The 100,959-nt window shown below is 38.1% G+C and overlaps 7 protein-coding genes across 10 annotated transcripts; 3 read left to right on the forward strand and 4 right to left on the reverse strand.

The window, feature by feature from the left end:
* Window positions 1-2,652: 2,652 nt before the first annotated feature.
* Window positions 2,653-14,154, reverse strand: LOC122835192 (ceramide kinase-like). Its single transcript, XM_044124030.1, has 13 exons — window positions 13,756-14,154; window positions 12,488-12,628; window positions 11,637-11,759; window positions 11,422-11,547; window positions 11,271-11,337; window positions 10,191-10,336; window positions 8,776-8,850; window positions 8,530-8,682; window positions 8,344-8,449; window positions 5,836-5,915; window positions 4,820-5,025; window positions 4,496-4,716; window positions 2,653-4,400 (listed from the first exon to the last, which is right to left on the reverse strand). The coding sequence occupies exons 1-13, from the start codon at window positions 13,889-13,891 to the stop codon at window positions 4,313-4,315; spliced, it is 1,668 nt and encodes a 555-aa protein (XP_043979965.1). The 5' UTR covers window positions 13,892-14,154; the 3' UTR covers window positions 2,653-4,312.
* Window positions 14,155-15,554: 1,400 nt separating this feature from the next.
* Window positions 15,555-20,866, reverse strand: ciao2a (cytosolic iron-sulfur assembly component 2A). Its single transcript, XM_044124031.1, has 5 exons — window positions 20,685-20,866; window positions 18,620-18,784; window positions 18,152-18,201; window positions 17,839-17,884; window positions 15,555-16,152 (listed from the first exon to the last, which is right to left on the reverse strand). The coding sequence occupies exons 1-5, from the start codon at window positions 20,800-20,802 to the stop codon at window positions 16,052-16,054; spliced, it is 480 nt and encodes a 159-aa protein (XP_043979966.1). The 5' UTR covers window positions 20,803-20,866; the 3' UTR covers window positions 15,555-16,051.
* A 362-nt stretch (window positions 20,867-21,228) lies between these two features.
* On the forward strand, window positions 21,229-48,568 carry spg11 (SPG11 vesicle trafficking associated, spatacsin). Its single transcript, XM_044124032.1, has 40 exons — window positions 21,229-21,574; window positions 22,223-22,410; window positions 23,108-23,335; window positions 23,829-24,042; window positions 25,076-25,213; window positions 25,633-26,012; window positions 26,324-26,469; window positions 26,555-26,684; window positions 27,538-27,693; window positions 27,792-27,958; window positions 28,076-28,252; window positions 28,982-29,053; window positions 29,661-29,788; window positions 30,332-30,504; window positions 30,592-30,787; window positions 31,510-31,713; window positions 31,796-31,902; window positions 32,191-32,336; window positions 33,230-33,385; window positions 33,566-33,632; window positions 34,075-34,237; window positions 34,356-34,561; window positions 34,650-34,758; window positions 35,954-36,113; window positions 37,963-38,241; window positions 38,517-38,717; window positions 39,000-39,107; window positions 39,705-39,870; window positions 40,770-40,984; window positions 42,247-42,976; window positions 43,054-43,199; window positions 44,808-45,012; window positions 45,096-45,233; window positions 45,374-45,507; window positions 46,345-46,464; window positions 46,619-46,787; window positions 46,870-46,946; window positions 47,033-47,188; window positions 47,458-47,609; window positions 47,714-48,568. The coding sequence occupies exons 1-40, from the start codon at window positions 21,375-21,377 to the stop codon at window positions 47,898-47,900; spliced, it is 7,194 nt and encodes a 2,397-aa protein (XP_043979967.1). The 5' UTR covers window positions 21,229-21,374; the 3' UTR covers window positions 47,901-48,568.
* A 1,376-nt stretch (window positions 48,569-49,944) lies between these two features.
* Window positions 49,945-57,424, reverse strand: znf277 (zinc finger protein 277). The gene is made up of 12 exons (XM_044124033.1): window positions 57,353-57,424; window positions 56,137-56,353; window positions 55,970-56,058; window positions 55,518-55,600; window positions 54,956-55,047; window positions 54,642-54,752; window positions 53,014-53,146; window positions 52,118-52,185; window positions 51,275-51,371; window positions 51,093-51,135; window positions 50,497-50,671; window positions 49,945-50,325 (listed from the first exon to the last, which is right to left on the reverse strand). The coding sequence occupies exons 1-12, from the start codon at window positions 57,381-57,383 to the stop codon at window positions 50,133-50,135; spliced, it is 1,332 nt and encodes a 443-aa protein (XP_043979968.1). The 5' UTR covers window positions 57,384-57,424; the 3' UTR covers window positions 49,945-50,132.
* Window positions 57,425-58,479: 1,055 nt separating this feature from the next.
* Window positions 58,480-65,007, forward strand: immp2l (inner mitochondrial membrane peptidase subunit 2). Of its 3 annotated transcripts, none has more exons than XM_044124035.1 (6): window positions 58,480-58,538; window positions 59,313-59,454; window positions 61,593-61,696; window positions 63,109-63,174; window positions 63,798-63,900; window positions 64,773-65,007. In XM_044124035.1, exons 2-6 carry the CDS (start codon window positions 59,320-59,322, stop codon window positions 64,896-64,898), a joined length of 534 nt encoding a protein of 177 aa, XP_043979970.1. In that variant the 5' UTR covers window positions 58,480-58,538; window positions 59,313-59,319; the 3' UTR covers window positions 64,899-65,007. The 3 variants fall into 3 exon arrangements, with proteins under 3 accessions (XP_043979970.1, XP_043979972.1, XP_043979969.1); XM_044124037.1 differs by lacking the exon at window positions 58,480-58,538 and adding an exon at window positions 58,550-58,779; XM_044124034.1 differs by lacking the exon at window positions 58,480-58,538 and adding an exon at window positions 58,550-58,770.
* Window positions 65,008-66,403: 1,396 nt separating this feature from the next.
* Window positions 66,404-85,101, forward strand: pdcd2l (programmed cell death 2-like). Of its 2 annotated transcripts, XM_044124039.1 has the most exons (3): window positions 66,404-66,467; window positions 83,287-83,786; window positions 83,964-85,101. In XM_044124039.1, the coding sequence occupies exons 2-3, from the start codon at window positions 83,336-83,338 to the stop codon at window positions 84,575-84,577; spliced, it is 1,065 nt and encodes a 354-aa protein (XP_043979974.1). In that variant the 5' UTR covers window positions 66,404-66,467; window positions 83,287-83,335; the 3' UTR covers window positions 84,578-85,101. The 2 variants fall into 2 exon arrangements, with proteins under 2 accessions (XP_043979974.1, XP_043979975.1); XM_044124040.1 differs by lacking the exon at window positions 66,404-66,467 and having other exon boundaries at window positions 83,141-83,786.
* A 675-nt stretch (window positions 85,102-85,776) lies between these two features.
* LOC122835198 (nuclear factor of activated T-cells, cytoplasmic 3-like) lies at window positions 85,777-99,708 on the reverse strand. Its single transcript, XM_044124038.1, has 10 exons — window positions 99,348-99,708; window positions 94,363-95,008; window positions 92,751-93,149; window positions 92,207-92,369; window positions 91,314-91,513; window positions 90,383-90,555; window positions 89,205-89,345; window positions 89,057-89,112; window positions 88,155-88,821; window positions 85,777-86,606 (listed from the first exon to the last, which is right to left on the reverse strand). Exons 1-10 carry the CDS (start codon window positions 99,418-99,420, stop codon window positions 86,470-86,472), a joined length of 2,655 nt encoding a protein of 884 aa, XP_043979973.1. The 5' UTR covers window positions 99,421-99,708; the 3' UTR covers window positions 85,777-86,469.
* Window positions 99,709-100,959: the final 1,251 nt, after the last annotated feature.

Here is a 100,959-nt window from a genome sequence, read left to right on the forward strand (position 1 = left end):
GCAGGTTTTGTCGAGCACAGCACGTTATACTGATGAAATGTGTCACTAATGCTGGTATTGTAAAATAAAAATGTTGATTTTAGAGTCGTCAGAATTACATGTAGAAGAATTACAGAACACCACAGGATGAGCTGAACAGAGTTTATTTCTGATGACAGCGACTACAGCAGAGGAGAATACAGTTGCTCCATCCAACTCATTTTCTCATTCAGAAAACTACAAAATTGCAGGAAGAACAGAGGCTTTAGGCTATGTTTAGAAACTCTAATCTCTTCAGTAATAAAGTAAATAATAATCAATTTGAACTTGGCAAGAGTCAGAAATAAAAGATGGCTTTTCTTCACACCTCTGTTGGGAAAAATACACAGCAGACCATAATAAATATGACAGATGAATTCAATATCTGAAGTGAAATCTATATGACCTTTGTGTTCATCAAAAATATTGAAGGTTACTGATTTAATGTACAAATAGTTAAACTGAAATGTGTTCATACCCCTGGCAGATTTGGGTCAAGTCATCTTTCAGTTCGGTTTGACCAATATATATTTTTCTCTTGAGTTTATCCAGCAACACCAATGTTTTAAAGTACCGCAGACAGAGACCCGGTAAGTCTGAGAGAATCAGTGGAGGAAGGGGAAGATTAGGGTGTTGGAAAGGAAACCTTCCAACGCCAAAGCTTCAGAGATTTGTGTAAATCATCAACACACCATGGAAAATATTCAAAAAGCTGTGTAGCAATTAGAAGGATTTGACTGCTGTAATATTTTTTCCCCATTAATTATAGAACAGGATGTAAATCATTTCCAATATGCCACATTAGAACGAAATACTTAACTTAAAAAAGGTTCATCCTCCAACATTGTTTATGATCATTTGAGAAATGTCCAAGATCTTGGTTAAATAAAAACAACTTTAAATTTAAAAGGTCCAGGAATATGCAGTGAATTTTGAAATTATTTGCAGTTACAACTCAGGTGAAATTGAAAAATAGAACATATTTTGACCATTTTTTCCCCCCCCAAATTGGAATTATTTCCAGCAGCAAGAGAGAAAAACAGATTGATTCTAAATAAAACTGAGATCTGATTGGTTAGTGATCTTAATCAAAAAGACCTGCTACTGTCTGCTGTTATATTTGCTGAGAGTCACACTCCACATATGCACAAAGGAAATAGAAATGCTGGCCGACAGACAGACAGACAGTCCAGCGCTGCTCCTCAGCTTCCTGTCACAGTACTTCACAACTGCCTTTGGTTTCAGAAAGACACGATGTCACGAGAAAACAATGTTCCAGCATTGTCCTACCATATCTACCACTGCAGCATACACAGCACAAACACAGTGCTGGTTTGACTTTCACACATTGTTTGGTTTTGGGAATGTCTACAAAATCTGTCAATTGAGCCCCACAGCTTTCACAGGCCGTGTATGTAGACCATGTGAGGCACTGCTACAGAATAAACTTAAATAGTCCATTAAGTAATGTTATCTAATCTCTACAGACACTGCAGACACTTTACTCGCCTCTGAATGCTGGATACTTGAAACCAACACAGGCATGACATTTTCTTATTGAAAAAAGACAAACTTAAAGATAATGAATAGTTATCTTTGTGAGGTTTCATGAAGTAACATGACTGATGGGCCCAGCAACAGCAGTGACTACAGATGTGCTAAGCTACAACATGCTTCCAGCTTAATTTATCTCAAAGTAAGGCGGCGTGTCGCGTCATCTGAAAGCTCAGAATATCAAACTCTGGACAGACAGACGAGTCTGTCGCATAAACTCTACTTACAATTCATCTTATTATTCTAATAAAACAAAACAGAACCAAGGAAATCATGCTACAAAGGCTACAAATTAACATTTCATGCAAAACCAATGTTAAAAAGTCTTCATTTAAAAAATTCTTTCTACAATATTTTAGCATCCCAGCATTCAGTCTCAGTCAGTTAGAAATCAAAACCAAATATCTGTTTGTAAAAGGGCTGCTAATGCTAATGGTGGTTGATGAGTTGAGAAAGTCTGCGATGGACTGGCAACCCGTCCAGGGTGTTCCCCACCTCTCGCCCGGTCAACGGGTCAGAGACGGTCACCAGGCCTTCACCTATGACCCCAACAGGGATAAGCGTGTTGGAAAATGGATAGATGCATGGAGTCCAGAAAGTCACATCTTTGCTCCAAATTAAATTCCTTTAGCCAATGTTTACTCTGAACTGTGTGTACACCTGTGGTTTACGACCACAGCAAAAATTAAAGGACTGAAAACAAAAGGATTCCTAACAATTACTGTTATGAACGATTTCAAAGCCACCATTAAGCTTGACACCATTTGGAAAATAAAAATATTTGAAGCAGTGCTACAGAAACAGACCGGAAAACCTGCATTTTGCATATTCGGTTTAGAATATGTTGTCTACTTCTAGTCATGTGACTTAGGAAGAACGACTGGCTGGTGCCTGAGACCCTTCAAACATCTAAAGGGTCATTTTAAATATGTTTAAAGACTTAACAACAAAGTACTATAATGTGCTTCATGATACACTGCTTTAATTAAAATCCTATTTTGCTTTTAAAACGTGGATCGTAAATTGCTGATTATTTTACTGAGATCAGTGTTCTCTGGAATTAGTTGTTTCTTGACTTTTTATCAGAAACTGCAAAATCTGATGTTTATCAAGTAAGCATATGCAGGCTCCACAAGCATTTCCAGGTTGCAACGTCAGTGAGCGATGTAAGAGAGCGTATATAAAACAAAATGGTTTTCTAAGACATGTCTGCTGCTTCTTTAAGCTGCAAGAGAGTGAGAGCAGATAACAGGAAAACTGCACTGGGTAGAGAAAGTTACTCTGTATTATCATTTGGAGGTTGTAAGCTCTGTCTGTACGCAACAGGCTGGATCTGGAAATGCTGGTAGTTTTTTTTTTTTTTTTTCTTTTCAGAATGAGGGTGATTAGAAAGTTTAGAAAATACATTGTTTTAGTAATGCTAGCTATGTTAATGGATAACATATGATATGATTAAAAAAATAAAAACAAGAATAAAACAGCAACAAGCGCACCACAGTAAGACATATTGAGAACTGACTGGATGTAAAAGCACAGGATCCTACAGTGAGAAACAGTGTTCCTTTCTGAATGAGCCTCAAGAAGGAAAAACAAGGAAACAAGTCATCTGGTCAGTTATGACGTCTTCTGAATCCTGTTATTTGTCAAATGGTCAAAAGGTGAAAAGTGTGTATGTAAAAACAAATGTGAGATTCTACAGGGGTTTTCACCAGAGGGCTCTAGGATATTACCAAGAACAGCCCTTTTCTAACTCCACCATAGAGACGTGTGCTTACATAAGGAATGGAATCCCACTCTGACATCAGTATGGACAAGTGATCCGTTAGAGACCACAGGTATACGAACACTACATCAATATTCTGGTGGGAAATCCTTTTATTCTTTCTGTTTTTTTCCTTTCTTTTCTTCCAGGTAGACGACGTATATACCAGCACATCATCGCTCCCTTTCAGGCTCTAGAAAAAAAACCCCTGCATATCCGTGTGCAGAGGGTGACTCTGAGGCTCAGCTAAAATGAGTATGATTGTATGCTTGTCTGTGAGGTCCAGACACAGAGACAGAGAGAGATGTCAGGCTCTTCAGTGCATCGACCGGAAGATCAGCCTGACAGGACGGTTCTCTACTCTCTGCTTTTTACAGCGTTTCCGATGCAGGAACAACTGTTTTCATGACAGCAAATCGCCTGCCAGTTGGTGGAACTACACATGACAAGGCAGGCGAGTTATTTATTGTACAGTACATTCTCCAAGTTGATTGGTGTGTCTTGCCTTGTGCACAAAACAGCACTGGTCTGCAGTTCTGATAAGATGAAGGCAGATGTCGGCCTTTTTGGTGTTGAACTTTAACCTCGTAATTGATTAAACTGACTGTGTCCACCAACATGACACAAATAGTCGATCATAGAGATTATTTTAAAGTTTTCTCTGATGAGAGCTTACTCTGTAACTTGCAGGTGACAACAGAGAACCAACAGAGGAGCTTGCTAGGTGGTTCGTTCATTTTCACAATTCCTTTGGACGTTAGCGCTCAGAGCTTTCGTTTTATGTGCCCCTATGTTCAGACATTGACCCGAGAAAAATTTTTTACATCTGATGTTTTTTTGCATAATGCTTTGTTTGTCCCCCCCAGCCCCCATCTAGCCTATTAAGTTCAGCTAATATCAGTAGAGAAACACTAAAGCCTCTCAGCAGCTGGAAACGGCTCCAGTTTCCGAAGACATCTTGATGGGAATGAGAAAGGTTTATATTACACAGGGGTTGCTGAGGTCCGCAAACACTTGAGGCTCTTCAATCCCTCGTGCAAACAACTTGATTAACCGGCAGTGCACTCTGACGAAACAAGAAAAAGAAAGCAAACACAGAAGGGAGCTTTAATATTTACGTATGCAGAGTTTTAAGACGTTCGGTTGGGAGAGCAGCTGTACCTGACGTCGATGGCCGTGTGGGTCAGGATCTCACCGTCGCAGTTCCAGCTGCTGTTAGTGCGTGTGCATCCACAAGCCGGGTGGTCTCTGCAAATGTGGCTGAAAATCTGCCTCTTGCCATTCTCAAGCAGGTCCAGTTCCAGGTCTGAGTCGCTCTGGCAGTAGCGCGGGGTGAAGCGGAAACGCACCACCCGGTGGACCTCCACAAAGGCCAGGTCGAACTGAAAGAGGACGAGAGGAGACGGACAGCTCGGTGTAGGTAATTCAGAAAGAAAGAGTGTGGGGGGGTGGAGGGGGAATACTGTATTCATTGTTGACATGCACCTGGTCATTTTTGTTGATGTGTCGCAGGAGGTGTCTGAGGAAATTGAAGCGCGAACATTTTCTGACAAGGATGAGGTCAGTGGTACCGTCGGCCAAGTGAGCAGCAGGGGAGAGTCCTTTGGGGCTGCGAGGACAAGCACAGCTCATACTGGCAGCGTTTATAGCTAAGAACTTTCCTCGGATCGTCCTCCACTCTCCGTCATCCGCTGAAACACAAACCCCCACAGAGACATGAGACCTAATGTCCACTGGAACAACGCTCCCAGTGTTCATGGGATATTCTGTATGTTTGACGAAAATGAATCCAGTTAATGCAACTAGGTAAGGTAAGATAAGGTAATTTTATTTATATGGAACATTTTCAGCAACAAGACAATTCAAAGTGCTTTACATGAATTACAAAGGAAATACAAACAAAATAACAAATCAAAGGAAAGAGCAAAAGAAGATAAACCAGATACTTCTATTCAGGATGGGTAGATAAGTATAAGTAAGTATTCTCTGGTCTAATTCCTTTTCAAGGTTGGAAGAAAAAAAGTCCAAAAAATAGTTGCTAAGGTAGTTTTTCTGGATTCTAAGTTTGTTCTAATCCCTGTGCTGGGTAGCTAAATAAGTGTAAGTAAGTAAGTAAGTAAGTAAGTAAGTAAGTAAGTAAGTATCCTCTGGGTTGCTAGATATGTTTAAGTTAGTATTCACTGGAGTTTCTAAGTATACTCTAAATTTGTAAAAGTAATGAGTACTCCACAGTTTCTCAGTAATAATAAACACTAAGTGTTCTAGTTCTGGAAGAATTTCTTTTGGATTCTAAGTTCATTCTAATTCCTTTTCTGGGTTGTAATAATGAACTACAAAATTATAATAAAGCAATCAGAAAAATGTAATTGTTGCACACTCATGGTTTTATATTGGAGTTGGTAAGTAGATGATGACACTCAAAATGTGAGTTATCCTTTCAAACCTGACTGGACTGATTCAGGGTTGATTGTTGACTCCTAGTGGCCGTCTGCAGGACTTACCACATTCGGAGTCTTGATTCGTCTTATACTTCTCAGCTCTCTCTGACTGTATCTGTCCATTGTGCTGACAAACTGTACAACTGGAGAGTTAAAGACACAAAAACTGGATTAATTCACTGCATTACACATTCAAATCCCCGGAGATTATGGAATGCAACCTCTTCACTGTCGATGCAGATCAGTTTCACTGCTGCTTGGTAATCATGTTTTAGCTTCAACCCAACAGTCAGAAATCTACAAGGTCCAACAGGCCACAGAAACTTTTCAAGCTTAAAGATGTTCTTATTCTTATTCAAACTGAACCTCCAGAACCATGACCTGATCAGGCAAACCTGTTAAGTCTAATCTGAATTAAAGGTTGTGTACAGTTCACCTCTGACAGGAACTAGTTTACGTATGTGGCCCAAAGTAAGATGCTATTTTTTTCCAAGTTAATTATTTCAAATTCAATTGTCTTTTTTAAACACAATATGTCCACATCTGCTAAAAAAACCAAAGGTTTTGTTAATGGTCGTTCTTAATGATAAAACTATCTATGAGTTCAAGTGGCTTATTCGGGTACTTATTTATTAATTAGAAAGTGACAAGTATATATATTTACAGTGCTCATAAAAATGTTTGCGCTTTAGTTACTGAACTGGAAAAAGTGGGAGTGTCTCAGTCTGGACATTTCTGAAACACAAAGTACAATGTACTCGCACGCTTTAGATTGGTTTCTATTTCACAGTGGGTATTGTAGTGACCTCTGACATTTGCAAAGGTCACACCGTCTTTAAACATGGCGGATAAGAATTGTATTCATACAACAAATTCCAGCTGCTGCTTTTATGCCAGCAGCTTCCGAAGAGGACAGTGAAACACCAGACAGTAATGATTCTGATGGTGATGGTTGTGATTGCTTTGATGAACTGGACTTTGAGACCCAAGAGTAGAAACTTTGAGTTCTGCTGTACTTCTGATTTCAGTGTCTTTTATAGTAGCTTCCTACAGAGTGAACTGTAATCGAGTATAGGTATTTATTGTCGAGAAAAATTGATTGCCGTCACACTCGTATCTTTGTTGTAGGTATTGCAACAGTGATCTGTTTAACAATTTGGGGGGGGGAAAAAAAACATTGATGTGATTTTTTTTTTTTTTGCAAAATGTTTTCTACCATGTGGTTATGGACAGTTAGTCTGCTCAGAAAAATACAGACCAAATAGAAACAGATTTAAATCCAAAATAATCAAGCTTCCATCTGTCACCCAATGTTTCTGCTCCAAGATCGACACAAGCGCTGGATACGATGGTCACAACCTTGTCAGACATGGGCAACAACAGCACAATCATTTTTTCAAGTTTTTCTCCGTGTAATTCTTGCATGGTACAGCCCTGTGGTTAGCTTCCCGGCTCTGATGTGGTTACCCCAAGAGATGACAGCAGAAGAGATCATGCTCTCAACAACAGACTTAAAGAATATTCTGTATCACCTTGATGCAATCCTCGAAGAATCTATGCTTCCTCAAGTCGTAAAATCTACTCTGTCCTGTCTTTTCATATAGACGCTTCACTGTTGAATCTTCAGTACGGTCTGTTGTCCAGGTGAACACCGAGGTATTTTTATTCTTTCACCACCTCCACTTCTTCTCCCATGATGGATAAAGGGTTTAATCTAATCCTGTTTCTTCTGAAATCTACAATCATCTCCTCCCTTTTGTTCACGTTTAAGATGAGATGATTGTTCCCACAGCATGACACAAAGCCAGCAGCTCTCTGTCCTCAGCCTCTTGTCCATCTCTGATACACCCGATAACTGCAGAGTCATCCGAGTATTTCTGTAGATGGCAGGAGTTTGAGTTGTGCTGGAAGTCTGAAGTGAACATTGTGAAAAAGAATGGTGAGAGTACAGTTCCCTGTGGTGCTCCTGTACTGCTAACCACCACACACACACACAGTCCTTCATTCTCACAAACTGCAGTCTGTTTGGTCAGGTCGTCGTTGATCCGGGCTCAAGCAACATCACCCAAAATGTGTTTTTATTCAAATAAACACACCAACCTGTGAGGGAAATTGCTCAGCTAAGAAAAAGGAAAATACTTATTCACAAATCCTTACTTGTGTGTATAAAAAAATCTTTCAGATTAATCATCATCAAAAGCTTACTAAAAACCACTTAATTTTAATTAGCTTGTCAACAATCCAAATTTTTACCACTGTTTGTTTCTCTCCATTGTGGCCCTCTGTGGTGATTTTAACTGTATCCTAGATTCTTACCACGACAGAGCAGCAGGTTGTGACTCTTCTTGTCTCAAAAGCAGACGCTTACATAACAATTCATGTCTGAACACAGATGCCCAACAATGAGTAATGTCATTCCAGTAGTCATTATAGTCACCATGGTGGGTTCTAGAGGTTACATCCTTATTTCAAACTCACTTGTCCACAGAATTAACAGTTGTACACACAAAAGTATTTTCCATTCATACCGTAAACACAATCATAAGTATTTCTGTTTTATAATTCTCTCACCCATATCGACATCTGCCTGCATCTCGTGGAGTTCCAATGATGTCTCTGGCAGGCAGGTAGGACACCGTTCCCTCATAGCAATGGTGAGTCAGGAACATTTTCAAACCTGCACCATCCAGAGGTGCAAGTCAAAACGAGAGAAAGAACAAACACAGAACACCGTTTTGTGTTCAAACACGCTCCTACCTGATATGTCGTATCTGGCCGGGCCCATCCATCTTTTCCTTTCACTGTCAGTTAGCATGTCGCCATAGAAACCATATCCCAGCAGAGAGACGGAGTATCGCAGGAACATGTTGTGGTGGTGAACTGAACACACATCCATTGGCTGAGAGTCTCCTGAACACACACATCAAGATTCAATTCAATTAAAGCTGTGATACTACATACATATAGACTACACAAACATACAGTGCCTCACATGAGACTCACCCACAATGATGTGCAGTGCAGAGGTGACTGGGTCATTGGTTCCAACTGTGGCAAAGCAGATACAGTCTGTTGAACCTGAAACAGACAAAACAGTGATGAGACAGCAGCTACAAAACAACAGAGTCACGTGCACTGTTCAGACAGTTAGTTATCTCCCTAATGACTGAGTATAAATGGCACAAAAGCTGAAGATTTGAAAGTGAGAGTAGAGCATGTGAACTAACTGATGGGCTCTACACATTAGGACAAAAGAATGAACCCTATGCAAGAAGAGTGACTACACCTGTTGTATGTCCATTATTGAGCAAGAGTTCCCATGTACCAATAGCAGGTGAATGAAGTACACATATTTCTACTTTAAAGGAAGTGCTGCAATTTAGATTGATCTGTAAAGACATTTGTTAGGAGAAAGAGCACGTTAATCCCATAAGTTTGAGAACATTGTCTTGTCCTGCAAGGAGTGAATGGAAGTTGAATGTGAAGTCAAATTGTCTCTAATGGTGCGTTCACACCAAACACGTTTTGAGCATTGGGCGCACCTGGTTTATATTTAAAGTCTATGTGGAGGCGTGTCGCGGGCCCATTGCGCTGCGTTTCGAGTGCCTACCGCGGCGTGATTTGAACTGTTTGGTGCGTTTCGAGCGTTTGACGCATCAAGCGCATCCAACGCTCCACATAGACTGACCAAACTCCTGTTCAAAAAGTGGTGTGAACGCGCCAAAAGTGCACACGCGTCGAACTTGAAGCGTCGGATTTGCGTAACGCGTTTGGTGTGAACGCACCATAAAAGAAGCCCATCAGGCCAGTTCTACAGTCCATCCACTGGCTCCCTGTAGCTCATAGAATAGACTTTTAAATACTTCTGTTAGTTTATAAATCACTGAACGGCTTAGCACCACAATACATTAAAGATCTGCTGTTATAGCAACCTTCCAGACCTCTCAGATCTTCTGGTTCTGGCTCTTCTCTGCATCCCCAGAACCAGAACCAAACATGGAGAAGCAGCATTCAGCTTCTATGCACCACAAATCTGGAACAAACTTCCTGAAAACGGCAAAAGAGCCGAAACACTGAGTTCCTTTAAATCTAGACCAAAACCCCCTCTGCTTAGAGTTACTTTTGTACCATAACACATGAAACACTAACCAACGTTTTGATGTTTAATGACGGCAATTGGAAAAATGTAATGTTGCAATTGTTGATTTTTTATCTTTTTATGATGTAAAGCACTTTTGACTGCTTTGTTGCTGAAACAAACTTATAACTATCAATCAAACAAACTTGACTGATAGTTATAAGGAGAAATCAGTCGATCACCAAGACGTCTCACTAAATGTGTGTTTCTCATCCCAGTTGTATCAGACGTTATAGATATTTCCCATGAAGCTCAGTTACAGAGTAAAGGAGAACTTTACCTGCAGGGATGATTCCAATGCGAAGTGAGCAGGGAGAGAGGTCTTCATCAGGACAGTTTAGATCTACACCATTATCGATTTGTGTCCTCCACACCAGACCATGGATGATCTCACTGAACATGCCATCTCCTCCCACAGACACCACACTGAGATTTGGAAAAGGGGGATAGTGGCAAGTGGAAAAAATTGAAACTGTTGTGTAAGGCTTGTTTGACTATTAATAACTATAAATGACAGCTAAGGGCAATTAATGCTTAAACTAGAAATTTAGATCAATATGACCAAGTCTGGGGACTGCCTGATCTTGAGGAAAATAACAGCCAAACAGTTGAGTTGCAGATACTGACTATAAATACTTGCCTGATAAGACTTAGGTTTTAAAATGCCAGATAAAGGCATAAGTCCAGAACTGGTGGTCTTTAAACAGCAAGAAACCACACATGTATGAAATAAATACAAAGAACTTCTCTCTTATAATCAAGAGTTTAATAACAAAAATAATTCAACCTTACAGTTAAGTACTTTAATCAACAAACTCACCAAGTTTGCAATACTCGACTAAACTGCTGATAAAATAAAAAGTACTAAAAGTAAAAATTTGATGATCGAAATAAATTGATGCACTGATTTCACGGTTTGGTGCATGACCCAACCTTGAATGTAGAGGAGTTTCATTTTTATCCTTACGTTAAAAGCAGGGTTGAAACACAATGAGGCTCATTTGACTCTGGCTGCAGCTGGAAGAGTGTTGTGAGTTATATCACTCTCACATAGGGACGATGTAAGGAGTCTTTAGCAATGCCCCTCACTGAATATCAAAATATGTGTTTTAAGTGTATTATTTCTATACATGTGTAGAACAGGCTGTTCATATCAACTTCTCCCACAAGCCACCATAAATATGTTGTGTAATAATAAGTCTGATTTGGCTATTGATAACTATAAATAATAAGAAAGGGTAACTATTAATTAGTCTAGCAATTTAGATCAAGTTGAGGTACACCTGATCAACAGACAAATAATAATGGTGCCTTGTTGAATCAATAGCAGCCCCCTGCAGTTTCAGAACTGCCAACTCACCCGTCAACCTTGCTGAGCTCCGCCTCCGTCTTCAGATGATCCCTTGCATGATTGGCATAGTCAGTGACTATAGCAACATACAGAGAAACATACTCAAACAGACGTTCATCATGAACTGATGTCAGTCTTAGCTACAGGGTGCAGGACCTACCAATGACATGTGTAGAGATCCCAGCTTGAGCAAACAGTGGCGCCACCTTCTGCTCATAGATGCGTTTGCCCTGACGCTTCCCACCATATGGGTTGATGTAGACCAGCAAATTTCTGGGTCTGGTGGCTGTAACAACCAACAATTCTCCGTCACAACTGTTTTCCAGTCTCTGTGTGTGTGTGTGTGTGTGTGTGTGTGTAGGTGCCGAGTCGTACAGATGCTGGCTAGCTGCTCTCTGATCCTCCTGACCCAGGTCTGGCAGAGTACCCCATCTGGACACGTGAAGGTAACTTCAGCACAGCGCCAGTGGTGCTGACGACATCTCTCCACGTACAACACTGAAATAGAGCAGAAGTCCCAAGTCAATTTTAGTTGTTGATTTTTGCTGTCCACTGGCATTTTTTTGTTTTTGTTTGTTTGTTTACAATGTTTATTATATAATAATTATATAACACCATAGAATTATCTTCTAGATACAGACATGTGGGAGAGGGAGGCAAAGGAAGCAGCAGCATCTCCCGTTCTTGTTTAGGACAAGCTTGTGGAAGCAGAAAAGTCCACAACTGAGGTAGGAGATAAAACAGCCGAGGTCTGATGAGGTTTGACAAGACAGGTGTGAGTCAAAGGAGCTGTCTGTTTGGCTGGGTTCAGGTGAGGAGGATGATGTGATGATGATAAATCTAATGTGTCCAGCTCATTTGCTCTGTCCAGACTTTCATCTTTCTATATGCCAAGCGGTGGTAAAAACGTCAAAACCACAAGCCTCATAAAAAAATGTATTCAAGTCGTGTCTCAAAACAAAATACATCGGCTGTTGTACTTCTGGGGGCTCACAGAAAAAAATAACAAAATAACAGATGATCCCTCCATTTAAAGGGGAGGAGGTGCTACAACACCGTAAAATAAAACAGAAGGGACAAAAAAAAAAAAAAAAAAAAAAAAGTTTTCTGAACTCCAAACTAGTTGCTTTACTGTAATGCTGGCTCACACAATGACTTACCCTCAATAACTTTCCTGCAAAGATCTGCCTCATGATGGGCCAGTTTACCAGTGAAGGTCAGATTACCTGTGAAGGCCTGCCTGCAATCCGATCCATCTCCACCTTTGATCTTCTTCCAGCTGCAGTCATCTTTTCGACCGCTGCTGTTCATCCGTTGTTCCTCTCTGACTGAGATGATCTCCGACACCGGCACAACGCGATTCACGCCTGCAACAACACACAAACGTACGAGGTTTCAAAATCAATAAACGATAAAGGGAAGTTGAGCTAAATATCTTCATCCAGTAAAAAAATCTGTTACATCTTGTTACATGTGCTGTTAAATGTGAGGATGTTTAAAGGAGGCAAAGACACCTTTACAATTAGCTGCTGTCCATACTGAGCAGGAGTTGTAAAATAATGGCCCAGAACCTTGTAAGCTGCAAACTAGGAAGTCACATCCACAAACTGTCGCTAGGCAACCCCGCCATTACGTCTGTGTTTACATCTACCAATCAAAAGAGGTCTTCCTATGAAGATCCAGCCATTTGGGTATGAAATTCTCTCTCTTGCTCCATTGGCCAAAAGTAAATAACAGCCTCATGTAATTAGAGGGATTATTTGTTTGTAAAAGCAGCAGATGCGCGTGCAACTTGACTGGAGAAGGAGCCGGGCTGGCCTTTAAACTTTCACTGGTTGCCATGGTTACCTTCATTTATCTTACTGTTTTAACATTAGCTAGCATGTTGTCAGCATACTGCAATGTATAACAACGTGACAAAATGATTTATGCTACCAAACTGACATAAGATGCGTAATAATGACCCATAAGCATTAACTGCAGGTGAGTCGATAAATGACGGGAGGGAATTTCCCAAAAAATAAAAAACAAGCAATGGGGTTAGCAAGTTTTCTGGGAAAAATTCCTGCCTGGGTTTGACGTTTGATGAACGTTGTGTGCAAACGTTTAGTGATAGTTGGCTGGACGTTTACTACACTTCGGACGTTTAATCAAAGTTCATGACAACGTTCAGGGGACGTTGCTTGGACGTTTCCAAATCTATTATATTTGGGGGCAAAACAGCAGCAGCAAACATATTCACAACACTTGGAAACGCAGGAGGTTTCGTATATGCTGGTGTTGGTGTGTATCATTCCAGTTGGCTGCCTCTGAGTCCATCAGCACTTTGTGACAGACTGGATAACAGACTGCTGTGTTATGCAAGCGGATATGCGGTGTGTGTCTATCTATAGTTCCAAATAACTATATGTGCGTCCCAACATATCCCCTCTGTTTTACAAGCAGAGCTACAGAGATTAGCATAAAGACAAGAAAACATGCTACAAGGTCTTACTGGGTCTGAATGGGCGGTACACCGGACTGGAGGCCTGTCTTTTCCATGTCAGCAGTGACCGGCTCAGGCTTACGTCGAACGCCACGCTCCTGACGCAGAGTTCGGAGAGCAGAAGCAGCCTGCCAGGCCTCTCCATGGGAGTCTAGCTCGTTCCTTCAGCCGGCTGAAGAAGCAGCAGCAGTTCCTTCCCGATCACGTTCTTCCGATCATTTTGTCTCTTTCGTCTTTTAGACACGGTTGAAATCTCGAAAATATGCTGCTTTTTCAGGAGCAGCTACCTGGTTCCGAGAGACGCATTCCTGCTTGAGATGTTGTTCTTTTTCTTTTCTTTTCTTTTTTTCTACTGATAGATAGCGGTTTTCCACCGGATGTGGGAGGAGCTTGAGGTTGCGTTCAAGTGCTCCAAAGATTGTAACCCATAAGACTGTTGTTCGCTACTCTAAAAACGTAAAAATTATAAGAGGCTAGCTGAAATATTTCCTTGGGTCCTGGACAATGGATATTAGATGGTCCACCAATACAACGGTTGTGGTCGGACTAGTAGGGAATTCCTTAATATTTATCATTTAAAGACTGATATTGGTGCCATATCAATGAGTGGAAGTAAACAGGTTTTATCTTTTAAAGTGACCTTTTTCAGAAATGAAGCTACATCTTTTTGCCTATTTAGCTTTTTTTTATATACACTTGTTTTGCACTTTATAAAATCAGATCAATATAAAAATGCATTCTAAGCATCCTGACGTGTTCAGACATCTCAGGATGTTAATGCCTGGCTAAATCTGTAGTACTTTCATGTCCAAAGTTAGACCACTGATTCCATATCAGAAAGTATTTAGTCAGCTGTCTAAATTGGCATTGATCAATAAAGGAACTTATAGTAAATTGCCTACTTCTTCAGCAAGCGGTCCCAAAAGCACTTTACACTACATTCAGTCATTCACCTCATCACCAAACATTCACCATCAGTAGGGTGAGTGAAGTGTCTTGCCAGAGAACTCAACAACTGTGACAGTCAGAGGAGTTCAAATCAGAAACCCACCGGCTATGAACTCCTAACATCGTTGTCCAAACTCTTTTGGAAAATAATGTAATTTGTGTAAGTATCTGGGGCTGTGAGTTTGGTTTTGGTTTTTGTAATCTTTTGCTAACCTTAGTTTTTTTCTTTGTTCTGTCTTGTTTCCATTTTCACTTCAGTTCTTTATTAATGATTGTAATTTATTTCTTGTTTCTAGTTATTCTTTGTTATTTTATGTTTCTTTAGTCTAGTTATTATTTTTAAAGGTTTTGTTGGCTCTAGTTGTCTTTATTTGAAAGTAGTTCCAATTATTATTATTATTATTTTATAGCTCACCTTTTGCTTTGAAACTATTGTGATTCTATGCAACTGTCAAAACTAAACCAGGGACATGTACAATTTCAGGATTTTATTCTGACAAAAACAAATCAGAGTTCATCTTTAATTGTTTGAGACTCGAACACTTCAGAAACTTATACTCTATAGTGCATTGAGTTATATCCAGACATTAGAATTATTAGAATATGGTTAATGTTGATGGACCAGCTTGCCCCCAAGGGAATGACGGCATACTCAGATGTAGTCTCTAGAAAACTAAATCTAAATTCTACATCTAACTAAAACTAAATTCTCCTCTCACAAGACTTTAAACGTTTGTTTCTGCTTAAAGTTTAAATTTTATTTAAAGCACTTATGTTGAATAAAGCATAAATTTTATTAATATCAATTTAGTACATTTAAATGGCAATTTACACTTGCTAAAAAAAAATCCTGAACAAGAAAGGATTTTCTAGTTTATTCTGTTTGAATTTATCAAAAGAGATACAATAACTTATCTACTACAGAACAGTAAATTAGAGGAATGATGGATGGAAATCAGACGGATGGAGGGTCAGATGGAAGTATGTCAGGAAGCATGTTCTCTTGTCTACTGCTCACGCAGCTTTTTTGTGTCTCTTAGCAGTATGAATAGGGAAATAACTGCTGCAATATTACCACAAAGCTGTCCACATGATAAAGTCAGCAATCAGCACTCATTTTACACCAACTTCCTATCTTGCCGTATTGTCATCACAGTTCAATCTAAACTTGTGAGACGAGTCCCTCCTCCCGAAACATAATAGAACAATCTGCCAAATCCTCACAGTTATTCTCCAGCTGATTTCAAACAGACACAATGGAATCATGTAAATAACCTTCTCAGGCTTTGGGACATTGGAAACACAAAGACAGCAGATTAAAAACAATTGCATTAAGCAGGTGGGGTGGTGTCCTCCGTCAATCATCTGGTTCAGCTACACACTGCTCCACAATTTCTCTGAGGTTGGGGTTTTCCATGGCAGCTGCTATCCGCTCCTTATCATTGATCTGTTTGTTAACTGCAGACATGAACAGAAGGTTCTCACTCAGTTAATGAGCAACAGCAAGATTAAAAGAGAAGCACCCATCAATTTATCAAAAAAAGATACGAAGGTCAAAGGTTACTACTGTTTTTGCTTTTTAATTCTTACTAAAATGCTGGAGATTATCTTAATACCAGAAAAAGATAAGAATAAACACAAAGAGCAGTTTTTGATTTCATGATTTGATTTCCGCATGGAGTTGAATGTTTTCCCTGTAAATATGTGGGTTCACTCAGAGTAGTTGGTCTCCCTCCCACAGTCCACATACTTAACTGTTAGTCATTTTTGACAGGACTGTGCATAAAAAATAATGTCCAATTATATTTTGACTTACAGCAACATTGTTGTGATGAATGTTGAATATTTTTTCAGATCAAGGAATGTGTAAAACAATAAAATAAAATAAAAATAGGACCGCTCAATGTTGAGGGATCAAATAAATGAATGAATCAATCAGATTATTCAAGAATTATTATCGTTAATTATTACTACTAAAAAATTATTCTGGAATCAGCTAAGATAAGGTACTTCCTGTTGCAAGGAACAGACTGGCAGGAAACATGACCCAACTAATGCTCCTGTTAACAGGTAAATGGAAGAGAAGATTCCTGTGGAAGACTCTCTGAAAGTGGAATTCATTAATGAATACTGAATCTGCATTTCCCAAGAAAATAAGGCTTTAACATTTATTTGATGCCATTCACTTGAACTAAAGATGGCCACCAAATTTAGAGTAGCGTCACTTGAGTGACAATATCGGGCTTATTTAATTCAGTTGCGCAAATACGCAACACGTCCTCTCAAGGCACTTTACAAATAATCTATTTCAATACAGTTATATACAAAACATTACGATCAAACCTATTTATCAAAACGTGCAGTCAAGTTCAGTTTATTATTCATATGGGTGTAAAAGGCTTTTCTATCAAATGAAACCCATTAGACCGACTTGCAGTCAATCGCTTGCAGTGATGCATCAGACAGAGCATGCATGTAGCACAAGCAAAGAGGAAACTCCCCTTTAACAGGATAAACCTCTGGCAGAATATGACTCAGCGGCCATTTGCCATGACCAACTGGGGGTTTTAGTACACGCACACACACACACAAAATAAAGAAACAGAAGAATTGATCTAGAAGTACTTTCTATATTAAAGAAAAGTAAAAGGTTAGCAGTAAAAGAATGTTCAGTTGTTGGTAGTGGTGTCTCAGCCGATGGTCCCCTCAGACAACAGAATGCCAGCCCAGTTAGAGCTTCTATGGAAAGAATGAACGACTGAGAGAAAGTTTGAAATAAGAGCAAATCACACAAATTGGAGAGAAAGAGAGAATGTGGCTAACTGGTCAGAGAAGTGGTCAATTTGTCCAAGCATTTTAATCCAAGTGAAAACCTAAGATGGAAGTTAAAAATAAAAATGGAATTAAATCAAATGACAAGTAAGTCTAAATATCAGCTGCTGTACAAGAATGATGTGATGTGAATGTTTAAGAATATTGTGTTTTGCATTGAGTACAAAAAGAAAAAAACATATTATTTATAGTGTATGACCTATAAATAATAGAATAATAGTATAATGTAAATCACATATAAATATTTAAAACCTCAAATATTTATATGTGAGAAAATATAGTGTTGTGCAAGTTCATTAAATAAAAACTTACTGTCTTCTTCAGTAGAATGGGTTCCTTCTGAAATGTAAATTTCCAACTACAGAGAAAAAGAAGAAAAAAACAAACAAACAACGATTGATCAAATAACTTACGTTCGTTACCATCAAGACCAAAGATGACCAATACTAGTTTGGAGTTAAGGTGGTTAAGGATTGCAAATAACATAAGAAAATATTTTAGAGACATAAAAAAAAAAATCACAAACAACAAAGAGTTTTAATAAATTTAAAGCATACTAGTATAACTAATAGAAGACAAGAGAAACATGAAACCTGCCCATTGGGTCAGGGCTGTTCAGACTCACCTTATGTTTAAATGGCAGACACCGCTGCAACTTCACTTGTATGCACAGGCCTGCAGACAACACATCTTTATCAGACACAGATACTAACAGATCTACTGCTACTAAACAGGAAACAACAATATGCTACAGACCAGTGTTCTGAAACGTTTCCATCTGAGGACCAATTAGCCCATTTAAAGTGGATATACATTGCTTTTAAATCTTTCCTTGCATGCAAATCCTTCATTATGGCCAATATAAAGTGGAACTGCAATCCTTTGGTCTGAATTCCAGTGACGAGGAATTCAGACCAATAACAAGTAATAATTACAATAAAAGTAATAATTACACATATTTGGTACTTAGTATATTAATACTTCTCAACTTACTGACCGAGTCTTTCCAAACCCAAAATATGATCAGTTCTCCAGCCACCATTGTGTTCAGGTGGGTTTAGAGGAGACTTTTGTCATCAGCAGACTTCCTCACCAATCAGAGTAGCCAGGGAGCAGTGAGGAACGGTTGGGGAGAATTTGATTATGATGAGGAACTCGTCCTCGCTGAGCTCCTGAATCTCCACACATTTCTCTGTCACCACCTCCAGCTCCTCCAGGGTGTTCGGCTTCTCGGGGTCCCGGATGGATCGAATCACATCTGCGGGAGGGAAGGAGATGCTTGAAATCTCTTAACGTCTACAATGACTGAACGATGAAATACAATCCTGTGGAAATGATTTATACTTTGCAAATTTCTGTTGTTTCGTATGCTTTTTTCCCCAGCCATTTTGTCACAGTTGATCCTCTGGGTACCTTGATTATCCAAAACGGGACATCCTGCTTTTTTTTATTTGTTTTATTAGTTTTTGAGTATCTCAGTCATCTTAAGGGTTGATTCTATGAAACTTGGCCAAAACTCTTTTTAATTTTCTTTGTTCCTTTGATTGTAAGTTATGTAGCGCAAAATGTATGCACTTTGTGTGCACTTAACATTCTGGTTCAATTGACTCCCATGATAACCACATATTTTTAATGGACAGTTAACCTGGAATTTTAAAATAACTTTCTTATGAAGATCAAACTTATCTAAGCGTCTGCCTTCAAAATACAAGAAAAACTGGTACCAAGTACCATTTGTTTCTGTTTTCTTTATTATGGGAGATTTTGATGTGTGGCATAGCAGGTTTATGCGGGTTAATTTGTCTGGTCTTCCACACATGAAGAGGTTCCTGCCATACTTTTCTAGAAAGTGACGAGGAATATCAGAAAATGTTAGGAGAGTACAGCAATTTCTCTTGAAGTGTAGTGAGTAATAGTAAAAAGTTGTCAGAAAGATAAATACTCGGGTACCTAAAAAATCTACTTAAGTAGAGCAAACGAAGCTGAAGTTGGTTTCCAATTCCAGCTTCCAATTAGGGGAAATGGCTAAAGGGCGATTCCACCTAATTTTTCACTACCTTCCGCATCTTTAATCTACTGTAGTTAAAAAACTACAACACCTAGACTCTTCAAACCTGGACTAGATTATTCTGCTCTAATAGCAGAATATTTAGAACCATGTTTGGGATATTTGAACCCTTTTTCTGATTTGTGAAACTTCAATAAAGGTTGATTTCGCCACTTTTTCGCATGTAGCTGACACTAGAACTGCTACAGTTCCTAAATTACAACTCCTAGACACTTCAAACTTGGACAAGATTATTCTCAACTAATAGCAGAATATCTAAAACCATGTTTGGGGTTTGTGAAACATTTATGTGATTTGATTTCAGATTTCAATTCACACTCGTTCCATGAAGTTATTTTCAAATTCAATTCTAATTTAAAATCACTTTATTAATCCCAAAGGGAAACTAAATGCTGGTGTAACTCATTAATTCTTCAAAGAGGTATTGTAGATTGTAATGGCTGTTGGAAGGAAAGGCATTCTGTAGCGATCTGTGTTGCACTAAGTCTGAAGAAGCCTCTGACTGAAAGCACTCTGGGGGTCTTGATATTTTCTTGTCTGCTTACTCAGGTGGGGGCCAACAGGACTCTCTCCAAGACCTTCATGTTGTGAAATGTCAGGGCTACAGTTTCCCAAATCAGATAAAAGTTTCACAAATCCGAAACATAGGTCTAAATATTCTGCTGTTAGAGCAGAATAATCCAGTCCAAGTTTGAAGTGCCAAGGTGTTATAGTTTAGGAGCTGGAGCGGTTCTAATGTGGCACAGATCAATAAAAATGACGAAATAGCCATTAAGGAAGCTTCACAATTCAAATAAGAGGTTTCACATATCACAAAGTTGGTCTTATTCTGATTTACTGTAGAATAATCTAGTCCAGGTTTGAAGAGTCCATGTGTTGTATTTTTTAAAAGGTTAAATAGGCTCAAAGTACCAAAAAAAATTAGGTGGAATTGCATTTTAGTCATAAATTTCACAATCGGAAGCCAATTTCAGCTTCGTAGTCGCAAAGGAGCAGGAAATAAATTGAAGAGCTTTTTCCATGTATCATCTTTCCAGCTCAACTAGCACTCAGTCTGACGTTAGAACCGCCAAATAAACCTCTAACTTACCGTACACGTCCAAAGCTTTTTCCTCCATCGGCTTGGTGTTCATGCCATTTCTGTTGAGTCCGGACCGTTGGAAAATCTTTTCGATTGCTGATGATAGAAGGCTGGACACTATTTCCATTCTTTGACATGCGCCATAATAAACGATAACATCTCAAGAGAGAGACTAACTTCTTCTTCTTCTTTTGTCCAATGGCTGTAGGCAAACAACGTAATGGAGCATTACTGCCACCAACTGGAAGCTGGAAACAGCGGGAAACACATCTATCTGTCTATCTATCTATCTATCTATCTATCTATCTTTCTATCTATCTATCTATCTATCTATCTATCTATCTATCTATCTATCTATCTATCTATCTATCTATCTATCTATCTATCTATCTATCTATCTATCTATCATGTATATCAATTCCACATATGGATATGTAGTTCATATAAATATGAACCACATGAGCCACACTTCATACCAGTAGGTGGCGGTGATGCTGCTTAAAGTTTGTTGCCAACCGCCAATAAAATCAAGAAGAAGAAGAAGCTATTTCTGTCAGCTGACACTACAAGTAACGTGACTCGTAGAACTGGGAAGCTGTTGACAAGAGAAGGAAATGGTTAAATCGTTCCCATCTTGTTATTCAGATATCTTTATCAAGACATTTTAAACCGGTCAAACTGTTCTGAAACTGAGAGGAGATGTTTGACGAGCAGAACGCCATAGAGGTGCTGGTTATCCCGGAGAACCAGCACTGTGGTCAGCTTGCAGACATCCAGAAAGCCGAGCTGTGCCCTGCGGGCTCCCTCCTCTGCTGTCTTGGCGTCTCGGGCCAGCTGTTGGTGTGGGACCCTGGGGATAGAGAGGCCCCTCCGGCTGCATCGGATGGCTGCTTTGTAGAGTGAGTTCTGACTGGTCTTCACTTCCCGTGTTTGTAAAGCAAGATTTGTACTAAACAACTTTTTATGCTCGAACCGAATCGAGACAGACAAGAGTTTTTAACAGTGACATCCTACAATAAAATCTTTCCCTAAAATCTTTTTTTTTTTTTTTTTTTTTTTAGCAATAAAAAATTAAGACTCTTGTGCCATGTTCGTTTATTATCTCACAGCAGCATCCACACATTTTTTTTCTTCCTGCGCAGGATGGTGCGTAATTCTGGTAGTTTTAAAGACACAAATAGTACTACTATAAAATGATAAATTCAGTAAACACTGCTAAATAAATTCAGAAGTCTTTTGAAACCTTTCTGGTTTCAACAAACTGTTGAAACCAGAAACAAACTGTTTGTTTTTTCAGTAAAGTTACACATGGTAGTAGTGTAAAAGTTACAAAAGTAATGCTTCTGACTAAATGTAAATACTTACTATATGTGACCTGGACAGGGTCTTATTTGTAGTTTTGTTAAATGCAAAGTCAGCTAATGAAGTCTATTTTTAATGGATGTGGTATGCATTAAAATCATATCCAAATTAATTGCTTTATGTAATTGCAGATAGTAGTACTTATTCTGCAGATTAAACAAAAAAAATATTTTCCCTCTTCATAGTTTCTGCTGGGAGGAGGTGAACACAAGCGTTTGGGGAGTCAGCAGCTTTAATTTGTTGGCTGTTGGACCACAGGGTGACTTAACGCTGTTCAAGGCTGAAGCAGAACAATCCACCCCAGTTTCTTTACTGACTGTGCAAAAGTGTAATGTCGATAATCTGCTGGAAATTGTCAAAGAGAGCGACAAAAGTGAGTAATCAGTTGTCCTTACATTTATCACCTGCTGAATTTTGTTTTGAAAGTCTTAATGTTACAAATTACACTGGTTGACAGCCAAAAATTGTCTGGGGTTTTTCAACTCTTTTAGGGTCATTTCGATGAGCTGAATCCAAAAATCACATTGGCTTTGCTCAATCAGGTCAACTTTCTGAACTGTGGAGCAACATGAGCATCAAAATGCATGACTTGTTCTCACATCTGGATTGGTTTCCTGAGAAACTGATCAATGAATGATGAGCAGGAGGAGAGATTCCATCAGGACAGGAAAGAGACGGAGAATTTTACACAATGAAGGCGTAATGTTCAATTCACATGTACTTATCATTAGTAGTGTTTTCTACGAATGTTTTAATTAAGTATTACAAACTTGGACTTCTGTACATTGAATAATAAACACTCGTAGAATTTTTTTTTCTCCTATAAAAAAAGAAATATTAGCAGAAATGTGGACATTTTTGTGATAATGTCACAAAAATTTCACCAATTTAGTCAGAAGATCAGATTTCTCAAAAGCAAATTAGAATATAAACCTGATTGAGAAAAATGGATGTCATGTTTGGATACAGTGGTGCAAAAAAAATTAATAAATCCTAATTCAATTGAAAAAATATAAACGACTTTCCCAAAAACAGTTTTTTGTAACTCAGTGTTATGCTCTTGTTGCCAGGTGTGTGTGAGCTGGTGTCCATTCAGGTGTTGTCCTTTATGGCCAACCAGTGCTGTGTACTGGTAAACAATGACTGGATTCTGCAGTTGCACTGGGAACAGGCCTCACAAGAACCAAAGACGATCTCCTGCTGCAGATTCCAGCTAACGACCAGTGACAGACATACTGCTGTTCACCACTGTGTCTGTGCAGAAACCCTGTTTGTCCTCAGCTCCAGTGGACTCATACGTATCCTGCAAAAAGCCGCTTATACTGATGGTAAAAATGCTGCTTTTCAATGTAAATCAAAGCTGCAGAAGTTATGTCTCCTCATAATAAAGCAACAGCCCCAAACAAGCACGACCTAATCGGTGGAGAATTAAAGAAAACGGTAATCATGTAAAACACTAGTCCTAATCCTGGGAGCAGCATTCAGAATAGAATAGGTTATGACTACTTTTAAAAGTTTGGATAAGGCTGGAAAAAGAATATGAGTGAAGAACATTCATACTGCAGCTTTAAACCAGGTTTATAAAAGAATCCCTGGATATAATAAACTCGCTCTCTCCGTTTGTTATTGTTCCTCATACAGACAAGAAATTTGGCTGTAAATGTGATGTGATTGGTAATCTTTAAAAAAATGGATTACCATTTTAAAGTTTGTTTTGGTTGTTTTTTTTAGTGTGTGAAACAATGCATTTCTGTCCAAAGAGTGTTTTCCCTAATCTGTCCATCCAATCAGATGTGTATGCCATTACTAATGGCTCTCTGCTGGCCAGCATCGACATCCCTTCCTACCTGAGCTCTGGTTGCCCGGATGGCGGCCTGACTTCCTCTCCTCTCTCCTCCTCCTCCTCCTCCTTCTGCCTTTTCCAGGTGTCAGCAGATCTCTGCACAGCTGTAGCTGTAACTCAGTCTCATGCAGCAGTCGCTGTTAACCTTAACCACTACTTCAGGTACAGGAGCCAGTTCTCTGTTAAGGTTTTCTAAGTGCTTTGTTTACAGCGGTGATGTATGGCATTTCTCCTTGAGGTCTACTGTAGACTTTCCTTCATGTGTGTTACTCCCTCACTCTGAATTTGAAATAGACATTTGGGTGACAGTGATATTTGCTCTTTGTCTAAAAGATTGAACACATGCTGATGCTTACATATAGAACTGATGTGACAAAACATTGCCTAGTTACTTTCTCTCAGTATATTATGATCACTATCGATCATAGATTTAGTGTAAGGCTAAGTCTATGTGTAGCAAAAATAAGGATATGATTCTCAAAGATTTGGCCTCTTGTTTTAACACTTAGCATAGTGGTTGGTAGACCATGAGGCTTTAGTTTTTAAATGTAGCTCTAGTCTTTTTGACTCAGCCCCGGCTCCAGAGTAGTTTAGCTAAGGGAGCATAGTAAATTTAATAAGAATCATAAACAAACTTCTATGAAACATTTCAAATAAAAATCACCATGTTTATGAATATAAAATAAACAATAATATTGTAAACAGTGACGTGGAGAAAATGTTTCCAGCCGTTGCCTCAAAGACCATTTCTTTAAATGCAAAGTCTTTCTACTCAAGTAAGTACTATGGCACATAAGGGCCATTGAGGGTGGGGAAAAAAAAGAAGTACATTTCCTCCAGAAAAAAAAAACCTAGAAGAAAACGAGAACATTTCTAGAAAAAAAACACTCAAAAACTTTGAGATGGATCTGAGAATTCTTTTTTTTAGAAATTTCCATGTTTTCTTGAAAATGACAGTTTTTTAGTAATTTATGCTTTCATTTTAAAATCTACAATACACTATTGCAAATAAGAGCAGGATTAGTTAATAATATTATTCAAGTAAAAGTAAAAAATGCAGTAAAACTACTCTTATAAGTACGGCGTTTGCGCCGGGGCAGTTTGGACTACAGTTGGAAAATATTTTAGCTGTTTGGTTACTAAAAAAACGACCTGCTGGTTTGTTGCACTTTAATAAAGTAAAACTGTCTTCCAGGGAACACCCAGAACATCTCCACTGTGTTGGCCTCCAGTCCTCTTCCTCACTTCTACCCAAGGACCCAGGAGACCCGGACGCCCTGTCCAGCTCCAGATCCAGTCTTGCTGCTGTTGGTTCTCCGTTCAGTGAAAACCGGTACAACCACTGAGGACAGACTGTCCTTTTACGATGCAGCATACCTTTACTGTCCACTTGAAAACAATACAGTTGTAATGGATTCAGTGCTGTTCCTCCACACACACATAAATGTCACACTGAGGAACGTTTTTCCAAACGAACTTGAACCACTCGTGAGTGAAGTTCCAAAATTTGCTTTAAATGACAAATGAATACAAAAGAAAAACAACTATTGTACGCAGTATTTTGAAGTAAGTGCGCGGAATAAAGTTCTCAAAAAATTCAGTTTATATTTCGGGATGTTGTACCTCTAACCAGATGGTCATAGCTCATACTTTGAGTTAAGGATGTTGATCATGTCTGACAAATTGTCCTGTGCCTTTCAGATTAATGATTAATGACTTTGAGGGTATTCAGACTTTCTCTTCTTCTTCTAGTGCCTGGGACTCTTGTCTAGCATCCATGTATGCCAGAGCGCAGCAGGCTGCTTATCCCTCCTCCCCCTCTAAGTCAGCAGGGGCTCCATGGTTCCACTCACTCCCCCACCTGCAGTCCCACCCAGCTGCCATGTCCTCCCACAGCAGGGTGCCTCCCAGTGGGGCGACCGTGGCCTTCTCTGTCCTTGACTCTTCCATTCCGTCTCTTCTTGCCGTTTCTGAGTTCTCTGCTCTTTTGACCTTTGTTGCTCCTGGCAACACACACACAACAGTGGCGTTATGGGATATGGAGTCTGGGAGAACGAGCTACCACCAGGCAGAAGGAGCGGCTGTGCCAGTGCAGCACAGTGGAGAGAGACAGCACAGACTGCTGCTGAAGAGTAAGCTAAGTAGTGGCACAGTATTTATTTATTTTTTATATCTTACACTGGTGCATCTTATGTGCACATTTAATTTCTTAGCCATTGAAATGCCATTTTAAAGGGGACAAAAACAAATGTAAAATTTGTGTACAGTTTGTATTTATCTCCAATGTTTCTTGGGCAGTTTGCAAACATTTCTACTAAAATATTCCATCCACAGGAAGCAGACAATGTTCATTTGAGGACTACACAGATTGATTATTCTGTCAGAACTAATAAACACATCATCACTCCTCCTCCCTCACAGTGATGTGTGTGTTTTTCTTCAGGGTCAGGGGTGTTCCAGGTCTTGTTTTCCATGTCCCAGCAGGATTTATTGAGCAGGCTGATGTTGTTTGGCAGTGCAGCAACAGTGGACACTGTCTGTCACCTTAACAGCTGGGGGCACTGCTCCATTCCCTTCCATGCGCTGCAGGTAGGAATCTAAGTCTACTACAAAAAATATATTTATCAATTGATTTCCTCTGTGTTGCTTCTTTTGCTTTTTGTTTTGCATGCAGGCTGGACTGAAAAACCGACAGCTTGACACAGTGGATTTGTACCTGAAAAGTAAAGAAAATGTCCTGATCCCATCAGCAACAGCTGGTTTTTCTGAGCAGTTAGCAGACTCCAAACTGAGTCTCAAAGACAGTAAGTACACAGGATTCAAGAAGACTTTAACCACGACGGTGTGTAAACTAACGTATCACTTTTTGCTTCTACTCCACTGAACCCCTATAGGTCTGCTGCCAAAGAATGTAAAAAAAAAATGTAAAAAAAAGTTTACTTAAGCCTTAGAGTTGGGATGTAAAGCTTCCAAGTGTCTGATCTGATATATTTGTTAAAACATATAAAATATGCTGGTGAAACAACTTAAAACTGAAGTCTAATTAAGTCAGAAGTTCGTTTGTAGCTTTTACCATATTTACGACAAGTCAGACTTTAATTTAAATTATGGACTCGGTTGAATATTTTATAAATGAAAATGGCTTTGCCAAAAAAGATGGCACTGTTTTTGCCTGTACCCTTTTCAGCAGTTACTGCTAGCAAACAATGTTTGAACTTCGAAAGAAGACATCAATATTTGCTAACAGGGATTTCAGTTTTAGTGTCTGGTTTCCAAACTGTGGTTTTCACATGTTCCAATAGATGCTCAGTAAATTAAATGTATAAGCTCATGAAGGGTTTTTAAATTTTTCTCTGCCATTTTCAGACCTTTCAGCTGCATCCTTTTGGAGAAAACACTTTTGTTTTGGAAGCCTTATTTTATACCATTGTCATTATGACTCTCCATAATGATAATGGAGAAACATTGTTCCAAAAAATTATTCTCCCAATATAATTCATTAATTTTCAGATTTTCAACTGCTCAATTCTCAGATTGGGCAATTGTTGCCCTAAACTAGTATTTGTGAAATGTTAATGTGACACTATGTTCTTAAAAGTCTGTAGAGTTCCTTGATTTAAGGATTCCTTTTGAGTTTGTTGGTTGATCTCCACGCAGGTATCCAGGACTTGTTGCCTGCACTGGATTTGTTGTGTTCGGCTGTCCGAGAGCTAAACAGTGAAGCGCAGAGCCGACAGTTCTCTGAGCAGCTGCTCAACCTCACCATGAGCTTCATTAACACACAGATCCGTTCTGTGCTCCTCTGGTCGCACTGTAAGGCAAACCGCAGCTCACAGTTACTTCACTTTACTGAAATGCTTTTTCACTATTTGGGATTCAGAGAGCTGGAGGTGTTTTTGTTGTGTTTGTAGATGAGCAGTCAGATGTGCAGAGCCATGTTGAAGTTCTGGGCAAGTATGTCACAGAGTTGAGGGGTTATATGAAGAGATTCCCCTGGGCTTCAGGCAACTCCACATCTGATACTAGTGCTCCTCTCCATGGAGCAAAGAGTGATGACTGGGAGCAACTTTCAGCTGAGGTGATGTTTCAACTTGCATTTTATTTGTTGTAGCATGACCCATTAGAAAAACACAGTGTACCTTTTGTACTGTGTTGTCATCAAGTATGTAATTATCAGACTGAATTTGTTTTGCAGGAAGTTATCCATCAGTCGATCCTGACCAATCAGATCCCCCGAGCTCAGGCCGTAATGTGGAGACAGAGCCGGCCTGAAAAGCAGCTGTCGGCTCTGAGGAAGGTGGGCCTGCGCCAAGTTTTGTCCTGTTTGCAGTGCAAGGACCTAAAGTCTGCCAAAAAACTCCTGACCAATATGGTAAGAACACTAATCCAACTGGAAACTAGCACACAGCTTGTAGGAATATTTTCATAAAACAATATTCTATTCTGGGAATTGGTAACTAAATTTGGTTTTCCTGACTGACATCAAACAGACAATGTGGAAAAAGGTTAGGGCTACGTAAAGAAAATGTAAGGTCTGTTTTTTTTTCTTCAAATCTAATTATTTTTCTAAAATGTTCAGTGATGGGGAAACACTTAATCTGCTAGTTTGACCTTAATGAGTAAGACAAAATCTGTTATTCTCAGGACTCCTTGAGTTTCTAACATGTAGGATCGTGAACCCATTAAGCGACTGAGAGAGTCGATGAAAGCACAGAACGTTTACAGAATAAATGATATTTATTAAGAGTTTAAACAGCAATGAGAAAATTTTACAGACAAATCAAAGAGGAATAAATGGTAGAACTTGATGTAAAATGATGTTAGAACATATAATAGGTTGAACAGCTCTGAGTAAGCAAATTAATTGCAGAATGAACATCAGTTGTTTTGTTGGGCAGAGACTGAAATTACAAGATTATTGTGCTTTTTTTTTTTTTACTCGGATCATTTCTATTATTTCCACATGCAAAAAAAAAAAAATCCTAGAAATTAAAAACACTTACTCTTTTACCATACCTTTTGGTAATAAGCTGATTGATTGTTCAGCTTAATCCCTGCCAATAATTTTCCAAGGCAAACTGCAACATTTTGTTGTCTGCAGGGTCTCAGTGTGAAGAAAGAGCTTCACAGCATCTGCCTTTATACCAACAACAAAGAACTCCGGGAATTGTTGGTGAGTCACAGTTCTTACAACAAACACCAAACCAGACGTGACCTTTCTGTGAGAGTTGACCAGTATGTTTTGTTTTTGGTACCTTTGTACTTGAATGTGATTTTGTTGTAGGTCTTTATATATTTTGACACATATTGTGAATAAAGTGATGTCATAATCGTTACGATTTTTATGTTTTCATAGAATTTGGCACCTTGCCAGCCCAAACCTGCACTTGTACAGGAGCATCGAAAAAAGTTAGAATATTCAGGAAGCTTATTTATTTTATAATTCCATCACAAATCTGAAACTCATGCATAGCTCCATTACACGCAGTAATCTTTATTACAGTTGTGTTTATTTCTGTTAATTTGCACTGTTAATAAAAACCAAACATGATTTTTCAGCGGGCAGGGCTAATATCATGGAACAAACACCTGCTGACATATGCTTTGCCTCTAGTTACAATCTTTTAAATCAGAGATTTTATAAAGCAGCTTGTTTTCAAAGGCCTTGCAGAAAGTTAGACCTTCATATTATTTGGCAAGCCCTGGTTTTAAGTCATTTATCTATTCTATTGATTGGCCATGCTGGTTTGGTCTTTGTAACTCTGCGCTCCATCCATCAGGTAGAGGATCTGTCAAAGCAGAGTTCTCTGACTGAAGAAGAGCTGCAGGGCGTCTCGTTCATCTGTGAGGTAGAGAAGCTTGGCCTGCTGCCTGCAGTCTTCTGCCCAGCTAACCCCCTTTCACAACGGTACAGATCCTGCATTTCTTTGCTCATTATTTGTGGTATTAATGTGCCTCTCAGGGCCACCAGAACAAATGGAAACTAAATGAGAGAAAATGAAATGTACTAAAACAGCAAACACAAGAATGGAAAAAAAAAAAAAGTGGTTTAAAATGATCCATGTCAGAAAATTAGAGATTTATATTTTAAACTAGATGCATTTTGTGGAAATGTATCTAATGATAAAAATAAATCATTTTCATTATTCTGTTTTTTTTTTTTTTTTTTTTACCTATGTATATTTATCTACTTGTTTTATGGTAACTCTGTGGTTTTATGGTGAAAGTTTTCATTTCTTTATTTTTATACATATTGAACAGTTGTTGTTTTTTTTTTTTATACACCCAGTTAATTTCCCACCCATTTACTTTTAAATTTGACCAGCCTAAAATTTCCACAATATTTTCTTTGGAAATTACAGAATAATTTCTGATGGCTTAAATTTACATTGTCAGTGTTGATATAGAAGAAGTCTGTGTTTTGACCTTTATAAAACAAAATATGTTCCAGGTTACCTCAGATGGTTCACAAGGAGCCAGATGGCAAAGAGGTGTTGGAGGAGTTGGTGGGCCAGAGTTCTGATGAGGAGGGAGAACTCTGGAGGAACCTCCGACTGGACTGGGTGAAGACCTGGGATCAGAGCTGCCAGACGGCTGTTCGCTTGTCCAGGCTGCAGCACATAGGTCAGGCTCCCAGTCCAAACAAAACTAGAATGGCTCTGTGGTCCTGCAGCATACAGACACACAACAAACATCTGTCTCTATTATCAGAGCTGAGCTGCTGTGACCCTGCGGTGCTGTGGCATTACCTGACTGCTTTTCACCACCATCAGAAGGTGGTTGACTGGATTCACAATCAAAGGACCTTTGGTTCCCCCTCTTGGCCAGACATGACTCCTGAGATGGTCAACAATAACACCGCATGCAGCATCTCCTTCAAGGAGAACATCTTGGACCTTCTAGCTAGGTATAGAAGCTTATGACAACCATTTACTTTGTCATTAGATTCTTGTGTTTTAAGTTAAAGTTGTTGAAAAGGGAAGAAATAAATTTACACACACACACACACACACACACACACACAATGCCTGTATTTTGCCTGTTTTGATCATATGTTAGGATGTGGGATAGGAGCCTGGAGGACCAGGAAGTTGAGTGGAAGTTGTTAACAATATTTTAATTTTCTGAAGAAAAGTATACACACAAATCAGGACAGTTTCTTTCAATTTGTTGCATTTTCATATAGATATCCTATACTCACCTACTGGAAAGCAGTAATGTCATAGAGCCACCTCTAGCTCACCTCTTTATGTCCACACCTCGTTCTGTTTATTGCTTATTTTAGTGACGGCTACAAAATAAAAAACAGGTGACCCACTCACCAACTCTGACAGATCATCTGTAGAGCAGATTTTTATACTAGCCATTATACCACAATGATGATAACTGCAAAATAAACAAGTCTAAAAGCATAAAACTGAAACAAACTGAATGTTCTGTTCTTTGCGTTGGAAATTTTTGGGTGTTGAATCCTGAAACGCATACCAAGATAAAAGTGTTTTTGAGTTGTTATTGAGTTGTTTTTCTGTGTTATTTTCCCCTTTGTCAAAATTTGAGTTTCAGGTTGTAGATCACTTCATCCCCAAACATTCTGCCTCATTTAACTGTGAATGCCTCCTGCCACCACAGGAAAGGTGTGTTTATCCCAGATGAGATGTCGGACTTGGAGCAGCTGCTATGGCGACTAGCTCAGGGTGCTGGGTTGATGACGTCATCCCCCCCCGTATCTCAGTATTGCTCCCCTGTCGGCCTTAACCTACACAGTGTCTTCATTGCATTGTGCCTGGAGCATAATCTTCAGTACCTGCTTTATACCTACCTGGAGCACTACAGGTACAGAACTCCTGTTTAGTTTTGATTCAATACATGTTTCTCTGATTATGCAGAGCATCAGCTTTGGGTCCCCTTTCCACAGACTGACGCCCAGAAACTGCCCCCTCCTTACCGATCAGAACCTGCTGGGGAGTCATCCCTGGTTTGAGATGATGGTGAAGACCCAGGAGATAACCAGAGACCTGTCAGGTACCCACAGTGGATGTGCTGCACTGATGGGATCAAACTTCTCTTCATAGGTCATGATTATTAAAAAAGAAATAACACTAATATCAACATAAGCAAACAAATGTTTGGAGATCTGTTTTCCACATATCGAAAACTACATTCATGTCACTATTGCCGTTAAGAATGCAACAAACCTCTTTCATGTATCTTCAGACACCATGTGACTCAAAGATTAAATATCAGGAAAAACAATTTCTAAAGAAGTTTCATGACCGTACATTTTCAGTCTTTCTCTCTCTGTGTTTGCAGAACCAGATCCCGTGTTCCAGGCGAGTCTGACCAGCGCCCAGGTGCTGCTACCTGGTAGCCAGGCCTCTCTGAGCAGCTTACTGTTCGAGGGACACAGTCTGCTGGCGCTGGCTTCCATCATGTTTGCTCATGGTGGAATTGATAAGGTAAAAATGCCTCAGCTAATCAAAACGTCTTTCCTTAACTTACCATTTCTGAAAGCTATAACCTAAACTGTTGTAGAAAAAAAAAACTACTTTTTTTCTGTTAAAACTATTATTGTTTTTACAGAAACTATAACAATGATAATTGCTGTTAAATAGTAATGCAATATACACACCATGTTATATATGGTGTATATGTTAACATACACACAACTACAGGAAAATGAAGAGTTGTAATAACATGTTTATTTCATAAGGACCTTTCAGATCACTCACATTAGGGACAGTGGTGCCGGTTGCAGTTTCCTGGCTGATCCCCGATATTTAAAAAACTTGGCCTGCCGACTCTGTTTTTTTTAGTTTGCCTATACAGATTTTTTTTAGTTTGAAATGTTGCTATATATGGCAAGAAAGTTGCTAACAGTGGAGTGATTAATGTTAAGTGCAAACATGCAGACATGATTTGGTGCATGGAGTGAAACCTCTGTCACAGCAAACCAAAAGGGCCCAGCGGTTGGTTTTTAGACCTTTGCTCAGGTTGATAAGATCGGTTTCACATGTAGGTATCGGTGCACCGCTAATTTCAACATCTTCCATCAACATAGATGCAATAATTTTGTGGCTCACTCTGAAAACTAAAACAGAAATACAAACATGCTCATGTAAAAGAACATGGGCTCTTAATCCAAATGAAATATTCTTCACTCTGTGTTCCAACATATGAATGTTCTGAAGTCTTTTGTCCTTAAAGACAGACATTGAGTGTAATCTAAAATCCTGCTGACAGTAAGCTGTTGTTTTCTGACCATTGGTGCCGTTTTTATTTTATTTTTTATAGTAGTCACATTATTTGCTAAATATTTTACCACTGAACAGAACTGTGCTGTTATGCACAGGTGGTGGCTCAGGGACAGAGATCAACAGGTTTGGAGGGGACTGTTGACCCCCAGCTCCTGAAGATGGCACTGGCCCCTCATTACAAGCTGAGAGCCGCCCTCTTCCCATCTGGGAATGGCTCATCCTCTGACATCTCTATTTATCACCTTCTCCAGGTACGCACACAAGCCTTTCTGAAATAAAAAAAAAAATGCTGAAGTAATCTATAGGAGATTCAACATTTACCAAAGAAATAGAGTTTGTGGAACAGTTAAAATACCATGTGATGTCACATTGTTAAAGCTGATTATCTCTTAATGTGTAACAAAATTATCCTCAATGATGTTCTATCCCAGTCGCTTCACCCTCTTGACCCATCCAGGCTATTTAGTTGGCAGACTACAAACCCTCTGAACTGCACTGGTAAGAAGATTGTTTGTTTTTTTTAGGTCTGTTATAGGCACATGTAAAAAAAAATGAAAATATTCAATATTTTTGTTAATGTAAACCACTGAAACTGTTTTAGGCCTCTATTTTATATTTTAATTAGATTTTTTTGTAATTTTGATGATTACGACCTACAGATAATAAAAACCCACAATCCAATATCTCAGTGAATCGAAAGAAAATGGCAATAAACAGTCTACACAGCAAATGGCAAAATGAGCTTCCAAAAACGAGGCTTCACTGTATTAGAAAACAATCAGATAATCAGGCGAGATCAACTCGTTTTGCCGTTTGCTGCACCTGTCAGCCACCGTAGTCTTCAGTTACGGTTTCTCAGAGGTTTTTCTAAGATTATTAAATGGAGCCAAACTATCCATTTAATACAGAGTAAAACTGATCATTTACTTATGTTTTGCAGAAACATCTGAACTGCCTCATTTTTCTAGCTCTCATCTGGTTGGCAAGTTCGCTATAGTAGAAAACCTGGACTTCCTTTACTACATCCATCATGGTCGGCCATCTTTTGCATATGGACACTTTCTTATCCAGCAGCTGGGGGTCTGCAGTGATGTGCAGTTGCTGTAAGTACATCTGACATCAGCTTTTATTATCAGTTTATTGAGATAGCAGGTAAGATGGCACCCATGTTTCTGACAAGCTGCATATTTCTTTAGTTGTGTTTTCATGCGTGTGTTTCAGGCTCCAGACGGTCTGGCTGCAGGTGTACAGATTGGCTCTGAAGTGTTTCAATAAGCCGTCTGTGACATCGTCTGCTGTATGTTTCTGTGAGCTGCTGGGAATCTGCAGCCTAAAGCTGAGAGTCGACATCAGAGCCATGAACACCATCCTTCAGCACTGGAACCAACTGGACAGGCACACACCAACGCAGAATCTGCGGACATTAAGTAAACAACACTAAGACATATGCCAGTCCAACACAGCATCTCTACGGTCCAATGGGACACAGTAAACTCCTTCACGGTTCTGTTTCAGTGTCTAAAGCAGTAAAGCTGGTGAATGGAGAGCCGGGAGCTGCAGCAGAGCTGCTTTGTTACCTGGAGGCTGCAGTGGCAGACAGTCTGGAGCAGAGGGGGATCGGCAGGTTAGCCTACCTGCTAACACATTTGAAAATTCACAATCTACTGCCCTTTATCATCCAGTAACACTTTATGTGTGTTCATTTTTGTCTATGTGGATAATGCATTGAATTGGATAATTAATTTCTGAAGTACCTGCTGTCACTGCTGTACAAAGCAACCTGTTCTCTTAAAAAAAACCTGACTTTTTGGGAAGTTGAATAATTTTTTATGTTTCATATAATGTAGTTATTTGGAAGAGTAGTTTTAACTGACTTAAGATAATATTAATTTATTAATTCTAAAATGTCAGTTTATATATATGCCGTGTTCCAAATTATTATGCAAATTGGATTAAAGAGTCATAAAGATAACTTTTTTTTGTTGTGCTATTAAATTTACAGATGGTATTGTTTGTCAGGGCTCTTTGAATCACTGTAATTAATTTCAGAAAGCTGGTTGATTAGTTTGTCTGGTGAACTCAATTACAGGAAATCTACTTAAGAAGGATGTTCCACATTATTAAGCAGGCCACAGGTTTCAAGCGACATGGAAAAGAGAAAGGATCTCTGCTGATGACTTAACGCTGCACATTCAATGAATGACCGTTTACAGTTCTTTATAATCCATAAAATGTTTAGAAAATCTGTTGTGCATAATAATTTGGAACAGTGCATTTTGAGTTTTTTACTTTTGAAAAAAATAAAAATACTGTTCTCATGGAGAGCCTTGTTCAGTAAAATTTGATTTATAATGTAATAGTTCATGACTTGAAAATTATACTGACCATCATTTACATTGACCATTTAGGAAAATCTGAGAAAATATCACTTGCATAATAATTTGGAACACAGTGTATATAGTATAAAAGAATAAATGACTTCAGAGAGTAAAGGTTATTTTTTCCAGGTTCATACAAAACATGATATCCTTTATCCAGTGTGAGTGTAAAGTGGAATCAGGGTCTTTCCATCTTTATAAAACAGCTCTTCTGGCCATTAATGATGACAGTGAGAGAATTCTTTATTTGACGCTTTGGATGGAGGAGAAAAGGTTTGGCTTGATCTCACAGTGCAAAACATCAGATATAGTACAGAAGGCTGACAACCCTGATGTGATGTCATAAAAAACCAAACTACTTACAGTTGAATGACTGACAGAGGTAATTCTGAGGTCTTGTGTTGAGAAGTTCTTCCTTATTATTGTGTGTTGTTTTCTCAGGTCATCGTTCGAGGCGGCTCAGGAGTGGGCCTTACCTGTTCAGTTCTGTCAGCTCCACAGTCTGGAGCTCAGTCTCATTTATCCCAGCCACTGTGCCGAGGACAGACAATTTGTACACTTTTTAATGTTTGTCCAGCTGCACAGTTTCCCACCCCAGCAGGTGAGCACACACAGAACACACTCTATCTTTTTAAGAAATGTTAGTTTATTTGAATAATATAATCTGTGCCTCTTTTTTTATATGATTAAACCTTTATGTAACTAGGTTAGTTCCATTGACATCAGAGATATCTTTTACAAAAGAGACTTGGCAACAGCAGCAATATAATTACCAAGATAAAAAAAAAAAAAAGCAACACACATTAAAAGTTGCTCTAAAACACTTGGAGACAATGACACAGTCAAAAAAATTGTCTGGTGTTTTACGGCCATTGTGATCATCTGAATCCAAAAATCACATCAGGTCAACATTCTGAACTGTGGAGCAACATAAGGATCAAAATGCATGACATGTTCTCTCATCTGAGAATCTGGGATCAATGAGTGATGAGCAGGAGGAGAGATAGGATCAGGACAGAAAGGAGATGGAGAATTTTACACAATGAAGACGTAATGTTCAGTTTACATCTACTTACCGTTAGTAGTTATTCAATTTACAGAAATCCAAGTCTGTAACATTCCATTAATACACTGTGTTAGAAAACAAGTTTTTTTTCCTCCTAAAAAAAGAAATATTAACTGAAATGAACTGATGATGTGACAAAAATGTCATTGATTTGGTCAAAAGATCAGATTTCTCTGAAGCAAATTATTTAAAAAAACCTGATTGAGAAAAATGGATGTCATTTTTGGACTCAGTGGTGCAAAATAATCCTAATTCAGTTGAAGAAACATAAAAAACATCCAAAAAATATTTTTTGTAACCCAGTGTAATAATCTCCATGTTTTTAAAGTTATTCAATGTCACAAGGGTTTGAAGTTGAAGTTTTAATTGTAAGTAATCTAGCCATGAGGTGGAGAAAAATCTAGAAGCTTTTTTCCTACGTCACTTCACCCAATAGAGACAACAAGATAGAAACATCCACAGGTAAAAGATTGTCCCTTCTGTGTTTCCTTGTGAACACAGGATAGATGAGGAGTAATACCCTAGCTTCTTTGCAGCTAATGCAAATGAGTAAAAATTTAGCTTGATCTTGTTCTGTTTTTCCTGCTTAAGTTGTTACCAGTTTATCAGACTGTAAACTACTGGCTTTGTATTGATGTATTTTTGGCAGGGCAGCCAAAATAGTAACACGATAGCACCTGTTTTCTCGTGGCAGTACAGAAGAATTCAGTAAGAGCCTTAACAATGTATAAAGTGCTCTGAACTTCTAATAGTTTTCTTCAAATAAAAAAGCATCTTGCAGCATCCATTCTGCTCAGGCTGCATACTGTAACTCATCCCTGTCTCATATGGAATGCAGTCGATATCCTCAGTGTGCTTTAGAGAGTAATACAATTCTGAAGAACATTGCAACTGCTTATTCTACTAATTATAATTAGTAGAATAATTACTAACTTATGCTTATTGTACTAATAAATTTTAGTAGAATAAGCATAAGTGTTTTTTTTATTTTGGAGTTAAATTTATAGCTATGATTTATCAAACATTGATAAAAAAAATGTTATTTCATTTTATACCTATATAACAAGAGTAAACTTCATTTCACTGATGAAATTATCAACTTTTTTTTTTCCTCACCTGGTCAAATAGTTTGACATGTTGTGTACTTTCTCTTAAAAAAAAAAAAAAAAATCAAGACCTTTATTTTAAAAAATTGTCAAAATCCTCACTCATAATTACACACACGTGTGTGGGCTTGTGTGTATGGAAAAAAAAAAATTCTTGAGATTTTCTACATCCCCAGTGATGCTAAACTTTGCTCCTTGTGCCATTGATTTCTTTTTTTTAGTTGAAAATTAATTCTACTGTCAAATCATCTATGAGTCTTTCAATCTTGTTTCCCCAGGTGAGGTCCCTGGTAGGTCTCTTTGACCCCGTCTTGCAGGCTCACCTAAGCCTTGCGTTTCAAGACTTGCAGGTTCACAATCGGAGAAGGAGCCGAGACCCCGAGGAACAGTTGGGCTTTCTGAGAACCGACGTGGCCTCTGGGGGTTCTGAACACGGCGGGGAGTTGTTCCAGTTGCTGCTGCAGAGCCAGGAGAAGCAAGTGTCATGGCGGTTTCTCCTACATGAGGCAATAGTTCGACATTGCCCGACGCTGGCAGTACTTGCTACCTGTCTGCAGGTAAATTATCTAATTACATTGTACAATCCCCGTTTCGTTTTAGTATTCAGATTATTATCTGGCTAGAACAAACAACTACATGTCAAGTTATATTTAAGTTGCCGTAACGGCTGTCTTGTACTAACAGTAAATACACTGAGTCACTATAAACTGTGCCTATCTGTGTCTCCATCAGTTTGGCACATTTTGTGTTATGAAGAAGATGATATCTGGTCTTACAAAGAATCTTAATTTTGATCTAGTTGTTGGTTCTTTTCTTCCCATGTAACTGACAGGGAACAGATCTGCTGTCATGTCTGTGTGTGTGGATGCTGACCTCTGTCGTTGACACTACAACAGAAGAGGCCACGTCACACCTCGCCGAAGCCCCCCAGGACCACGAATGGACCCTCCATGACCTGTCAATCATCTGGAAGACGCTGCTGCGGCAGGGTCACATCCGGGTCCTCCTGCGAGGATTTGAGCTTTTTCAGCAGGTAACAGCGACCTACACACTGTAAAAACCAAATCTTACCAAGTATTCTTAGTCTCGCTTTTAGTGCAAATTTCTTATTACTCTTGAAATAAGTGAAAACTACCTTACAGTATCTGTTCAGCAAGATATAGAAGTTTGCAATTGAAGCTAGAGAGAAAAATACTTGGTAAGATTGTGTGTTTTTGCAGCGTACATCCCAGATTGATAGTGATCTTCATTCTAGCACAGAAAAGCACTCCCAAACAAAACAGTACTATCAATAACAAACACTTTTCTTTCTCAGGACTGCCCCCTGGTGTTGGTTCTGAGAATGTTCGAGTTGTGTTGCGATTACAGAAAATTCGCTGAGGCCAAGGCAAAGTTGTTGGACTTTCAGAGGACACTTATTACTGTAAGTCGGACTGTTGATTACATTTTAATGCTATGTAAGAAAAAAAACAGTTTTAAAAATCTTTTTCTTTCTGCCCAGAACAATATGTTGATATTAGATGTGGCTTTATAATAGCGAATGTCTTTAAGAGTGACCACTGCAGGCAGTGACTTGGCCTGTGGGTCATATCACAACCAAATAAACATAAAGTTCAGGGTGGGAAAAACTTTCTGTTCTTCCTGTGTTTTTATTTCTCTGCCAAGGTAATAAAATGACGCATTTATTTCATGGGGGTTTTCGAAATGCCTTTGTCTTCATGTGCATTTCAAGTAGATTGGGATTTGTGATAAAAACTGAGGGCTAAATACCACAAATTGTTATCCGTGAGTGTTAAAGATTATAGTTGAATCTCAGTATACGATGAGCTTAATTGCATCTGCAGTTCTTGCATCTGTCATATTTTTGGGATTTTTTATTTTAATGGCTCAGCATCCCTTTATGACATGTAGAACTGTACTGTGGTAGCCAAGAGAGAGCGAGGGAGTGGGAGGAGGGACAAGAAATATGACTGAGCTGAAAAGAAGAGAGACCGACACTGCTCTGTTTCCTTTGGTGTAGCTCAGAAACGGTGGTCCTGCCGCTGCAGGCAGCCTTCCACTGCAGTGGGTGGAGAGCCAGGCCTCAGTGCTGCTCCTCACCATGCTGCTGCGCTGCTCCTCCCAGTACGACCTTCATCAGCTGCTGCAGCTCCTGGCTGATGTTGACAAGCTTCTCAAATCCAACGGTGAGATGTTCAGGGCTGTTGCCTCTCAAAGTGATCGCAGCATCCATCTCTTACTGACAGGATCAGCTCAGAAAATGCTGTTTTAATTTGTTTTTATCACATAGGGCCAGGGCTTGAATGAAAAAGAAGTTTGCACTGGATTTATTGTGTTTTTGCTTCACTTCCTTCACATCATCAAACTGTATCTTTGTTCAACATTGTTCCAGAGAGCATGTTTTCATGCTAGGAGAATCTTACTTTTATTGAGAATCATCATAACTAACAAAAATAAAGGCTCATAAACATCAGTCTACAGGGTGGGCCATAAGTTTCCAGACATAGAAAAAACAAACATTTTATTTTTGGATAACTGTTTTTATTTATTATATATAGACGCTGCACGTCTTGGACCACTTTGTGGTTCCAGTTTTCTGAAACTTGCATACAAGTTTTGCCAGAGTGTCGTGTGTGAGGCTCGTTCCACGTTTTCTATTAATCCATGCGACTGCTTCCCGCTCCAGCCGTCAGTGTAATTTCAATTCTTTGCTCTTTTGTCAAACCCATCTTCTTGGGTATCTGAAATATAGAAGAAATGTACATTTTCTCATTCTCCTATGTATGGAAACTTATGGCCCATCCTGCATATTTTATTACTGTGATTTGTCTCGCATGGTGAATTGAGTTACTGAAATTTCTAGATTTAGAATCATCCTTAGGTTGCACAGGACAGTCTGCTCAAATAACCTTCGGAAGCTAAGGATACCAAACCCAGGCTTGAATAAGAAACTTTAAACATATTCTGAAAATACAGACAAACAAAACTTTGAAAAAGATAATATCTTCTGAGCATACCCCTTGTGTGTTGGTGTGTGTGTGTGTGCGTGTGTGTGTGTGTGTGTGACTCCTGTTTGTGTCTCCAGGTCCAGACTTCAGGAAGTTGAGCCAGCTGAGTCAGTTGCTGCAAGGAACAGGTGTGACTCTGTCCCAGAACCTGCTGCACTGCATTCCCCCCTCCGTCCAGCAGGAGGAGTTTCAGCTGATAGTGGATGCTTTGCAAACTGGAGGACACTACAGCCAGGCCAGGCAGGTGGCAGTGCTGGCTGGTCTGCCTGTCCACCGCCTCCTCATGAGCCAGGTCTGAACCATCAGGTCACACAAGGTTTAGCCTGATGTTTTAATTTCTAGACTTATGTTTGAAATGAAGGAAGAATGGACCAAAATTGGACCCAGAGGGAAAAGTCAAACAGTTACTACTGCCTGACTTTTAACACTAAAGATATTACACTGTGAGCTATCTCTACCAGTCTCTTAATACAAATTGCACATTTCTTTTGGTAACTCTACATCTAGTTAGTGCAAATTTATTATTGTCTACATAATACATAAAATTTTTTGGCTTTCAAATATCAAGTTACTTCTCCTCTGCACAAGGACAGCTTCCTATTCTATTCAATGGAAAACTTACTATCTAATTTCCCCCAGTCTCTTCTTCTAGGACCCTTTCTGTCTGATAGCTTATCCATGAGAATGTTTTCATGCTCACATGCAGCTTTATGTCTTACACTACAGCACATGTCTTAAAGAAGATGTACTTATTAAATACTCAAATAAATCCTATGAACATCACCCATTCTCACTTCTGGTGGGTTAAAAAATGTTCCAGATTTTACAATTGCTTCCCTTAAGACAGCTTTTCCTAACTGCGGTGGCCCACAGGCTCAAACATGCAGTAAAAGGCAACACGATCTACCAACACATGTAAAAAACAAAAAGCAAATGCAACAGCGAAGCGATGCAAACGAAAAAAATAAAAAATGCTGCAGTAACAAAAAATGGAAACAAAAACTTTCTGTCAACAAAATTAATGCCAACAAAAAAAGGCATCAATGATAAATAAAACACTGCAATCGCAGGAAAAAGGAGCAAGAAGGACATACCAAAACTACAAACTCTCTCCACAAAACAGAATTCTCCAGACCACTAGGGGGAGTCGAACAGAGAACAAATCATATCACACTGTGTAGAGACTCGTTTGTGTCCAAAGTGTCATAGAATTAATTTTATACTTTCATAAATAAGCCATATACTCTGACTTTGTTTTCTATATGAAGCTAAAGTTTGCTTCTCTCTGTCGATTCCGATTCGGTAAATGGATAAAGGGCTAGTCCACCCAGTTTTACACAACATCGAGTGTCTTCTCTGGATTAAAAACTACAATTCTGAGACCCTCTAACTGTAACTAGAATATTCTGCCAGCTATTCATACCCTGTAGCTTTTTGTGTAGGATTACTGTATTTAGAGTTTTGACAATATAACTTGAGAGTAGATGAACTTGTTAGTGACAAAAAAAAAAAAAAAGCGAAATGCATTGTGTTTTATGTCTGCCTTCCCTGCAGCTGCTTCAGGAAGTAAACTTCCACAAGAGCAAGTGGCGGTGGAGACGTTTGGAGACCCGAGTGGCCTTCTGGAAGAAGTGCCACAGGCGACTGGAAGCTGACGGCACTGACCCAGAGTCAGCCACGCAGTTCTTTTTATCTCAGTCTGAGGCTGCCGCCGGCCCTGATGGTGACCAGGCTCAGACAAATGTTCTGGACATCCAGGAGTGCTGCGTGCTGCTCCAGCTCTCAGCTCACTGGCTTTCCTTGCAAACTCCTGTTCCTGTAGATGAGCTACAGAGGCTGGAGAAAAAGCTGTGGTTGTGTCAGGTCCAGAAGCACATTCTCACAACTACAGTAGAGGAAAAGAGCATGTTTAACCTGCTGCCACCGGCAGTCACGTCTGAAACCAACGAATATGAGATGTTCATGAAGGAGTTTTCGTTCTCTAACATCGCAGACCTGAACATGGAGAAGTACCTGAGTCTGGAGGGATTCCCAGAAAAACCTGAGGAGTTGGATACAAAATCAGATCTAAGTTCTGAAGAGAGAAGAGTTTTGGCAATGCTTATTGACCAGCTACTAGATAAGGGTAGTATACATGAAGCCAGTCGTGTTTGCCGCTATTTCAGCATGCACAGTCCAGATGTATGGTTGGTTCTGTGCTGCCATGCTCTGGCATGTGGAGTCTTGGTACCAGAACCACAAGAGAAGACCCCAGGACCTGCAGAAACAAAGACTCTAACCCAGTGTATGTTCTTTAACATCTTCTCTAAAATCCTTTCCTTCATTGGTCCTTTATGGAATTTCCTTCTCTTGCCCATCCAGCCCCCTCTCTCAGCAGTCTTTCCTCATTTGTGATGGTGCCCCTCCACGAAGATGCAGTCACTGTCCAGATCCAGAAACGGGTGGATCGGTGTCGCCATGGAAGCAGCTACTGCAAACAAGTTCTCAGTCTCTACCAGCTCTCCAAGGTCTGCACCCTTTCATCAGTACAAACCTGCACATTTCTATGTTGCTGTGGTATTTTTCTTAATTTTCTTTTCATTTCTGTGTCTGTCAAAGTGCCTCGACGCATCTGTGGCACAGTGTAGCTTACCACGATCAGCGTGTGAATGGGTGAATAACTAAATGTTGTTTGGCATCCTCAGGATTAAATAAAGTGCTGTACAAGTACAGACTATTTACCATAACCTTTCAGCAGCTGGTCAGCACTTATTTTCTCCTCGACTTGGTTGTTTATTGGTCCGTCTTGCTGCTATACATGCATATTCCTTGAATTTACTTACAAGCTCCAAACTCTGACAAAAACAAGTAACTGACTAACCAAGGCTCCTGGAAATCTTGGGATTTTCATAGAAACAATTCTAACAAAGAGAAGTGTGAGAACATGGTCACAGGGAGCCCTGCAAGGTTGTTTTGAGGTTACTGATTGGAATGCTCTGTGCCAGTCACATTGAGAGGATGCTAGTGTCATGACTGTGTCCAACTGTATAAAGCTATGTGTGGATAACAACCACCCCTTCCAGAACAGCTTGCCTAACTAACTCTGGATCACCAACTTCATACTTTCAAGTCACAACTCAAAATACATCTGTTCACATTGGCCTTATCATTGTAATCTTTCATTTTTTTATTTTTTTCTTCTACATTTGTTCTCATTTTTAGTGTATACTTGTATTGATTTTTTTTTTATTGTAAAGTGCCCTTGGGTGTCTTAGCAAATAAAATTAATCATCCATCATTCATCATCATTTTAAACGAGAAAAAAGGGAGACGGGGAATTATTGAGGAACATCTGGAAGCAGCGCAGAGTAAAAACTAGTGACACCAAGAGAAAGTACTGGAGGAAATGTATAGAATTATGCTTGACATGTTGTGATAACCTGTTCAGGCATGTTGCGTGTTAAGATTGAATCGATGAAATTATGCTTAAATGTCGTGGCGGTTGAGACAATTCATATTAGACACGATGACCATCATGTCGAAAGCAGTTGAACATGTAGGAAAAAGTAGAGAATTGTACATAATTGCCTGGATGCACAAAAGCATTTGCAACGTGTTGGAAGACATAAGAAACGGCTTTTTTGTTGTGGATAAGTAACACCTGATTTGAAGAGTGGACAAGTAGTTTTGAAAATGTCTATTCTGTTCTGAGAAAAGCACCAAAGGCGACTAAGAAAAACAATAAGAACATTGTCTTAAAGGAGCGTTTTCTATGTGATCTGATAGATGAAACCCAACTAAAACTCATGTGTGTTCCAGCTTCCTTTGTGTTCTGTGTAGAATCTGGAACATGTCTCCTAGAGATTGTAGTCTTTTCGAGATTTAACACAGATTCATAGAGTAAGACATTGATTAAGCATATTTGCAAGGTTAACTTTTTGGTTTTGCAAAAGTGGAATTTCCAAAATGGATTTGCGCTGAGTGGGTTTAATTTAAGAAAAGACTTCTGAACCTTACATCTTTTGTGCTTCGTTACTGCATGTCACGACTTTAATTGCAAAACACAGAGCAGCGTTTTTGGTTTTGTTCAATACCGTTTATTTTTTTATTTTTTTTTTTTCTGGTTGCTTCCTTAGGAACTGCAGTGCCCCTTCAGTCAGATCAGCAGAGAGGAGCCTCATTCTGTGTTAGAGAAGCTGCTGCTGTTGGTGCAACCAGATCGGTTCAGGATGGCCAAGACCTTCATCAAAACTCAGGGTCTCAGTGCTGACAGTGTGGCTGAGCTGGTCTCCAACGCTGTGGTTCAAGGCCTGCTGGCAGCAACCCAGGAGCTGCAGCCTGGTGAGAGCAGAGCTTCCTCTTACATCAAATATTATTTGCCCCTTTGCCTCTTTCTCAGTTTATTCTGTGTCTGCTTCAACCAGGGGAAAGGCTGATTTTCAGACCATCAGAGGGGCAGGAGTCGCTGGTGCAACTGATCAGACTGTGTGAAGATCCAAACATAGTGGGCCTCAAACTGCTGGAAAACCTTAACACTGTTCCACTGAGGGACCTGAACTCCAGTATGGAAAAATCCTACAAACATAACTGAACTCAACTACTAAATATGGTTTAGTTTCATTGAAATGGCCTTATTTGTATGTATCACTAGACATGATTCACGTAAACTAGTTTTTCGCCTGTCCTTGCTTGTCCTGTTTAGTTGTGGAGCTGCTGATTGTGGCTCACAGCTGTTTCAGTCTCACTTGCAACATGGAGGGAATTGTTCGAGTTCTCCAAGCTGCTCGTCATCTCAGCCACACCTACCTGGCTCCAGGAGAGCACTACGGCCTGCTGGTGAGCCCTCAGTGTTCCACTGCAAACAGAATTATCCATTCAGTTATGCCTCAGATCTCCTTCTCGCTATGGGCATTTTGCAAAAAATTGAAAGTATGTTTTCCAGAGTTGAGACCTGTTGAGTGTGTGACTTGGAGCTTATATCTGTAGCTGGTGACTTGTCCTTTTGTTTACTTGTTTCTTCTTATTTCGATTGTTCTGGGGCCGGAAGCTTCAGGTGAAGTTGAGTCAGATTGCTCACTCTGAGCACAATGGCGCTCAGAGCGAGATACTAACTTTATAACCAAAATAAAATGCAGAGGGCTATAAATTTGTCTGCTGTGCTGGTGATCTGCCAGAAATCTTTGTGCCATCAACATATATTTTTTTAATGACAGAGCAACCTGCCCAGATATGCGGCTTTGGTTGACTGCATTTGGGGGCATTTATTTCAGCTCAAAAATTAGAACTATGAAAGGTTAAAGAAGGTAGTTGCCATGAGCACACACGGGAGAGAAATTCACTTCTGTGGATGAGTTAAATATGTTGTAACTCGTCCAAATGTCTTTAGAGTTGTTCATGGCGATGTTCAGGATATTCTGCCTTCCTACAGCCAGGCAGAATATTACAGCAGTTCTAAAGAAACCTCTGACTGAAGACCCTCTGTTGTACAACAGTCTCATAACACAGATATTCAGGGTTGTTTGTAATTCTCTCAATTTGAACACAATAGCTTGACCCAACTGCTGAATCCCACTGAGCTGCTCACCGTTTCTGTGTGAAGCAACTGAAATGGACAGTAACTTCATCAGGTCGTTGTTTTTTTTGTGTGTGTGTAACATATTTGTGTGTGTCCAGGTGCGTCTGCTGACGGGTATCGGCAGGTACAATGAGATGACGTACATCTTCGATTTGCTCCATCAGAACCATTGTTTTGAGATGCTGCTCAGAAAGAAGGTGGACAGAGACATAGGACAGGTCTGACACACACGAAGATTTAAATGCATACAATGAAATATTTAAACTTTTTTGAATTGGCAACTTAAATTTTTTTAAGTCCAGTTTGTAATTCTATGAGCAGCCAGAGCAACATATCAGCCCCGTCATTCATTTATTCCCTTCTTTTTCGCAGAGCTCTAGTTTGAAGACTTCTCTGCTGGATTACATCAAACGCTGCCTCCCTGCAGACAGTGAGAAGCACAACATGGTGGCGCTGTGTTTCAGCATGAGAAGGGAAATTGGAGAAAACCATGAAATAGCCGCCAGGACACAGCTGAAGATGATTGAGTCTCAGGACTGGGGTGAGCAGAGCAAAGTCAAACGCTACAGATTACCTGCTGTGATTTCTGAATAAGTTTCACTCTCGTTGAATTTATTATACAGTTGTGACTCCTGATCTTAAGAACTCATTGGTCAAGGTATTGGGTCTGCTAAAGGATGCTGCAGAAAGTTTCTCCAAGGTACTTCCACTTTCTTTTCTACAGCTAAGAATAACTTTGTGGTGCATGATAAATTGCCATTGTTTGCGGTTGTGTGTCTCTACCAGGACTCCTGTGTGCATCAGGCTGGTCGTTGTGTCCGTGCCGCCAAACTGATCACTCTTCAGCTCCACTTCTTGAACCAGGGATCCACTCTACGCATCATCAACCTAAAGCCTGCAGAGATGCACGGTGCCATCATGGCTCTGCCACAGTGTTACCAGGTGTGCAGCATCCCCCCTGCTCTCTAAATCTGCTTTCTGCCATGCCTCCTTAAGTTCCAAAGAAAAAAAACTGGTGGCTCTGAAAGCGTGGTCTAACTGATATGTAAAAGAGCTTAATTCTATATGTGAGAAAGTTTGATGGTGTTTGTGTGAAACATTGCTATTATAGTAGCGTTTGTAAGAGGGTTTGGTTGTGTTTGTTTAGGCATCTAAGCACAATTGTAGGTTTTGGCTCAGGGCGGGCTCTCATACAGCTTCATGTGTCTCAGGTGTTTGTTGTCGCAGAAGCCTACAGCTACAGTCCGGACTGGGCTGAGATCTTGTATCAGAAAGTGGTTCTGAAGGGACACTTTGATTACCTGGAGGAGCTGAAATGCCACCGTCCTCTCACCTCCGCCCTCTTTGAAGACATTTTCAGAAAGTAAGCCATAGTGGGTTTCCTTCCCCAGCCTTTGCCAAAACACATTATGGGTTTTGACATTATGTCTTCTGTTACTCTGAGGGACGTTCTGTGTGTCGTTCCAGGCTGGACGGTGTCCCCAGCAGCGTCTGTTCCAATGTGAAGCGTCTGCTCAGTCACTGTGATGATGTGTACACCCGCTACAGACTGGCCTACCAGCAGAATCTCTACGATGTCACCAAAACACTGCTGCAAGATAACAAGACCTCCTGCTACATGAATGACAGACTTGCCAGTAAAGCATTTATCTGACTGAGCAGTGTCATGTGACTGTCAGGACAGTCCAATGTACAGCCGGTGGTCTGTAAATACCCAATAAAATGATTTTGGTGTACAGCAATTATTCATGTGTACAAAATATAGTTTTATGAAAAACATGAAAAAGACTAAACTTTTCTAAGCTAAATGATGTAAGATTAACATTTAAGAATGGATCATTTCTGAGGATTTCAGTTTCTGTCTTTATTTATGTTACTGTGATTAGCAGCAAATTGTGTTGGTCTGTGAAAATGATCACAAAATGACTGTACATACTTTTTACAATTACTCATTGAGTTGTTGCACCTAATAAACGAAATACAGTAAAATACAGTAAAATTTCAGCATATTCTCATAGACCATCACCATGTCACAGCAGCACAGACAAAGGAATTATTGACATTGCTAAGGCAGTCCTAGCTTTGCTTGTTTCTGACTGTAATAGGTATGTTTGAATTCTGCAAATGGCAGTAGGACCACCTGGAAGAAAAAAAATCAAGCTTCTCTGGTTCATCATAGATTCTCTGTCTCATTATATTGTCAGGAAGGTGTAGTGAAACCTTTAATATGGAAAAAATATATTTTTATAAACGTATACAAATGCAAACCTTTGTACCACCATCATTAGTGTCTCAGAACATTCTAATAAACCATGCCCATCATTTGTGCCTTCATCAGACCTCACAGCTGTAGGGGGCGCTGTCTTACAGTAGGAACCTCCACAGGATCCCCAGTGATCCAATCTCCTTTTGTTCCTGTTCAGACCCTCAATAGCAAGACATTTCATCCTCTTCTTGACCTTCTTTAAGACTTTCCTCTAGATTGGTTGATTCAGAGTTTTGTGGAAACCAAAATGACTGATACAGGAATCAATTGAAAATATGAATAAAATCCATCCATCCATTTTCTTCCGCTTATCGAGACTCAGGTCGCAGGGGTAGCAGCCTAAGAAGGGAGGCCCAGATTTCCCTCTCCCCAGCCACTTGGACCAGCTCCTGTGGGGAATCCCAAGGCGTTCCCAGAAACATAGTCCCTCCAATGTGTCCTGGGTCCTCCTTGGGGTCTCCTCCTGGTGGGACGTGCCCAGAACACCTCATCAGGGAGGCATCCTAACCAGATGGCTAAGCCATCTGGTTAGGATCTTAACTGGCTCCTCTCGATGTGAAGGAGCAGCGGCTCTACTCTGAGTCCCTCCCGGATGACTGAGCTTCTCACCCTATCTCTAAGGGAGAGCCCAGGCACCTTCCAGAGTAAACCCATTTTGGCCACTTGTATCCGTGACCATGTTCTTTCGGTCATGACCATAGTTGAGGGTGGAGACATAGGTAAATCAAGAGCTTTGCTTATGGCTCAGCTCTCTTTTCAATACGACCAACTGGTACAGCGCCCACTTCACTGCAGATGCTGCACCAATCCGCCTGTCAATCTCTTGTTCCATTTTTCCCTCATTTGTGAACAAGATCTCTAGATACTCCTGGGTATCTAGAGATCTCTGGGTCAGGAAGGACATCCTTCCTGACCCAGAGAAGTCCCTTTACCTTCTCCAGCTCAAAACTATGGCCTCAGATTTGGAGGCACTGATCCTCATCCCGGTTGCTTTGTACTCGGCTGGTAAGCACAAGCTGTCATCACTTTCCCAAGTACTCCCTTCGGGCCAGGTGATTTTTTGGGGGTGTACTGTTGTGAGCTCCCGGCTTGGTACTTGGTGCTCTTGAAGAGTAAGAGCTGGAGGACTGTGAGACTGGCTGTGTTTGGTGGAATTGTGTCCCCATCCCACCTCATCTTTTCCAAATAAAAAAAAGAGATTCAGTTCTTCCACCAGGAGGGGGTCAATGGAAGCAACCTTGGTTTTAGCTCCCTTACACTGTAAGATGCTGTATGCTCTGCCAGACCTGCTGTGACTTATTTTGAGCCAGTTGGTCCTTATATGAATTCCGCTTCAATTATTTGAAATGTGGACATTTGTCTTGGAGCAATGAACAACTGTAACCCTGATCCATTTATGATACATTTATGCAGTCAATATTTTCTACTCCACTGAAAGAATGTGGTGCTTGTGCACACATTTTAATGGGTAATAAAACAGTATTGAACAAACCATACAGAATGTTACTGATGAAAAATCAGTATTGATAGAAGATAATTATGTTGTCATATATCCATGTATCATAAGGAGCTCGAGCATAAGTTTAATCCAAAATAGACAATAAAGGAGAAAAAAAAAGTCTATGCATCGTCTTTTCTCAAACAGCCTCGGTTCTTCAGGAGTTGGTTGAGAACGCTGTTCTGTTTCAGAACCTTCAAGTCAGATATGTCCTCTGCAATTACAGGTATGTCCTCATTGTGACAAGGCTCATTGTCTTCATCATCATCCAGTGTACACAGGAGGGCATCATTCTCATATGTTGGGAAATAATATCTGGAGATCAGAGATTCAGAAGAGAGTTTAGTTGAGTTTGAACCAAACTTTAATGATACCTTAAAGATGGGATTACTCAGATTCAATACAAAACCATCAGGAAGCATCATGTTCTGCCGATGGGTTTCCAATGCAAAGTATAGACATCTGACAGCTCTTGGTAGGACTTACTGTGGTTGGTCCCAGGTGGACGTCTCCGGCAGTTTCATCACGTGCCCTTCAGAGATGATGTGGTCCGTCATGTCTGCTCTGGAATCAAACTTCTTCTGGCAGCCATAGCAACGGCTCTGGTGGATTTGCCGCCGGATGAAGTTGACCAGCTTCACCTGCTGGTAGAAGTTGAGGTCTGAGAGAGGAGACATCAGGACAGGATGAAGAAAATGACACGGGTCATATTTAGCAACCAACTAAACTGTCTGTTTTTTTTTTTAAGAATCTCCCATTTAAAACTAAACTGGAGATTCATATTGTTATCATACAAACAATAAACAATTATTGGTTTTTGGAAAACACAAAAACATATTAAGGAACTGAAATTAAACAGCCTTCATCCATTTCATACCATCAAGTGAAAGTCTGGACTATATGTCCATGTCCACTATAAACGTAACTTGAACATGAAAAAAAAGCTAATTTGGGGCAGAGTCCAAATATATTTGCTCCCAACTGTATATTGAATCTGATAGTTTGTAAATCCAGACAATAATTAGTGTGATGGCAACAAAGCTGCTGCTTAGTGATAATGTTCTGTTACATATTTTACTTACTGAGCTCCATCTTTAAGTTATGAAGATCAAAACCATGGGAGTCCTACAAAAATAACCCGACACCAGAATCAGAGACGCGATCACAATTGTGTTCAACAAACTGCTAACGATAGTGTCAAACATGGATACACTGCTTCTTTTCTTTTGTAAAATCTCTGTATTTTATTATAAGCCTATTTTACCTTCATGTGTGTATAAATCTGATCCATTGTCTCTGATTGATGGTCACAAAAGAGACAAACGGCAGAGACAGGATGGGCTTGCCAGTCGGACCAGTCACTGTGGACGTAAAGGTTAGTCAGAGGGAGCAAGCAGATTCACACACTTCACAAAAAAGGAAAAGATCTCGTATGACGTGGATGCACACACACGTGAACAAAGTTGTCTACTCTTAGAAGTTTTTGTGTGTGCGAGAGCCAAGCAGGCAGTGTGGCTTTGATATTTCAACTGAATGTTGGTGCAGAGCCAGATTTGTTAATGAGAAACGAATCTGGCCGAGGAGGAATGGGACCGAAACAGTGAGAGGTGGTCTAGTGGAAAAGCAACTTTTATAAACTTGGAAAATAAATATGCACACAATTGTAGTTCTAGCAGGAATGGTGCCCTGGGCTCACCCCTCCTTCTGCAATGCAAGAAATTATCTGATTGATTTTGCAGCAAAAGGCAGTTAATATAGTCTCAGTTACTCCACTCCACTTGCATACACGTAGCAGCAAACTTGTTCAGGGGACAACTGACAGATGAGATATGTTTTATTTTGCAGTTTTTGGATGTACCACTCCTTATTGACGACACCCAGGGCAACTACCCATACCGCTTATATCAAAACCCTCCTTTGTATGTACATTACTGATACATTACATTACAACACTGAGGGATACCAACAATTCTGTCCATATGTGTCAATCAATTCCATGTTTAAAACTGATTTAACCTTCGATATCCAGCTGTTTGGATGCGGTTAGAAAAACTTGGGCGTCCGACCTGAAATTCTCCTTTATGTAGATTTTGATGAAGATACTTACTCATCTTCAACATCTGCCAGCTCGCGGTCGTCCTCACTCTGAACCTCCTCCCAGGTTTTTCCCAGTTCCTTACAAGAGAACCCAGTAATGAGCAGAACTACCCCCAATGCACCGACTTCTTCATTTGTACCTCAAGTTAAGAGCAAACGGAAAGACACAGGAAGAGGACGAAAGAAAAAATAAAAATAAAAGTCTGACCTGCTCTTCTCAAGCTTTTATCTTTGAACAAATTTTTAGTGCTAGCAATGAGAATTTGGCCTCTGAAGTGTTTTGAATTTTGACTGTCCTTTGTTGTATTTTGTTCGAAGTTGTTCTATATGTGAATAAAAACACCATCAAAGTTTTGAATTTTCAGTTTTTCTACATTTATATTTGGGTCAGGTGAGGAGAACTTAAACGGCTTCAGGTTCTCTTAGTGACTTGTAATAAGGTGACTGTTGTGGAACACTGGGCAGGAATACATTCCTAATATGAAGAAGGGACCAATCAAAGCTCGGCAGCCAAGGTGAATGAGTTGACAGCTCAGTAAAATGATGTGTCATTTATTTTCAGTGTTCCTACAAAATTCATTTCATACAGAGGAGGATTACCATCACTGAGCAAAAACAGAATCCTGACTTGTTTTTCCTCAGAGTTGTGACTTTAAACAGTGGTGCAATGCTGCTGAGACGACAGAGGCAAACAGGTTTTGACTTTCAAAGCATGAACCAAAATTAATGGGTGGACATCAAGTGTTGTTGGAACCTATATGCATCATCTAAACTAAATAAATTATGAAACCCTGAAATTATGGAAGTGGATCAGAGCCATTGGGGAAAAAAAGAAAAAGAAATTGCCTTTAACTTTTAATCCTGAAATGACAAAATTGTAACAGAAGTCTTTTTTTTTCAATTTACCAGATAGTTGATCACATAAAAGCGGTCGTATTCATGGTTGTTGGCATTGATGCGACGGTGAGCTTTCTTCCTCATGTGGTCCTTCAGTGTAGATTTGTCCCGGAAGATTTTTTCACAGTACAAACACTGCAGGCTTATGGAGGAGAGAAAATACATCTTCTTTAGGCAACAGAGAAAATAAACTGCAGATTTGGAAACTATTTTAAAACCAGTCACTACAGTACGCTGAAACCATACGAATGGTAACAAAGATCAGAGGCAATAACTTCTCTCAGATGCAACACCACTAATCCTAACCCTAATCCAACAGAAAGATAAAACTAAAAACATCACTGTTTACAATCAACCCCTGTATGGTTGTATCTGCAAAATAATCCATCTAACATGATGAATGATTTTAATCATTGTATAATATTTAAGGAGCACAGTTTGGACTTCACACTGAGCAACCAAGTCCGTCTGACTGGCTTCAACTTAAAGAACTGAGTCAAGCAGTCAGGAAACGCAATTTGGCTCCTGCAGAACTTTAGTCATTTATAGATCTGTTTAAATCTGACCATTTCCAAACTTTAATCTTAAATGAAGTTGTGAGAGTGCCATATGTCATCTTTTGACGACTTCAAGAGTTTCATATTTAAGCCATAACAATGGACTTTTGATGAAGTCTGACCTGAAATTGATGATCCTCCTAGTTTAACTGTATTCCAGGAGCTAGTTGGAAACACATGAGGATTTGCTAACAGTTGAATGTGCAAAGCCGTCACCATGTATTGTCCTCTTACTGATTTGCAATGTCATGTTTTTGTTTTTCTGGCACATGTTTTTTTCAGATCATGTCACACATCTGTGTGAAACACAGTAAATGCAGAAGAAGCTATCGATCACTAATGGAGATGCTGTGCTTCACATTAGACTCAAACCGTCTCCAATGTGGCTGAATTTAAACTACTCTGAAACGAGAAGTGAGTTGATACTTGTCACAAACACTTGATGGAAGCTGCTGCCAAGGAGACTTGGCACAAGCAGATTTTAGGTTTAAAGGACATAGAAAATGAATCAATTAAATCACTAATTGAAAACTGCAGTTTTGGATTTACTCAGAATGCCTGATATTAAAATTTGCTTTATGACTAGAAACATTTAAATGTGATTAAAAAAAGCAAAATCAGACGACTTCTACAACAAAGTAAGACTTTCCACTATTATTAACAACACTGAGGTGTGAACTGAGTTTGTTAGACATGTACTGGAGGTGATTAGACATAGAGAAAAGGTGCAAGTCCACAATGCAAATTCACACAGTACAGTGAGACACGACTGTGTTGTGTGTGTGTGTGTGTGTGTGTGTTACAGTGTGTGTAACTGTTCTCATGAGTGATGTTCTGACAGAAATGTGAAAAAACTAAACTATTTCTTTACATCAACCTCTATCATGTTTTATACCTACATATTGAATTCTAGTTGTGCTCAGTGAGGAGTCCTAGTGACTCCCCAACTCCCCACCAACATCCGATTAAAGATAAAACACCATATTTCCATAGTTATTCTCTACATCGTTACTATTTGACACTGCTCATCTGTGGATGATTGAAAAATGCATTTAACAGTTTTTTTCAGTCATTTCTTACTTGTCCAGTTTATATTGTAGTGTGTCCAAGAACTCGTTGCAGTACACAATGTTGTCTGGTAGCCCGATGCTGAATGAGTGTTCTCTGGCCATGTGGTTCAGAAGACACGCCCTGAACACAGAATATGGAAAGGATCAATAATATAGTATGATAATAACTAAATATCTGTTTACTCAAGGTGAGCAGAGCTGTTCAAACTTGTCCAAATGAATCATTTCCTTGAATGAAATCAAATGACATCCGATTTGCCACTATCGCCCAATCACACGTGCCCTTACACACTCTCTTAGTGTTGACACCTTGTGTGTTCTCACCTGTTTCCAGTGCACTCCTCGCTGCAGAATAAACATAGACGATGGAAGTCGCAGTCGTCACGTTCCTTCTGCTGTTGCTCTAGGACGTCCTCCTAAAGTAAACTGTGTTATTTTTAAGCAAGCAAATCTGTGGGAGAAATTTTATGAACTGACGGAACTCTGATGTGCTCTGGCTCATCAACTATTAACAGCAGGAAGTATGTACATATATGGTACATCATTTTTACAGCTTGTAGTTGTGCCGTACTTTGTTTCAGCAGTCACTGTTTTAAGCAGCTTAAGGAATTTTGACCCAAGAATGTAATGCAGGAAATTGCATTACAAAGACTAAATTTGTGGGATCAATAATATAATCTGCACTAGCTGCAATCCTGCAATACATTTCTATCTCTGACCTCGCCTGATATATATTCTGCAACATACAAAAACAACAATTCATTGTAGTTTTTTTTTTCTTTTGAAAAAATGAACCATCAAAATTGATGACACCATATTTCCAAAGATGTAACTGAAAAACTGTCCAAGTTGTCTTTTCAGAAAGTGTTGTGTTGCTGATCCTCACCAGTCGTTTTTGCTGGAGCCTCTCTCTAAGGATTCGGTCCTCTGGGAGGACGTCACACAGCAGGAAGTATTCCTCCTGTTTCTCTACAAGGTAAATTACTTGTCAAAAGCACTTAAGTCATGTTCACAAACTTCCCTTTTTTTACACTGATTAAAGCCTAAATGTAAACATGAGTTCTGTCATTCTCTGTCAATCAATCACGTTTATTTGTTCGGGACCTTTCATCAACAAGGCAGTTCAAAGTGCATTACACTGCAAAAACATTAAAATATCACAAACACATCAGACAGTCAACAGTTGTGAAAAGTTTTCTGGAAGTTTGTGCCAAAGTTGAACAAACTTCCAGAATTTTATTGAATGCTGCTTCTCCATGTTTGACACTAAATATGAATTACATTGTCACAATGTCTCTCCTGAGGAGGTCATGAGTTGTTGTGTTCCAATGGACTCACCAACTGGGCCAGTGGAATTAGTCTTTATGACACTGCAGAAATCTGTGACTGGTTGTTCAAGGAACCGGCCCTTCCAATAAACCAGGTACCTGACAAAGTAAACTCAGACAGCTCAGAGTGGTCAGACATACATTTCTGTTCCTCCACACAAAGACAAAGAGCCCTACCTCGGGAGGTTGGCTATGAGCTTGATATCAGCAATGACAAGCTTGTGTTCCAGCAGCAGGTGTCTGAGCAGAGTGTCTTTCTGCAGCGGCGGGACAGACTCGGAACAAAACAGACAGACCAACAGCTCATCACTGGGATACTGCACCACACTGGGAGTGCTGGGACTTCCAGCTCCAAGCTCTGGAAAACTCAAAGGCTCCAATATGCTGTCCCTGCCTGAAGAACAGTTAAATCAAATCAAATCTGATCTAATTTTATTTGTACAGCACATTTCAGCAGCACGGCATTTCAATGTGCTTTACATCATAACAAACACAAAGTCATGCAACATAGAACCAGCGATCAAAACATTACAGTAAGACAAGTGCCATTCAAAACAAAGATTAGCACCAATCTAAGGGAGGGTTTACTAAAGTGCATAAAGAAGAACAGATGTTTAGAATGACAAACAAACTGAACTCTTTAAAAATCATCATAAAAATCTCCGTTTGGTATTACAGCAAACACAGCGGAGATCTAAGGAATGAATCTGACAGATGAAAATAAAATCTATGAACATGATAGGTGGGAGGAAGAAAATGTGTTATTCTAATCTAGATCGTCTCTAATTATCTATTAGTAAATAGATAAATTAATATATTAGTTGATCAAACCTTTAAGGCTAGACCTATTCAGATCATAGTTCCGCAAAAAAAAAAAAAAAAAAAGAAGAATGCGAAAACAAAAACTTCGTACAAGTTGATTCACCCTGTATGAACAATAATGGGAAGCTTTGTTCCAGGTAAAACATGTATGCTGGTGTTGGTTCGTTGTGTTATTGTATTTTATTATGTCCAAGAGAGAGTTTGTGTGCGGGTATGAGTTTGATCTGTGGGCTTGTTGAGCCCACAGATCATTGACATTGAGTTAAATGTGAATTCGTGCCATATAGTCTAAACTGTACATCCTTTTTGATAAACAATAAAGCTGTGGGCTCCGAAAGATTCAAATCCCCTTTTTTCGCAGATAAGCTGCTTTCTTTGGCTGTCTTTTTAAATGTACAGAGACAAGAAATAGCATGTCAAAAAGGTTTAAATCAAAAGCTAATGTTGTACGCAGAGACGAGGAACGTAGGTGAATGTAGTTCCTGGTGCTTTCGTTCAACACCGCACACTGTGCGTATTTAAAACACATCAACTCTTTCAGTGTACAGACAGGTGTCAAACTTTAACATACCATAGTCTGCTGATCGTTCGCAGGCGGCCATAACGGGTTTTACGTAGTGATACTTCTTCTTTTGTGTTTTTTTTAGGCGCTTGGCAAACCAATTTAAAGGGCATTTAGCACCACCTACAGGACTAGAGTGTGGACATAAATGAAAATCAGAGGAAATTTTAAAATGCTCGTCATACAGCAGTTTCAAGATTAGCTTGAGCACATTAACTTTCGTAGATTTTTGTTTTAATCTCTTTTTATTAATTAATTAATTAATTTGTTTGTTTGTTTGTTTGTTTGTTTGTTTTTAGATGATCAAAAGGCTTTTGATAAAGTTAATCACACCTTTAATTTTGACACATTGTCCTTTTTTAACTTTTGCACATTTTTCATTAAAGCCTTTAAGACACTTTATAGAGATAATAACAGTTCTATAAAACTTCTTTATGGCATATCTAGCCAATATTAATATCAATAAAGGGGTTCTCCCCTTACATTTTCTGCTTGTTGGCCAAATTCTAAATTATTTAATCAGACAGAGCTCATTTGAGGGAATTAAAATATTTGATCAAGAACTTAATATTTCACAACTTGCTGATGATATATCAGTATTTTTAAGAAATTCTAATGAAATTCCTGTAGCTCTGTCGGTTATAGCTAAATTCTCAAGCATTTCAGGATTGAAACTCAATCTCAAAAAATGTGAAATCCTTCCCTTATATACAACTGCTGTTACTGAAATGTGTAATATCCCTGTAAAAACACTGTAACTTATCTAGGAGTTAAAATCTACACTGGCCACAATAACATGGGTATTCATTTTACTCCTGTTTGTGAATCTATTAAAAAGAAATGTAACAGTTGGTTAGCTAGGGATTTAACTATTTATGGTAGAGTACTATTACTCAAAGCAGGAGGAATGTCAAGGGCGTCATATCTTTTCGCATCATTAGATTTTAATAAATTGTTCTGTTCTGATCTGGATAAAATTCTCTTCAAGTTTCATTTTATATTATAAAATAAAAACATTTGGTTTGTAAAACTGGGCCACTTAACCTGACAATCATATTTTTGGATACCGAAATTCCATAAATTTCCGCTTTTCTAAGTTTAGCTATCTTATTCAGACAGAACATGGCAGGCTTTAGGACCCAGAGCGCTACACATATAGTGGGATTACAGAGGAAGTCACGTTGCTACTTCTTGGGTAGGTGTATTTTAGCTTTACAAAGTTAGCCGCTGTTTAGTATTATATATATATATTAAAGAAACCCCGTCATTTCCGATGGCTCTGGAGAGTCTTTTAATTGGAAAGCATATGAACTGCTTGTCCTGGATATTGTTCGGTGCTCTCTGGACCTCTTTATGAACTAACTCCCTGTTAACAGTAGGGACTAGATGTTAGCACCAACAGCTCTGCCTTTCGGCACCAGGAAAAGGTGAACAGGGTCAGTGGATGCTGCTGCATATGTTGTTGCCTTTGTGTTTGCCTACTAATATCTTATTAGAAACATATCTCCTCATCGTTTATAAAAATAATTAAAAAAAAATTAAAATGTGCAATTGCTTATATAGACCAAAAATGTTACAAGAAATTCATAAGGAACACACACCAATTTTCTTCCCCTCTATCCTGAGAAGAAAACATTTGTTTAAAAATTATGACATCTCTAAACAAAATAAGAACATCGCTTTCTATTCCACTCCCACAAAAATGTAAGATATTAATTTCATAATTAAGTATGAAGTTTTCCGTGTAATCTCTTTCTGCAAAAGAAATCTAAAATAAATATAAATTCCCGTGCGAGGTCGATTCTTGCCCCACAAGACGTCCGTTCTCAGAGCCTTTGAAGCTCTCATTCACTCTTAATATTTTTTCTCTGATATAATTTCCAATCTTCATCTGATATGAATTCGGTTTTTGGCATCAGTTCAGATTTTCTTTCTTTTTTCTCTTCATCTGTTGTCTTTTCCTTTCAAGTTACCATATGGCACAACAAACATCAGCAGGACGGCGCTACGTGAAAACTTTCATTAGTGGATTCTTTGTTGCTGTTCCCGTCACAGTTACTATCCTAGATAAACTGGCCTATGTGGCTCGAGTGGAAGGAGCGTCCATGCAGGTGAGACTGCGTGACTCATCAAGGTGATGAATATTTGTTATGGATATTAAACACCTTACTAACACCTGGGCAAAGAATTATCACAGCATGTTGCAGTTTAGTCGTGGTGGCCCTGAGAGGTGGCTTGAAAGTAACATTTTGATGTGATCAGCCATTTTTTCTGAACCTCCGTGGCAATCCACATAAACTCATTCTGAAGAAAATCCCACCAGCAACGACAGGTATCTGGTCCCTCACATGCTTCCTCCTGTCTGGCTGGGACAGTGAGTTTCATCCAAGGGTCTTTGGTACCATCAGATTTCTGTCCATGTGTCAAATGTACCCAAAGTGTAAGGGTTTACTCATTTCAGTCTTTCTTTTTTAGTTTTTATGGATGCCCTTTGGCCTTAAAGCCAGAGTCATCAGTTGGGTCCTGCAGGGTAGGCCATTTTTATTCATTTGTTTGGACAAGATGCCAGTGACAGAACACATAATGCATCTCGACCAGCTGTTTGGCTAAGCTGGACACGCTCTGAGGATTGTGAACCCGGCTAAATGTCGGTTTGATCTGTCTGCTGTTGTTGCTGGGACACAAAGTGTCAGGTGGTTCCCTTAACTGTCAAGGTTGAAGCTGTTTCAGCTTTTTATCTCTCTCTCCCTCAGTGAAGCATAGGCAGGAGTTTTTGAGAATGGTGAACATTTACAACCAGTTCATCCCCCATGCTCACCTTACGCACAACTTGTATGAAACGACTGAAGGCAAAAAAAAAAAAAGTGACCAGCTGGCTAACAAGGAACTTTTTGTCCATCCATCTCCAGCAGCTCTTATGGCCCTGATGACCAATTTGAGTTTTTTTTTCTTTCTTAAGTTATTGTTTATTAAAAAAACATTATCCACAAGACTTTCTCATCAGAGGGTCTACTGTACATCTGGCATCAGAAGTACAGTAGACCTCCAATTTCCTACAGTTGGTCTCAAAGTCCTGTTCGTTGAAGATCTCACAATCGTGGTCATCACTATTACTGTCCTCTATAGCCACAACAACAACTGCTGTAATTTGTTGCATGTATAAAATTCTTATCTGCAATGTTTAAAGTAAAATTTGCAAATGTTAGAGCTACTATGATTCACTTCAAATCAGTTTTTATATTGCGCCAATTAACCAATGTTGTCATGAGATACTTTACAGAAACCAGCCGATTAAATAAATACATACTTACAGTACTTATGAGTACATTGACTACATGTGACATGTGCATATCCATGCTGAACTGTGACACTGCCGCATCATTGTTTTTCTATCACTTTACTGTTAATAAATAGTGAATTAGGTACTCAATTATTTCTCATTATTCCCTTTGTTTTTTAATCACCATTCAATAGTTGGTTTATTTTTACCAGTTGGTTTATTTTTACCAATTTCAGCATTAGTCCTTTTTGCTTATTAGTTTAGCTGTATGTTGCTAACGGTGTTGCTAGCTTTGAGTTTTTTTGACTTTGTATTTTGACTGTTCGTCTAAAGTATTAAAATAAAATTCTCATGTTTTGAGGAGAAGTTGTTTGTCCTCGTTGTGTGTATGCAGAGCTTGCCGTTTGGGAATGTTGGTGCGTGAATTCACTCCTTCACCCCCATTCGCTAACAGTTCCTGACATATTGAATGTTGCTATTACTGATAGTAATGAACTATTACCAATTGTAATGATTCCTGATAATCAGGTGTTGCTAATGTAACACCTGGTTTTGTTTTAGTTTAAAGCAAAACCATGCCACCCACAACGGTACTCCGTTGTGGGTGGCATGGTGTACTTTTGTGGTCCAATGGTTGTTAGGAAGAAACACCCGATTTGGTAGAAAACAGCTCCAAATGTAACAATCTGTTTAGAAATTGTATGCTGTTAATATCGGCCAAAACACGGCCGTATTCCAGTAATCTGAACCTTTTCAATTTGACTTGTTTTAAGCTGATAAAGTTAGCTAAAACAGACTGTCAGCTTCACGTTTTCACGACTCTTGTAATTTATTCTCATATCCAATAAGCTCCTGGTAATATGACATCTGTCTACTGCAGAGAATGGAACTATTACCAATTGAAAACTTCAAAGACCCTCTCTCAAAAAACATTTAACTAACGTCTAACGTTACTGTATTTCTGACCAGCCATTCCTTAACCCAGATGTTGGAGCCCAGTCTGATGTTGTCTTGCTGAATCGTTGGAGTGTAAGAAACTACCAAGTTCAAAGAGGGGACATTGTCTCTGTTGTGTGAGTAAATGCCACAGTCATTATGAACATACATTGAATTTAAGTTTTAGGGTTTTTTTTCTGTTTCAGTTTTGTTTAAATACAACAAATACACGCCACCAATATCAATGCTTTACATTACCTTTGTTTAATAAACCTCATTTACTTTTCTCAGAAGTAATAATTAACTTCACATATTGCCTTTTTCACATTACCATCCTAATTAAGACAACTAAGGTCTAGTATATTAAACAGGATAAATCAATTGTTTTAAAAGCTTTCCTGCATTTAGCTGCATATTAACTGATAAAAACATCAAAAATGTACAAAAATACAGTTACAAGACTTACAACAAAACTATAGAATTTCACCAGTGATGTGCGGTCAGGGGAGGCAGGTGAGGCAGAACCTCTCCTGTCATCATGGAAAAATAATATATAATGATAAAATGATTTATCTTGCTATTTTCACCCTGTGGTTTGTACTATAAAGTACCTATTTTTCATTTAGCTTAACCAAATCTGATACATTTTTTCTTCAAAATTGCCATATAGTCAAATGCAGCGATATATTTATAGTTTTCTCCTCTTACCACAGTAATCACTTATTACTTATCGCAAAATAAGCATCAATACTAAAACCATACTACTGCAATAGACTGAATGTTCTGCTCTTTGTATGGGAAGTATGTGAGTGTTTTTTTTTTTTTTGTGGCATGTTGTCAGTTGCTATGGCTGCGAGGCTGCGCTGATACAGACAGAGAGAAAGAAGTGGTTTTGAGTTGTACTGTAACGGTTTTTCCCTTTACTGTGGAGCACAGCAAAAAATTTATAATATCTACATGTCCAAGTTTGACAGAATTATTCTGTGGCGGCAGCGCGTCTATGTATGTAGAAAAATAGTCTTTTTGCCCCTCCATCGTTGTTCCCATGCGCGAAAATCCCTTATGTGAACAATAACATGCAGGGGGTCTACATTTGTAAATATGATTATGATTAAGCCAGTGCCTCACCAGCTTTGCACCTCACCGCAGGTTGCTGAATTTAACATGGCGTTGTTTTAACTTTAACTTCTGAATTCCCACACTTCATGAACAAAAGAATAGTTTCTCTACCTTTGACTTTGGCTGGACTCACTTTGCCTTCATGCTCTGAGATACGTTATGAATCAACAAGCAACTGAATATTATTCAAACAAAAGTAAAATATAACTCCTAAAGCCCAGAGTTAGTAAGACATCACAATCTTCCAGTCACCTAACTCCGTGGTGACTGGTGGTGGTGACCCAAACCTTCAAACCTTCAAAAACTTAGAGACTTACCATCAGACTTGCTGATTACAGGATCATCCAATAGTGGAAGCAATTATGTTCTGACCTGTTGTGCCTGTTACTATTAACTATTATGTATTAATATGCTTAATTATTTAATTCAGTTCCCCTAGAAATCCCAAACAGAAGATCATCAAGCGCGTCATTGGCCTAGAGGGAGACTTCATCAGGTAGGAACGTTTTCCCAGTTCTCTTGCAGTAGCCTCAAACCGTTTTTGATCATTTACCAGAGGCATGCTAACTGTATATTACTTGGAAAAGAAACCGTCATTAAAATCAAAGTCATGCAGCGATCAGACAGAAATCCTGTTTTTTTGTGTGTTTTTTTTTATGTTTTCTGCTGTAGTAACAAACACACATTATATTGTGGTTATAGTCAGGTATTTCTTGCTATTTAACTCTCTAAGAAAGTCAGAATTTTCTCTTATAAATTTATTCTTATAGTTTATCAATTACAAAGTTATTATATAGTATAGAAACAATTATAAATATTTCTGGATTTTCAACATGTTATAGTTTTCTAGGTTGTTGTTCTTGTTGGCAAAAAATACTTGATGTGTTTTAAAACTAACACCACCTGTTTAGATCAATCAATCAATCAATCAATCATCTGCCATGCTTATCCTTGTTGGATTGTGAGGGTGCTGGTTCCTATCTTCAGTGGTTTGGTAAAAAGGAAAGAACAGAAAAGACTACACAAAACCAGAACAAGCTCAATATGCTATCACTTTCTAAAGCTGTTTTGTTTTTTGCATTAATGTATTCAATAACTTTTTTCTGATAATTTCTACAGGACTCTAAGCTACAAGAACCGATATGTACGGGTCCCTGACGGTCATTTGTGGATAGAGGGGGATCATCGTGGGCACAGTCTGGACAGCAACTGCTTTGGACCGGTATAAACAATAACAGTTATGATATCCATACGGTGGAAGCTGTGGGGAGAACTAACACTATCAGTAATGAAGAAAAGTTGTACTTCACAGGTTATATCTTCTTAGTCTGCCCTTTCCATGTTATCCAAACTTTCAAGAAAATCAGTCCTGATTCCTGACCATATTTTTTACTGAAGAGGAAGAAAACTCTCACTTATTGAAGTTTATTAATTCAACCTGGAGAAAGAGAAAGTAGCTATTGACAAAATAACCTTTGGTGCTCGGACCCTGGCAGAAGACATGGTGCTGGTAACCGCCGTCAGAGAGGATGAGCTGTTGTGGATTAGAGACGTCTTACCTCGCCAAAAATCCTTTCTGAATCTCAAATCATGGACACTAAACTAAATACATTTTTCTGACCAGGACCTGACTGCGTGTCGAAGAGTTAGGGGCTGGACGTTGTGGAGCGCGTCTGGTTCAGAGGCGCATTCCAAACTTTTGGTTGAAATGTAGCCTTTAATTCTAGACTGTTGGGCTATTTCAGCAAAGCACCTTGATAAATTTGACTGGCAGCCAATCAGAACGATGAGCATGGCAAATAAAATTTCAATGAATTATTTTAACTTATACTTTATAAGCTTTATATTTTAGAATAATGAATGTGAAACAGATTACATTTTATGATACAAAACATTTTTAAAAATTTGATAAATTTTTTTGATTAATTCTTCCATTATTATTTTAACATATTTTTTCTTATCATACCCCCTACTTTCGGAGTTTTGGAGAAAAAAAGACAAAACAAAACAAAATATTGTACCTGAGTATGAATTCGGATCTTTGAATATTAAAATTGATTTAACCAACATTTTTCTATATCCCTTCCTCCTTAGGTGTCACTGGGGCTCCTGCATGGCAGGGCCTCCCACATCATCTGGCCACCAAATCGGTGGCAACGCATTAAACCAACTCTACCGGCAAATAGAGAACCACTGGATGCTGAAGAAGATGATGAATAAAAAAAGATCAGATAGTTTTTGGACAAATTCTTTTAAGCAAATGTTGTGCCAACATCTATTTCCTAAATATGTAATTGTTTGAATTTTAATAATCAAGTGCTTTGATTGAGTTGCTTGTGCTTTTTTTTTAAATCACTATAAAGTAAATCGTTGATATTTCCAACTTGGAACTATTTACTCTGAGGTTGTCAACTTTCGAAGCTTCAAACCCAAATACAGTAATAATTCCGAACATTGTTCTTTGAAATTGAATTTTACACATTGATATTCAATAGAGCAGACGACTACAACGATACGTAGTGTTTCAAAAGAGGAAAGGAAATCTTATGTTTTTTGAACAATAACAATATTTGATGTAACAATATATTCATGTTTTATAAACAATAATATTCCTTATTAATTTGGTGCTAATACATGAGCGTTTTTTCTTTTTCTGGTAACAAACTGCCATGAAGTATAAATCAGATTTTTACTTTTGTGTTGAATTTCTGTTTTATAGTATATATACCATCAATGATTAAAATAAACAATAAAATTAACTTTCCTGTAAAATTCACCAACATGATAATTCTTTAGTAGAATAAGATGAGTATTGTTTTAAAAGAACAGAGGAAATCTTATGTTTTTTGAACAATAACCATATTTGTTAAGCTGTTGCTAAGAGATGACAGTGTTGTCTGGTAAACAAGAGCCACAATGTAAACATTACATACTTTACTTTTACAAAGTTTACCAACTCTAAATTTGTTGTCTAAGCACATAAGCAGTATTTCAACAGAACTTATATTTTATTAACAATAATATAACTTATTCATTTGGTGTAGAGAGATGAGTGTTTTTTCTTTTTCTGGTAACAAACTGTCTCGAAGCATAAATCAGATTTTTACTTTTGTGTTCAATGTCTGTGTACCAGTAATAACAAAAAAACATTTTCACTTTTCTCCAAACTTCACCAACTTGACAATTCTTTAGTAGAATAAGATGAGTAGTGTTTTAAAAGAGCAGAAGAAAGCTTATGATTTTTGAACAATAACAATACTTGTTGTTAAGCTGTTGCTAAGAGATGACAGTGTTTTCTGGTAACCAAGGGCCACACTGTAAACATTAGATATGTTAGTTTTGCAATGTTTACCAACTCTAATTTGGTTGTCTAAGCATATAAGAAGTATTTCAATCTGGAGAGACTCAGACGGAGAAAATGAACAGCGATTAGAAAGGTTTATTGACAGACATGAATTAAAGTTCTTTGGCGCTCGGGCCCCGGCTGTGGTCACCGAACTGTGAATTGCAATAAGCTCGGATGAGCATTCCCGATGTAGGATAGGAATGTCATCCCCCCGGGGCCCGACACTGGTGGTGGAGGTCGGAGAAGGATGCGAGCCTGAGGATCCGGGCGAGGGAAGGTGGAGGAGGGGTGGAGGAGGATTGAGTGCGGCCGGGAAGCAGAAGACGCCATGGATGGAGGTCCTTTTCAGCTGGGCCTTGGAAAGGTGATTGGACGTGACGTGGCTTGGTCCAGCGTTGATAGGACAGCGGTGATGGACGGGATGCTCCGATAGGATGAGCCAGGTGGGGCTAAAGAGTCTTCCAGTTTGAATTTGCGCCTAGGCTTCATTTCAAAACAATTCATGTTTTATAAACAATAATACTCCTTATTAATTTGGTGCTAATACCTGAGCGTTTTTTCGTTTTCTGGTAAACTGCCATGAAGTATAAATCAGATTTTTACTTTTGTGTTAAATTTCTGTTTTATAGTATATATACCATCAATGATTAAAAAAAACAATAAAATTAACTTTCCTGTAAAATTCACCAAAGTGAGAATTCGTCAGTATTATAAAATACGTAGTATTTCAAAAGAGCAGAGGAAACCTTATATTTTTTTAACAATAACAATATTTGTTGTTAAGCTGTTGCTAAGACATGACAGCGTTTTCTGGTAACCAAGGGCCACAATGTAAACATTACACTGTTAGCCTTTGCTGTATTTTCTACAGCTAAATACCGCAAAATGCCCAGTAAAACTAACATAAAACATCTTTACAATTAGTTACTGTAATTTGCATTGCATTATGGGTAAAGGACATAGTATTACAGTAACTTACTGTATGTTTTGAAGTTGCAGTAATTTACTGTTTACACATTGCAGTAGTGGTACTGTATTTATAATATCTTGCACTGTTAGCCTTTACTGTATTTTTTACAGCTAAATACACATAAAATGCCCAGTAAACTAACATAAAACATCTTTACAATTAGTTACTGTAATTTGCATTGCATTATGGGTATAGTACATAGCATTACAGTAACTTACTGTATGTTTTGAAGTTGTAATTTACTGTTTACACATTACAGTAGTGGTACTGTACTAATAATGTCTTTGCGCTGGCCATGTAAGAATTCTATTTGATTTCCAACGGTCATCATAGATGTTTCATCGTGGTTCTCTGTTTCTGTATTTTTACTCCTTTAGTGGTTAACATATTTTAAGGCAGAAAGAGAGCATGTATTTTTGTTTTTTTCACATCCTAGCTAACATTAATATGCAGTTTATCTAGCTACGTCATCAAGGGTGGCTTCGCTTCCAACGTTTTTCTGATGACGTTTGTTTTAAACTCCGAAGCTTTTTCCGTCCAAGTGCAAGTGCAGCTCTGTCGCTGTGGGCTCACACTGCTTCAGCTCTTCGCAAGACAGGTAAAAAAACACTTAGAAAACTGTTTGAAGCCAATGTATATTTTAGATGGAGCTAACGTAACTTATAGCATCATGCTATAATGCTATAACTTAGCATGAGGTGAAAGATAGAAAAATATGATGGTGTTATTTTTTGAGCTGGTTCGGAATTAACGTTAGCTAAGGTGCTAATTTTACCGAAGGTTTTAGCTTGGCTTTTGCCGCTAAATCTTCCTCGAGCGACTAGCTTTGGGTTGAGATAAGCTCAGTGATGAGTGTCTGTTAGCATTGTTGTTACATCCTTTGTCGAACAATATAACGTTAACTGATAATTGATCCCCCCCCTTTTTTTAAAAAAATACATCTAACTGTTCATTTGTTTAAACCATGACCTTGCAAATGTTAAGAGTGCAGATTAGCTAGGTCAACAAGGATGAATTCTAACGTTGTTCTTTTTTTTCTTTTTGTCAGATGACTTTTTTTAACTCCCAAGCTTTTTCCCTCCAAGTGGCTGTGCAGTTTTGTCCTGCTGAGTGCTAACATAGTTTCAACTCTTGAAAAGACAAGACGACAGGTAAAAAGACAGCTCTTCAAACATATTTGAAGCCACAAAATAATCTGGAAATGTAGAGGAGCAGCTAACCTAATCTATAACTTTGAGCTTGCTACAGCTAGTTAGCCTGCTAAAGTAGCATTACATCTCCAACATAGTGTACAAGAGTCTGTAAATGAGGACAAAGGTGGAAAACATTCAAGTGGTTTCTGTTATTTTTTGAGTTGGTTCAGCCACAGTGGCAGGTGGACAAAAAAGTTAATTTCCAACCCTGGTTACATATAAGGACTGTTCACCTGTTTAAACCATGCTCTTGCAAATTTAAAGTTAAGTCAGTACTAACAGGTGCAACTATGTACAGGTGTAAATTCTGCAGCATTTGTACTTCAGAATTTAGAGAATTTTGTACTCATGTGAAGAAACATCAACACACAGCTAATTATCAGTTTCGTTGTGGAATAGAGCAATGTCCTACTTCCGTCAGAGAAAAATAAAACATTTAGAAGAAAAAGAGGACTCAATCTTCATCTTGGTTGATGTAATTTTATATCGACTCTTAACTTAAAACACACATCTTAAATCAGAATTGTTCAATTAATTTGTTAAAGGGATCAATTCACCCAAATTACAAACATTTTGTTAACCCATATTGTACTTAGCCATTCAGATACTGTATTTGTGGAATGTAATGCTTTAAAAAAATTCATTTAGCCTCACAAACTGTCATTCACATCCGCTGTTTCAGAGTGGTAGCAGGATGTAGGGGTAAAGTCTAGTCTAGTCTCTGGGGTGAGGTTCTCAAAAACCTGTTATAATCTGGGTGAACTGGCCCTTTAAATATAAATTACTACCAGTAATTCATAATTAAGAGTTTTCCTTTTATGTTTCAAAGGTATCTTCCACCAAGATGTCTGTTGAGATGGAAATGACCTTACCTACAACACCAAGGGTAATCATGCTTGGTAAGAGGAATATTTTCTATCACTATAATTTTTTTGTAGCAATGTATGTAATAGTTATGGTAGTCTGTACTTTTACTCACTAGCATTAGCTTGACAAGGGTTTGTCTATTTTAGGAAATAGCTTGATGTCTGCAACCTGGTGGATGGTCAGTATGGAGAAGAAGGTATTTTTCGAACCTGAGCAACTACATGACTTTGCCAGTGTCCTTGCTGTCTTTTTTGGGTCATATTATGACTTCAATCTGGAGTATCAGGAGTCAGCATCCACCACGCTGGAGATGATACAACTGTAAGTACTCTACACCAAGCCATTTATGAATAAAATTTAATGACAGTTTGACTGATGATGAAGAACCATAGCTGATTGCTGTATTGTATGTCTTCATTTTAAAAAATACAATTAATATATTTTATTTCTGTTAAAAGATTCTTTGTGAGGATCAATCCAGATGTTGATACCAAATGCACAGCCAAAGTCAGTACAAGCTGCAAGACGGGAAGTCTTGTCAAGAGGAAAGTAGTCAGTGTCAACTCCCGGATCAACACCTTCCTCAAACGACTCGCTGAATTTGAATAGAGGACTTCCAACTAGGTAAGCATTTTACCAAATGTTTATTATTTTATTGTCTTTTCCTCCTATCTTGCATGTTCTGACTTTACTTTAGCCTTTTTAATATGATTTTAATTATTATTTATAAATGGCATGTGATTCCTACACAATAGCCCTTTAGAGTAGCCTGCATCTTTTCTGTGTCCGTGGTAAAAAGTGGATGTCGCTGCATCTCTTACTAAATCACAGAAATGTTTAAGTGTAGTCGTTTAATTGAGGTGTTTTTTTTATACTATGCAGTTTTCAGTTTATTAGGCACGCCTTTGCAGTAATCCATCAGCACCAACAAAATGACTAAAAAGATTGTTATGACATGTTGTACTTCATCGTCTCCTTGGGGACATTTGCAGGGTCTCAATACAGTACGCAATCGTTTGAATTAGTGAAGACTGACTGACTGCTTTTGCCATAAACAATCCAAAAACCTGAAGTGAAGCCAGTCCTGCTCATTCTTTATGCAGCTTCTATTATCACTTCAGTGTAATTGATTTTTTTTTTTAAACAAATTATCAACTTAATGCTGCTTTATGCCAATGGTTTTATGCATTTGGACATTGTCACTTCAGCTTAATTTGTCAGCCTTCCTGTTGATTTGAAAATGTAGATAACTTCCTGACCATCTCATGACCTCCCACATTTTCTGTCTTATTCTTTACAGTTCAGCTTCCACAAGATGGATCCCACTGATTTTGTTTGACAAATGGAATAAAAGTTCTTCTAATGTAGGAAATGCATCTGATATAACAATATTTATTGATATGAATGCCTACCATATAGTACATTATCGCACTTGCACTGTTACTGTGATGTATTGTGTAACAGAGCACATTTAAGCTACTGTTAACTGCTTTCTGACAATGCAGCCTCTGCTGGTTTTTTAAATGAAGTATATTCTATATATTTTTTAAAAGTCAGTCTTTAATAGTTTATGGCTGGTACTTGATGCACACATGTTCATGTTGCTACATACATGTGCCATAAAAATATTGACATGACCTGTAGTGTGTTCTATGGTTTTGTTGTTTTATAGCACATTGTATATTATATTGTGACTTTGTTCTTTATGACATTGCGAATATATAAATAGATTTTATTTCAACAAATCTGCTGAAAATAAATACCTGTTTTTATTCACAGTACTTGGACTAAAATTTCTTTTGTGAAACTTTTCGGTTTATGGTAAAATATTCTTGTATTAAAAAATGTAAACTTTAATTTACAGTAAAACTGACATTATGTTGTGAAACAAGTTTACAGTAGACCAGCTTTACTATAAAATACATTTACAGTTTTATGCTATAAACTACATTTACAGTAAAGCAGTTATAACTGCAAAGCACACTCACAGTAAAAATTAACTGTGAAATATCATAACAGTAAAGGTACTGTAGAATGGTAATTACAGTAACTTACTGGCAACACTGTTGCCAGTAAGTTGCCAATGAATACCGTAGAATGATTACAGTAACTTACTGGCAACACTGTTGCCAGTAAGTTGCCAGCAAGTTACCGTAGAATGGTGATTACAGTAACTTACTGGCAACACTGTTGCCAGTAAGTTGCCAGTAAGTTACCGTAGAATGGTGATTACAGTAACTTACTGGCAACACTGTTGCCAGTAAGTCGCCAGTAAGTTACTGTAGAATGGTGATTACAGTACCTTACTGGCAACACTGTTGCCAGTAAGGTACTGTAGAATGGTAATTACAGTACCTTGCTGGCAACTTACTGGCAACACTGTTGCCAGTAAGTTACTGTAATTACCATTCTACAGTAACTTACTGGCAACAGTGTTGCCAGTAAGGTACTGTAAAATTACAATAAAAAGTCTAACAGTGTACATATTTTAGATTTTCAAAGTTTACCAACTCTAAATTTGTTGTCTAAGCATATAAGCAGTATTTCAAAAGAACAGATATTTTATAAACAATATTACTTCTTATTAATTTCGTTTAAGAGATGAGCGTTTTTTTCTTTTTCTGGTAACAAACTGCCACGAAGTATAAATCAGGTTTTTACTTTTGTGTTCAATGTCAGTGTACCATTAATGGCAAAAAAAAACATTTTCACTTTTCTCCAAACTTCACCAAAGGTACGATTTTTAAGTAGAATAAGATACGTAGTGTTTCAAAAGAGCAGAGGAAATCTTATGTTTTTTGAACAATAACAATATTTGTTGTTAAGCTGTTGCTAAGAGATGACAGCGTTGTCTGGTAACCAAGGGCCACAATGTAAACATTACATATTTTAGTTTAGCAAAGTTTACAAACTCTAAATTTGTTGTCTAAGCATATAAAAAGTATTTCAAAAGAACTTATATTTTATTAACAATAATATAACTTATTCATTTGGTGTAGAGAGATGAGTGTTTTTTCTTTTTCTGGTAACAAACTGTCTCGAAGCATAAATCAGATTTTTACTTTTGTGTTCAATGTCTGTGTACCAGTAATGGCAAAAAAATACATTTTCACTTTTCTCCAAACTTCACCAAAGTGATGATTTTTAAGTAGAATAAGATAAGTAGTGTTTTAAAAGAGCAGAGGAAATCTTGTGTTTTTTGAACAATAACAATATTTGTTGTTAAGCTGTTGCTAAGAGATGACAGCGTTGTCTGGTAACCAGGGGCCACAATGTAAACATTGCATATTTTCGTTTTTCAATGTTCATCCACTCGAAATTTGTTGTCGAAGCATATAAGCAGTATTTCAAAAGAACGTATATTTTATAAACAATAATATAACTTATTAACGTTGTGTTAAGAGATGAAAGTTTTTTCTTTTTCTGATAACAAACTGCCACACAGTATAAATCAGGTTTTTACTTTTGTGTTAAATGTTTGTGTACCATTAATGGCAAAACAAAGAAAAACATTTTCACTTTGCTCCAAAATTCACCAAGTGACAATTTTTAAGTAGAATAAGATACGTAGTATTTCAAAAGAGCAGAGGAAATCTTATGTTTTTTGAGCAATAACAATATTTGTTCTTAAGTTGTTGCTAAGAGATGACAGCGTTGTCTGGTAACCAGGGGCCACAATGTAAACATTGCATATTTTCGTTTTTCAATGTTCATCCACTCTAAATTTGTTGTCGAAGCATATAAGCAGTATTTCAAAAGAACGTATATTTTATAAACAATAATATAACTTATAAATGTGGTGTTAAGAGGTGAACGTTTTTTCTTTTTCTGATAACAAACTGCCACAAAGTATAAATCAGGTTTTTACTTTTGTGTTAAATGTTTGTGTACCATTAATGGCAAAAAAAGAAAAACATTTTCACTTTGCTCCAAAATTCACCAAGTGACGATTTTTAAGTAGAATAAGATACGTAGTATTTCAAAAGAGCAGAGGAAATCTTATGTTTTTTGAGCAATAACAATATTTGTTCTTAAGTTGTTGCTAAGAGATGACAGCGTTGTCTGGTAACCAAGGGCCACAATGTAAACATTACATATTTTAGTTTTGCAAAGTTTACAAACTCTAAATTTGTTGTCTAACCATATAAGCAGTATTTCAAAAGAACTTATATTTTAGAAGCAATAATATAACTTATTAATTTGGTGTTGAGAGATGATTGTTTTTTCTATTTCTGATAACAAACTGCCACGAAGTATAAATCAAGTTTAATTTTGTGTTCAATGTCTATGTACCATTAATGGCAAAAAAAAACATTTTCACTTTTCTCCAAACTTCCCCAAAGTGATGATTTTTAAGTAGAGTAAGATACATAGTGTTTCAAAAGAGCAGAGGAAATCTTATGTTTTTTGAACAATAACAATATTTGTTGTTAAGCTGTTGCTAAGAGATGACAGCGTTGTCTGGTAACCAAGGGCCACAATGTAAACATTACATATTTTAGTTTTGCAAAGTTTACAAACTCTAAATTTGTTGTCTAAGCATATAAGCAGTATTTCAAAAGAACCTATATTTTAGAAGCAATAATATAACTTATTAATTTGGTGTTGAGAGATGATTGTTTTTTCTATTTCTGGTAACAAACTGCCACGAAGTATAAATCAAGTTTAATTTTGTGTTCAATGTCTATGTACCATTAATGGCAAAAAAAAAAACATTTTCACTTTTCTCCAAACTTCCCCAAAGTGATGATTTTTAAGTAGAATAAGATACATAGTGTTTCAAGAGAGCAGAGGAAATCTTATGTTTTTTGAACAATAACAATATTTGTTGTTAAGCTGTTGCTAAGAGATGACAGCATTGTCTGGTAACCAAGGGCCACAATGTAAACATTGCATATTTTAGTTTTTCAAAGTTTATCCACTCTAAATTTGTTGTCTAAGCATATAAGCAGTATTTCAAAAGAACTTATATTTTAGAAGCAATAATATAACTTATTAATTTGGTGTTGAGAGATGATTGTTTTTTCTTTTTCTGGTAACAATCAATCAATCAATCAATCAATCAATCAATCAATCAATCTTTATTCCAGACACAAAAGAGGTTCATAGTAAACACAAATGATAAAGAAAAAGAAAAACAGACAAACAGAGAATAATATGACAGTCACTGAGCCACAAATAAATGATGACGCCAATGTTTCCACAATCTTGAGAAAAATCTCACTGTACTAAAAACAGGGTTCACTAAAATTACTATTATATTATTGTATGACACAGATAATCTACACATACATTTATACATGAGATTCCTGAGTGCAGCTGCACATGTGGGAACAGCGGTATGTACAAACATGTGGCTAGCACTGCTCCATCTAGGCACTTTAAGTAGGAGCCTCAGGCCATCATTGTATGCCACATAAAGTTTGTGCAGGCTACTTTTTTTATATCTTCGCCATAGATGGGCTGTGTAAAATGAAGTGCAAAAAGCTTTAAAAAGAGCTACCTTCACAGAGGATGAACACATACCAAACTTTCTGATCAAAATATTAGCCTGAGCATATATCATGCAATACTGCCTACAAATGTCACGATCATCAAATAGGTCATCAGTTATGTAATGTCCCAGATATTTAATTTCATTGCGTATATTGAGGACAATGCCAGATAAAGAGAAGTCAGGGGTTATCAGATGCTTATCTGCTCTACTTCTAACAATCATGACATTGCTTTTCTTAGCGTTGTATTTGACATCAAAATCACATCCATATTCGGAACAGACCCTTAGTAATTGTTGAAGGCCAGCACTATATGGGCATAAGACTACCAAATCATCCGCATACATTATGTGATTGATTATGCGGTCACCAACTACACAGCCTGTTTTACAACAATTCAGGCGCCTTGATAGTTCATCCATGTAAATGTTAAAAAGGTAAGGGGACAATATACTTCCCTGCCTTACTCCATTACCAACATTAAACGAGTCAGACAATGAGTTACCCCATTTGACATACATTAGTTGATGGCCATACCAATAGAACATTATTCTAATTAGATATTTGGGTACACCTCTGTTTTCTAACTTGCAAAACAATTTTTGATGATTCACGCGATCAAATGCTTTAGAAGCATCAATAAAACACATAAATACTGTAGTGTTGTGCAAATTATACAGATCTAAAATCTCCTGTAGCACAAAAATACACATGTCTGTACCATGTTTGGGTTTAAAACCGAATTGATTTTCAGAGGTCAAAAGGAACTCTTCCAGCCTATTTAGAAGGACTCTTTCAAAAACTTTCGATAAACTACTAGCTAAAGCTATGGGTCGGTAATTCTCCAAGGAGCTAATCTTAACCGCTTTGTCTTTAATGGTAGGTACCAGAATGACAGATAGCATTGATTTAGGTAACAGACCATGTACTAGACAGCCAGTGAGACACATAGAGAGTAATGCACACAGTTTTTTACTTGCATTTTTCAAATGCTCAACGGAAATGTTATCCATCCCACAGGCCTTATTGTCTTTCAGTGTCACAATTGTAACAAACTGCCACGAAGTATAAATCAGGTTTTTACTTTTGTGTTCAATGTAAGTGTACCATTAATGGCAAAAAAAACATTTTCACTTTTCTCCAAACTTCACCAAAGTGACGATTTTTAAGTAGAATAAGACACGTAGTGTTTCAAAAGAGCAGAGGAAATCTTATGTTTTTTGAACAATAACAATATTTGTTGTTAAGCTGTTGCTAAGAGATGACAGCGTTGTCTGGTAACCAAGGGCCACAATGTAAACATTACATATTTTAGTTTAGCAAAGTTTACAAACTCTAAATTTGTTGTCTAAGCATATAAGCAGTATTTCAAAAGAACTTATATTTTAGAAGCAATAATATAACTTATTAATTTGGTGTTGAGAGATGATTGTTTTTTCTTTTTCTGGTAACAAACTGCCACGAAGTATAAATCAGGTTTTTACTTTTGTGTTCAATGTCTATGTACCATTAATGGCAAAAAAACATTTTCACTTTTCTCAAAACTTCATCAAAATTACGATTTTTAAGTAGAATAAGATACGTAGTGTTTCAAAAGAGCAGAGGAAATCTTATGTTTTTTGACCAATAACAATATTTGTTGTTAAGCTGTTGCTAAGAGATGACAGCGTTGTCTGGTAACCAAGGGCCACAATGTATACATTACATATTTTAGTTTAGCAAAGTTTACAAACTCTAAATTTGTTGTCTAAGCATATAAGCAGTATTTCAAAAGAACTTATATTTTATAAACAATAATATAATTTATTCATTTGGTGTTGAGAGATGAGCGTTTTCTCTATTTCTGGTAACAAACTGCCACAAAGTATAAATCAGGTTTTTACTTTTTTGTTCAATGTCAGTGTACCATTAATGGCAAAAAAATACATTTTCACTTTTCTCCAATCTTCACCAAAGTGATGATTTTTAAGTAGAATAAGATAAGTAGTGTTTTAAAAGAGCAGAGGAAATCTTGTGTTTTTTGAACAATAACGATATTTGTTGTTAAGCTGTTGCTAAGAGATGACAGCGTTGTCTGGTAACCAGGGGCCACAATGTAAACATTGCCTATTTTCGTTTTTCAATGTTCATCCACTCTAAATTTGTTGTCGAAGCATATAAGCAGTATTTCAAAAGAACGTATATTTTATAAACAATAAAATAACTTATAAATGTGGTGTTAAGAGGTGAACGTTTTTTCTTTTTCTGATAACAAACTGCCACAACGTATAAATCAGGTTTTTACTTTTGTGTTAAATGTTTGTGTACCATTAATGGCAAAAAAAGAAAAATATTTTCACTATTCTCCAAAATTCACCATGTGACGATTTTTAAGTAGAATAAGATACGTAGTATTTCAAAAGAGCAGAGGAAATCTTATGTTTTTTGAGCAATAACAATATTTGTTCTTAAGTTGTTGCTAAGAGATGACAGTGTTGTCTGGTAACCAAGGGCCACAATGTAAACATTGCATACTTTAGTTTTTCAAAGTTTATCCACTCTAAATTTGTTGTCTAAGCATATAAGCAGTATTTCAAAAGAACTTATATTTTAGAAGCAATAATATAACTTATTAATTTGGTGTTGAGAGATGAGTGTTTTTTCTTTTTCTGGTAACAAACTGCCACGAAGTATAAATCAGGTTTTTACTTTTGTGTTCAATGTCAGTGTACCATTAATGGCAAAAAAAACATTTTCACTTTTCTCCAAACTTCATCAAAGGTACGATTTTTAAGTAGAATAAGATACGTAGTGTTTCAAAAGAGCAGAGGAAATCTTATGTTTTTTTAACAATAACAATATTTGTTGTTAAGCTGTTGCTAAGAGATGACAGCGTTGTCTGGTAACCAAGGGCCACAATGTAAACATTACATATTTTAGTTTTGCAAAGTTTACAAACTCTAAATTTGTTGTCTAACCATATAAGCAGTATTTCAAAAGAACTTATATTTTAGAAGCAATAATATAACTTATTAATTTGGTGTTGAGAGATGATTGTTTTTTCTATTTCTGGTAACAAACTGCGACGAAGTATAAATCAAGTTTAATTTTGTGTTCAATGTCTATGTACCATTAATGGCAAAAAAAACATTTTCACTTTTCTCCAAACTTCACCAAAGTGATGATTTTTAAGTAGAATAAGATACGTAGTGTTTCAAGAGAGCAGAGGAAATCTTATGTTTTTTGAACAATAACAATATTTGTTGTTAAGCTGTTGCTAAGAGATGACAGCGTTGTCTGGTAACCAAGGGCCACAATGTAAACATTACATATTTTAGTTTCGCAAAGTTTACAAACTCTAAATTTGTTGTCTCAGCATATAAGCAGTATTTCAAAAGAACTTATATTTTATGAACAATAATATAATTTATTAATTTGGTGTTGAGGGATGAGCGTTTTCTCTATTTCTGGTAACAAACTGCCACAAAGTATAAATCAGGTTTTTACTTTTGTGTTAAATGTTTGTGTACCATTAATGGCAAAAAAAAAGAAAAACATTTTCACTTTTCTCCAAACTTCACCAAAGTGATGATTTTTAAGTAGAATAAGATACGTAGTGTTTCAAAAGAGCAGAGGAAATCTTATGTTTTTTGAGAAATAACAATATTTGTTCTTAAGTTGTTGCTAAGAGATGACAGTGTTGTCTGGTAACCAAGGGCCACAATGTAAACATTGCATATTTTAGTTTTTCAAACTTTATCCACTCTAAATTTGTTGTCTAAGCATATAAGCAGTATTTCAAAAGAACTTATATTTTAGAAGCAATAATATAACTTATTAATTTGGTGTTGAGAGATGATTGTTTTTTCTATTTCTGGTAACAAACTGCCACGAAGTATAAATCAAGTTTAATTTTGTGTTCAATGTCTATGTACCATTAATGGCAAAAAAAACATTTTCACTTTTCTCCAAACTTCCCCAAAGTGATGATTTTTAAGTAGAATAAGATACGTAGTGTTTCAAAAGAGCAGAGGAAATCTTATGTTTTTTGAACAATAACAATATTTGTTGTTAAGCTGTTGCTAAGAGATGACAGCGTTGTCTGGTAACCAAGGGCCACAATGTAAACATTACATATTTTAGTTTAGCAAAGTTTACAAACTCTAAATTTGTTGTCTAAGCATATAAGCAGTATTTCAAAAGAACTTATATTTTAGAAGCAATAATATAACTTATTAATTTGGTATTGAGAGATGATTGTTTTTTCTTTTTCTGGTAACAAACTGCCACGAAGTATAAATCAGGTTTTTACTTTTGTGTTCAATGTCTATGTACCATTAATGGCAAAAAAACATTTTCACTTTTCTCAAAACTTCATCAAAATGACGATTTTTAAGTAGAATAAGATACGTAGTGTTTCGAAAGAGCAGAGGAAATCTTATGTTTTTTGACCAATAATATTTGTTGTTAAGCTGTTGCTAAGAGATGACAGCGTTGTCTGGTAACCAAGGGCCACAATGTATACATTACATATTTTAGTTTAGCAAAGTTTACAAACTCTAAATTTGTTGTCTAAGCATATAAGCAGTATTTCAAAAGAACTTATATTTTATAAACAATAATATAATTTATTCATTTGGTGTTGAGAGATGAGCGTTTTCTCTATTTCTGGTAACAAACTGCCACAAAGTATAAATCAGGTTTTTACTTTTTTGTTCAATGTCAGTGTACCATTAATGGCAAAAAAATACATTTTCACTTTTCTCCAATCTTCACCAAAGTGATGATTTTTAAGTAGAATAAGATAAGTAGTGTTTTAAAAGAGCAGAGGAAATCTTGTGTTTTTTGAACAATAACGATATTTGTTGTTAAGCTGTTGCTAAGAGATGACAGCGTTGTCTGGTAACCAGGGGCCACAATGTAAACATTGCATATTTTCGTTTTTCAATGTTCATCCACTCTAAATTTGTTGTCGAAGCATATAAGCAGTATTTCAAAAGAACGTATATTTTATAAACAATAATATAACTTATAAATGTGGTGTTAAGAGGTGAACGTTTTTTCTTTTTCTGATAACAAACTGCCACAACGTATAAATCAGGTTTTTACTTTTGTGTTAAATGTTTGTGTACCATTAATGGCAAAAAAAGAAAAATATTTTCACTATTCTCCAAAATTCACCATGTGACGATTTTTAAGTAGAATAAGATACGTAGTATTTCAAAAGAGCAGAGGAAATCTTATGTTTTTTGAGCAATAACAATATTTGTTCTTAAGTTGTTGCTAAGAGATGACAGTGTTGTCTGGTAACCAAGGGCCACAATGTAAACATTGCATATTTTAGTTTTTCAAAGTTTATCCACTCTAAATTTGTTGTCTAAGCATATAAGCAGTATTTCAAAAGAACTTATATTTTAGAAGCAATAATATAACTTATTAATTTGGTGTTGAGAGATGATTGTTTTTTCTTTTTCTGGTAACAAACTGCCACGAAGTATAAATCAGGTTTTTACTTTTGTGTTCAATGTCAGTGTACCATTAATGGCAAAAAAAACATTTTCACTTTTCTCCAAACTTCATCAAAGGTACGATTTTTAAGTAGAATAAGATACGTAGTGTTTCAAAAGAGCAGAGGAAATCTTATGTTTTTTGAACAATAACAATATTTGTTGTTAAGCTGTTGCTAAGAGATGACAGCGTTGTCTGGTAACCAAGGGCCACAATGTAAACATTACATATTTTAGTTTTGCAAAGTTTACAAACTCTAAATTTGTTGTCTAACCATATAAGCAGTATTTCAAAAGAACTTATATTTTAGAAGCAATAATATAACTTATTAATTTGGTGTTGAGAGATGATTGTTTTTTCTATTTCTGGTAACAAACTGCCACGAAGTATAAATCAAGTTTAATTTTGTGTTCAATGTCTATGTACCATTAATGGCAAAAAAAACATTTTCACTTTTCTCCAAACTTCACCAAAGTGATGATTTTTAAGTAGAATAAGATACATAGTGTTTCAAGAGAGCAGAGGAAATCTTATGTTTTTTGAACAATAACAATATTTGTTGTTAAGCTGTTGCTAAGAGATGACAGCGTTGTCTGGTAACCAAGGGCCACAATGTAAACATTACATATTTTAGTTTTGCAAAGTTTACAAACTCTAAATTTGTTGTCTCAGCATATAAGCAGTATTTCAAAAGAACTTATATTTTATGAACAATAATATAATTTATTAATTTGGTGTTGAGGGATGAGCGTTTTCTCTATTTCTGGTAACAAACTGCCACAAAGTATAAATCAAGTTTTTACTTTTGTGTTAAATGTTTGTGTACCATTAATGGCAAAAAAAAAAGAAAAACATTTTCACTTTTCTCCAAACTTCACCAAAGTGATGATTTTTAAGTAGAATAAGATACGTAGTGTTTCAAAAGAGCAGAGGAAATCTTATGTTTTTTGAGAAATAACAATATTTGTTCTTAAGTTGTTGCTAAGAGATGACAGTGTTGTCTGGTAACCAAGGGCCACAATGTAAACATTGCATATTTTAATTTTTTCAAAGTTTATCCACTCTAAATTTGTTGTCTAAGCATATAAGCAGTATTTCAAAAGAACTTATATTTTAGAAGCAATAATATAACTTATTAATTTGGTGTTGAGAGATGATTGTTTTTTCTTTTTCTGGTAACAAACTGCCATGATGTATAAATCAGGTTTTTACTTTTGTGTTTAATGTCTATGTACCATTAATGGCAAAAAAAACATTTTCACTTTTCTCCAAACTTCACCAAAGTGATGATTTTTAAGTAGAATAAGATACGTAGTGTTTCAAAAGAGTAGAGGAAATCTTATGTTTTTTGAACAATAACAATATTTGTTGTTAAGCCGTTGCTAAGAGATGACAGCGTTGTCTGGTAATCAATGGCCACAATGTAAACATTGCATATTTTAGTTTTGCAAAGTTTACAAACTCTAAATTTGTTGTCTAAGCATATAAGCAGTATTTCAAAAGAACTTATATTTTAGAAGCAATAATATAACTTATTAATTTGGTGTTGAGAGATGATTGTTTTTTCTATTTCTGGTAACAAACTGCCACGAAGTATAAATCAAGTTTAATTTTGTGTTCAATGTCTATGTACCATTAATGGCAAAAAAAACATTTTCACTTTTCTCCAAACTTCCCCAAAGTGATGATTTTTAAGTAGAATAAGATACGTAGTATTTCAAAAGAGCAGAGGAAATCTTATGTTTTTTGAACAATAACAATATTTGTTGTTAAGCTGTTGCTAAGAGATGACAGCGTTGTCTGGTAACCAAGGGCCACAATGTAAACATTACATATTTTAGTTTAGCAAAGTTTACAAACTCTAAATTTGTTGTCTAAGCATATAAGCAGTATTTCAAAAGAACTTATATTTTAGAAGCAATAATATAACTTATTGATTTGGTGTTGAGAGATGATTGTTTTTTCTTTTTCTGGTAACAAACTGCCACGAAGTATAAATCAGGTTTTTACTTTTGTGTTCAATGTCTATGTACCATTAATGGCAAAAAAACATTTTCACTTTTCTCAAAACTTCATCAAAATGACGATTTTTAAGTAGAATAAGATACGTAGTGTTTCAAAAGAGCAGAGGAAATCTTATGTTTTTTGACCAATAATATTTGTTGTTAAGCTGTTGCTAAGAGATGACAGCGTTGTCTGGTAACCAAGGGCCACAATGTATACATTACATATTTTAGTTTAGCAAAGTTTACAAACTCTAAATTTGTTGTCTAAGCATATAAGCAGTATTTCAAAAGAACTTATATTTTATAAACAATAATATAATTTATTCATTTGGTGTTGAGAGATGAGCGTTTTCTCTATTTCTGGTAACAAACTGCCATGAAGTTTAAATCAGAATTTTACTTTTGTGTTTAATGTCTGTGTACCATTAATGGTAAACAAAACATTTTCATTTTTCTCCAAAATTCACCAACTTGACCATTCTTAAGTAGAATAAAATGAGTAGTATTTCAAAATAGCAGAGGAAATCTTATGTTTTTTGAACAATAACAGTATTTGTTGTTAAGCAGTTGCTAAGAGATGACAGCGTTTTCTGGTAACCAATGGCCACAATGTAACTTTTCTGTAAAATTCACCAAAGTGACGAATCTTAATACGTAGTATTTCAAAAGAGCAGCTGAAATCTTATGTTTTTTGAACAATAACAATATTTGTTGTTAAGCTGTTGCTAAGAGATGACAGCGTTGTCTGGTAACCAAAGGCCACAATGTAATCATTAGATATTTTAGTTTTTCAAAGTTTACCAACTCTAAATTTGTTGTCTAAGCATATAAGCAGTATTTCAAAAGAACTTATATTTTATGAACAATAATATTACTTATTAATTTGGTGCTAAGAAATTAGCGTTTTTTTTCTTTTTCTGGTATGTTCAATTCCTCAACCTCATGAAGTTCTTGTTGTGTTGACTCTAGCAATAAGAGCAAATTGTTAAAGTGTAGTTAAAACAGACCAAAATACAGAATGATATCTATCTGTCTGTCTGTCTGTCTGTCTGTCTGTCTGTCTGTCTGTCTGTCTGTCTGTCTGTCTGTCTGTCTATCTATCTATCTATCTATCTATCTAACTAATCTAAAATGTACACGTTGAAAGCGCACGTGTAAGAGAAAGGGGAAAAAAATTGATTTCTGCTTTTATTTTTAATTAAGTCAATTTTGGTCCTAACGGAACCAGTAGCGTTTTTTTTCAGGTCCGGTAGGAACCTTTCTCCGCTCGAGGAAGGTTCCGACTCGTGAGCGATGGCCGATCAGACACTTCTTATCGGTCTCAATGACGGAGAGCTGGATCCCAGGAAATACCGCTCCACATTTCTGACAAACAAAGTCGGAGGCAAACCGGACTGGTCGTCGGCTGTCACCGGGCAGTCACCCTGCTGTCGTCTTTGTAGCGCCCCGCTAGCTCATGTGGTGCAAGTGTACTGCCCCCTCCAGGACTCTCCCTACCACAGAAACCTCCACCTGTTCGCTTGCTGCCAGCCTGGCTGCAGCGGGATGTCCGGTAGCTGGACGGTTCTCCGCTCCCAGTGTGCGGAGGCTCCCAACCAGTCCTCCACGCCACAGGTAGTTGTTCCGTCGGCCACAGATTGGTGCGAGTTCGCTGATGACTGGGGAATGGAGAGAGAGGAAGATGATTCTGGATGCAGAGGAGGGGATGATCATCAGCAACAGTCGGAAGATCTACAAACAGGAGGTAGGTGTTTCAAAATTTCTAAATCATCAGCCAGTTGCCATCCTTCAGTCCGGGGGGAGTGGTGGTAGGGATTTACGCTACTATTATATTTCTCCATCTCGGCTCAGAGGGACATTTGGAATCTGGAAAACTGTCAGGTGTTGCAGACTCTTAACTTTCACTCTGGTGTTTCATCAGTGAGTCCTACAGTCTGCCCCATGGATGTCAGCTCCGGTCTCCAACAACTCAGTCTGGTAGAATTTGAAGACGTCCCCGTCTTCCGTCCATTCTTCATCAGTGTGGTGGAGGAGTCAGAACTGTGTGAGGAGGACGATCAGCTGGCGCACGCTCAGGAACTTCTGAGGGAGTATGAGAGGAGGGAGGGGGCAGCAGTGTGGGAGGCAGAAGAGGGAGGTGATGGTGGTGGAGGAGAGAAGTATGAAAAGGCTGGAGCCAGACACGGAGACGCTGTTTTCTCCAGGTTCATGAAGGCAGTTTCGTTGTGTCCGCGGCAGATCCTGCGCTACTGTCGCCACAGTAAACCACTCTTCATCTCCAAACCGCCATCCAAAGGGAGTCAGGAGGTTCCAGCATGCGGCTCCTGTGGAGAACCCAGGACCTTTGAGCTGCAGCTGATGCCTGCTCTGGTCAGCCTGCTGCAGAGGACAGACAGCAGCCCAGAGGACGAACTGGAATTTGGGACTGTGTTGGTTTATACTTGCACTAACAGCTGCTGGACTGCAGGAGCAAACTGCCCAGTGGAGGAGTTCTGCTTTGTTCAGCCAGACCCAGATCAGCAGCTCTTTAAATGATGGAGCAGATTGATTAGTCTAATCATCGCTTTATACATTAAAAATGGATGAAAGAAGTGTACATAAACATCCACCAATCCATTATCATACACACTTATTGTCCCTAGTGGGGTCTGGAGGGGTGCTGGTGCCTATCAAGAGGCGGGGGTCACCCTGGACCGGTCACCAGTCCATCACAGATACATAAACATGAAAGGATTAACAGGCATTAAAGCCGATCGTTTTTGGTTTGTCTCAGCAGCATTAAAATGTCAATCATAATCTGCGTCTGAACAATGTTCGGTTTCCATCAATCAATCACCTTTTTAGTGTAATACCATAAAAAAGTAAAGGACATGTGAAGACATTCATATTCTGCCATTGATATGTGTAACCCCATTTCCATTCTTTTTGTAGTAATCAGATTGGTTATGTTGATGCCAAGTGAGTGCCTGATAGGTTTACTGAAATCTGTCATATGTAAGTGATGCATTCACATTGATATGCATTCTCCCCTTTATGAAATAAACGAATTCATATTTGCATTGTGATTGTGTTGGCACAATTATTAGGTAAGTCTTATTACCTAAAGGGGTGGCATTATGTAAAATAGTTTTTTTTAACTTTACATCATGCTGTGTTATTTCCTCATCATAAACATACCTGGAGTGTTGCTTTCATTCTTTCAAGCATATTTGAGAAATCGCCTCCCACTCAGCTCCTTCAAACTAGCAGCAGCAATTAGAAAACATCTGGTGGAACATCTGCTGAGCTTATGCTATGAACTATGAACTGTCCAGTCCTCCGACAAACGTTTGTAAATGAGTATTATAGGAATAACGATATGCTAAAGATGGAGAGTTGCATAAAATGATTTTGTCAAGACACCCACTTGCACACAAATAGACGGAGTAGATAGAATGCACAGAACCGGAGGAGCAGAAATAAAATAGATACGCATATGTTACATCACTAAAAAGCGCTTGGTGATAATTTATACAAGATGTTTTTAGTGGAAACCAAACCTAATCATAGAGGTAAACATCTTAACCCATACCTGAGTGAACAGAGACTCTACGAGTTTTCAATAGTAGGATTGAGGAGCCACACACCCGTCGCCCCACTTACACCCTGACTTCCTACGGAGGGAAAATACAGCAACTTCCAAAACAAAAAATGAGCAGGAAAAAGCAAAAGAGTTCTTAGCAAAAGCCAAATAGTTACTTTTTTTTTTTTTTATTGGAAGTGTATGTCAAAATCATACAGTTGATATTTTGGACCAAGGTTTGGTCTCCATAAAGCTTGTCAGCTTTGAAAAGGTCATATAGAGAAACACGGGGAAGTGTGGTGACAAGTTTATCTAATTATTCTCAGTTAAGTATTCTTTATTTTTACTTCAACCTCACAATATATTTCAGCGACTTAAAAAGTCACACCACAGGAATTCAGGTTGAATATCATTAACATAAAGCAAGAAAAAAATAAAGCAAAGTCTTTAAAACGGTGCCATGGCAAAACATTTCTGGATCAGATCCAGGGATCAAAAATAACTTTTTAAGCTTACTGGCCTTGTCAAAATTCATGAAATGTGTTTTTTTTTTTTTTTTTTTTTGTGCAACTTTACAGTTGGTAATGACGTTAAAGTTATAATATGACTGAAATCAGATTACAGTTGCTTTTTTCCCACTTAACAATTTCTCCAATTCAGTCAAAAATAAAATCTTTGGTTTGACTGTGAGGTACAAGCTGCTTTTTTTCCCTAAAATTCCTGAGAAACAGAAGGAACAGAACTCCAAATAAAATAAGCTACAGATTCCTCAAAGGCCGCTGACTGGTTTTCAGGCACTTAAAGATCCGTTCTGAGAACTTTGTGCAAACGGCACCATCCGATGAAGGAAACAACTCTTCTGAAACTACTGAGGTTCTCCATGGAAGGGCCCAGAGGAGCTGCTGGAACTGTGCTCCCAGTTGTACTGCTGGAACTGGTCATGCTGGTCAGTCTGCACGCAGCTGCTCAATGTCCCAATGTCTCTGTCGATAATCTCGTTCACTGCAAGACGAAACAAACTGTCAAAATTCGAGACAAATTTAGAAATGATTTCTGAAGGATGATAGCTGGCTAATCTACAAAATTAAAACAAAAAAATATACAAACACGTGAGGTGGAAAACCTCATATAGAAAAAGGTTTGAGCTGGTAATCAGTTGGAAAGTATCTATTATATCTATATATCTATTTATGGTACAGTAATTCTGACACTGAAAGCTCCCAGCATGCCTCAGTGAATAGTTGAGCTGCGTCCCAAAACAGAGACAAGCAGCGGCTGAGATTCACAGTCCGACTGCATGGCAGCTGGGAACCGGGCTTACAGGCAGAGGTCAGGGGGGCAGCTGGTGCCAACCAGCACCGCAACAACAGAACCCATCAGCATCATGCACAGCAGCAAACAGCAAACAGCAGACACGGCTAATTTTAGCTCAGATCACTCACAGAAATAACCATCAATACACATGATTCAGGGAGCAGGCAGGAAGAAATTAGGTAACAGAAATATGAAACGTGCTATTTCTGCAATCCAATCTGATATCATAGATAATTCCTCATTAGCCTACTTGAAAGTAACATTTTTTTTCCTTCCAGCAAGTGGAATTGAAGTTTGACAAAGTAAAATAATCTGTTCACCAGGAGAAAGATTTTAAAAAATGAGGTCAATTTGAATTATCTTTTTCTAAGAAAATACAGCACACAAACAGATGGATGAACACCTGAACAATGGAGTAAGAGGAGTAACTACTTCTTCATTTTTAAAAAGTTTAAGTTTCTTCTCCCTCATTTTTCTGATGCAAGGAAATCTGATCACACTCCGCAGTCTGAAACTCCTTCACCTGAGAGATCACTCAATCCAAATTACCACATCAAACTCGGTTTGTCTCAATGTCACCTCGTTAGTTGGAAAGTTTTCAGCAATGATAGGAAAGATAAAATGAAGTCAGTCTGAGTTAGCTTTTTAAGAGCTAAACATCTCAAAGTCAACATAAATCTGACAGTAAAAAAAACATTTACTGTTTGTAAGGAGAGGCTGCAGTTCACAGGATTACAGGCAGGTTCTGATCCTCACCCTAGAAACCAAGGGTGTGTTTCTGAATTAAATCCAGCTGGTAACTCATGTAATGGGCTTATTAATCAACAAATTAAAAATTGCAAATTTTTCAGAAGCTCAAACTCTCCTGTTCTTCAAAAAGTATTTATTTTATTTGGTGGGATTTTTGGGGGTTGGCTGGAAGTGGAGATTGCATTTTAGGAGCGCAAATAGTTCTGATGCACATATAATTTGGTTCTAGGACAGCCAGTTTGTGTTGCTTCTAATTAGAACCAAACTGGTCTAGTTAAAGCTATTGTTTACAGACAGCAAGCTGTTCAGGAAATGCCATAAACTGCTGTGGTTTGGGAAGCAACAAGCTTCGCCCCCTAACTGTAATTTATATAGAAGAGAAATTGTTGTAAAGGGTCAAACTAGTGGAAATCTGATCATGTAAACTTTTACATAGCTTGATAATAAATATTCTAGAGGTTGCTAGTGCTTTAATTTGCTTCTTACCGTCATCCAGTGTGATTTCCTGGAAGCCCAGGGATCCTAGAATAGGCTGCTCCTCCGGCTCTTGCTTGACACTCAGTACATCTCCTGGGTTGTGCAGCAGGAACTCTTTGTGTTCCAGAGAGCTTTTCAAAGTACTCTTGGAACCTTCAGATTGTTTCCTTGGAGGACCACCAGCAGAGGCATGATGAGAGAGGTTTAGAGTTTGGATGGGTGGAGACGGTGCCTGTGCATCGATTGTGCCTATCTGCACTGATGTCAAACCTTGATTTGGAAGTGGAGTCATGATCTGACATGGTGCAGAAGACACTTGAGGAAACGAAAATGACGCTTCAAGGGAAAGCATGAAAGCAGGAGGATGGTGTAGATGAGAGGAGTTTTGGGAAGGAAGACCAGCCACTGGGAGACCGCATGAATCATAAGCTACATCTGGCCTGAGCACGGCATCATGGGAAGACAACAGGCTGGGCTCTGGACAGAAGATGTGCTCGGACCCCCAGAGCTCCTGTTTAACTGCAGGAGCAGCTTGATGGGGACCTCTGGGTCCAGGCAGGTAAGTGAAGCTCTGCATCAGGCTTCTTCTTCTCTTCCCATTTGAAACGTAGAACTGGACTTGGACAGGAGACGCTGTCCTCTTAACATAAGGAGGGATCTCCACCGTGATCCTCGACTAAAACAAAAACAAATAAATATGAGATCCACATTCAGGAGTCTCGATCATGTTATACTGTGTTGTAGTCACTGTTCAGTTGTAATCAAAGTAGCTCACTAGTTAATGAACTAATCAGTACATTGTAACCTGCTGATTGTTACATTGTACATGGTGTTTATACATTGCTAATTGCAAAAATACCAAGAAATATTCCTACTAATGCAGCCATCCAAATAAACTGTTTTGTACTTACTTCGTTACTTTTGTCAGACAGAACTCTGGCATCTACTTCCCATTGTGTTCTTCCATCTAAACGTTCAATGCATTTACAATTCTGATTAATGTTAGTGAAAAGAGACCTGATGAAAACACACTTGTTGATGAACATCAGAGGATCTTACCAGGCCCCTTCTCAACGAAAACAACTCTAGATTGTGCAGACATGTTTGTTCCTGTGATGAGCAGCTCTTCTCCTCCGTCCACAAAGCAGCTGGCAGGAGAGAAACTCTCCACCTGAGGAAGTTCCTGACCTGATCGCTGGGCTGGAAAACAGCTCAGTGTAAGATTTCAGACGTTCCTGTGCATCATCAGTAGTAAAAATAGCAGCTCTACTTTCTCAAAAAGTAAACTGTCAGCCAGGACTACTTTTGAACATCTGTGGAAATTTGTCATTTATAACATCTTCTGGTGTTACTTATAATAAGGAACTCTTTACTTCTTACGCAAAGTACAGCATAATACTATATATGTTGTTTAATACCAAACCAAAATGTTCATGTGCAGTTGAAAACCAATATCTATATGTATTTTATAAACAGATACTGTACATACTGTATTGGCTGAGCACCGCCCACTGGTCCTGTGGGTTCTTATAGTCCTCTATAAATAAAGTTGGTAGGGTAAACAACTTTTTCTCTCTCTGTCTGAGATTAAATTACACATAACCTGTCTTGTTTTAGCTGACAGCAGCTCAGATAAAACAGGCATTAGCAATTATTTTCACTTGCTAAATGCAAAACAAATGAGAGTTTGTTCGATATTTTTGTTAGATACATTTCCTGGCACCGTCTTGACTGGGGGAAGTGTACACGTATAAAATGCATTCATCTCTAGAACGCAACTATTTCCTTCCAAAAAAAAAGCATGATGGCAGGGCACTCCAAATTATAGATGTGCTTTTGTTAAAAACGTGAAGATGAAGTAGACTTATATTTTCTTCATGTTATCAAGCCTGATTTCATTATTTTTTCCTTATCACCCAAAAAACAGTAGGTTTGCTGTAAAATACATTGACACAGCTGTCGGTCCATTTAACTCTGTAGTTGTTAAGAACCAGACAAAACCATCCTTCATCTGGGCTTTCCTAAACTATTCACTGCATGAAAATCTTGGACAATGTAAACTTCTCAATTTGAGGAAAGCATAGAAAATGTCTCTTGCTCATCTGGTGTTTGGTAAAAGTAAATAATGTTGGTCATTATAACTCATGCAAAACAGGAACGTTTAAATTGATCGAATAGTTGATTTTGTACACAGCTCATCTAAATATCTGCTTCCAACTGCACTTTAGTCCACTCACAGCACTCCACAGGAACAGATGCCGTCTGCAGCCAGAGCATCTGTCCGTCCTGCTGAGGCACGGCGACTCGAAATACAACTCGGACTCTCGTGTTCTTCCGTCCAATATCCGTCTCGCCTTTCTTCAGCTCAATGTCAGCATTCCGCAGCTTCAGGATGCCAGCACAGTCAATGCTATGTAAAAAAACAGAAATAAAGTACGTTCTTTCTAAATCTAAAGCAGTTTTCTAACTTCAATTCATCCTCTGACTTATAGCGAAAAAAGAACAATCTTTGGCGTTGTATACCGAGCTCTTCTGGAATCCAAACAAGAACATTTGGGTATTGCAAACAGAGGTTGTGGCAGAGGTTGTCCATCACCCCGACCCCCTCCACCAACCAGAGGCTCAGAATGTGAACTGAAGAGGAGGCAGTGAACAACTTACAGGAGGGCTGGCCAGTAGGGTGGTTCGCCCAGGTCACCAAACAGACTGGGACAGCCTCTGGCTGCATGTGCATTATGCAGTTCACGGCACTTCTTACAGTCTAATTAACTTATGAACATTTCTTTCTATCTTTGTTCAGCTTTCCTCATTTCAAACATTCCTGCCGTCATTTGTACATCTTCATTCTTTGCAGTTTTTATTTACTTCTGGTAAATAGTCTTTTTTTTTTTTAAAACATTTCGTATTTAACTAGTATATTTTGATATAGTTCACAGCAACCATCAATTTCTGATGGTACAACTCCAACAACTATTGCTAAAGAGAATACTTAACATTAAAAAAATCATTTACTCAAGCTGACATACTGACTATACATTTTACTAAAATGTAACTGCAGGTCATAATCATCAAAGTCATGGTTTACAGCAGATATAATTAACAGCATGAATGAGTGCAATGTTCCCCCCCCCCCAATAAATCCCAGTATGATGAGGTTGCCTCCAATACCTGGCAGACATGTTGCTTTCTGGAAGCAAAGGGATCTCCAGGACTTTGGTGCCACTCATTATTTTCTCCTGGCAGACGGTGTTGACTGTCTTTCCTGTGACTCGGTGGACCTGGTAGAAGGAGTGAGGACGAAGGTATCTGTCGTCTGCAGTACCAATGAACACCAGCAGGTGGACTGGTTGCTCACTGTATCCAATCAACTGCAGAGAGAAAGAAATCTGATAAATAACTGGGAAGCAATCATTTTTGCATAGATGGCAGGAAAAGAGGATGTATTATAAAATTTTTTAGGGATTTTGTTAAACACCTACTTTTCAGAAATGGTTAGTTCTATAACAAGAGCTCAACAAAACTGAATTGAACAGGCTATATGTTTAAATAAAAAAACATATAGCCAAAATCTTTAAATAAAAAAAGATTTTGGCTTTAAAATATTCTGTATTTTAGACAATATTTTAAAATATTCTTTAAATTATTCAAAAAAATACATTTTTAATGGAACTTCACAATTAACTTATCTGAAAAAGAAGCGGGTCTGTTTTGTGGGGAAATTAAATCAACCACTTAGAATAAAGTATGTCCACTCCTCAATCCCCTCAGATTTATTCTGTATATCACGTTATAAATCTCCTTTCTTCCCCATTTTGATGCTCAGATTGAACTTTTAGACGCATTCCTTCTCCAACACACCTGGATCAAATGAATGGCTCACTAGCAGGACTCTGCAGAGTGGAGTTTCTGCTGGTGAGAGAAGTCAGCCTTTTGACTTGGTGTGTTGGAGCAGGGATGCACGTAAAGGTTGCAGGGCAGTAGCTCTCGAGGATTGGACTTGGTCACACCTGAATTGGGCTGTCAAATCCAATTGAACAAAACAGTGATGAGAAAAGACATACTTTGACAACAGGATGTCCTCCAGCAGTTGCCTTGATGGATCCTCTGCTGCCCTCTGTCTCGTAATGTGCTCTGTGATAGGACCTCGGCTGGACCTCCAGCTTCAACTCAATGAGGTCATACTGGCTGGGCAGAGGCCAGTCCAGTGGAGGGGGCGATAAGCCCCTGGAGAAAAGACACAAAAGAATTTGATTGTTTGAAACATCAAACTTTCTCATAAAAAAAAAAAAAGCCAAAACAATGGGACTGCTACAGCCTAATAAACCATTGGTCAAAGTTTCTCCAGAATCTTCTGCCTCACTGAGAAATGGACTTTCACACCAACAAGATATTAATAATGACTAGTAATGAGTAACACTCTTAACAATAAGCCAACAATAACTGGCCCAGTTCAATTGGATCTTATTCCCCTCCCCAATGATGTCTTATATTCACTATAAAAAAACAATAATTCTAAAAGTAAATTGGTCTGCTCTCTGCGCTTAAACTCTCTGGGAAAAGAAAAGAAGGAAGGAGAAATCAGATTTGCAAATCAGTCGCTCTTACTGGAACAACGGGGCATTTCCAGGTTTAGGTTTATTCCAGCTGTAGTGGGAAGGCACTTGAAGGTAAAGCTCGGCAAGGTCGGGTTTTTCTTGGACCTCCTCGCTAGGAGAGTCCTGGTAGGCGTCCAGTCCAGGCTCTCCCTGACCGATCAAGAGGCCAAGGTGGCTAGCAGTTGTCCTCCTGGTTTTGGAAGGAACGTCAAGCTCCTGGCATCCAGAAATGAGGAGTGTGCAAAGAGCAGAGGCGGGGCTTCCCACCCATGTGTCATCAGTCACACTGCCCCGTGGAGAAGTGCCTGGAGTGGGGCTTGGTGAGTGATGAGGAGAGGGTGAGCGAGCACGGGGCTCAGCACTGGAGTGGCGTCTCTTTCCACAAGGGGATGTTGGTCTGGATGACGGCCTGTGAAAGGAAATTTATTATTTACCAAATTTTTTTTTATTTATTTATTTCCCCTCCAGGGGGTCTTTTGTGGGCTCTAGTGTCCCTTATATGACAGTAGGCTGACAGGAAAGGGGGAAGGAGAGGAAGACATACAACAAATGTCAGTCGGGTCCGGGAATCGAACCCGCGACGGCCGCGTCGAGGACTCAGGGCCTCCAAATGTGGGTTGCGCTGTCCCCTACGCCACCACAGCACGCCCCATTTATTTACCAAATTTTAAAGCTCTCAAATGATTTCTGATTTTGAGAGAGAGATTCTTTTAAATAGTTGAATACATTTTCCATACAGGCATAAATAGTACTGCTGGTTCAAAAGAACTGTGTGGAACATTGGTGTGATTCATGTTTCAATCATGGGTCTTAATGAATTGTAAGGGAAAGTCAGAAGTTCACAATGGAAGCAGTCGGTCCATCAACAACATTAACAACTGTCCAATCTAACCTGGTTTATGTGACCTGAAAAGATCTCAGAGCACACTCCTCAATGAAGATAAAATTCAAAACCAATCCAGAAGGATATAAAAGACTCGCTGTTGCTTATTGCTGACATTTTATCTCATCTTTTAAAAGTTATTTTGATCAGATTTAAGACCAACGGTGCCCAAAGTTGGCCCTCGAGTTTAAAGTGTAAGAAAAACCCTTTCAAAAATGAACAGATTCACTCCCACTGTGGGATGTTAATCCATACGCCACATTAACATATTTATATTTATATTTCTACATATCAGATGTTCCAGAGTAACGCACAGGATATCTGCTAGTTTAGGAAAGTCAAATTTAAGTCTTTTTAAGACATCTTGTAAAAGCCACTTTGATCGAATTTAAGACAACCTTTTACTAGGGAGCCAATTATATTTCACACAGGGTCAGAATGTTTGTGGAAAGCTTTTTTAACTTGAATCAAATCATTCTTTGTATTTTAAAAAACTGCATTTTGTTAAATACATTGTTAAATGCATTGTATTTGTTAAATACAATGCTTCATGAAGAACACTACTGGTAATGAATTTAAAAAAAACCTATGTAATACAATTGTTTGGGAAAAAAACCCACAATGCATTAAATCTACCCTTACCCAAGAAGAACAGAGAAGGTAATTATGCACACTGCCTGAAAAAGTTGCTGAAAACAAGAAACAAATGGATCTCCATATGGAGGTGAAGCTGACTGACCTGGAGGTGGGCCGGCGGCTCAGCCAGGTCTCCTCTGTGACACTGGTGCGTGGGGAGTGACAAGGTGACTGTCGGGGTGACTGATAGGGTGACAACACTGGATTGAAAGCTGACGGATGCTGGTACTTCTGCTGCCAAAGTTCCACCCCAAAAGCTCCACCCCTGCAACCTGGTGACCCCAGAGCTAGGAGCGCAGGGTCTTGTAACTCTCCCTCCACATCGTCATAACCATGGGAGAACGATTCACAGGATGACAGGTCAGACATCCAGCTTCTAGAGGAGAGGCTGCTGCAGGGACTCGGGCTGAGAGCCGTTTCACGGTAGCAGGCATCCAGAGGCAAGTAGAGCTGATCTCTGGTCCACAGTGGCTGAGGATAACCTCCTTCTGCACCACCCAGTGGCAAAACCTCCAGGTCATTGCCAGGCTCGATATGATTATGAGCAATGGAAGTGATTTCAATGCTTGGGCAATCAAACATCCTGAAGTTCTGCTGGAGGCCACAATAGGGTCCGTGAGAAAGACCGTCAGCATGATCGTAGTCAACTGTGCCAGGTAAACATGGAAGGTGGCTCTGCAGCTCCGGACTACAGAGCTGCTCAGTGAGAGCCTGAGTGGAGGGAGATGTCTTCACATCCAGAGCTAAAGCTGTGAAATAGGACAAAGAACAATCAGATGTTCAAAAATAATGAATCTCAAAATTAAATCAGGTATTGTAGCAACTGCTGCTACCTTTTATTGATGTGTTTATTCTTGGATTGGGAGTTTAATGTGTTAATCTCCATTAATTAAGTATAACCTCTTCACAAACTAACATTCGCTCCCACTGTGGGATGTACATCCAGGTTCTGATTAACCTTAACAAAGGTCAAGGATTTTTACCATGACACATAATCGAAACTCTGGTAAAAGCTACTGATTTTCTAGAATTATATTTTATTAATAAATCATTCAGGACCTTCATTGTTCCAACAGGCTTTTCCTTCCCACTTAAGAAGAAGAAATATATACTTAAAGAATTTTCACATTTTCAGAGAGTCTGTAAGAAAATCAGAGGCAGGTGCTTAAAATGATCCGCACTCCCAAAAGCCAAAGAATTGAATCCGATGTAGACAGAAATGTAACGCATTACTTTTTCTTGCAATTGTTAATTTGAAGTTTGGGAACATCTTCATAGTTAGATGTCGTCTAATAAATATACCAGATCTGTCTGAATGCTATGCTATCCTTGTAGGTATTTTTAAAACAGTCTCACACACACACCACATAATGTATGCAAAATATGTGTGTATGCAAAAAAGGCGTTAAGGCACCAACTGTGATCTGCTTCACCAGGTCCTCTGCCTCACGCATAACCCTCACTTTGCAGGCTAAAATAAGCTCAGCATGGAGCGGCAGCTATGCTCCTGTTGGGTCAGTGTTCCTCGGTTCCGGCCCTCAGGGGCCACTGCCCTGCATGTTTAGATGCTTCCTTTCTGTCACACTGATGACTTGAATCAGAACGTGATTAAAAGGCTTCTTCCATTTTTTAAATCAGGGGTTCTGGAACAGAGACACATCTAAATTTTGCAGGGCAGAGGTCCCTGGGGGCCAGAATTGAGAACCACGTACCATGTTTTAGACGTTATGCGAAACAGAAGGGGAAAAACAGCAGCGGGAGGTAACAGCCTAAACCAGGTGGGTGCCACAAAGCAGTTAGAAAACCAGGAAGTAAAACCAGCCAGCAGGCATGCAGGGTGTCACACTGGTTCACTGCAGAGAACCTGAAAAACAGGCAGCCTAGAGACAGACATGCTCCTCCTGGCTTTATCGACTCATCTACTTGTTTGTTCATCCATTCAGCTGAATCGTTTGAAGAGAAGAATAAGAAATGCTTCTTCATATAATAACTTTCTCCTTTTTTCTTCATCTTATAAGATTTTGAACTGTACATTTGTCTGGCTAACAGACAGATGGTAGTTAATAGTGATGCGTTGCGGTGGAAAGGGTGTGAACACAGAGAGGGCTCGCTCTGGATCCTGTCCAAACATATGCACATCAGGTTAACTTCAAATGTTAAAAGAAAGCATTTTCAACATATCTTGTCTTTGCTGGTTTACTTATTGTTTCATTTATTGAATTATCGCTTTATTTACAAAATATTTTTTTCTAAAGGAACAAACTACAGTGAACACATATGATGGTGTTCACTGAAACCTGGCTCACAGAGCATGATGACGCCTGATGGAGGCCTGTCAGTGGTGGCTTCAGGCATGCACCAGCTGGACTCAGACATGGAGGTAGTGAGGGGAACACAGGGGGCAGTGTGTGTCTTTACATCTAAAAGAGATCCTGTACTTCATCTGCACACTTGATGTGAAACTTCTATAAGTGTTATTGCGAACCCTCTTATCTGCCCTGTGAGTTCCTGCAGCTTTTCATTACTGTTGTATTTACACAAACTCAACACATCATCTGCAAGTACTATTTAAGATATTGTCCAGACACTTCAATTTATTTCTTTTGATACGTCAAGGTTTGCATTATGGGATTTTAAACATGTTTCCCTCAAAAATCGAGTGCGGTTTTGCCCAGGACATATTCTGTCCCACCAGGTGGGATAAGAGTACTGCTAAGAGGCACATAGCAGTAGTAGGAGTAAAGCACAACATGAATGAAGGACTAAGTCTTAGACACAGACATCACAAGTTCGAATCCTGGCCTGATGACCTTTGCTGCATTTTTTCCCCTCTTTCATTACCTACTTTCCTGCCTTACCACTCTCAAATAAAAGCTGCTTGAGCCAAACAAAAACTACATTTTTTTTTGTTTTTTTTAACAGAGGCACACAAAGCTTTCCTCCTACCTCCTCTGGGAAATGGTGACCAAAACTTCTTTCACCCTTTACAAAGTCGACCTTCTATCACCTGAAGAATGTTCCCAGGATTACAGGACTACAGTCCCAGCAAGATCTAGAGAAACTCGTCCATGCATTTATCTTTAGTCTAATTAAGAAAGTTAATCATATTTTTTTCTCTGTGCAAAAAAAAATAAATAAATAAAAAAAGTTGGTGTGCTACTAAAAATGGCATCGAGTATTTTTCTTAGGGTCAGTATGAATTTTGAAATTTTTGTTTTGTGTCAATTCCAGCAACACCATAACCAGATCAACTTGACACATGATACTCCATTCACAACCAAGTGTACAAAACTCAAATAATCAAAACTGTCAGGACAATTTGCTTTTAGTGACTAAGGCAGATTACCGGCACCTCTTTCACAGTGGAGACTTTTACAACACACTTTTATAATATAATCCAGTCATTCTGCAGTAATTCCTCAAGCACGTTGCCACCAGAACCCAAATTTAAGTACTTGCCGTTTCAGTTTCATGTTAAGAACACTTGTAGCCTAATGAGTGCATCATGCCATTTAATAATTGGATGTCATGTAACCACATCAACCAGAGCTCTAGACCAGCTTCTTGCACTGGATGGACCTAAAGTTTTGACCACATTGCATTTCACATGACAGTTTAATTAACAAGCTAGTAAACAAAGTTATTTCTTTGAAGCAGTTCAACAAGCTGAAATTTAAACTAAAAAATCTCCAAAGAAAAACAAAATAAAAGAAAAAAACATTTTTGCTACGTTCAAGTCATTTTCCACATGAGTTCAGACTTGAACTGAGTGAAGGGAACGTTATCTTTTGCAGATATCGCAGGCAACTTAAATCTGTAGACCATCATCTTGGCCTTGTCTGATGATCTGTCTACTCATGCCTGCTACTGCAAGGCAGAACTTGGGTAGTGCATTTCCCGCAGTATGTAATGTGTTTTATAGATGCATTGTGCTTTCTTGACATTTCAATTAGAAATGTATTAAAATCAGTCACATGGTACTTGTCCCAGAAAAAAAACCAAAACGTTTCCTCTGCATAGGGGGTGTGCACAGGACAGAAAGAGTGGATCTATTGCCTGAATTCCAACTAACTAGCTTGAGGATTCAAAGCATAGCAGAGAGTAAGGGGGAGGTTGTGAGCAGCGCCTACACAAGCATGAGTGACAACACAAAAATGCTCCTCCTGGCTTTAATTGGTGGTTTCTGACCAAGCTGAGTCTTTCTGCAGTTAGCACTGGGAGAACTGGCAGAAAGCAGAGGAGCTCAATTTCTTTCACAGATTATCTTTCTCATACATGTTTAACAAATATGTAAAAAAATAAAAGTAATAAAAGTTACATACACCAGCTTAAACTACACTCCTTCTTTTGCAAAAATATTTCAAATAAACACTTTGACAGTGATATCCAAGCCTTCTGTTTGGGTTCCAGGTTAAGTGTCTTTGAGTTTTGATTTATTCTAGTTTGATTATTCTGTGTCCCTTTGACTTTTATTTGGATCAGTCCTGTTTCTGTTCTACTTTAGCTCAGTCCTTCTTAATGTTTCTAGTTATATTTATTTCTTTTTTTCTAGTTATTCTCAGATACTCTAGTTTTATTATGTTTCTTTAGTGTTACAATTATTTCCTCCCCAGTGTACTCTGCATCTCCTCAGCTTGCTTCCTGCTCTCCCCTCACACCTGCAACTCACTAGCTCATCAGCCTAGGTCTTTGCAACCTCATCAATATTTAAGCACCTCATCCTCAGTCACTCCTCATCGAATTCTCTCCTCCACTCCCGTCACTTCCCTGCATTCTGCCAGTGTTCTCCTTGCTGGTTTGTTTATCTGGATTTATGGTTTTTATTCTTCTTTTTTATTGTTAAATCTTCACTTCATTTAACGTATTCTCTCAGGCCTGAGGCAAATGGGTCCATCACAAGACATCAGGACGCCTTTCAAAAAGTCGTCAAATTGGTAAAATTCAGAACATTGGTTTGAAACCTTTTTCCCCATTTGATTTTACTTTTATTTTGAAGGCTTAAGTTGTCGACTTCTGGTTTAACTCTCACTATCTCTTGAACTTGACAAGAGTTTTCGCTAACTAACTACTCGATAAAATGACACGTACCTGTCGAGTGTTTACCATGTTCCTCAAACAGCAGCCTGAAGTCCAGCTCTTCAGCAGACTTTGTTGTGGACATTGAACCATGAGACGATTAAACGTGCATGTAGCCTATAAATCGCACTGTCTTCAAAACGGATCTTTCTTGCTCCCTGTTTTATCCGAAAGAAAGCAGAACTCTGTGTCGACTCCGGTAATAACACGATAATTCTAACCTGAAAGTAGTTCACCAAGACAAGTAATGAGTAATTACACATCCGGACAACGCTGTAATTAACTAAAATCTCATTGTTGAGCTAACTTGTTCACTGCGTTTCTGCTCCGCTGCAGCGAGTTTTACTCCGCTTCAGCCTGATCGTCGTGCTGCCTTCAGGTCCCCTCGTAAACTTTATGACTTTTGAAACGGATGCATAAAGGTGGGCAAGAGAAAGTCTTCAAATAAATGACATTGTTCTCTCTAGAGCTGTGGATACGTTCACTTTCATAATCCTTTGATACAGAATGCATAAATTGGTTGACAACTTCAGCGCTGAAGAATTCAACCAGACTTGATAACTTTTACATTTTTAGAATTTACTTTTGCTTTTCTTTAAAAAGCATTTCTTTTGTGATTAAATGACGAAGTGTCTGTAATTGTTTTTTGTGGAATATCACAGGTTTTATATGCACAATATGCTACTATTTCGTACTAAAACACTTCTGATAAAGGATTAAATAAGGAATAAGTTGAGAACACAAACTGCAGTAATCAGCTGCATGCATACTTCCTCTTGTGGCCGCAAGACATTTGTTTCCTGTGAGAGATTAGCTACACTTAAAAATTATCAGTCAGCAGCCTTGCTTATTTCATCATGTTAGTTATGCAATGAGAAAGCAGAAATTCAACCAGATAATAAACACTTGCACGAACTTTCCTGAGAAGGTGAAAATTTGTGTTATGTTGAGGGTTCCGTTACAGTGATAAGGCTATGGTGGAAAAATTACCATAGGCTCTTTTCATTTTACAGATTTCAATTTCTATGTTTTTCATATTTCCCTAAAGGCATCATTACACCGCCCCGTAACGCCGTATACTCAACGTTGTTGCTAGAAGATACGCCTTCATTTCAACTTTGGACAGTTAATTTAATGAAATACGCAAAATAAAATTCAAGTTCATGGCAGCTGTATGATCAAATTAACAATGTAAGCATTTTACTCCCTCACTTTTTTATTCCTCTTGTTATTATTCTCTTTCGAAACTATATGTTAATCAGTTTGGGAATTGTTGGTTACCTATTTGATGTGATATTAGGCTAGATTAACAAAAAATATAACAAGTAAAAATATATTGTCAGTAAAATCCATAATGGGGTAAGATTCTGACTAAAACATATCTTAACCGTTTCTGTTAAGGTGAATTTAAGTTCTTTAACTTCCTTACTAAAATTAGGAAGCATTATGTGTTTAAGGATTTTTTTTTTTTTTCATTGTCATAAAAAATTAAAAAATATATATATATTTTTTTGTTTGTGGTACAAAATTTGGACTCAGGTCCCAGATTATTACACAAATAAAATAAATAAATAAGTAATTTATGTGATATATAGATATGTATTTTTAAATCATTGTTCTGGAT

This window comes from Gambusia affinis, linkage group LG08 (assembly GCF_019740435.1).
Source record: "Gambusia affinis linkage group LG08, SWU_Gaff_1.0, whole genome shotgun sequence".
NCBI classification, from domain to species: Eukaryota; Metazoa; Chordata; class Actinopteri; order Cyprinodontiformes; family Poeciliidae; genus Gambusia; species Gambusia affinis.

Bases quoted from the DNA above. Each gene is read 5' to 3' on its own strand.
- LOC122835192 (XM_044124030.1), bottom strand. From the start codon at position 13,891: ATGGAGAGGCCTGGCAGGCTGCTTCTGCTCTCCGAACTCTGCGTCAGG. The intron at 11,760-12,487 runs GTAATCTGACCT...GCTCTATTTCAG, and splicing joins TTGCAGGCAGGCCTTCACAG to TGTTGTACGTGGAGAGATGT. The intron at 4,717-4,819 runs GTGCATGTCAAC...GTCCTCTTTCAG, and splicing joins ACATCAACAAAAATGACCAG to TTCGACCTGGCCTTTGTGGA.
- ciao2a (XM_044124031.1), bottom strand. From the start codon at position 20,802: ATGGAAATAGTGTCCAGCCTTCTATCATCAGCAATCGAAAAGATTTTC. The intron at 17,885-18,151 runs GTGAGTCTGAAC...TTTTCTCTGTAG, and splicing joins GTCTGCCATTTAAACATAAG to TTGGAAATTTACATTTCAGA. The intron at 16,153-17,838 runs GTAAGTTTTTAT...TCATGTCTGCAG, and splicing joins CCATTCTACTGAAGAAGACA to TTAACAAACAGATCAATGAT.
- spg11 (XM_044124032.1), top strand. From the start codon at position 21,375: ATGTTTGACGAGCAGAACGCCATAGAGGTGCTGGTTATCCCGGAGAAC. The intron at 32,337-33,229 runs GTAAAAATGCCT...TGTTATGCACAG, and splicing joins CTCATGGTGGAATTGATAAG to GTGGTGGCTCAGGGACAGAG. The intron at 45,508-46,344 runs GTGAGCCCTCAG...GTGTGTGTCCAG, and splicing joins GAGAGCACTACGGCCTGCTG to GTGCGTCTGCTGACGGGTAT.
- znf277 (XM_044124033.1), bottom strand. From the start codon at position 57,383: ATGGCCGCCTGCGAACGATCAGCAGACTATG. The intron at 52,186-53,013 runs GTAAATTGAAAA...TTCTCTTGTAAG, and splicing joins TTTATGTGATCAACTATCTG to GAACTGGGAAAAACCTGGGA. The intron at 50,326-50,496 runs GTAAGTCCTACC...TCTGATCTCCAG, and splicing joins TCCACCTGGGACCAACCACA to ATATTATTTCCCAACATATG.
- immp2l (XM_044124034.1), top strand. From the start codon at position 58,730: ATGTTAGCACCAACAGCTCTGCCTTTCGGCACCAGGAAAAG. The intron at 58,771-59,312 runs GTGAACAGGGTC...TTTCCTTTCAAG, and splicing joins CCTTTCGGCACCAGGAAAAG to TTACCATATGGCACAACAAA. The intron at 59,455-61,592 runs GTGAGACTGCGT...ATTTCTGACCAG, and splicing joins TGGAAGGAGCGTCCATGCAG to CCATTCCTTAACCCAGATGT.
- pdcd2l (XM_044124039.1), top strand. From the start codon at position 83,336: ATGGCCGATCAGACACTTCTTATCGGTCTCAATGACGGAGAGCTGGAT. The intron at 83,787-83,963 runs GTAGGTGTTTCA...GTGTTTCATCAG, and splicing joins GGAAGATCTACAAACAGGAG to TGAGTCCTACAGTCTGCCCC.
- LOC122835198 (XM_044124038.1), bottom strand. From the start codon at position 99,420: ATGTCCACAACAAAGTCTGCTGAAGAGCTGGACTTCAGGCTGCTGTTT. The intron at 92,370-92,750 runs GTAAGAGCGACT...TCTTTTCTCCAG, and splicing joins GGAAATGCCCCGTTGTTCCA to GGGCTTATCGCCCCCTCCAC. The intron at 90,556-91,313 runs GTATTGGAGGCA...TTTTTTACATAG, and splicing joins GAAAGCAACATGTCTGCCAG to CATTGACTGTGCTGGCATCC.